The sequence below is a fragment of the Aulonocara stuartgranti genome, assembly GCF_965226115.1.
Source record: "Aulonocara stuartgranti genome assembly, chromosome: 23".
In the NCBI taxonomy this organism is placed as follows: domain Eukaryota; kingdom Metazoa; phylum Chordata; class Actinopteri; order Cichliformes; family Cichlidae; genus Aulonocara; species Aulonocara stuartgranti.
In genome coordinates this window covers 36,424,339-36,568,517 of record NC_138958.1, presented here as the reverse complement: position 1 = coordinate 36,568,517, position 144,179 = coordinate 36,424,339, and the positions used below count along the sequence as shown (strand labels likewise).

Genomic DNA, 144,179 nt, shown 5'->3' with positions numbered 1-144,179 from the left:
TAGGCAGTCATGGGTTTAAATTATGTTAGCCTGTTCAAATACTTTTAAACTGCAGTTAACTGTAATATGTAACACATGGTGTATTCCCATATTTGGTGTAATAACAATCCTTTATCATCCTATCCTCATGAAATAAACAAGGCCTGTTGTGATGGTAGTTTAACACTTCAACACTTTTCTACATAGCTGGTCTTAATAAGGCCAGGCGAGGATGAAAAATAAACCTCAAGGCAAAGGAAAATAGTTGATTTTTCAATTTTTCTTATTTTTTTGCACATAGAGCTGTGGGGTATGTGAGACCTTAGACAAGTGCAATAACTATCAACAAAACAAAAGGGTTAACCTTTAATAATGCCATGTAATACCACAGATTGTTTGAAATGAAAATAAGTAGCCGTGGGGTTAACTGGGATAATAATTGGAGGTTAATCACAGGCTTTGCAGCTGACCCCATAGCAAGCAGAGCTTTTTTTCTTGTCCAAACATCAGTAAGCTCTTTAAAAGTCTCCAGCTGAAAGGACATGGATTCATGGATTTATTGGCGCTAACAAGAAGTGTCAACCTGAAATATTGCATGTTCTGCTCCCTGTGTCGTAATCTGAATAAATGCCTGCACAGAGGCCATTTACAGCTATGCTAATTTAAAATCAATGCAGCAGTCAATGAGGATATAGTCCTCTGACTGCAGTTTCCCATGGTGCCGTTACACTGTTGTGTAGATAAGTGGTGAGAGCACGATTCATATAGAGAGGGGTAAACTTCCTGATGCAGCATTTAGCCCCCGCTGCGAGACAGAACATGCTTATCGCTACGGCTGAGGTGGGAAGCAGCTGCTGGAAGAAGAAAAAAAAGACAAAGGAGAGCTGCCACTCAAGGAATAAAAGACATTACACAAGCCGGTGAGATTTAAATGAGAGGAGATGTACTGCTGCTGCCCCAGCTTCCAGATTATGCATGGAAAGCATTAACCTGGCTTTTAGTGTGCCACAATGGGCCCCTTAGCCTCTGTCAACCCACACACAGCTGAGTCCCAGTGACATCGACTGCTCTGCAAAAAACATTCATCCACTACATGCACACAGACATACATTCATGCATACACATGTGCACTCTCAGCCAGAAAAGACAATGAATCTGAAACGAGTTAAAGCCTCTCTGAAAGCACTTTATTAGCTTTTATGACATGCATTTGCAATTTTGCTTCAATGGTACTACATGATGTCATGATGTAAAAAAGAATGCTATTAATATTTATATATAAATTCATTTCCGTAGTGCTAGAATTACTGTCTTCTTCTAAATCCTGATTTAAAGTATGTTAACCCTTGAAGACATACTTTTATTGTCACGGAAGAAAAAAATCTCCCCCATTAATTTATTCCAGTATAAAGAAACACTGAGGTTGCCCTCGGGGACTTAATTTGTTCTTACATCAAGCTTGGATGGACACAATCAGTGACAAGACAGCGGCACAGCTGAACTTCTGGAACAGCAATGACTGCACGACCTATGAAAAGAGACGACTAAAAAAGGCATATGTCGCAGATCAAACTCGGGGACAGCGTCTTTGCACTTTTCTTTCTAAGAGATTCAGGCGGTACAATGGACGTTTTTTTATGCAAATGCACCCTTTTAATCAACCAACACTTCAGAGAGTCCTGTTTAAAACAAAGAAAAGAAAAAAGAAAAAGGCTAAATTAAACTATTTAGAGAACCTTTCCATACAGTTTTGAAAAGATAGGACAGAATATGCTGCAACACTAATGAATAAACCGTTCTGTTCCCAAAACTTAGTGTAGCTGTGATCCATTTGTTCAAAACTTTGGGCCAAACTAATGTATCCTAACTACTGTTGGATCAATTTTCAGATTTTGTAAATGAAATTGGGATCCCCACAGTGAACATCTTTGCAACTATTTTTGATGAATGAAATTTGGACCCCAGACGCTTACATACACTCATCATGGATATGAATGTCATGGTAATTTGGGGCTTTTCATGATTTCTCTGGGCTGTGCTTGCAATGATTCTACAGTCGTACCTCAACCAAATAGTTTTGGTAGCCATCAAGCTGCTGGCATAATCCTGACTGGATATTAGATCACTATTCTTGGAGGAAATGGTACATTTAAATTGTTTGGTTTCCTGGCACCGACCTGGCTTTTAGGTGTAGTAGATGGATTTTCAGTAGGGTTGAGGTTGGGGCTAAATGCTAGGCTTCTTTAACCATTCCAAAACTAGTTTTGATGTGGGTTTGGGATTAATATCCTGTTGGAATACCCAACTGTGTCAAAGGTTTAACTGTCTAGCTGGTGATCTGAGGTGAAATTCAAGAATCTGGATGTAATCTGGAAGTAATGTAGTCTTTAGAAGACTCACCTTTACTCCTTCAAACATACCTCTTGTCATTGAGAACAAATAGCTATCCATCCAATATAAACTCACTTTACTGTAGACAGTGTTGCTGGTGTTCTAGGAGTTTCCAGTTCATGGCATGTTGGTAATTTCTGGGTTGTTTCTGAACATCCTAACCAATTTCTTTTAATGTGTGCCAGTTGTGTCTTTTTCTAGGCCTTGGCAAATGGGTGACAGATCTAAATAACTTGTATTTATGGACAACTGTTTGAACTGATCTTGGAATCAGCAGTTATTTAGAAAAGATGTTCCCAACATCTATGCTTCCCCCTTGCAGATTTTCACTGAGTTCCTTGGACTTTCCCATTGTTCTGAGTATTGAGTGATCTTTCTTTTTATGTTGGCAAATGAGAAACTAGCAGGTTTAGTCACTCATGATCACTAATGAGAAGTTAATTGAACTTGTTTTAGAGTCATTGTGATCATAATCATTCCAGCTAACATGACTTGTATACCTATAATGAGTATATATGAACCTTTGACCACAAATCAACATTCCCAGTAAACAGAGTATAAACTGTCATGGTAAACTAGGAGTAGGCCAGAGTGTTTACATATTATGTCACTTCCTGCTAATGTTTTTTGTGCTTCTACTGGCAGCTATCTAACTTACACCAACTCTAACTTGCAGTACATAAATAGCATGCTGGATAGCTAAACCGAAATTGTTTGCATGGGAAAAGTAGCATTTTAGCATTACGCTTGTCAACTCTGTATCAAAGTACAGCTTCTCATCTTTTCATATATATTAAAATACTCAATTTTGAGGCTCATACTTGTGAAAAAAATATAAAATAGTATAATGCTATACTTGGCACTCTAATCATAGACTTTATAACAGATATTCTAAGTAGATTAGGTTGAGCTTGGTAGATTTTTATACGTTTACTGACACCTGCCCAGTATTTTTGCCTTGGTTTACCACAAAACCATGAGCAATTCATCAGTTTCCATTGCACTGAAAAAAAACTAGTCTTGGCATACAAGACTTTTCCGATCTTAGAGTTAGAAATATTGGATGACTTGTTTTATTGTAACTGGGACCCACAGAATAATATATGCCAATATACCTAGCAATGTCTAAGTAAATATATATAAATACCATGGCCCCATCCCAGAACATATCCTTGTCCCTCTTTCAGAACACAGGTTGGATCGTTGAGCTGTAACAAGCTATATTTCTCAGCACCATTTGTGGTATAAGTAGGGATTACATTGCTTACCCTAACAATGGAAAAAAATGATATTCATGTCAGTGTCAAATATATATTTATATGTATATATAATTTTTGCCCTTGATCAAGAGACCCGTCTTTGCTTTTCCATTTCAGATTATTTTATCTTTCATTAAGTGGTATAAAAGCATTTTCCTGAACAGTCACCTGGCAACAAATAATACCCATTCATTTTCCATGACACTGACATGCAATACCTTTTTGAAAAGCTCTCACTTCGTGTTGAGTGGCATAAGCACACAGTACTCCAATTACAGTTCTGTGCACAGCAATTATGCTGTAAAGCCAAACAGAAAGAGACGCTGTTAATAGCTAATTTACTTTCCATTTAAAAATATCTTTTGATAAATGTATTTATAGCACCCTTCCACCTAACACCAATGACTGGTTACCTGCGTCATACATGAGATTAACCAAGCAGTTTAGCCTAAAGTGACTTTGGAACTACGATTACCTCCCTTATTAAAGGCCCCCTCAAGTGACTTCATTACAATATTCAAATGTATGTACCGCTGCTGAAAATTGCCCATCTAAGGAGTAATTATGTCTCACAGTAACACTCCCAATCAAAATGGGATTTGCTTGTGCATCAGGGGATTAGGCACACCAATGTGCAGCTGTGCCAGTTTCAATTAGAAAGAACATGTTGTTACTCCACCCTGCAAACAATTGATTTCCTAACAGGGGATTTATATGAAACTGAGAATCACTGGTGACATTGCTTGGTTTAAATGGTTTAAATGCTGACATGTTCATCTACAGCCTTTTAGTCATTTAGCTAAGACAGCTTGATTCATCCCAATAGTTATTCCTCATGTTTTCATTTTGAAGTGATGCTACAAGTGCTACAACTAAAAGAAAACTGCAAGACAAAGAAGTCAAACTTTACATTTCTAATGAACATTTACAACCTGGTGTGAAAAACAGGGTCATTGGGGGCAAGGGGAGGGACTGGGTGTAATTTACCTGTTTAACCCCTTATTGACCAAGCTAATCTTGGCTATAAAGGGTCAGAAATCATACTACAAGTGAATGATTTTGCCCCTTTTTTCAGAACAACCTCAGCTTTCAAAATCTGGCAGTGATTTTACATCATTGTATTGTTATGACAATGGAACAACAGTTTAAAATGGACTGTTTTTTTTTTTTTTCAAATTTATAGTTAAGTGGAAACTGATTTTCAACATGAACAAAATGTAACACAACATCAACTTAAAATATGAACTATACTAAACATAAACAAAAAGTTGAGCCTAGGCCACTCAGTTTTTTTTTTTTTAATTTTCAGCCCTTTTTGGGGGGGCTTTGCTACTTCTACACACCCACCTCTCTGCTCCATGCGTCATCAGTTCTTACTTGTGATTGGACTGTAGTTGCTTGCATTTTCTAATGATAAAGTTTCGCAAGGCTTGTCTTCTCGTCTTTCAGTAACCTTTTGAAATGTCCCTGTAGCCCAAATGGTCGAGGAGTTACGTTAGGGCGAAGCGCACATGGTAAAAGTTAAGCGGAGTTGACTTTTCTTTATTCAGACAGAAGTAGCTTGTGGACGTTTTGTGCTACCATAATATCCCCATAAAGCTCAGCCTCTCTTCTTTCAGTAACCGTGTGAATTTTTCTCTCTACCTCAAATGGTCGATGAGTTACAGTACTGCGAAGCGCACATGTTAACATCTAGGCAGAGTTGAGTTTTCCTTTGTGTCAAGACAGCAGTAGCTTGTGAATGCTTTGGGCTACCATAATACACCAACACAATACACAGCTTCTCTTCTTTTTGAAGTTGTTAACAATTTCTCTCTAGTGTAAACAATGAGGGAGTTAGTCATATAAAGAGTGCTTGTAAAATTAAAAAAGGTTAAATTCTTAAATTTTGGATTAATGGGTCATGTGCTCTGTCCAAACAGGGAGCCATGCGCTCATTGTGATTTACTTAATTTGTCACAAGCACTATCATTGGTAGTTGATGTCATTACTTTGTCTGAAAGTTGAAAACATTTTACCTCTGTACACACTCTGCTCGGCCAGTGTTCAATAACTCTTGTCACTAGATAAAAGGCCTTCCATTAGAGCAAGCATAGCAAGTGGTGCTTGTCCAGTAAAATCTGAAAATGAAATGAAATTAAAATGAAGCAATTTTTTTAAACATTGATTAAAATATACCAAAGTGAAAGTGAATTATCCCCTTTCATCTCAAATGGAATCCTGGCATAAATCTCCTTAGCTTGTATTCATCCTTTAGATTACTCTAAACGTGTGGCCACAGTTGGCTATTGTGTCTGGAAGCAGACTTGACTCTGCTTCCATTGTAATCTGTATGGAGCCAGAGTGTTTGTGTCCTATTAACAATGACTTGAGCTTATCAAACTGAGAGGCCAGTAGCTTTTTCTGTTTATCTGTGTACGTGTTTGTGGATAAACCTGAAATTGATGAGAGACCACAATGCGCTTTCAGATTAGCAACTCTAAGAAATCACTTTGCTGAACGAACTGCTAATACACCACCTTAAATTTTCATGAAAAGTTTTGAATATTAGATATTGAGACTTAAGTATGGCACACAATGCTCAATACATTGGATTCAGTGTTCACTTTCTTCACATATATTTTTAGTGTGCCTACATACACAATCATGATGTAGGCCTGTGTTTCTGGGCTCATTAAAAGCCTCCCCCCCCCTCTCCAATACGTGAGTCTCATAGACAGCAACAACAGAAATATACATTTAGACAATAAGAAGAGATTAAACAGAATATAAAGCATTCACCATAACTTCCTTCATTTTCTGCTGATAATTTATGTACAATTTTCCAGTATGGTAGGTTTATGTACAGTCAAGCCCATAATTATTCATACCCCTGGCAAATTTTGACTTAAAATTTACTTTTATTCAACCAGCAAGTTTTTTTTTTTTGACCAGACGTAACACAGGTGTCTACAAAAAGATAATAATACAATGTACAAGAGGCATCACTGTGGAAAAAAATAATAATGTGTGTCAACAATCAAGAGAAAAGCCTTTATTGGCTGTTACAGCAATCAAATGCTTCCTATAATTGCAGACCAGCTTTTTGCATGTCTCCACAGATATTTTTGCCCATTCATCTTTTGTAGTGAGCTCCAACTCTTTCTCTTTGGAGCGTCTCCTTGCTATCACCCTGATCTTTAGCTCTCTCCACAGATTCTCAATTGGATTCAAGTCAGGACTCTGGCTGGACCACTTTAAAATGTTAATGTTTTTGTCTGTTAACCATTTCTTCACCACTTTTGCTGTGCGGTTTGGCTCATTGTTGTGCTGAAAAGTCCACTGTGCCAAAGGCCAAGTTTCCCTGCAGACTGCTCGATTTTGTTGTTGAGAATCTTCAAGTATTGGTCTTGTTTCCTTGGTGCTGTTTACTGTGATTAGGTTCCCTGGTGCACTGGCTGAAAAACACCCTCAAAGCATTAGGTTCCCATCACCATGTTTGACAGTGAGGATGGTGTTCTTAGGGTTGAAGGCTTCTCCTTTTTTATGCCAGATGAAGGAAACACCATTGTGGCCAAACAACTCAATTTTTGTTTCATCTGACCATAACACAGAAGACCAGAAGTCTTCTTCTTTGTCCAGATAAGCATTTGCAAAGGCCAAGCGAGCTTTTGTGGACCTTACCTGGAGAATTGGCATCCTCCTTGGTCTGCATCTGTGGAACCCAGCAGTGTCCGTTGGACTGTCTGCCACCAGCAGAGCACAGATTCAAGGACATGGCCTTGGTGGTGATCCTTGGATTCTTTTTTGACTTCTCTCACTCTCCTCCTGGCCAGCACAGGTGTCACTTTTGGCTTTCATACAGTGCAGAACACTTTTTCTCACATTCTTTCCACTGTAGCCACTGGAACTTGAAAACATTTAGATATGTCCTTGTAGCCCTTTCCTGACTTGTAAGCAGCCACAATGCACAGCTTCAGTCTTAGCCATGACTGTCCACAAGACGACTGCACATAGCTGCTGTTTTTCACTTGTTGAGTTGATTAAAACAGCTGTTCCCAATTAATCAGGGTAATCAGGATGCTTTAGAACAGCCTGGATTATTTGGAATGGTATAGAACTTTGGATTTTCAAAGAGATTGGCTGTATCCCAATTCAGGGTCGGCAGGCTTAAAGTATGCAGCCTCAACGATCCTCAAGGGCCGCATACTTAAAGACCGCTAAGGCCGGAAGTGCGAGGCTTGTGAAATGGGACGGTCTAGCCTCCGTTGTGCTGCCCAGGTTGCCTAGCAATCATGATACTAACAGCTGGAAACGTGTCATACGTTTGACAGAAATGAAGGAGAAAATCTTTTGTTCATTTGTTTGTTTGTTTCTACATGAGCTTTGATCATTCTCTGTAAGATTAAGGTCAGCTATTGAACGGCGTATAGTTTAAAGTAAAGGCTTTAAAACCAAGTTAGTACAAACATCACTAATGTCACATAACTTTGCCGACATGTGGCCAACAGTAATGTTTTAATGTTCTTTGTTATTAAACATTTACACATAAATAAGTGACATGATATTCAGTACTTCCTTAAAGTTTACTCTTCGGCTGCCCCTCATCCGCCATTTTTTTGGCAAAATTATCCACACCCACTGCCGCGCTATGCATTCTGGGATATATTGGGCCACGAAGTCAACACCGCCACGTCCTTAAAATTCAGGGAAATTAAGGACGGATTTGAGGGCCGCATTTCAAGCAGCCTTCGAATTGGGACAGCCTTCGTCACGTCGCGGTGACGTAATCAGCCTTAAAATGTGGCCTTTAAGGCTGCAGACCCTGAATTGCGATACAGCCATTGTGACAAGGGTATGAATCATTTTGGACATGACACTTTTTGCTCAAATGTAAATAAAAGCTGTTTTTTTTCCACAGTGATGCCTCTAGTACATCATCTTATTATCATTTGGGAGACACTTGTGTCATTTCTGGTAAAAAAAAAGAAAAAAAAACTTGCTGGTTTAATAAAAGTAACTTTAAGGCTAAATTTGCCATGGGTATGAATAATTATGGGCTTGATGGTACAGTGAGGTTTTCAGTGTTTTATTGCTACATTTGTTAAAAAAAATGATTCTAAGAAATATATAAATAAAAAAATCGACCCATTATTGTCAGATAATAGTAACTATTTACATAATTATAGAAATAATAATAATATTTTACAATTCTTCAGCCAGGGAGGAGTGCAGAAAGAACAAAATACGCAAGCAAGCAGCGGGCTGTCAGCATGTATTAATGAATAAAAGATAGGCAGCAGAAAACAGTATGTTTTTAATCTGGTCTATTTTTTAGTGTCTTCTTAAACAAGGAGGAGGGTCATCATCTGTCTGCATGCCTTTCTGTAAAAGTTACTGTTGGTGCCATCTTCATGCATTTTCACTGTCATGTTTTACTACTTTTGAACAACAATCTATTATTTATCTTGTCCTGTAACCATTACAGAAAGTGGTTAGTACTGTCCAACAGACTTAGAAGGGCTTTCTGGATAATTAAAGTTGCTTAACATTAATTTTTTTAAAACGTTTTTAGCTACTATTTCCCAACTACTGAAGATCGATAGTTATCAGCCTTGATCTTGAGTACTTCGTGGTATTTTTTCAAGGTACTGGAGAGACTTAAGCAAATCTCAACCTTCAAAAGTACAGTAGGAACACTCCAAGTTCAGGGAGTCAGATAATCAATTTTCCTAATCAAAAAGTAACGTTTCAAAGTTTTGGCCTCTCAAGATAGTGTTTCATACTGATCAAAGATTTACAAACCTAATGCCTCAAAAAAACTCAACACCCAGTTAACTTTGGCCAATGTGTGGAGCTGTCAGCATTCATATGAAATGCTGCTGTTTCGCTCCCAATTCTTGCTGAACACGGCATTGCCACCAGACACAGAGAGCTCATTTAGAGTTGTGGTTTAATGCCTGTCCCTTGATGTGGGGAGCTGTCAGCCAGCTGTCTTGCCTTTGGTCTTTTATATAGAACATTCTTCAGCTCAGTGCTGGGCTTATAAACATATAGTGTACAGAACATAAGCTCTGATGTTCTTAAAGGCTACAATAGGCATAATACAGCTGATCAAAGGTGGCAAGAAAGGCAGATGATGAAATATGGTTGAAGAAAACTGCTTACACGGCAGGTATGACTTGTCTGAATGCCAGTTTATTTTTGAAGTAAAACATGGCAACCTGAAATTAAATCTCATTTAAATGATAATTCAGTGGTTGCAGGTGTTTTTGTCCCCAGGCATGTGAAGTCACACCTGAGTCCTTGCCACGGTATCTCTAGCAAATCAAAGAGCTAAGACACTTTCACAAAACGGGCACAAACTCCAGTGTAAAAAAAGGTTCTTCGCATATGTACTCAAAAGAAAAGAATTTGAATTGGGCACACCATCACAACATGAGGTTAGCTAAAGGGCAGCTTTAGCTTAAGAAGAACAACCTTGGTTTAAATTGGGGTCAGACTTTGGTAGCTCTAGATGCCTTCTCAAATGTGATGATACCAGTGGTTTTTCCTCATTGTTAATACAACACATGAAAATCTAAACTGGACATTGTAGTGCATTAACTACAAGGTTCACTGAGCCTTCTGAAGGTCATGAGCTTCTATTGTTTTCCACGATCCATTAAAAGCAACCTCCAGCAGTGTACTTCTGCCCTGACAAACATAATCCATCATTTTATGTACAGCATGTTTCTTTTATTAATGCCTCAAACATATAGATAATTAAAGTCATCTTTATACCTGGAAGAGTGAAAAACAAAGAGATTCAGTGTTTTCTTTTTTTTCCTGTTTCTATTACATCCATGTAAACCTAGCTTTACTGATTACACTAGAATAGAATAGGATTTTATAAGAAGTATTTTTGAAAGTATTTCCCAAGTGCTGTTAAACAGAGTAAAAAATTAATAACACATCTTTTTCAAACATGTTAGTTTTATTTTGGATGCTTTAAATTATTTAACTTTGCACACAGAAACAAAATGATTTCAGAAATTCAAAAAACTACCACTGTCAAAACGATTAGCATCCCGCAGTCCTGTGTTGTAGTCTCATACACGTCTCCTGAGCAATCCCAGCCCATTCTTCTTTGGCAAATCTCACAAGCGCCTCCAGATTTGACAATCTTCTGGAGTGGACCAGTGAGATTCAAGTCACGTATATATACAGTTCTTAAAATTTAGATTTTAAATATATCTATTTTTTAATTAGATAGATAGAGAAATAGATGATTTCTTTTTTACTTATATTTCATTATTTAATATATTTATATTACTTGGGGGTTTTCTTATGTAAAATGTGAGGGAATATTTCGTTAGACTTGCAGAATGACAAAGATTCTTGAATCTTAACTTTGGTTTTCTTTGGTGACGTACAGTGGGGCAAAAAAGTATTTAGTCAGCCACCGATTGTGCAAGTTCCCCCACTTAAAATGATGACAGAGGTCAGTAATTTGCACCAGAGGTACACTTCAACTGTGAGAGACAGAATGTGAAAAAAAAATTCATGAATTCACATGGTAGGATTTGTAAGGAATTTATTCGTAAATTAGGGCGGAAAATAAGTATTTGGTCACCTCAAACAAGGAAAATCTCTGGCTCTCACAGACCTGCAACGTCTTCTGTAAGAAGCTTTTCTGTCCCCCACTCGTTACCTGTATGAATGGCACCTGTTTGAACTCACCATCTGTATAAAAGACACCTGTCCACAGCCTCAAACAGTCAGACTCCAAACTCCGCCATGGCCAAGACCAAAGAGCTTTCGAAGGACACCAGGAAAAGTATTGTAGAGCTGCACCACACTGGGAAGAGTGAATCTACAATAGGCAAGCAGCTTGGTGTGAAAAAATCAACTGTGGGAGCAATCATCAGAAAATGGAAGACATACAAGACCACTGATAATCTCCCTCGATCTGGGGCTCCACGCAAGATCTCATCCCGTGGGGTCAAAATGATCATGAGAACGGTGAGCAAAGATCCCAGAACCACACGGGGGGACCTGGTGAATGACCTGCAGAGAGCTGGGACCAAAGTAACAAAGGTCACCATCAGTAACACACTACAACGGCAGGGAATCAAATCCCACAGTGCCAGACGTGTTCTGCTGCTGAAGCCAGTGCATGTCCAGGCCCGTCTGAAGTTTGCCACAGAGCACATGGATGATACAGCAGAGGATTGGGAGAATGTCATGTGGTCAGATGAAACCAAAGTAGAACTTTTTGGTATAAACTCAACTCGTCATGTTTGGAGGAAGAAGAATACTGAGTTGCATCCCAAGAACACCATACCTACTGTGAAGCATGGGGGTGGAAACATCATACTATGGGGCTGTTTTTCTGCCAAGGGGACAGGACGACTGATCCGTCTTAAGGACAGAATGAATGGGGCCCTGTATCGTGAGATTTTGAGCCAAAACCTCCTTCCATCAGTGAGAACTTTGAAGATGAAACGAGGCTGGGTCTTCCAACATGACAATGATCCAAAACACACCGCCCGGGCAACAAAGGAGTGGCTCTGTAAGAAGCATTTGAAAGTCCTGGAGTGGCCTGGCCAGTCTCCAGACCTCAACCCCATAGAAAATCTGTGGCGGCAGTTGAAAGTCCGTGTTGCTCGGCGACAGCCCCAAAACATCACTGCTCTCGAGAAGATCTGCATGGAGGAATGGGCCAAAATACCAGCTACTGTGTGTGCAAACCTGTAAAGACCTATAGTAAACGTTTGACCTCTGTTATTGCCAACAAAGGTTATGATACAAAGTATCTAGTTGTATTTTTGTTATTGACCAAATACTTATTTTCCACCCTAATTTACGAATAAATTCTTTACAAATCCTACCATGTGGATTCATGGATTTTTTTTTTTCACATTCTGTCTCTCACAGTTGAAGTGTACCTCTGGTGCAAATTACTGACCTCTGTCATCATTTTAGGTGGGGGAACTTGCACAATCGGTGGCTGACTAAATACTTTTTTGCCCCACTGTATGTTTTTGGTCGTTGTCTAGAAAGAGAAGCGATGATCCAGAACCAGTTTTGCTGCTGACGGTTTGAGGTTTTCTTCTATTCTTCACATATCATTTCTTCATCTTTTCATTCTCCTTGTTGAGAGTCACAGTTCCAGATGCACTGAAGCATCCCCACAACATCACCACCACCGTGTTTTACTGTGGAGACTGTGTTCTTTGGGTTCTACACCTCTCCCTTCTTTCGTCCAACATAAGCAGCATCTCTGTGGCCAAATAGCTCTAGTGTTGTCTTATGTGACCAAAGAAAATGCTTCCAGTATGCAGAATGTTTCTCCAGGTTATCCTAAGCTTACTACAGTATGGCTTGAAGTGGAGTATTTCTTGGTCTTCAACCTCAGAGTCCATTTCTGTGCAGAGTTCCAGTGATTGTCTTGTTTAAGATAACAATTCCCAACTTGGCTAAGTCATTCATCAGAGTCTTGGCAGTTGTTCTCACAGTAGTTCTGATGCATCTCTCGCTAGTTTTTTTTCCAGTCTCTGAAATCTTTTGGTTCTCTGCCAGGCTTGTTCTGTACTGTGTGTCTATATGGGACTGCCTGTATAAATAAAGTTTAAATAAAAATAAATAAAAATAAAAAATAAAAAAATAAAATAAATGTGTGTGAGGAACCAGGGCACCCTGACGAAAAGTGGGCTACTGGAACAAGAAGGCATCGGTGGGCAAGGGACGAAAACAGGGCGTTGTTGGAATGCTACTACGCAAGTAACCCCGGCGGAAGGGGCTACATGAATAGGATGAGGGACCTATAGATTCTTCGATACCCAACATCCACAATGACGGCGAAACAACTAGTAGCTCAGTGTTCCAACATTCGAAAGAAGGGACTGCTCTCACAGCTAGAGATTGACGAGGTACAACACAAATGCTACGGCAAGGAGGAGTCAGGACACCAGGTCAGGGGGGAGATATCACCAGCTACTGGTAGACAGAACAATCAGCCGAGACTGCAAGACCAGACTGACCAACCTGTGCACTGCCTGGATTGATTACAAGAAGGCCTATGACTCAATGCCCCACAGCTGGATACTGGAATGCCTAGAATTGTACAAGATCAATGGGACCCTAAGAGCCTTCATCAGGAACTCAATGGGGATGTGGCGTACAACACTAGAGGCCAACTCCAAGCCCATAGCACAAGTCACCATCAAGTGCGGGATCTACCAAGGAGATGCTCTGTCCCCACTGCTGTTCTGCATAGGCCTGAACCCCCTCAGTGAGATCATTAACAAGACTGGCTACGGATACCGACTACGGAACGGAGCAGTTGTCAGCCACATGGATGACATCAAGCTGTATGCCAAGAGTGAACGAGACATCGATTCACTGATCCACACTACCAGGCTATACAGCAATGACATTGGAATGTCGTTCGGACTGGAGAAGTGTAGTCGGATGGTAACAAAGAGAGGGAAGGTAGTCAGAACTGAGGGGATTGAACTACCAGAAGGCAACATTGCAGACATAGAGGACAGTTACAAGTACTTGGGGATCCCACAGGCGAATGGGAACCATGAAGAGGCCGCTAGAAAAGCTGCAACCACCAAGTACCTGCAGAGGGTCAGGCAAGTCCTGAGGAGTCAGCTGAATGGTAAGAACAAGATCCGGGCCATCAACACGTACGCCCTGCCCGTGATCAGGTACCCTGCTGGGGTAATAGGCTGGCCAAAGGAGGAGATAGAAGCCACTGACATAAAGACAAGAAAGCTCCTTACCATGCATGGAGGGTTTCACCCCAAGTCCAGCACCCTGAGGCTGTACGCTAAGCGGCGGAAGGAAGGGGGCCGGGGACTGGTGAGTGTCAGCACCACAGTCCAGGATGAGACAACGAACATCCAAGAATACATTGGGAAGATGGCCCCAACTGACCGAGTGCTCAGTGAATACCTCAGGCAGCAGAAACCCAAGAAAGAGGAGGGAGACGAGGAACCATCATGGAAGGACAGGGCCCTGCACGGTATGTACCACTGGCAGATAGAGGAGGTGGCTGATATCCAGAAATCCTACCAGTGGCTGGACAAAGCTGGACTGAAAGACAACACAGAGGCACTAATCATGGCAGCACAAGAACAAGCTCTGAGCACAAGATCCATAGAGGCTGCGGTCTATCACACCAGGCAAGACCCCAGGTGCAGGCTGTGTAAAGATGCCCCAGAGACAATCCAGCACATAACAGCAGGGTGCAAGATGCTAGCAGGCAAGGCATACATGGAACGCCATAACCAAGTGGCCGGCATAGTGTACAGGAACATCTGTGCCGAGTATAACCTGGAAGTCCCGAGGTCAAAATGGGAGATGCCCCCAAGGGTGGTGGAGAATGACCGAGCTAAGATCCTGTGGGACTTCCAGATACAGACGGACAAAATGGTGGTGGCTAACCAACCGGACATAGTGGTGGTAGACAAACAGAAGAAGACGGCCGTAGTGATCGATGTAGCGGTTCCGAATGACAGCAATATCAGGAAGAAGGAACACGAGAAGCTGGAGAAATACCAAGGGCTCAGAGAAGAGCTCGAGAGGATGTGGAGGGTGAAGGTAACGGTGGTCCCCGTGGTAATCGGAGCACTAGGTGCGGTGACTCCCAAGCTAGGCGAGTGGCTCCAGCAGATCCCGGGAACAACATCGGAGATCTCTGTCCAGAAGAGCGCAGTCCTGGGAACAGCTAAGATACTGCGCAGGACCCTCAAGCTCCCAGGCCTCTGGTAGAGGACCCGAGCTTGAAGGATAAACCGCCCGCAGGGGCGTGCTGGGTGTTTTTATATATATAAACACCCAGCATATATATATATATATATATATATATATATATTTATATATCATATGGGGTCTAATAAATTGGTCATTATCTGTACAAATTATCCATTGTTTTTTGGACCTCAATCTTACAATTTTGGTAAGTACCACTTTTTTTCCACAAGTTACAACATTTAGACCAGAGAGTGGATTGCTATGTTTTTATCTAAACCTAAGGCAAGGTTGGTTAGCAAGAAACACACAGACACGCTTATCTTCTAATTAGTGCTAAATAACAGAGTAAAGTGGATAACCTGAACCACACAGCAAGCCATATTTTTGTCAAGTGATTCCATTTAAGACGCTCCAAAAGACGCCAACAACGCAAACAAGCAAGATATAAAGATGCTTTTTTTCTTTTCATTCTTTGTGCTCTGGAGCACACAAAACATCCATTCACACAGGTAATATGTTTTATGTTACAGCCAAACACTATCATGAAGCCAAACATGGATTTCTTTGCATTTAATCTCTTGAGCGATCGTGGCTCAAGAGTTGGGAGTTCGCCTTATAATCGGAAGGTTGCCGGTTCGAGCCCCGGCTTGGATAGTCTCGGTCGTTGTGTCCTTGGGCAAGACACTTCACCTGTTGCCTACTGGTGGTGGTCAGAGGGCCCGGTGGCGCCAGTGACCGGCAGCCTCGCCTCTGTCAGTGCGCCCCAGGGTGGCTGTGGCTACAATGTAGCTTGTGTGTGAATGGGTGGATGACTGGATATGTAAAGCGCTTTGGGGTCCTTAGGGACTAGTAAAGCGCTATATAAAATGCAGGCCATTTACCATTTAACTGCATTTGAACGTCTACATTTTTGGGCCAGAGGTGGCAAAGGTCATGTGTGATGTAATAGCTCTCAATACTCGAGAAAATACACATGCTTAAAATGCTTCCATTCACATAAAATACAGAAACACAAAATGTTGTCCTGAAGTTTTGTGTGAATTATACACAAAACTTTGTATGGCACTGCTGATGAATATACTAGGAAAATTCTGAGACTGAACTACGTCACAATTTGTCAATGATATTTAAATGAAGTTCGTAATCATGATTAGGACCATGTGTGTTTGCCGCTAACAGGTGTTGGAATATTAATACCCCTTGTTCAGTGATGTGGTACTTTTGATGCCTGTGAAACATTCTGTCCTGCATTTATGTTTTTAACATAATGGAATGTGTTTCATCAATGATGTATGTAGCCGTGCATAGAAGACAGCAACATGTAAGCCAATTTAGAAACTGATGTAAAATGTATGTCTTTTCAATGTAACTTCTAAGTACAGCAGACAAAAAGAACCCTGGCTTATTGTGAAGCAATCACACCTGCCAATTTCATGCACTTTCAACGTAATTCAACATAGGGTTGCCACAGCAACAGTGAACCAACAATAATTGTGAGATTTAAAAATTTAATATCTAAAATCATCTCAACAATGCACATAAGATCATGTTGTAAATAACTAGTTAGCTGTTTTTTTAATGCTTTTTTTTACTTACTGAACTTCTCACCACCTCCATTTACTTGTGTTTTTGGAAAAAAAAATTAAGACATGAGGTTCAGTTAATACAAATTTTCCAGGCACCATCACAGATGTTTTTTGCAGGGCAGGATGAGCATGTCTCATTCGTTGCACATTTCTGCATCTTCCAGGCAGTTTAGGGATTCATGCAGCAGCTTATGAACCATGATTCTGCTTCCTCAGCAACACCACTCCAGCTACTGCCAGGTGGGGTGTCTTTGAAACATTTATACAAAATGTACATCAAATCCGCTGCCTGCCATAGCTGTAATGTAAGGCTTCTTTGCAGTTTTCTATAATTTACACTTTCAAGGTGGTCTTCGTGTATTGCGTTTTAGGATAAATTGAGTCACCTTGAAGCGTTGCCAGAGGCTCGAAGCCTGCAGGGGCCCTCGTTAGGAGCTACTCTGAGGGATCTGCATCAACTGTCTTCTCTGACAAACCAGCCTCGCCTGCTGACTCCCGTCTTCTTTCCCCCTCACTCTGCACTGAGATATCCCTGCATGCAAGCAGTATGACAAAGGTAAAGTTGCACAGCGAAAAAACCCCAACAACCCTTCACTGACAGCGGCTAGTTTTGAAACAATACGGACAAGTTAGTTTTTTCTGGCTTTCAGACTGCCAGCAGAAGAAAGTCAGAGCTATATTTTGTAATTTTCCAAGTTTTCTTTCTCTTACAGCTAAAAGGCAGACCTTAATGACATTACTGCTTTTATAATAATCCAACCCATAGCCTGAGACGTAATATATTATCAAGAAATTTATGTGGAGGAGTCAAGCTGTTTCTGGCACTATCTGTCATTTTTCCTTCTAATGGATGGGAGTGATATTTTTTCACTTAAAAAGTCACTTAACACCAGGGTAGCAAGAAATGTTTCACTTTCCTGCCGCACTGGAAGTTTGAACTGTGTGAGAGGTAAAACGGCCATAAACTGTTAATCTACAGTTGGGTGAGAAATCAAAGAGAAACCCTGCAACTTTCATCCATACACCAAGGCGGTTCTGTTATGCTCTAGAGGATATTTTTCTGACATGTTTTGGGTCAACTTGGAGGAAAGTGTTACTTGAAATCAATAAAAAGTTGTTTCTCTACCCTGATGAAACATTTCTGTCCTGAGTAGTCTCTGATCTCATATGCTTTGCTCCTCAAAGTTGGTGTGTTTGTTGGTTGTCTGGACATAAAGTGTTGATAGGTGATATTGGTCCATACTACGATTTTATGCTGAATGAATGGAAGTAGATTTGAATATTTTGCTTTAATGCCAGCACAACCAGTGTTTTACACTACTACCCAGTTTACCCAGGTCCTATTCTGAAATACAACCCAAGAAGTCTACTTGGACCCACCTATGTAGTTATGTCAGCTCTGTCAAAGGCCTCGTAACTCTTGGGGCCTGAATGTGGAGCTTCTCCTGTTTACTTTTTTGAGAGAAATTCATCATTGATTCACACATGCTGATTAAAGGCTTCACATTATGTCCCGCAGGATTTTCTTCCAATGTAAATTACTCCACCTTTCATATGTTTTGGTTCTCTAACATGTTTGCAGTGGTAGGGAGTCAGTTCTACTGTTTTGCCACATTCAAATTCACCAGTGTTTTTCACTGCCCAGCCCACAGTCTGCCATTAGTATCTTCTCAAAGGAACCCTAATTCATTCAATTTATTCTTGACATTTAATTTTCAAACTTGTCAAAACATGAGCTGATTTTTAAAAAGTACCAAAACTGGACCAGTAACAGCATTAGAATCCATCCATCCATCAATTTCGACTCATATGAATTCAGGGTTGCAGGGGCTTTAGCCTATACTAGCTGCCAGAGGGTGAGATTAGGGTTTCTTCATAGTACCAGACTTCAAACCGCTGCACAATGTTGACCTGACATTTTACTCATTAAAAGTCGTTTACCAAAGTAGTGTGCTTCTATTTAATTGATTGGCCAACAGTGTACCCTACAAGATAACTTGCATGAAGGCAAGGTAACCTTTTCACTAGATGACCCAGCACTGTGTTGGTGTCACTGCTCTGTTAATAAATACTGGCTTATCAAAACTGTATGAAAAATGTTAATTTAAGAAGGGTGTTTGGTAATTTTCGCTCACAATGCCAGAAACTTTGATAACCATTTCACCTGCCTATGTCACTTAGGCATGGTTGTTAAAACCTGCTGGTGTTTGCTACCCTTTAGTTTCAACCTTAACTATAGCTTGGTGAGAACTAATTGCTGTATAATGTCATGCTGTGCATTGTAATGTAAGGCAAGAGCAGAGACTGTTTTCAAGAAAATAACTGTACACTGTAGTAAGACAGTATAGGGCTGCACCACTAAATATTACAGTAAATATATAAATATTACTACATCAGAAATTTTCACATTTCTTGGGAGTTATTGCTGTGTGTTAGGCCCTGTAGCAGTCTGTCAGCAGCAAAGCTCAGGGGCTTTCTCAAAAACAAATGAGAGCAACTTCTCAATGCTGTTCAGGCCTTGGCAAATTCTTTTACTTGTCTTCTGCATTTAGTGGCAGAGTCTTGTTTTCGTCAGTATACATTATTGATATTTGAAAGTAAAGTTGCCTTTAAACTGTGGTGCAGTGTGGAAAAACTGCATTCTGCTAGTGCAGCATTAATCTACACTTGTCAGAAGTCCACAAGTATCATATGCAATTCAAAGCTCCACAGGCCATAGGCCTGAATAAAAAGCCCACTGAAGAACAACTATAAGATACAACAGCCCACAGATGTGGTTCTCTGTAATGCTGGGATTGGGTTCAATTTGAATGTGTAAACTGATTCTTGGTACTGAAGATGAACGTGATACTGGAGAACTGTATTGTTTTCTTCTTTTTTTTAACTTTTGCATGATGATTTTAAGAAGCAAAGGATTTTAAGGTTAACTAAGCTATAGCTGAGCTATAAATAAAACACGATAGAGCATAAAATTTGATACATCATATGTCCTTTGTAACAAAGTGCAATAACTATAAAGAGTTTTTTTTTTTTTACAGTACTTTACAATTGTAACTAAACACACAGTGGTGCATTATTATTAGACTGATCACCACTAAGGAATTGTACTTTATTGAACTATCTTCAAATGGAAGCATGAACCACTTCCTCAACACTACCTGTCATTTTCAAGTTTGTTCATTTAAAATAGATCTTGATTACTTTCATCTTTTCATCATTTATTAGTTATGTTTAGCTAACTGACTTATCCTATGACTTTCTAAGATTTATGCTCTTCTTGTAGCTACTGTTTCATTTCAGATATTCATTATGTTCAGTGTCCAATTTCAGGTGTCTATCCATCATGTTTAGCTAGCTAGCTAACACTTTCAACTGTCAGACATACTTTTAACTTATAACTACCACAAACTCAGCTAGCTATTTCAACTGTTTACCAAGCAATTGTTTATCCAAACTGGTAGCTAACCTTTGTCTATAATTTTCCAATAGTTTAAACAGTTAGTTTTACTTTTAGCTCACCATTTCAACCCATTATTTTCTTGTCATACTTTGACATCCATTTTTGCTCCACACTGTCTATTGCTTTGTGTTCACTGTTTTAACTTTTTAAATTAATTTAGTTCACATTTGCTTAGTTCACCATCTTAATTTCAGTTAATTATTATATTATTGTTATTACTATGTGTTAGTACTCGATATGCATAAACTTATATGTCTTTTGGGAATAACTGCTTTATAAGGGCCCAAGTTGTAGTTGTTTGTCAGTGGTCTCTGTTCAGCAAAGGTACCCTAAGCATAAATAAATCTATCAGCTCTTGGATGTTACAATTTGTGTTTCTTTAAGATTTTCTTTAAGATTTTTTCACATCGCAGTTATGTAAGGAATACTACAATGTTGTCTTTCCTGACCTGACTTTGACCTTGAAATAGATGCAAACTGATTTTGGCAGCTAAAGAGATCTGCAAGGTATTCTTTGTTTCACTGAGGAAATCATATCATCAGACAATTTTTTAAAAGACTCTTTGCTGTGTTTCAACGCTGCTACATTCATTTTACCCAACATTCCCAAACTGTGGCAACTATTTTAGACTCATGTTAATCTTCTCACTAAGAAAACCAGAAACCATAAAAACTGGAACCTAAGGTTTTAAATAATGAATTATAACGTTTTACCAGAATGAGTTTATCTTAAAACCACTTAATAGTGATGGGACTTCCGGCTCTTTTTAGAGAACCGGCTCTTTCGGCTCGGCTCACTAAAAAGAGCCGACTCTTTTGGCTCCCAACCGGCTCTGCAGGGTGTTTGTTGTTTTAATTAATTTATTATTAACAACAATATATAATTATGCACAAAAGGAATTACTAATGTAAAAAAAAACCCTGTGGTTTTATTTATATATGTTTATATATAAATATATACAGTGGCCCCTAGAGACAAAGCATGTACAAACTCCAAAACACAAGTCCAGACGTGTGGTATCCACAGAAACCTATGAATCTCAGCTAAAATGTCATATAAATCATTTCTACAACCACCAAACACATCGAAAACAAGCCATGATTAAACGAGCAGTTACGTAAATGCGCAAAAGACCGCTAAACAAACAAAACCGAACTAGAAATTCTCCAGACTTCATATAACCGGCTGGTTAGCTTCCAGAGCAATCACTGACTCCACACACCAAGTTTCACCACGATCAGACCAAAATTCACTGAATGAGCCGCAAAAGAAGACCACAAAACACACAGTGGCGCAAATGCGCTAAGACAGAAATTGGGTTACCGTCCAGAGTTCCTCCGTTATTTTTGCCGGTAAAATGGTAAATGGACTAGTTCTTATATAGCGCTTTTCCACTCTTCTGAGCACTCAAAGCGCTTTACACAACTTGTGCATTCACCCATTCACACAAGCACAACTGACATTCACACACATTCATACTCCGATGAATGCATCGGAGAGCAATTTCGGGTTAGTATCTTGCCCAAGGATATTTGGCATGCAGACTAGGGGAAGCCGGGAATCGAACCACCAACCTTCCGATCAGTAGATGACCTGCTCTACCACCTGAGCTACAGCCACCCTGTAGCCATGGTAGCCGGTAGCCACGTAATTATCAGTAGTTACCATGCCTACCTAGCTGCATCAGAGCCGTTTTCCGTCAACAACCTCCATTTTAGACGCACCTACAGACACGTGACTGGACAGACGCCACATGCAGTAAATTTGGGCCCACGTGGGTTTTGGCATTGCAACGTCTGATTGCTTGAAGTGACGTGAACGTGGCATCGTTACTGTGATTCTATTGGCTAAAACAATTAAAACGAGGTGTTAATCACGCATATTGACCAAAAGAAACCAAAGTTACAGCCCCTCAGAGTTTAAAGGGCAAGACCAATTAAACGCTCCATGCGCACTGCAGAAAAGGGCCATTATCATGTAAATGTGCGGTTAATTTTTCAAAAGTATATTTTAAAAAAAGCATTTTTAGGCCTGTTAATAAAATTTATTAATTTCTGCTCTTTAATACCTGAAAAATTCAACTGGCACGGTGTCCAATTGTGTGCCAAAATTGGACATTTTTGTACAACTTCTGGATATTCATGTATTGACAGGGCTGTAATTTTTCACTGTTTCACTTTAGAAACATAAATCTTTGCACAGATGATGTTTATATGTTGGTTACTGAATTTCTGGAATCAAATGTGAACTGAGGAATATTTTTTAAAGGGTTATTAGTTAAAAATTAAAAACAAAAATTAGGCGAGGATAAAATCTACTTACTTTTTCTGTGTTCCAGTCTCAGTAACTTTGACACAGTAATATCTGCTTCAACATTTACACCTCTGATGAAATCTCACAAGTGTTAGCTTTATTTTGATACCAAGATTGTAAGCACAGAGTTTGTAATTGCAGAGAAATAATCAATTAGATTTGGGCATTACATTTTCGAGCAGGAAGCTCAGAAACCCCCTTGGGGCTTAAGAGGTTAAATCTTTGTTATTTTATATCAGTCCCTGTCTGTTTTTTCATAGCTGATAGAAGAAGAATGCTTTGCAATGAAAGTAGGGGAAAAATGCGTGAAAGACATGAAAAATAAAGCAAGTTCTTGTCTTTGTGGTTATGAAAAACCTTTGTGTGTTTAATCCATATAACATAAGATTTATCTAATGACATGAAAGCCTTCTGTGTGATCTTTTTTTAGCAGTCCGACATAGGCCTTTGCTCCTGTTCATTCTAGTGGATCTAATAAGAACCAATGAGAACTCGCTCTACTTCGCAATGGTCTGTGCACCTACTCAAAAGAATCACGACACTGGTTTTTGTTTGGCTTTTTTTTTTTAAACTGAATTACTATTAGGACGGGACATTTTGGGGATCCTCTGATCATTTTGATATTAGAGTTCAAGTTCAGCTTTCGTGATAATCCATAATGTTCCATGTGTTCTTTCCTAACCGTTAGTTAAATGCATTTGATGTTATTCACCTCATCCCATATGTGGTTCATTAAAAGCATAGAATGAAAACAATTTAGATCCCTAGGCATTAGTAACCACTGTTGCAGACGGTGAAGTGATATAATGAAGCCTCTGGCCATATTGAGGAAGGCCTTTGGGCGGTAACAGCTGTGAATGACAAATTATTGTGATTTAGAGTGGATTTGGGCCAAACAGACTGCAGACACATCAGCATTTCTTTGACAGCAATCAATCAACATGATCAGACTGCAGTTTTCTGCTCAAATTCACCAGCATCAACAGAAAAGAAGGCTGTTTTTCTGCCCTTGTTGTCTATAATCAGACTCTATTTGCACACAATCCACTGCTACACCTCCATACTGGCACCAGATGTGTTTTCCAGCAGAGTTCTGACACAACTGCAAGGCTTCAGTTCTGCTCTGCTCCCTGTTTAGCCCTCGCTGTTTTCTTCTGATCTGTGATGTTTTCCATTACGTTCTTCTCTGGCTCGCTCTAATCTCGGTTCCTCTCTGATACTGCGTTCTCTCATGTCTTTCGGTTTGTTCTCTAATCTTCGCACCATTGATGTTCTGTACATTGCTGCACTTTAGAGAACGTTTCATCTGAGCAATAACATAAGCATTGCGGGGGAGGGTCCTCCCCCACAAAATTTGGAGAGTCAAACAGCAAATTTCAGGCATTATTGTAAATTTTTATGCACTGATTTCTGCTTTTAATGCAGGAATTGATGGTAGAAATGCCTTAATTTTTGTAAAGTTAAACTCAATTCCGGGAGCATGGCATGGTTAAACAATTATAGGAATATAATGCAGCGAGGCTGCCAGGTACACTGTAACTTTAAAATGATTACTTGAAAATTAGTCGCAACTTTTTTCTTTTCTGTCAAAAACTTGTAGGCCTACAGATGGAAGAAATGCACTCTTGTTTTGGGTTTGCCTGATTTTAGATATTAAAGTTGATGACCGTCTGGTATTGGGCCACTTTTGTGTGATTTTGCTTTTGCTATGATTTTTGTGTTTCATATCCTCTTTTAATGTACATAAGTAATAATTCCGTTCTTAAATAGCTTGATTTGTTTTCAAAAACATAGACCCAGGCACTCATTATAAAAGAAGGTATGTCTAACTCTCGAGAGTCGATGGAGGCGCATCCAAGAAACATGACATTTTTAAGATGATGTAAGACACATCCTCACCAAGTGTCTGTTTTTAGATGTTTAGAACGTGCAGACTTCAAACTATGTACCAGTTTTTAAATTGTGTGGACAGGCCAAGTAATACCAGAGATGCGTCGCATTTGATGATTTATGGCTTTGATGCAGCTACTCATCCATGGAAATTGACTGTGGAATAATTAGTAACGAGGAAATTTCACAACTGGATTTGTTGGACAGGTGCTCAAGTCGATTGGAATGATTGGAACATCTGAGTTCATTGAATTGGATAGATAAGTGAATGCTTCTGCCAATATAGTGTACATATATAAATTTATATTTCAGCATGAAGGCACATCTGGTCTTGTAGTGAACTGAAAACAAAAAGGTTATATATTTATATATTTTCTTTCTTCTTTTTCCTCCTTAATTATCAGCCTGCCTCGGAGTTAACAGCATCAGAGGAGATGCTCTGCATCCATGTGTTTCTAAGAGAATTACGTTTACTACAAATTATTAATCAAACTAAAATTTATATTTTGAGTTGAGATGAAGTTGAAGTACATCGACCTGCCCCATTCGTCTGAGCAATGTCACGGTGTTTAAAAAGGGTCTGCTTTAAAAAAGTCTCCCCCCCAAAACCCCATACCGTCTCTTTTCTTTTGGGTTGTACTTGAATTCATGCTCCAAGAGGAGGAAAATAAACCTCAACAAGCCTCGGCCGATACATTTTTATTTTCTGTCCAGAATTTGTCGGCTCATTTCTTCGAGTCCTATCTCTTCAGTGTGTGTGTGACGCAATAAACAAAAGCGGTGGAGACCAAATCCATTAGTGTGAGGGACGTTATAACATAATCTGAAACAGAGAATTTTTTTTTCTCTTTGCTCCCGCAACGACCCCATTTAGGGAACGACTCAAAGCCGTATTTTACTTCGGTGAAAGCATTTGTAGTTTGTCGGGGACCAGATTTAAGAGGCTTCTTAATCACAGTGTGCTAAGCCTTGGGGACTCAAAGTAGATAACAGCACCACACTGGGAGATTTTTTTCAGTTAAATGTTACAATATGAATCATCCATTTAACAGTCCTTTATTTCCTTTTTTGTCCATTACCAGCATATGGAGGGCCTTTCTATCAGCATTCGTTCCTACGTCTGACTTTAAAGATGTCTCGCTACCTCGGTGGCTTATCTCATATGGTGCTGAGTCACACATACAGTATACTGCTACAGCACAAAACAAAGAGGACACACCTCACTAACTTACAGATATGATTCATGAAAGCAGGTGAAGTGCATTTTTCCGGCTCTCTCTCAGTCCACTCAACCCCTCAGAGGGCAGCCGCTGAATAATGATCGGCTTCTATCTATAATATGTTCTTCTACAGCCCTCCCAGTTTCAAGTGCTTTCTGGCAAGATGACAGTGCTGTCATCCACAGGGCGTGCATGGTCACTATCTAGCTTGATGAACATGAAAACCATATCAAACAAATGCCACAGCTGTCTAAACTGCCAGATCTGCACCCAATTGATCACTCCAGGGAAAGGGATTTGCCTGTTTTTGTCAGTAGCATCCCGCCTCTTGTGTATAAAATTGCTTAGCATCACATGGAGCTGCTCATTATAGCCAGAGTCTTGTTTAATCGCAGCAGCTGGTGGACTGAATGCCTTGCTTTTTGGCTCTTGGAGAAAGACGCACATTAGCTTTAAAAACAGAAGGATTTCTATTTTCTCCGAGTGCCCAAACCAGCTCTGTGTGTAACAACTACAGCACAACACAGAGACAGTACAAGGAAGAGGCATGAATCCTAAATAGAAATCTTTGGGATTTTTCCAGTTGCTGCAGTGACGCGAGTGCTCAGTTGAGGTTCGCGATAGATTTAACTGCGTTGCTGGCATATCATATTAGGCCATTGGTGGCCTACGTCTGCAGTTTTCTGTGAGGCCTGTTGTAAGCTCCAGAAGGTCATCTCTGTAGACAGGCTGTGATCAGCATACCTCTACCTGTGCTGTGGTTGGTTTCCTATTCTTTATGGATTTAGCCAACTAGATCCTACAATTCATAGGCCTGTTATGGCTGCTTTCCAAACCCTTAGCTAGGATAAAGATGGAATTCGGCAAAGGATTACTAAAGAACATTATCAGTTTAAATTCAAATTGATTATTTCTTCAAAAAGCAAGTCCTGATACTCAGCAGCCATTCTGAAACATACCTATTCACTTATATTTCCAATTATTTTGGCGACATCATTGAAACTAACTTCCATTTCAAAAGTCAGTAGGATAGAAAGTCATCCAAAGCCTTTTCTCCTGGTAGTTATACTTGTTCTACTACTTTTGCTGCTGCAATTTCTTCGATCCATCCATTTCTCTCTCTCTTATATCATCTCTGCTGCTATCCAGGACCTAACCTAGCACACACCAAGCACATCATAATCATCAGTCACCACTGCCACAGTGTTCATCATTGTGAACAGTTGCGCAACAAAACTAACTACCAGTGTAAACTTTGAATAACATGGATTTATTTCAGAAATGTTTGCAGAAATATTTCAGAATATGCAATGTATGATTGGTTGGTATTATTTACTATGTATTGTTTTTCTATGCTTTTTTGGGGGGTCTTTTTAAGCATACTTTAGGTTTGTAGTGCAGTAAAAAACAAATGCAGTGTGCACGCTTTTGTTATTTGCTCTGTTGCAACCCAATTTAATAAACCTGAAATAATTTTGCATATAATAATATTAACATGTACCCCCATATGTCACTCCATATATGCCTATATGTTTTCAATAAGTATGAGACATAGTTTGAAATAGATCTATATAGCATTATTATCACTTTGACCACTCCTTCAAGGTTGATACATTGATCTGAAAGTCAGAGGTCAAATCTGACATAATATTTGAAATCTTAATCCAGTACTTTACTTGCCTTGAAGAACTTGGTTGATGTAAGGTACTTTTTAATGGATTGTTTTATCAGAATTCATTCAAAACGTTTTGAGCTACCATGTCTACAGACAATTCACTACAAAAAACATAACCTCTTTGGTTGAGGTTATGAATTAGGACATTACATGTGAGCTTTAAATTTCTGATTTATAACATATTTTCTGAGGAGTCCTTACCTTTGAAAAGAATGTCTCATCTTCCTCTCCTGGCCTCTCTTTTCTACATTCTCCATCTCTGAGAATACAATTATAACATATTAGCACTGCCTTCCTTCCCTGGAAAATAAACTCACTGGACTTGAGCTAGCAGACAGACTGGTTTGCACAATACACAGAAACAGTTTGTGTCACATTGGTTGAGCTCTTTGAAATCTTGAAATTGAAATGACCTGCTATTTCAAAAAAGTTACTCCATTGATGCTCAATCCTTTTCTGTAGCACTAGATAGATGCTGAAGTACTGTGAATGCAACTATATTGAGATCTGAACAACAAAGATATGATAGCCATGAGTTAGTCAAGTCACCATATGGCTCTATCTGCACCCATGTTTTTTCTGTCTCTGTGGCAAAAAAGGACGACCAGACAGCAACACATGAAAACTGAACTGAACTCTGTATTAATATCCTGGCATATCTGCAGTTATACCCACCTCATGATTTTTGTCAGGCGTCTAGCCCACACAGCATCTATCAGTGCCATGAATAAAGTGTAAGGAGCCCAGATTAGGCCCAGATGTGTCTGCTGGGCCATTTATACACTGGTCCTGCAAAAGCAGCACATTCTCACTCCCAGCTCATCACAATACTGATGCTTGGTCAGCAACCTCAGGCATCATATTTTACACACTGGAGGATGTTTTTTTCAGATTTGATAATTGTACCTTAGACATCAATAGACATTCTTCAGTGTCTGAAAAAAAAATAAGAAAGCACTGTGAAGGGGAATATTGTAACCAACACCATGGTATTTTCCTAATCCTAAAAAAGAAGTTATGAATTGACAAATTGTATTTGTACAGCACGGTGCACGTCTAAAAGTGTCACTAAAGTGTTGTTTTTAGCACAAAATTTGGGATCAAATGGAAGAAATTTGTTTAACATTTAAACCTATTTTCTGCACATTCCAGCACATAAAATAAAATATTTTTTTGTGTTTAAACTCACTCTTTCAAATAGATGCAAGTAAAACACAGCAGAAAATAAATAAAATCAAAGACTCAGTGGTCCTGTTGCTCTATTTTCACCTGTAAAGCAGGAGTGGGGCAGGCGGAGGTTTGCCCTGGTGCAGGTGTGCCGCAGCGGTCATTTGAAGAATCCGCGAGTTTCTCTGTGAATTTCCCATTATGTGGTAGCACACTCGGTGCTTGCTTGGAAGTTTAGGGGGGGTTTTGCTGTAAAAAGAAGTTTTCTGCCCACACACAACGGACGCTAATGTTTTTGTCACTTTTTATGGAATCAAACTCAAAATAAGGTCAGTACTTCCACGCTTTAAACACTGCACGCTCACACTCTCTCCCACACTCGATATATGATCCATTGTTGATCTGTTGTCACGAACGTCGCACTCGCTTACGTCACTGTCATGAGACATTCTCGCAAAAAAAAATCACAGTTTTAGTACCGCAGTAACGCAGCGTTCCTATGGGAAAGTAATGGTAATCTAATTACCGTTTTTGCAATAGTAATCCCTTACTTTACTCGCTAAATGAAAAAAAGTAATCGGATTACAAGTAATGCATTACTGCCCATCTCTGCTCCTAACAATAGTGCTATTAACAAGTAGCACATGCTCATCAATCTGCTGGTCCACATGAGGCTATAACGTGAACACATGTTTCAGATTCCCTTTTGAAATAACTGGGCAGAATTTAGCTCATTTGCCAGAATCAGTTTAGTTGTATGTATTTCATCTGAAGATGAAATTCTGTCTCAAACCATGTGTTTCCATATGAATTTAAGTTCTTGGATTTTGTACTCATAATGGTCAAGAGGTTTTCTGTGCATGAAGGAGATTCAAGGAGAAAGGCAGTTACTCTAGGAGAGCTGGAGAGGGCTGTTACAGGTCCTAAACCCATAAGCAGGAACTGTATCTGTTTCTTTGTGCGAGGAGGTGCAGGATGCACACTGCCAGAACTAAATGACTTCCAGCAGGTCACTGGTATGAATTTATTTGACCCAATAATCAGAAACAGACTTTATCAGGGTGGTCTGAGGACCCGACATCCTCTTGTGGGCCCTGTGCTCATGCCCATCGCCGTGCAGCAGGGGCAATTGTAGCCCATTTTTGGAAAAGCACCCCCAAAGATTTTTTACTTTGAAATATTTACTGTTTGTGTGACACACTACTAAAAATATAAAAATCATACAGTACTTGGTTGAGATGTAACATTTTAACAACAAAAGTATAGATAACCCTCTCCCCCCCTCCCCCCTCCCATAATGGTTTGTTCCAGCTCGCCTCTCCCCTACTCTGGCTCTAGCGCCGTTGCTGCTAGAGCGATGGTGGCTCAGCGGAGCGGAGGTGTGAGTGCCTGGCTTAAAACAGGACATATTAGCTACACTTAACCTTCAGTTACTCTTTATATAGTTAGGTAGGATTCAGACCATGAAAGCATTACACCCAGGTAACCTGCAGTGTTGAAAACATGTTTTCCGCTGATGTTTGCTACTCTACAATCCATCCTGTTCTGTAGTAAAATCAGCGACATTTGACCGTCCTGTTGCTCGCATTGAAATGTATACAGCCTATTTAAAATCTAAAACTTAAAATTGTCCCTAGCCTACTGTTGTTACCACTGTCCTGTTTGAAATGGATACTAACTAGCTAACTGACTGGATGCCCATTAACCTTATAACTCCTGTTGTGTGTGTGTGTGTGCGTGTGTGTGTGTGTGTGTGTTTGTGTACAGAGAGACAGCCAGGTTCATAATGGATATAAGGAAGTTTTTTCAAAAAAAGGAGCCACATTCAGGTAAAAGTGTAAAATCAAATGATCCGTGAATCAAGAATAATGTTGGATCAGTGTTTCAATATTTATATCTTTTATTAGATGTTCATGTAGTTTGGTTATTTGCCTTTTGGTTGAAAGTACACTGAGAGAGGACTTTTTGTTGGTGATCTTAATAGTATTTTTTTTCATATTAATGTAATTTTTTTTCTAACTGAATACAATCTAATTGTGTATGATTGTCAGTCCAAAGAGGGAGAGAGGAAAGATGGGAACGTGAGGAGAAAGTACAAGGTCAGGAAGGACCAGGCAAGAAAACAGACAGGGAATAGTGACAGGAAATACAGAAACTGTTAAACTGACAAAGAGAAAAAAAACTGATTTTACAAGTAAATTTCGATTTGCTGCAATGAAATTCTGGCAAACTGGACTAGCCTGCCACATGTTTTTTTTTTTTTTTCACTTTTATTTCCATGTGTCTTTGAATTCAGTCTGTAGGCTGATGATTTTCATTTCTTTCAAACGATGTGTGATGTCCTTTCTTTCTGAACACATTACCCAATCCATATCAGTATAGATATCCAGCATGATTCCCCCCCCCCCCCATAAGCTCGTCTCAGTGGGGGAGTATTAAAGGAACTCTTTCAAAGAGTACCTTTAATATTTTGAGCAGCGCAGTCAACATGAACAACGACCATGGTAGTGCACTTGATGAGGAAAACTGCAGAACTTTCAAAACTTTAGGAAATATGTAGATTATAACATTTCAAACTACATGGCTTATTGTGTTCAATTTGAAGTAACACTACCCTGTTAAAATTCAAGCGCTACACAGTAGTGTTACATAGCATACCACATGAAAGTGAACAAAAGTAATTGAGACACAGTCAAAGTGTGCTTTCTAGGCTCAGGCTACATTTAATGTGTTGGAAACCACAGTACCACCTGTGCTACTAAGGGAAACGCAAGTTTTGAACCATGTGTGAAATCATGATCAATTACCAAAAAGAAGGAAAAAAGAAAAGGTTTTGATAAGTGAGAAGAGTGGTTTTGCCCTTTTCTGGGACAGATAATGCAGATTAAAGGTTGGGCAAGATGGGCAGGAGATTCGTTACCGCACATGGGGGCGCTTAATCATAACGTTCATAATAGGAACCTCATTTAGTCGCTTCAGGCAGTTTCTGGGCTCTGTTGCCTTAGAACAATACTGCGTGAACAAGGAGCTCCCTGTGAAGGTGATATTTGGAGAAAAAAAGGTTGCCGCAATGGCACCGCAGACTTTGATAAATTATTTTTCATCAGCAAGAAGCATGCTCTGCACCTGTGCACGAGTCTAATGAAAGAAGAGGGGGCATTGTTGTTAGCCAAAACTCAGTGTGTGTACTTTGCTCCATGCACGTGTGTTCAAGCATTCAAGTAAGCCGGTGTGTGTTCCGGGATTGTGTAACCCAAGGGATTCTGTGTTTGTCCTTTCAGTTTCCTACAAATGAGGGGAAGTTATTGACTCAGCATGGGCAACACAAAACCTGAAATATGAGAGGAGGGCAAAAAAACAACAAAGAAGATGGTCTTTTAATAATTCCTTTATTTTTAACAAATCCAATTATCCACACATCTGGGATAAAAGTGGTAGGGAGAATCTTCCAAAAAGCTTTACTGCAGTACATCACAGAAGCACAGAGTGTGTCAGAGTATGTATTATACATTGTAATGTTGCAGTGACTACAAAAGCAGCTACTTTGGTCCTGGAATGTAAAAGAAAGCCAACAAGGCAATCATTGTCTCTTGAAAGCTGTCAGCGCTTAAGGCATCTACCCATCAACTGAACTCCTGCTGTGTTTTTTGCTGCAGGCGCTTATTTTCTCACAGCAATTCTTTTTTTTACCCGCAGTCCCTCTCCAAAATGATGTCTGTGTGTCGCCGTGCGCACCTCATTGAGGCATTAAATGACAAGCTGGCAGCATCAAAACAGATTTGATCGTGCGCTGGAGGGACAGCGCTGAGTGCTTCAGAATGTGCTGATGCTGCGCTCACACCATAAAGCCCCTGCAAAACAAAAGTCAAGAAGATGAAGGGGGCTGGTGGCGCCTCAGGGTAGGAACTTCCCGGTGAGGATCACATGCAAAGTTCCACCATTGAAGTGCACTACGCTTACCAGCTGCTGTTTAAATGCTGAATGTGGATGAATTTTGTATCGTCATTTCACAATGAGATTGTAGTCTATGTCAGTGGTCCCCAGCCTTTTTTGCGCCACGGACCGGTTTGTGCCCGACAATATTTTCACGGACCAGCTTTTAAGGTGTCACGGATAAATACAGCAAAATAAAACTAGTACCGGTACTGAAAAAAAGAAGATTTATTCATAACACACGTGAAAAGACCCAGGAAAACCGAGTTAACGTAAAAAAACGATAACAAAATAACGCTAAAAACCAATAAAAACCCTGAAAACCATACATTTCACACCCGAGTCTCACTCTCGCGGCCCGGTACCTAATGACTCAAATGACCCCCCGTGGCCTGGGGGTTGGGGACCGCTGGTCTATGTAATATTTGTGCCACAGTTTTCGGGGGGGGGGGTCTTTATCCCAAACAAGAGATCTGCTCTTTCAGTTTGCATGAAAGAGCAGTCTTGATCTACTAGCAACAAAAGCAATCAGAAGTTTTTCAGTCCAACACTCTCTTTGTAACTTATTTGATACAACAACTGCCAGGAACCTATTTTATTTAATTCAACTTTATTTGTATTGCACCAAATCACAACAACACTGCCTCAAATATAAGGTAAAGGCTCTACCATAATACAAAGAAAGCAGAGACATGCCCAAAAATCACATGACCCCTATGAGCAAGCACTTTGACAACAGTGAGGAGGAAAAACTCCCTTTTAACATGAAGAAACCTCCAGCAGAACCAGGCTTAGGGAGGGGCGGCCATCTGTCATGACAGTTTGGACCAGCTGTGGAATATATGACTGAGGTCTTAGCTATTGATAGTAAGGTTAACTAGTCTCTTGCTTTGCCTTCCTTTTTTTGATCCCATAGATATTATGTTTTTTTGTTTTAACCGTGCTGCTAGGATAGCTGAAAATGCTCCGAACAGTGACACTCCTCAAAATAGTAAAGTTGTGGGCTGTATCACCAAAGCTATAAATAAACATACTAAAGCACTAAAGCAAAAGGGTAAAAGCAGAGTTCCTTGACTTGTCACCAACAACCTTTTTATGTGGGTTACATTAATTTCACCCATTGCTGATATAAAAAGCCTTAATTAAATTTTAATCACTTTCTCCCTTCTTGTTTCACAGCTTAGTAATGCCAGCCTGATGCAAGCAGTTACAGCGTCTTTCCACATTTATCATCATATATTATCGTTATCATAAAAGAGATTTGCAAGAGCAAATTGTATGTCCTGTGTATGAGACATCCCTGACAAGCTACTTCCTATCAGAAAAGGCAGCAAGATAGCACAGCTGAATAAATCCCCCTGTAAAAAAATTGCTTATGTTTCCCTGCTAAATGTCTCTGGCATGTAATGATGTCAAAAAACGTCTCTTGAAAGCCTTTGAACTGCATATTCAAGTGCGGTGGCCAAGTTAGTCCCCCAGCAACTGAGCACTCTGGGAGGCAGTTGTGTGCTGACGCTGGCAAGCAAAGTTCACATCAGTTTCTGGGATGTTGATTCCTTTTGTCCAATCTTTTTACAAGTCCTATACATAACATATTCACTGGATATTTCTTTAAAAAATGCATAGGCCGGGTGCTTAAAACAACCAGGGGGCTATTAATTATGGATAATGCGCCCCGTTGTTCCATCCGGTGTCTCCCGAACAGTTGGCAGCAGTGTCTTAGTATAATAGGGCTGTCATTTTTTCCCTTTTTTTTTCCCTCAACACAGAGAAAGAGATAATGTTAAGAGTAAAAGTAGAAGGAAGACTGGACGGCAGTTTAGAAGTCACAGATGTGCAATTGCATCCCTCCCAATTTGTTTTAGGAATATTGAACAAGCAGGTGAAAAATGGCATTTTGAGTTTGGGAGAGAAAAATTAATCTCCATATTTGTACAGCTGTAAAATATGCAGCTATACTGTATATTTTTACAAGAGAGAAGCTTTATATTTATTCTCTCCACCTATTTTTTTACACTATTTTGTTTTCTGTCTATTTCAGATTAACCTTTTTTCTCAGTTAACCTGTTTTACAAAGCAGGTAAACTGAGAACGGCTGTGAATGGACTTCATTTTAAGCAGTTACCAATATACAAAGTCAATTTTTTTAGTCATGATTAAAAACAGTTTCATTACAATCACTGAAAAATCACTATTGTAGGATCTTTACGTTACAATATATTATGCCTCGAGACATATTGTTGTGGTTTGGAGCTCTATAAATGAAACTTATTGAAATATTGAAAAGTTTTATATTATTTATAAATACATATTTATTATTTCAATATATTTCAATATATTTATATTATATATTGAAAAGTTGGGTAGTCTTTACCCTAAATGACAGTGTCTTATATAATTGTCATAAAGAAAGTTAATTGAGCCCCGCAAAAAACCTTGACTGAAGTATAGAGTAACAGGTTAATCAATAATGGCTACACCTTAAGTTGACATTTTGAGGTCAAAAGACTTTTGGCATACAATGTGTAAGCTATATCATGAATTTCAGGGTTTGGTTTAAGTTTTGTTTAAAATTCCTATTAACATAAATATGAATAACAGGAAAATAGATTCAAAGGAACCACTGCTGCCTGCTGTGCATCTTTTGGTACAATGAAAACATTGGAGGGCAGCAGGGAGAGGCTCTGTTTCAGTGATGGTAGTTTGCTGCTGGAAGAAAAGCTGTTCAAAAATATTTTTGTTTATGAAAGTCAAGAAGGAAAACCAAGTTGCTTGGTAAAACTATCACGCGTCCTCGCATCTTTATTAAAGTGAATTAATGATGAACCGTCCTCATCCTCATGCATGAGTCATAATCTATCACAGCCTTATTTCTGCATGATCCATGATCAGGAAGAAACACTGGAGAAGAACAGAAATGTGCAGCATGAATGGGATAGTGACAGCTCTTCTGTACACTTCCCAGAAATATAACAAAACATGTTTTCGTGAGAACTTGTCTCTTATTGAGAGGAGAAGGCTGGTTGGCCTGTGCTTCCCAACCTACTAGCATGGCACTCCAATCTTTGATAAACAGCAGAGAATTGTTGTTTTGTTTCTTTATTGTTTGTTTGGTGATAAAATAACTGACTTGTCAGAAGAACATGAGCTCTGCTATCACAAGATAACAGGTTAGACTTACTCATGATCACAGGCAAACAAGCTTTGTTATTAGAAAATAACAGAATAACTGTCCTGTTATCTTGATAATGGCATTAAAAAGGCCACTTTCTTTATCTGTAACCAAGTCCATCTCTTTGATTAAGTACTCTTATACTCTGTTCTTATGACTTTTATGTGAGACTTCGATCTGATGAGCAGGTTATGGATATTTACTAACAATATCATATGTGTGACTGGAATTATCTGGTCATTTTGTTGTTGTTGTTTTTTTTGTAGTACATATCTTTACTAATTATGTTGGTTTGCATTTTTAACAAGTGAAAGGTCAAATCCACCTTTTGTCACTTTGATTGACTGCTTCAATATTTGTGTTAACAAACAGTTGAACAGTATCTAACAAATGGCAGCAACTCATTGGGTTTATACATCATTAAGACAACCTGCTGAAGTTAACACCAAGCATCATAAATGAGGACCATTTGTTGGTGCTAAATGGGAACATTTGGCTGTTGATGTCAAATGTGCTGGTCTGAATACTTCAGAATGTCAAGGTTAAGCTGTGTGGCAGGCAGGATGTAGGACCCAAACGCAGGACTCATAAACAAAAGGGCGAGCTAAAAGAGGAAGCTTTACTTTGGCTGTAACTAACTCACTTCAAATACAAAACTAAACTAGAACCTGGAAAACGCCAACCAGAAAAAAAACCAGGAACAGTAACTAGGAAATGGCTGGAAACATGGGGGGGGCACACACAGAATTGCGAGGGTCGACACGACAACAGACAGAGGAAAACACAGGGCTTAAATACACCAGGGAGTAAGGAGGGACTGGAAAACAGGAAGGAAGCACATCTGGGGCTAATCTCACATAATGAGACAAAGGAAATAAAGCAGAATACACTGACATATAACACAGACTGTCAAAGTAAAACAGGAAGCAAAAGACAGATGCGGATTTGACAAGGGGATACAGCTGACAGGGAAAACAGAGCACACATGGAGCACAGAGACAGTGGCAAACTGTGACATGGAGACACGACTGACTGGGGAGACACACGAATGTAGACAAGGAAGCATTACTGACTTGACATGACACATGGGACTCGCAGGAGGCACAGTGCAAAACCGAAGATCTTGAAATCAATAAAGTATAACCAGAAATAAACAGAAACAAAGAATATAAATACTCAAAAACCATAAACACTGAGTCAGAAGACTCAGGACCATGACACAGAAATTGTTGATCTACTTTGAACCCTGAGATGTTTATACAGGAAATTCAAAGAGAATCGTCCTAAAAAGAGAAAACATCCAGCAGTTCTCTGGGCAAAAATGCTTTGTTGAGGAGGCCAGAGGAGAATGGCCAGACTCTTTTAAGCTGATAAGAAAGCGACTGTGACTCAAATAATCACTTAGTACAACCTAGATATGCAGAAGAGCCTCTGTCCTCAGGAAATTTTATAATGTCATGACTGATCCCCAGGACCATTTCTAGTGGTCCTCTGTCCGCACAACATGTCAAACCTTGAAGCAGACGGGCAGCAGAAGACCACACCAGGCAGCTAAGAACAGTAAACTGAGGTTACAATTCTGTGAAAACGTTGCCTCGTCTGGTGAGTCTCAGTTTCTGCTGTGACATAGAATTTAGAATTGGGTGTAAAAAGCATGAAAGAATGGCTCCATTCTGCCTTATATCAATGGTTCAGGCTGCAGGTTGTGGTGATGTAATAATGTGGCACACGTTGGGCCCTTTAGTACCAATTACACACAATTTGTGTGACTATATCCATCTCATATGACCACTTTGTCATTTTTTTGGAATGGGGAGTTGGATGTGAAGCATACAAATGTGTAGCTTCTCTGTGATACTACCCTGTGAACATGGGCAAAAATCTCTGAGGAATGTTTTTAACACCTTGTTGAATCTGTGCCATGGAAAATTAAGTCAGTACTTTGCAAGGGGTTGCAATAAAGTTGCGTTGCTGGCAAGTGCATGTAAATGAGGAAGTGAACACATTTTACCGCTACAAAAGAAATGTTTATTAATCTTTTATTTGTGGTCCCACTGCCCACACGACAGCTAGGTTAATCATCTCATTACAGCTACTGACTGAAGGAAATATTCATCAGTCATTATATAATCATGTTTTTTATTCTGCTACTGTACAGGAAATGTTAAAGATTAAGTTTAATTCGCTGGATCTTGGCCAAATGAAACACCAGAGTAACTTGTATTTCCCCTTATTATTCAAAACTAACTAACACAGAGTTATTCTGAAACTTTCCACAGCCTGTGACCGCAATGAGAATTTAATTTCTCATTCTGGCCCATATGCTCATTAAAATATATTACCACTATGAACTATTTAGGGAACCATATCTATAAGTCTGAGATGCACTGCCACAGAGGAAATCCTCTTTTTGAAACTGGTGAACTAGGTTCGTTCTTCACTGTCAACCTGCTCCGTGCTGACTCTGATAAAACCCTTCCTGAGACTACTGGTTTGTGTTTTTGAGAGCGATAGATGGGGAGTTGGGAGGGTGTTGCACCCATACAGTTTCTTATCTGTGCTTCACTCAGCACGACTATAGCCAAAAAGATGACTTCCCACTGCAGTAATTTATATTTGGAGTACACCATACATGGGTACTTACAATTTCCTACATAAACTTTCTGTGCTGCACATTTAAACCTGGAAAGACAGGGACCATAACAAGACTCTCACACCAAACAGGCACCAATGACAGATATGACAGTGATTTCAGAGGCACAGTAATTGAATGAAGCAGCTTAAAATAGTAGGTTCTTTATTTCCCTGTCATCTGTGTAGAGCAGTATCTGAGCAACCAACTGATTTAGGCTGCATCTCTAATTTGGTGTAGGTGGGCTGCAAAGTGGCTTGTAGGTCTGCAGCAAATGCATGCAGATCAAAGCAACATAAAAATCCCAAGGTAGCAAGGGAGGAGGAGCTAAAAGTCATATGAAGAACAGAGTAGACAATAACAACAACAGATATGAAATTGAAGCCGAGACAGAAAGAGCATAAAAATGAGGAGTTGGGGTTGACATGGGTTGCCAAGTGGCTTGCATGTGTGCAACAGCTTAAATGGTACACCTTCAATGAGACTTACCACTTGGATGTATTAAAGAGGGCTGGAACTGTGAACAGCTGATTTGCCAGGATTGTGGGTAATTCATTAAAATGTGAACCGCTGTGATGGAAGGAAATAACATAAAATAATAAAAGAATGTGGCACAATATAGCAAGGGTGTCAAACTCACATTGATTAATAATCCAATTTGACTTCGAGCCAGAGCTGTAAAACCACCACATCATATTACTATAAAAAATAATATCTTAATATTTCTGAATTTAAAAAACGTATTCATTTTTAATAAAAAGGTTCAAGCACATTCTGAAAACGTTAAATTTCGCTGCCCATTTACAATTTACATCTTACAGTAGGTCTAATAAGGGCCAAAATTGCTTATTATTTGAAGGACCTATCCAATGATCCATCCAACCTATCAAGATTCTGAAATATCTTTAACTCATTGGTCATTTTCACTCCTCTGTAATACTAAGAAATGTTAATGATCACTTTTCAGCAATGTTCATACTTTGCAAAGCCATCCATTGAGCTGAATTGGACCCTGTGGTTGGCCACTTCTGGCCTGCAGGCCATATGGTTGACACTCCTTAAATGGGAAGGGATAATATCATAGAAGAAAAAGAGGGGAAAAGAAGAGAGGCAGGTGTATGAGGAAGAAATGAAAGAAAGACAGGCAAAGACTCCTGGAAAGTCCTGCATTTATACACATACACATCCTCCTTGTCACTAAAGGACACACAAGCTATGACTTGACCCCAGAGTCATGTTTACATAGAAGCCAGTAAAGCGGTGCCAGAGAAGGTCTGTACTTGGGCATGTTCACATTCCCCTCCCCATTAAACGATTAGTGAGGCCTTAATCGGCCGAATGCTTAATTTAGCTAAGGAAAGCAGAACTAATGTGTTATAAGAGGCTCAAAAGGACTGAAGCAAGGAAGAACACAAAAAAAGAAAAGTCTGCCAACTTCCTGCATTGTGGCTTTCTGATGATTGTCACTAAACAGTAGCTTCAAACATGATTTTCCCTTAAAAATAAATACAGACAAGAAACAGGATCACCAAATTGTCAAGCCGCTTAGAACGAGTGATCAAATAAGCTATTATTCAACACTCCTTGCACTATAAATAGTCACCACTTGTCATGTCCAGGATTTGATACCAAAACCCTTGAGATCAGACTGTGAAGGCTGACAAAGAGTCGGAATAAAGCCCAGAGAGGCATTTTCAATAATACCCCTTCAAAGAGCAGTTCCTATGTGAGGATTTTCTTTTTATTTGTTTGTCTTTTTATCCCCCCCAAAACGACCGTTACAGTTGACGAGCTGCTGTATTCATCATTTCTCATATTGCGTTGTGTCACTCGGAGGTGAGCGGCGTGGATAATCAAGCAAATCATGAGGCTGGAAGAGAGCAATTTTTGTGCATTTGGGACCAGTGCTTCACTGTGTGTTTCAGTGTTGTCCTCTTTATTTATTTTTTGGTTTTGCTTTTTTTGTGTGTTTGTCTTCCTGCGGGTCATTTCTGGACTGCACGTACACTGCAGGGGAATAAAATTACACACGCTGATGCCAAACATAAAGGCTGAAATGTGAAGGTAAAAAAAAAAAACCTAACATTTTTTATTTGTCATTTCCTCTTGTCAGTTTTATGTTGTTATCATTCGGCAGTCCCTAAGGCGAGTGATGAATAGGTAACATGCTAGAGTGCGCATTTTCACCATGTTTATCTTTAGCGTTGGGGAATATGAGCGAGGGCCCGTTGTTGTACAAGTGGCCCCACTCTCATCATCCATAAATATAATTGGAAATGGTCCTGAGGATCAGTCATGACATTACAAAATTTTCCGAGCAAACACGAGTAATGATCTACCTAGAAGGGGCCTCTTGGGCTTCACTATATTTAACAAACTCAAGTGATTTGACAATCTCTTGCTGTCTGCTAAAGCCTTTCCCTGAACAGTGATTAAAACAGGACATGACAGGGCTGTCACACTTTGGATTTCAACATGTGCCTCAGTGGTGGGCATGAGGCTGAGGGTGGTGTGTTAAAACCCAAAAAGCAAGTATTAAACGTATAGAAAGAATCTGACAACCTTACTGCAAGTGAAAAACGGTATGTGCATTTGTATGACACTCTAAGCTTAGGACATGAGCTTCACAGAAATTCTACTGTACTGTCCCAGAATAGACAACTGTTGTCTCACGGCTTCCAGAGCCATTCATATACTAACACAATGCAAGCTAATCCAGTGTATTTTTGTCAGATCCCTGCTGGGTCTCTCTATTGTGCGTGCTATAGTAATATCGCCCAGTCCAAGGCAACAGTCCTTGCAAAGACACCTAAAAAGTCCATATTAGGTAGTTGGATGGGTAGCAGTGGCATGAGTCACTAATTAGTCCACCAGGGGACCCAGGTTCCTTTCTTACTGGGACCTTTGCCCAGTTTTTACTGCTTAACCCTAAGAAGGGAAATCAACAAACATCAAAAGCAGAGGGCCATACTAACTTAGATAAAGTAAACTAAACACCACTGATTGAACAACTGCATTAAAACATTCAATACATAGTGCTGAATTTGGTCAGTCTTTCTGGATGTACTTGGTAGACATAACATTTCTCTAAAAGAAAGGTGGAACCTGTTCCATTGTAATCTGTTGAGTTTTAGTTTGATGTATAGTCTGACAATTACATGGAAAAATATAAGATGAAGAACCTTATTAAATTTTCTAAATGGTTACAATCACTGCAGTACAGACATGCAACTCAAACTGAGATGATCACCCTACTGTTCAACAATGAAATCCTAATTTCCAAGGTTAAATTACTGAACAAAAAAGACAGATGTTTAGCCATCACCAGGGCTGTAAAATGATGTTGTTTATCACAGCTAAAAAAAAATTTTGCACATAGGCTAAGTGACCTTACCTGGAATTAGATTAAATGGCAGTACAGTATTATTACAATCTTTTACTAAGGGCTCCTTATGATGTCTTTTTATTACTGTTGAGGGGTTATGTAGTTTTCCTTTTAGGATGTCTAGAACCTGGACTGCATTATGTGGTCAGAGAAGGTTTAAATACTAACAACTGAATTTAATTAAGGTTTAAAAAGTGTCATTATTTCAGTTAAAATTGTTGGAAGCTGTTTAGCTTCACTGCTAAACTGTCAAATAAAGGCAAAAAAGCACAAAAATACATCATAACCCCCCCCCCCAACCTGACCAGACCCTTGACCGATCTCACCTGGAAAGTTGTCCCAGATCTGACAGAGCAGTGCCAGGCACCTAAATTTTCCCTCTATTTCATCATGTATATGGACACCTCGAGTTAAGCCTTGAGTTTACACCACTAATCTGAGAAGGACAACCACATGTAAGAGAAGGTGAAAGATAACAAGAAGAACAATTGTTGTCTACGATATAAAAATATATATGTATATTTTTTAAATGCAATAATATAAAACACAAAGTTTAAGTATATTTTTTTTCTTCTTCCTATGTGGAAATCAGATGTAGAGAAACAAGATGTACAACAGTTTTTGTGGTTTTTAGTAATTCTTTTGCTGTCTGTGTTTATGGTCTGAGAACACTGTTTTGCTTGGAGCGGAGATAAAAATGTTTTGATGAGATAGTTTGGTTTTGCCAAAAGAGTCGGTTGTTTTGTGACTATAGTTTGTGTAAAACTGTTTTGTTGTGTTTAAAGTTTTTGAGAAAAGGCCAGAAGGTTTGAAGAAATGTGTCCTAACAGATGCGAAAAGCTGCAATACACCGACTTTGAATAGACATTTCAGTTTGTATTCAATATGAAAGTGCAGAGCAAAGGGAAAGAGGCAAAACTCAATGTACTGTGCATGCAATGTGTCTTGTAATTTTAGAAGATTGAAGGTGTGTGCACCTCCAGTAAGCAAAGCCACTTTTATTGTATTTTTGTTGTGTTTATGGACCAGTACAAATGTGGTACAAAACTTAATGTTTGCATCTTGTCATGTATTCTCAGAGGCTTTTCTTTATCAAAAAAGTTATCTACAAGGGCTTGAGGCTTTTTGCTGTTTGATGTGAGTAGATTCACAAAACCAGTGATCCCTTCTTTAAAAAGAAACCATGGTAAATCTGTTTCCATGCATTAGTGTAATGAGAGAAGAAATGTGCCAACCTTTCCACAGTTAATAAGGAAATCAGGACTAATTGGTGTATGGTCAGTTCTTCAGCACTTTGTACACATCTGTTTGATCTTCTATAAGCAGGTATTATCACACATGCACCCAGCATTACCTTGGTACTCAAACACATGAGTTCAGTACACCTCTAGCATTAAGGTTGTAAGATCAACATGCCTCACAATATACCAGAGCAAGATTCTAATCAATTTACAAAGAGCTGAGGCGAAGCAATTCATCCAGCAGCTGTCTTCTACACAAAGCTCTCACTGCCACCTTTTCAATAGTACTTCTGGCAACCACATGAATGCTTAATGAAAACACTTTGGTTAATGGCAAATATAAAACTTCTTTGTTACTGGATATTTTCTAAGCTGTGTGCTTTTGCTGCTAAGCAAATGATAGAGTCTAGACCGACCACTTTTATCTATGGACCTGACATGCTTTCTGAAACATGAACTCGCTGAGTAGATGCTACTTTAGAGAATTCCACATTCAAACAAAATAAGCTAAATAAACTTTTACCATACATGCAGACTATCAACTTTATTAAGTGCATGCAAACGCTAAGAGCCATAATGACCAAACCCAGGTGATGGCACTTCCTCAAAGCCTGACTTGCACTGAAAGTAATCATAGCCAGGCTGGGGCTTGCAGTGACTGTGCAGGCTAAAAATAACAAGTGTGAATCAACGCTTCGGGTTCACAAGGTTAATTTTGCCTGATTAACACTTGCCCATAAAATAATCTGTTTATTCATTCTCATTATGTAACGTAATGTACCCTAACAAAGTCTACAGAGATCTCTACCTGCCCTGCAAGTTTTTGCTCCCTTGCTGCTTCTCTATCCATGATCCAAGTATGTGTCATGAAAGTAAATGGCCCTTAATTGGCTCTAGAGTCAAAGAGCGGTGTTTGAGCACAGTCTTGCAAGACTAGCGGAACTTGAAGAGTTTGTTAAGTGGTTTCATCGGGCCAAGAAGAGAACAAAAAAAATCCAGTTTCTGTGGGTTTAATAAAAGTCCAGCTGTGACAAGCTGCAGCCCAGTGTGTCGAATGTGTCTCCTCACCATCTCTAAAACGTAATCATGTCAGAAAGTAAGGATTCTTGTTTTTAGCTTGACCTGATATGTCCTGTTCTTTGGAAAATGTGTCATATGAGCAAAAGTTTTAAACCCAGAGACTTTTACAAAACAGACTGTTCATTTGCATTCTTTTACAGTAACCAAGGAAATTCCCATAAGATAATAATTGCCATAAGAAATTGTCTAATAAAGCTCATGCAAGCTAACAGGCCTGTAGTTTCAGTGCAAAACAACAGTCAGTATCAACAGGCAATTTAATTTGTGGAAGGATTTTCTGATTTTCACTGTTGGACTCTATCGGTCTGCTAAAAGTGATGAACGACAAGGTAGCTAGCATGCAGCGTTATGCTATCTAGAGTGAATGTCTAATTTCTACAAGTTGATCCATTAACTCAGCAAGCCATTTTCAAATTACTTAATACATTTATTAACCACATCCACATCTCTGTAGCATAGCAAGTTACAGATATTCTAGCCAGCAAAAACTGTGTCTTGCTTCCTGTTATAAAAAGCAGAAGTCACATTAGATGTGCAGCACTTCATAGTAAAATGCGTTGTAATCATTGTGATACTCAGGTTTACAGAACATACCCAGACCTCCCAGTTGTTGACAGAACTTGTATGCCTTTGCCTGCTGCTAGCTTGCACAAGGTCTCTGCAAACACTGCCTTCCCTTCACTTACTGTCTGCAGGTGTCAATAATAGTAATTCTTTTTGTTGAGGAATTACAAATATGGTAAATTTCCAATGTAAAAATGGCAGCTACATAGAACATATTTCATTATCTTTAATTCTTATGCAATGCTTCAATAATGCACTTCATAACTAATAGTCTGCTATGAGAAAGCAATTAAAGTTGCAGCTCAGTGTTGAAGCTTTGAAGAGTCTGAGCTACAAGAGCTAATAGTGCTTGTAGGCTCAAATACAGTGCAGCAGAGCAGAACGGCACTCGCTGTCAAAAAGAAATTGGGCAGATAAGTTGCAAGTATTTGAAAACAAACACACCCCTTTTATACCCCCACAAATACCCTGGCTGTGCCGTTGTACATCCCTCCCCTATTTTTCATTTCACGCTACACTTTCCAAGGTGTTGGTGGAGAGCAGCACCACGGTCCAATTTTACACACTCTCTGTCCTGACTTTGGTTCTGTGATAATAAGTTCACTTCTTCCAGGGAATGACAGGGAAAAAAGGAGGTCTCAAAAATCTGAAACAGAGGTGTGCAAATACCCTTACGAGCACATACAAGAGGGTATTAACAGACACACAGGTGGCTAATGCTTTGGGGCTCCTTCAGTCATCCTTTATTCTTAAATGTCAGACATCACACAGTTTGTGAATGCTTTCTCCCTTAGGGCTGAATGAGCTGTACTGGAGTGAAAAGTGTTTTCTCTCACCTTCTTTTCAGCCTCAACAAGACCTAAAATGTTTAAGTGCTTAATCCCAATTAATCTGGAGTTTACAGAAAGCCTTTATTACTCTACTGAATTAGTTTAGTGGTCTTAATCCCTTGACAATGAGTGGAGGCGTTAGTGTGCAACCACATGCACATTCACAGATTTGTAAGTGCACACATCTTGCTTTGGAGAGCAGGGACCAGTCTTTTTGCACTCAAAGTGTGGGGAATTACCAGAATTTGGTCAAGAAGAGTTTACTGTAGCTAAATCTAGATCCAAACATCCATAATAAGAGGTTGACAATGGTCGGAGATGAGCCCATGTGCTATTTTTCCACGTATGAAATGACCCTTAAACGACTTGCCACTAACTACAATTTTTTTCGTGGTTCAACAAATGAAGAAACAAAATCAGCCGGATGATTGAGCAAACATTGGATTCACCTCTGACACCACAGACTGTTGGATTCAGTGTCAGCTCCTCAGCCTAAAGTAGAAAGTACACTTTATTTTCTCAAGTACAGTCTGTTTATTGATGTATATTACATGGACATCGCCACTAGATATTAAAAAAATCCTATTTTGTTGTATTTCAATACAAAAATGTTGCACTTAAAACTTTAGCCTTTAAAAAAGTGCTTTGAGCTATAACTTTGAATAAAAATACACATAAACAAGTTTATTTAATGGGTTTAATTTGAAAAATGATGCATTGTTGTAGATCTATAGGAGTAATCTACAGAAGACAAAACAATTTTAGGATAATAAAAGGTCGGTGTTTCTGCCTTGTTGGTCTACACTCTAAAGGAAATAGCATTACAGGTGTTTTCAGTCCCGTTGCCACAGGTGTATAAATCATGAACCTAGACATATAAACTGGCTTTAAGAAAGCATGGGATATTCTAAAGATCTAGCTGAATGTGTTATAAAGGTTGCACCAAGTCAGTTCATGACATTTCTTCTCTCCTAGATATCCTAACTGTAAGTGGCTTTATTGCAAAGGGGTCATGTTTAGGAACCACAACATTCAGACCCGTAGAGTGCAGAGTGGGGTCAAGGAGTGCCGAAGTGCAGTGCACAAGTAACTGCAACCTCCTCTGGCATTAACAACAGCACAAAAACCAAATACTTGGAACTTTATAGCATAGGTATTCATGGTAGAAGAGCATTTGTACATGTAGCCCAGTATTCCTTGTCCATATAGGAAATGTATTTATTTAGTTGTTTATTTGTAAGGGACAAGAATATGCTGTTTATTTGCATATAGCCAAGGCTAACGATGTCTTGACAACCTGTGGCTTTGCAGGAAATTAAAAATTTTTTAAAAGTGTTTAAACAAACAATGTTTCTTGTTTGTTTGTTTGTTTTTTTTCCATTGAAGGCTTCCGTAAACAGTTTGATGTGTGCTTACAAAATATGAGGGAAAAATCCTTAAAAAATGGAAAATGGAAATCATCTTAAATTGGTACACTGTACTGTATTTTACTAATGTTTTTTTTTTTTTTTTACAGATCGCTGGTGGGCAGAAGTGTTGCTTAAATGCGTGATGGGTGGTGCTCCCGATGTGTGGATGGTATTTTTGATGATGCAATTGTCATAACTTAAGTCATCAAAAGGAAGGTTTGCCAAGCTTCAATTAGCAGTTAAAATTAACTACGATGTCCTCCAGACTCTTGAACAGTATACTATTATGTTATAAATGAACTCAATCAACTTATTGTAAAACATAACTCTGGTTCCTCTAAATGTGGTGCCCTAATGGCCTCAAAGTTCGTATGACAATAGAACCTACAATAAGATGGACCTAACCTCCATATGGGGTCATGTTAATTGCCCATGCTGCTGCCACTGTCAGCAGGCAGCAAAAGAATACTGTCGCCACGAATGGTGGCACAGCTAGATGAGGAAACACACAAATTGGCTGTCATCTCCATTAGAGGAACGCGCTGCCCTGCCATGATTCCTTGTGATTCCTTGTGAATCAGCTTTAAGTTTCAGTTTTGACTTGGCTGCTTGTTTAATGTTACTTTTTAACCGCTTTGCTCCTGATGGGCGGTTTAAATATAACTTTTAAAAACTTCGGAATTATCATATTTCAGCTTTGATTGAAAGTCAGTAATTTCTGCAGGTCTGTATCCAGTGTATGAAAATGGCTCGTTTGTAAAAATTCAGAAGAGAGAGTTACAGCTCAAAGTGACACCCATCATAATGCTTGCAAATTCTGTAGAGGAACAAAATTACAGAGCGAAATCACAGCAAATTTACACATTAAAAAAAAAAACTATACAAAAGAAAGATAACAAAAAAAAACCTTTTATATCATTTAATTCAATCTGTTCAGTCCATTGGTTTTATATCTTCTCAGCTCATCATACGTTTTGCATACCAAAACTGTAAATTTAAAAAATAACTTACTAACGTTGACATGAAAATGTAGTGAACTAATCGCTGAGTCTCACAAACTGGAAATATTCAAGTAAATTAAAAAAGGAGTGATTTTGAGTTGTTTTCTGAGTCAGTAACTGTGATTTGAATTGTCCTATTTAAGGGAGGCACAGAGTAAAATAGTATCCAATTATGATATGTAAATTGCGCGTGCGAAAAGGTTTGATTATACATTGCTAACAACACAATAACGAATATCAGCAAAGCTTTCATCCGGAAGGTCTCCCCATGATAATCCTTGAACAAAAACATTGTATGCCAAAGCTGCAAAGCACATTGTATATATACATACACACACACACACACACACACACACACACACACACACACACACATATATATATATATATATATATATATATATATATATATATATATATATATACACACACATATACATATATACACACACACATATACATATATATATATATATATATATATATATATATATATATATATATATATATATACATATATACATATATATATATACATATATACACATATACATATATACATATATATATATACATATATACACATATACATATATATATATATATATATATATACACTCAACAAAAATATAAACGCAACACTTTTGTTTTTGCTCCCATTCCCCATGGGATGGACGTAGAGACCTAAAATTCATTCCAGATACACAATATAACCATCCCTCCCAAACAGTGGTCACAAATCAGTCAAAATGTGTGGTAGTGGGCACATCTGCTATATTGAGATAATCCATCCCACCTCACAGGTGTGCCACATCAGGATGCTGATCTGACATCATGAGTAGTGCACAGGTGTACCTCAGACTGCCCACAACAAAAGTCCACCCTGGGATGTGCAGTTTTTTGCGCTATTGGGGGTCTGGGGACCCAGAACCGGTCAGTATCTGGTGTGACCACCATTTGCCTCATGCAGTGCAACACATCGTCGCATGGAGTCTATCAGATTGTCAATTGTGGCCTGTGGAATGTTGGTCCACTCCACTTCAATGGCTGTGCGAGGTTGTTGGATATTCATGGGAACTGGTAGACGCTGTCGTATACGCCGGTCAAGCACATCCCGAACATGCTCAATGGGTGACATGTTCGGTGAGTATGCTGGCCATGCAAGAACTGGGACATTCTCAGCTGCCATCTGCCCTGAACAATGTGAACCATGATTCATCCGTGAAGCGCACACCTCTCCAATGTGCCAGACGCCATCGAATGTGAGCATTTGCCCACACAAGTCTGTTACGGCGACGAGCTGGAGTCAGGTCAAGACCCCAATGAGGACGACGGGCATGCAGTTGAGCGTCCCTGAGACGGTTTCTGACAGTTTGTGCAGAAATTGTTTGGTTGTGCAAACCAGTTGTTCCAGCAGCTGTCTGGGTGGCTGGTCTCAGATGATCTTGGAGGTGAACCTGCTGGATGTGGAGGTCCTGGGCTGGTGTGGTTACACGAGGTCTGCGGTTGTGAGGCCGTTTGGATGTGCTGCCATATTCTCTGAAACGCCTGTGGAGACGGCTTATGGTTGAGAAATGAACATTCAATGCACGGGCGACAGATCTGGTTGACATTCCTGCTGTCAGCATGCCAATTGCACGCTCCCTCATTGCTTGTGGCATCTGTGGCATTTTGCTGTGAGACAAAACTGCACATTCCAGGGTGGCCTTTTGTTGTGGGCAGTCTGAGGTACACCTGTGCACTACTCATGATGTCAGATCAGCATCCTGATGTGGCACACCTGTGAGGTGGGATGGATTATCTCAATATAGCAGATGTGCCCACTACCACACATTTGGACTGATTTGTGACCACTGTTTGGGAGGGATGGTTATATTGTGTATCTGGAATGAATTTTAGGTCTCTACGTCCATCCCATGGGGAATGGGAGCAGTAACAAAGGTGTTGCGTTTATATTATATATATATATACATACATATATATATATACATATATACAGTGTTGGGAAGGTTACTTTTAAAATGTATTCCATTACAGAATACAGAATACATGCCCCAAAATGTATTCTGTAACGTATTCCGTTACGTTACTCAATGACAGTAACGTATTCTGAATACTTTGGATTACTTAATATATTATCATGCTTTTTACAACAACGTGAATGTACTATTGCTGTGTGATTTATTACTATTACTGAAAGTTCGCGACTCCGAACTGTAGTAAAGGGACCTCTGACTAATACGGCGGGGTCCCTGTCAGCTCGTAGCCGAAAAATAGCTTTACTTTGTTTTGTGGGTCAACTTTCTTGCGAGAGATAGAGAGAGGCGTTGAAAGGCTGCTCCAACGGAACTTATTGTTTTCGGAGGAAAACACGAACACGGTGTACAGTCGAGTCTTAATAGCTTACTTACAACTGGGCTCGTCAGGCTCTCTTCTTGGCTGAAGTGGTTATTATTATATTTACATGCTTCCAGCTCCCGTTTTTCCTCGATGACAACTCGTACCTTTCCACTCCCCTTTTTCTCCCTCCTCGCGCTCACAGACCCATAACGTGTATGGCAGTCCATTCTCCCTGCAACACGGACTACACTGCCCATGATGCTACATTCTTGTAGCATTCTGCCTGTTAGCTTAGCACAACAACAACGAAAAGGCGCTCTCTCACCCAAGAAACACACAGTCGCAGAGAGAGAGAGCGTCGCCCTGTAACCATGGCAACCGTAACGCTGCCGCCTGGAACAAAAGAACGTAGCTGTCAAACAAAACCGAAACAGTCCTGACCCGCGACAATATGAAACAGGAAAGTACCGCAGTGTAATCCATTTATTTCAAGAAAGTAACTGTATTCTGAATACCACCTTTTTAAACGGTAACTGTAACGGAATACAGTTACTCATATTTTGTATTTTAAATACGTAACGGCGGTACATGTATTCCATTACTCCCCAACACTGCATATAAATATATATATATATGATTAGTGCCTCTGTGCTGTCTTTCAGTCCAGCTTTGTCCAGCCACTGGTAGGATAGGCTGGGGTCTATCACACCAGGCAAGACCCCAGGTGCAGGCTGTGTAAAGATGCCCCAGAGACAATCCAGCACATAACAGCAGGGTGCAAGATGCTAGCAGGCAAGGCATACATGGAACGCCATAACCAAGTGGCCGGCATAGTGTACAGGAACATCTGTGCCAAGTATAACCTGGAAGTCCCGAGGTCAAAATGGGAGATGCCCCCAAGGGTGGTGGAGAATGACCGAGCTAAGATCCTGTGGAACTTCCAGATACAGACAGACAAAATGGTGGTGGCTAACCAATCGGAGATAGTGGTGGTAGACAAACAGAAGAAGACGGCCATATTGATCGATGTAGCGGTTCCAAATGACCGCAATATCAGGAAGAAGGAACACGAGAAGCTGGAAAAATACCAAGGGCTCAGAGAAGAGCGAGTGGCTCCAGCAGATACCGGGAATAACATCGGAGATCTCTGTCCAGAAGAGCGCAGTCCTGGGAACAGCTAAGATACTGCGCAGGACCCTCAAGCTCCCAGGCTTCTGGTAGAGGACCCGAGCTTGAAGGATAAACCGCCCGCAGGGGGGGGGTGTTTGTTTTTTTTTGTTTTTTGTTTTATATAAATATATACACATTTTCCATCTACTTGTATCTTGAGTTTATTTACTACACTAGGCAATAGGTCATAGTGGAATTTTGAGTATAACAACTTCTTATAAATTGGTGCCATTTAACTTAATCTACTGATAGCATCAAAGTAGGATATATACTAAATTGATATTACTAAAATAATCTCGGAAGATAATATACTTATTATGTAGAGCAGCCAGTTCGCAACTGGATAATTATTTTTCTTTTAACTCTCTGGGGTGTTTTTGTTACTCAGCCCATGTTTGCAGGTCTGGTGAACCCTTTTTTAAAATTAATACATAAAAACTTGTGTAATGATGCTTAACAAATGTTTATTTTATCCATATTCCAAGCCACGCAGACCACATTTCTGAGTAATATTTTGTGTTTCCGTCTGTTAGAACCCATTTAGAATAAAAGAACAGTTTGTTTTTTGTCACATGGTACTTTCAAAGTGCATTTTAATAAGGAAAATCCATCATAACCAAGATACGAACGAAAAATCATGTTTAACTTGGACAATTATTTCTGATCACCGTTGTCTTTCTTTGAACTTAATTAAAAGTTGAAGAGATTTATTTTATTGAACGTTATCCATGATTACTGTGTCTGCAAAATAATTTAGATCAGGGAACACTTCCTGAAAAACAAACTCCCTAGATGGCATCCAGGATGAAAAGTGAAAAATCTGATTCCAGCAGTGACTGCCGTTTGTTTTGGCCTTGGTTGCACCATGTTGACAGCTATGTAACGTGGCTCATTTCTTGGACAAAAAGACCATTCAGCTTCACAATTTCTTGACATCCATATTTAATGCTCAATTTCATCATTTTCAAACTTACTGTCAGACTGAATTGATGGCACTGCTATAGCTCGCCTGGTTAAGCAGGTGGCCCGAGCACATGAAGGCTCGAGTCGCCATTGTGGGGCCTGGGTTTTGAGTCTGCATACTAACATTTCCTGCATTCCCCCCTCACGCTTTCCCCACCGGTCTGTCTACTCTCTGCACTGTCTTATCCAAGAGAGACTAAATGACTCATGTTCTGAAAACCATTCCTCTTCATCATCTTTGAAATCTTCTCTCGCTCCTAAAAATCACTGAGGTCCTCTGAGCGGGGATTCTCTATGCCACCTTGATCGATAAGCAGCCACACGGGTGAAGCTATTTGTTGTGTCCCACCCTCAATTTGCAGCTGAGATAGAGTGTGAGAAAATAGAGTAATTCCAGCAACACACACACATACACACTAAAAAGGAGACCATGTAGGAGGAGGACACAGTGAAAGGACACAACACCTCCACACTCTTACATTACACATGTGGTGTTCTGGTGGTGGAGAGAAGCCCGAGGTTGAAGTCTTATTAAAGTGAACACCTCACAAGGGTGAAGTCCTCATCAGTGACAAAACTAAAATCAAAACTAGCCAATTTAAAAATATATTATTTCTGTTTTTCGTTCATTGTTCTCAAGAGTTTTGACTATGACTATGACTAAATATGACACATAAAAAAATATTTTTCAAAAAACTGAGGTTTTGTTTTTCACCCTTAACATTTACTTTTTACGGAGCCCCTCTGATGACATGGTACAAAAAATAAATAAATTGTGGCCACGAAATAGGTATAACGTGCCCATGAAATACTTATTTGTGGCCACGAAATACTTATTTGTGGCCACGAAATAGGTATAACGTGCCCACGAAATACTTATTTGTGGCCACGAAACACTTGATGATATATATATATATATATATATATATATATATATATATATATATATATATATATATACAGTGGGGCAAAAAAGTATTTAGTCAGCCACCGATTGTGCAAGTTCCCCCACCTAAAATGATGACAGAGGTCAGTAATTTGCACCAGAGGTACACTTCAACTGTGAGAGACGGAATGTGAAAAAAAAATCCATGAATCCACATGGTAGGATTTGTAAAGAATTTATTCGTAAATCAGGGTGGAAAATAAGTATTTGGTCAATAACAAAAATACAACTCAATACTTTGTAACATAACCTTTGTTGGCAATAACAGAGGTCAAACGTTTACTATAGGTCTTTACCAGGTTTGCACACACAGTAGCTGGTATTTTGGCCCATTCCTCCATGCAGATCTTCTCGAGAGCAGTGATGTTTTGGGGCTGTCGCCGAGCAACACGGACTTTCAACTCCCGCCACAGATTTTCTATGGGGTTGAGGTCTGGAGACTGGCTAGGCCACTCCAGGACTTTCAAATGCTTCTTACGGAGCCACTCCTTTGTTGCCCGGGCGGTGTGATTTGGATCATTGTCATGTTGGAAGACCCAGCCTCGTTTCATCTTCAAAGTTCTCACTGATGGAAGGAGGTTTTGGCTCAAAATCTCACGATACATGGCCCCATTCATTCTGTCCTTAACATGGATCAGTCGTCCTGTCCCCTTGGCAGAAAAACAGCCCCATAGCATGATGTTTCCACCCCCATGCTTCACAGTAGGTATGGTGTTCTTGGGATGCAACTCAGTATTCTTCTTCCTCCAAACACGACGAGTTCAGTTTATACCAAAAAGTTCTACTTTGGTTTCATCTGACCACATGACATTCTCCCAATCCTCTGCTGTATCATCCATGTGCTCTCTGGCAAACTTCAGACGGGCCTGGACATGCACTGGCTTCAGCAGCGGAACACGTCTGGCACTGCGGGATTTGATTCCCTGCCGTTGTAGTGTGTTACTGATGGTGACCTTTGTTACTTTGGTCCCAGCTCTCTGCAGGTCATTCACCAGGTCCCCCCGTGTGGTTCTGGGATCTTTGCTCACCGTTCTCATGATCATTTTGACCCCATGGGATGAGATCTTGCGTGGAGCCCCAGATCGAGGGAGATTATCAGTGGTCTTGTATGTCTTCCATTTTCTGATGATTGCTCCCACAGTTGATTTTTTCACACCAAGCTGCTTGCCTATTGTAGATTCACTCTTCCCAGTCTGGTGCAGATCTACAATACTTTTCCTGGTGTCCTTCGAAAGCTCTTTGGTCTTGGCCATGGCGGAGTTTGGAGTCTGACTGTTTGAGGCTGTGGACAGGTGTCTTTTATACAGATGATGGGTTCAAACAGGTACCATTCATACAGGTAACGAGTGGGGGACAGAAAAGCTTCTTACAGAAGACGTTACAGGTCTGTGAGAGCCAGAGATTTTCCTTGTTTGAGGTGACCAAATACTTATTTTCCACCCTAATTTACGTATAAATTCTTTACAAATCCTACCATGTGGATTCATGGATTTTTTTTTCACATTCCGTCTCTCACAGTTGAAGTGTACCTCTGGTGCAAATTACTGACCTCTGTCATCATTTTAGGTGGGGGAACTTGCACAATCGGTGGCTGACTAAATACTTTTTTGCCCCACTGTATATATATATATATATATATATATATATATATATATATATATATATATATATATATCTCCTGACCATGCATGGAGGGTTTCACCCCAAGTCCAGCACCCTGAGGCTGTACGCTAAGCGGAAGGAAGGGGGCCGGGGACTGGTGAGTGTCAGCACCACAGTCCAGGATGAGACAAGGAACATCCAAGAATACATTGGGAAGATGGCCCCAACTGACCGAGTGCTCAGTGAATACCTCAGGCAGCAGAAACCCAAGAAAGAGGAGGGAGACGAGGAACCATCATGGAAGGACAGGCCCCTGCACGGTATGTACCACCGGCAGATAGAGGAGGTGGCTGATATCCAGAAATCCTACCAGTGGCTGGACAAAGCTGGACTGAAAGACAGCACAGAGGCACTAATCATGGCAGCACAAGAACAAGCTCTGAGTACAAGATCCATAGAGGCTGGGGTCTATCACACCAGGCAAGACCCCAGGTGCAGGCTGTGTAAAGATGCCCCAGAGACAATCCAGCACATAACAGCAGGGTGCAAGATGCTAGCAGGCAAGGCATACATGGAACGCCATAACCAAGTGGCCGGCATAGTGTACAGGAACATCTGTGCCGAGTATAACCTAGAAGTCCCGAGGTCAAAATGGGAGATGCCCCCAAGGGTGGTGGAGAATGACCGAGCTAAGATCCTGTGGGACTTCCAGATACAGACGGACAAAATGGTGGTGGCTAACCAACCGGACATAGTGGTGGTAGACAAACAGAAGAAGACGGCCGTAGTGATCGATGTAGCGGTTCCGAATGACAGCAATATCAGGAAGAAGGAACACGAGAAGCTGGAGAAATACCAAGGGCTCAGAGAAGAGCTCGAGAGGATGTGGAGGGTGAAGGTAACGGTGGTCCCCGTGGTAATCGGAGCACTAGGTGCGGTGACTCCCAAGCTAGGCGAGTGGCTCCAGCAGATCCCGGGAATAACATCGGAGATCTCTGTCCAGAAGAGCGCAGTCCTGGGAACAGCTAAGATACTGCGCAGGACCCTCAAGCTCCCAGGCCTCTGGTAGAGGACCCGAGCTTGAAGGATAAACCGCCCGCAGGGGCGTGCTGGGTGTTTATATATCATCCCAGGGCACATACACTAGAACCTGCGTCAGCCATAGTACGGAGTCCTTGCTGTTGGTGATGTCCTTAAGGTGAGTGTATGATATTTTATATTTATTTCATATTGTTATCCCGCAATTCGGCAGTTATTTATTCAGACCTATATTGTTACTATGTTCTAAATGGTATCTGCTGACGTTTCAAATGTTGTACCCTCATGTTGTTACTACACGTTGTTTTGTTGTGCTTATAGCCATAAACTCATTTTTAAATGTAGGACGTGCGGCGGCCCCGCAGCACACTTTCAAAGTAGAGCAAGGCTGAAGGCTACTAATAAACGAGGTATGTTCAACATAAAACCTTAGTTCTCTGTGTCACGAAGGTGTCTCTCTTTTACCCTGGCCATATCACCATACTAGCTGGTGCAACTCTTCTGGTCTGGACAAAAGTAACAGTTTTAGATGGAAAGCATCTTAAAATTGCCTCTTTTTTGCTGAACATCTCCTTTGAAAGTAGCATCATGTGAGTCACACTTGTTAAGGTAATACATGCTAAATGAGCCGTAGCTTTCAATGCATCACCGGATGAAGCCTTGCAGTTACAGTAGCTCACTGCGGGTATCACGTTGCCAAGGGAACTAATAAAGCATACAGTGATCGGAATGATTTTGTATTGATGCAGGTTGTCATTAATCATGCTGAACTACTTAAACTCCAAGTAGACAATCGCTCCATTCCTCATTACCATAGATAATATCTAAGTAATAAAACAATCATTATCAAATTCTGATTTGCCATACACAGCAAATTCAAAAGTGTTAAATTTTTTGGTGTTAATAGTCTCCTTGCAAAAGTAGAGTTAATTTTACTCTAAGTAGAGTCACATTCTTTTAATGTAACCCTGAGGTGTAAAATGATAGTAGTTAAAATCGAGTGTTAAAAATGAGTGTTTCTCTGTCAAATCTGGAGGTGTTACAATGGAAACATTAACTCTTGACCTCTTAACTCTGAACTCCTACAGGGGCTATGACACCAATAGAGTAAATTCACAGACTCCGCCCCCAGCACGGCTCCAATCGAAGCTGAAGTGAAGCCGTTTCAGAACATTTTGCTCTACATATTTGAGTTGTTTGCCATGCTTGGTAAGTCATTTTTTCAAAGATTGTTTCAATTATTATTATGAGCTTTTACTTCTGTGGCTCTTTGGAGTTGAGACAAAGCTGTGTGGAAGGCATTAGCCATGTTGCTCGGTGATAGCATAATATTCTGTTTTAGCTAGCTGAAAGGTATTGTTTGCAGGCAAATACCACAGCCTTGGAAAAAAAGCTTGCATGTGAATTTTCAGTCAAACCTTTGGTCAAATACACCTAAAACAATGTCTAGAATGTGAAATGTTGGTATAATGGTGCTACTTGAAGCCTGAAAACGATCGCCCATAAAAAAAACGAGCAAACAGCAGTAGCAGACGTCCTGACTGGGTTCGACGTTAGCATAGATCCCTCCAGAGTTTTGTGCACACGGTTTAGGTAAAAATGAAAAAGGTTGAGGTTTTACATTTAGTTCAGTATTACCTGTTGCCTGTGTCTTTGTCTTTTGAGAAAATACTTAACACAAGTAATGGCTCAAAGAGGATTTCCTTCTTTTTTTTTTTACTGTGCTGCAATTGTTTACTGGATTATTTGTGCCATTAATTAGTGTCAACTAATTTTTATTCAATCTCCGCACAGGATATGCTTGTGAAGATGGAATATGGGGGAGAGCAGAAGTGCGTTGAAGTTCCACAAAGGGATGAATGAAGGACATGCATATTGTATTGAAGAAATAAGTGATGAGAATGCTGTTATTTGCATTTACCATGTCAGACCTTTTGATAAATAAAATTCTAATGAAAGTGAGAACATGTATACTGTTACATCTTTCAGAAAATGTTTTGAAATTGTGGTGCACAGTTCAGAATAAATGTTTTTCAAAAACCATTGCATCTTTTTAGTAAATGTTTATTTCCAAAAGAAATTTCTAGAAGTTCAGAACAGTAAAATTCCTGCTTTTTAGAATGAATTAGAAGATAACTCTTACGTAGTTAAATTAAAATACTCTTTGAGAGTTAATATATAAACTCTTAACACCAAGTGTTAAATTATCAACTCCAGACAGATTTGGTGTTTAACACTAAATCAGAGTTAACGTACCAACTCTCCAAAAAGAGTTAAATTAACATGGGGAAGGAAGTGGTGTTTTGCGGGACTGCCTGACAGAATTTTGGATGGATTTCTATGACAGCTGCACATTGGGAGTTGAGGTGAAAGTCCCATTCATCCGGCATGACTTTCAGTGTGAAGAATGGCAGGCTATAGCTAGAGTGTTTGTTGTAGGGTGGAAACAAGCTGGTTACTTCCCAGTGAAGCTTGCAATACCCTTTCTGGAGGAGATATACCAAGGACACACTGCTCCCTGTTTTGGCACAGATAGGACACAAAGTACTTATTCAGGCCCCAATGTTTGTAATCAAGTGCTGGCGTCCCGTTGTGGGTTCTGTAGCTGGTTTACTCCCACCAGAAGGACTGCATCATTTCATAGCAGAAAAAAAAAAACGACTGTAAAAACAGTGAAGGAGCTTCTAATCTTTCCAGAGGAGATGACAGCTGCCCAGTCAACAGTTTCTCGTTACCTGAAAAGGTACATTGGAGAAATTGATTTCAATTATCTTCAGCTTTTCCTGCGGTTCTGTACAGGATCCAATCTGTTGGATAAAGCCATACTAATTGAGTTCATAGAAACTACAGATTTCCTCCGCAGACCACAATCCCACACATGTGGATGTGTACTAAAGCTGCCCCTTGGTTATCACAGCTATCCAGACTTTCGCAGTGAATTTAACAGCATTCTCGCAAGCTCTATGTGGGTGATGGATGTGGTGTAGGTCAGTGTTACCCAACCTTGGTCCTCAAGGCACTCTGCCCTACAGTTCATAGAAACACGGGTGTAGTTAACAGTAACATGAAGGAATGAATGTGAATATTCATAAGACTGGGTGGTTAAGTTCTCAAAACAGTGTAGCCCGTTGTGCCTTTTTCATGTGCAGCCTTTTTTTTTCATCTGGTCAGTAATTGCTTTCTTAGTTTCTCCCCCCAATTAAAATAGTAAGCTAAAGGGAATGTTCAGGTTTTTTGAAGTGGAGTTACCTGTAGTAGACAGCACTTAGCACTCTGATTTTGCAGAAGCAGCAGTGAGTGTTGGGGACAAAATAAGGCAACAAATTGCTTGGGGAATGAGACCACAAAACAACACCAGTTGAAAATACATATACATATTTAAATAACATTTTCAGTGCTTCACCTGGTAGGAATCCGTACACTAAACATAGAAGTGCATCTGTTCCTGCTGCACACATTGTTACTGTGTTTCTGGTTAGTGCAAAAATGAATTACTAATTTTAACATTCTAATACTTTTTTACTACAGGAAGAGTAACAAATATTTCCAATATAGCATACAGTAACAGTTCTACAAACTGGAAGATTGCTGAGTGCTGTCTACTGTATATACATACATAAGTACAACACCATTACAAATACCATATTCCAACTGATTAAGCATGTTCTGTATTAAAGTATTTCAGATGTTTGCAGAAATCTTAATAGAAACAAGAATGTGAACCTTTATGTTCCTAATGGGTTTAGAAGAAAAGTTGTCAATTACAGAGATTGGTTACATTGTAAAGAGGTTTGTATAACATTTTAGAAATAACTGTTATTTTATCCTGTTATTATATGCAAAATACAACCTGTTTTTGAGTATGGTGTATTTTGAAAGACACCAGTAAACCATTCTCATTTGTACAAAACTTTGTCCTCTCTGTTACATTCTATACATCTTTAAACATGAACATGTCTAATGACACCGCTGAAAGTTATTTAACTACTCATTCTATAATGTCATACACGTGCTATGATTTTTAAGAAAAGAAGCCGTTCTTTATCAAACATGGGATTGCTTTAATCTATTCCACAATAACAAAATTATAGGCTCAAGAAACATTTAGAGCATTGGTGACACAACTATGATTCTACACTTTAGCCTACTTGGTCTTCTTGTCTAATTGATCACAACATTAGATATATTGCCAGTCTATGTGGTTGTTATCCAAAGTGCTCTTGTTTTTGTTAGAAATGAACACATTTTTGGTACCAAAAACTATTATGAACAACTTTTGATGCTTTAACAGTGTGATAAGTTTAACTAAATCCCAAAAGGATTTATTTTTTTCTAACCTGTATGATATTTTAGTTTAATACTCCACGCTTTGTAGCTACCAAGAGCAAGCAACACTTCATGATGAGTTAATTTACTGACATGGATAAAATGAAAATTATGTTATACAGTCTTTTCTGATAATTTTGATACAAAGACAAGATAACTACACACTGGAGAAAAACAATTACTTAATAATAAGTACATTAAGCTGTAGGAATACGTACTGAAGTACAAAATGTACTACATTTGTCAGGGTCCTGGGACTGGGCGACCCAGGATCCCTGAGCAGTCATGTATTATATTATTATTATTATTATTGTTGTGTATTTTGGTGTTGCTCCCCCTTCCCTGTGCTTGTGTATATGTGTGTGTGGGTGGCTGAGCACTTGTTTATAGGCGGCGTCAGGCCTGGAGGGTGTGGCCCTGCAAGGGGACTGGCCACACCCGAAGCCACACACCTGCTGCTGATCAGGCCTCGTCGGGGGAGCTACTTAAGAGAGTCTTGGAGCTCCCACCGACGCGGGATCATTGCTTGGGACTCCACGTTAGTTACCCAGTTTAGGTTTTGGTCGTGTAGTGTATGCCTGCCATTGTTCAGTGTCCTGACTGCTGCCGCTATTGTTTCCCGCAGGAGGAGCGTGGAAGGCTTAAGGAGCAGCGAGCACCGGGAGTGCAGACACGGGAGCAGAGAGCACTTGGAGGACACGACACGGGAGTCTGGGGAGAAACACGGGGATTTATTGTTGTTTGATATCACCCTCTGTAAATAAACACTGTCTATACGTAGAGCACCGCGCCTGGGTCCTCCTTCCCCACTCCTTCCACGGTGTGCCATGCCGCACCGTGACAACATTTGTATGTTTGTGTCCATTTAAGTAGCCTCGCATCTGTAATCGGAAGGTCGCCGGTTCGATCCCTGGGCTCTCTGTCCTGGTCGTTGTGTCCCTGGGCAAGACACTTTACCCTACTTGTCTACTGGTGTTGGCCAGAGGGGCCGATGGCGCGATATGGCAGCCTCGCTTCTGTCAGTCTGCCCCAGGGCAGCTGTGGCTACAACCGTAGCTTGCCTCCAACAGTGTATGAATGTGAGAGTGAATGAATAGTGGCATTGTAAAGCGCTTTGGGTGCCTTGAAAAGCGCTATATAAATCCAATCCATTATTAGGGCCCGAGCACCGAGAGTGCGAAGGCCCTATTGTATCTGCTCCGTTTCTTATTATTATTATTATTATTATTATTATTATTATTATTATTATTATTCAGGCGAAACAAGGGCCTTTTTGAGGGCCTAAACATGCTCAAAAACTCATGAAATTTTGCACACATGCCAGGTCTGGTGAAAAATTTTGTATTTTAATGGTTTTACATATGAGCACTGGGAAATGGCTCTAGAGCGCCACCTATGCCTTGTTATTATTATTATTATTAAACACTTGCACATCACATGGGACTGAACTAACAAAAGTGCAGCTATTTTTACACAAGGCCAAATCTTCTGTCAGTGGAACGAGACAGTCTTCTGCACCCCAAAGGTGAGGGGCCATGTACATGACATCAGGTATCCCACAGGGCACGTTGTTATTCTTTGAGGGCCTTATACGGTGAGCATTCCAAACACTCCGGATGTCATTCAATACCTCCTGATGAAGAAACAAGAATTAGGTCAGAGCTGTAATACAGGGCATTTTTTAAATGGTCGAAAATAAGTGTGGTGCATCCTTAAGTGAATTGAAAAGCAGCAATGTTTGGATGCAGTTTAATGAAAACCAAAGGAAGAGGGAGTGATGCCAAAAAAAAGAAAAGAAAGAACCACACCAGGCAAACCACTGAGTTGTGGGATCTGGGCTTTATACTAATACTAATACTAATCTCGGTCCGGATGCGCAAAGCTTTTCAACTTTATGCGCATAATACAGGTGACAAAATCAATATTTTTCAATCCCATGAGGGGATCCAATATCATCTCAGACCTGAATGCACCAATGATAGAGCGCTGAAGAGTTACTGATGCGTGAAGCCTGACTGCTTTTGACAGACTGGCAGTGACAGATCGGTAGCTGCAGCATAACTGATGCAGAATGAGCGCAGACAAGGATAATGTCCTCCGATCAGAAAAAAACATTTAATTCATGCTGACTTCTGATCAGTTCAATTGGCAAAGTGTTCCCTGATTTAAAAACTTTGGCTGGGTTGATGCTTCAGCCTCCATTACGCACATACAGAGCGCAGTTGACCTACTTCAACAACGTTAGGAATACATTGCATTTACCGTTCCGTAAAGGTAATGTCGTTTTAACTATGTAAACGATTATTTTGTTACCCTTACTGCTAAAACAGCGTAATTTAATGTAAATAATTACCACCACTAGTTATCATAATATGGGCCATTTACCTGAATGATTGGCATGAAGCAGAACTGTGACAGAGCTTTGTCAATGAAATCCCCAAAGAAAAATCCTTCGTCCTTCAGTTCTCCTAGAAGCTTGATCCATGACTCGACTCCTTCTTTTCTCATCACTCCCCACCAGCTCTCAATTCTCTGGTTTGCGGTACTTGCTCCTGTGACGTAGCTTCTGTCTCCTGCTCTATCATCCCCGTCATTTCTCCGTAAATAACGCTGGAGGTCTCTGACCAACACATTCTCAGTGCCCATGTCAGTTTGTACGAGCCTGGGGAAACCCCCACGACTCTCCACTGCTTCCACAAAGTAACCTCCGATAACCTTTGGGTCACTGTTAGTGTGTGCGGCCAAATGATGTTGCGTGAGAAACCGTCGATGCATCCATTAATACATATCCCATATGGCTTTAGTTTGTCATAAGAGTCTATGTGCCACACAAAGTTAGGCCCCTGAGCAAAATATTGCCTCCTTCTGAGACGTCTGGTCTGGCGAACCTGGGAACCTACTGGGTCCAGTAAAGAGATGAGGATCCTGACGTCTTCTTTCCTGATCACAATGCCGTGTTGTTTGCACTTTGTAAACATCCACCGATAACCGTGATCCTTCCCAGGCCCTTGCAGCTGGTTCACAATAAAATCTATCCCGGCGTCCAGGTCGTACTTACGTCTGTAAAGCGACTTGGCTCTCAATATCCGGTTTAAATGTCTCTCCGTAATGATGGTTCCTTGCATTGCCAGGCTTTTCAAAATGCATTTGTAGCTCATTCCCAGCCTGAAATAAAACTCAATCAGACTGTCTCTGTCCATGGTGTATTTAGCCTACTTTTATGCTTGTGTCTCTACGCAGCTGTCCAGGAATTCTATCAATAAGATGTGCGCACGTTATCTATTTCGTGGCCACAAATGCGTAATTCATTGCCACGTTATACCCAATTCGTGCCCACAAATTAGCATTTCGTGCGCACGTTATACCTATTCCGTGCCCTCGAAATAGTATTTCGTGGCCACAAATAAGTATTTCGTGGCCACAAATAAGTATTTCGTGGCCACAAATTAGCATTTCGTGGGCACGTTATACCTATTTCGTGCCCTCGAAGTAGTATTTTGTGGCCACAATTTATTTATTTTTTGTACCATGTCATCAGAGGGGCTCCGTAACTTTTTACATCTTTCTTCAAATTTTGACCTAGAAGTAAAATAAGGTCACCAAACATAACAAAAGCAAAACCAAAATTGCACTTATTAATTCAAATTCTCAATCTGGGAGTCTTTGTGTGACATTTTGTTTATTCCTTCAAAAAAGACCAAACATACTTATGGTTGTGCAATATGGCAAAAATATCAGATGATGACATTAAAATTTTTTGTGCATTGGTAAAAACGCTCGACTGCAGGTAGAAACTGCTCAGCTGAAAACACTTCACACAAGACAAGCTGTCTCATTTATATAATGAGGAAATTGGCAATGCAGCACACTATGCTGCACCAACGGCATGTCTCTGTATTAGGTTAACGGTGGACACTCTGCAGTCCATGTTTGCAGACAAGGCTAGTTTTCTGATGACCATACAGGAGCAGCTTTTGTGTGATTGCATGGGGGTCATTTAGCATGTGTCGCTATGGCATAATGCTACTTAAGGCCTATATTTATTTCATTTTTGATGATTTAATCCACCCATTCTCTTCTGCTTATCTTTATCAGCAAACTCCATACAGAAAAGCCGAGGCAAGATGGCATAGTTGAACTCAGGACCTTAACACTGGTCAAGACGGTAAAAGTTGCAGATCAGAAAATGACAATGATGTGTTGTTTTATTCCATTTTGCCATTGGTTCCCACTTTTGTTCTTGTTTACATTTGGAGTTTATAATGTAGCGTGACTCAAACTGCTGAAGAACACCCCCCTCATAAATGCAGCAGACCGAGCTCTTAATATCCTGGATTGCTTTAAAAATATTACAATACATAGAATGCTTCTCCAGGTAATCAGCAGTGTGTCACAGATTAGTTACAAAATAACCTCAGCAGCCCTGGAAGACCCATGCGCATACACAAAAGCACACCCCTCCTGTATAATTTTCTGCTCTCAAATGATAATTAACAATTTAGTGTCACAGCACATATTTGCAGATGAGGGGAATTAATCACATTATCTCAATTTCATAGCGGCTGAGAAGTGTCCAAACAAAGCCGAGCTTACTTGCGCGGCGTGTCTGTTTAAGTTCCCTTGTGGGGTTTTTGTAAGACCTGGGAACTAACTTGTTCTTAATCCCCCATCAATAACAAGAGCACTCCTTCATCCTACCTCATTCATTTAGCCTTGTTTACTGTAGAGCGCCACTTGAATAATCGGGACTTTGCATTTCTTGTGGCGGACAGTTTGACATTAGCTGAGACATTAAGAAAGGATTGATGCTTGTATGATAACATTAATTTCTACCCATCCGCCTCCTCCACCCACCCAACCTGTCTGGATATTGAAACCTGTGATCAATTCTTGATTTGATTAAAAGTATTAAAAGACAGGAAGAAAAACACTTCCTTAAAAATCGATTTTTAAAACTAGAATCACTGTTTTATAGCAATTTGAAAAAAAAAGAAAGTAAAAATTAAAGTAAAGTAAGTATCTTAACCAAACTTTCTACTCCTGGGCACTTGACTTGTCAGTGACATTTAGGAGAAGCAAGCAGCCCTCCTCAGATAATGAAAAAGTCAAACCGTGTCTACATCAAAGGAAACACACATGTAGTCTGCGCATCCACACGCACTCACAGGAGTAGCCGTACCACATTAACATTTCATTTTGTGTGATAAACAGGATTTGGTGTCGCATTTTAAAGTAAATCTCCGCTGGTAGTACATTGTAAAGATAAGGTCATATGGAGAGTAAGTTCAGCACCTATCAGCTGGAGCAATTGTGCATGTGTGTGTGTGTTGTCCACACTGCAAACAAATTTTTCCCCAGCAACGTTATATTATTAAAACTCCAAAGTTGTAGTGCTAATCTAGAGTGTCCAGATGCCTTGGACTGTGTAATCATATGATTGCAAGGATGGGAATGCACTTTGAACAAAATGCATCATGGAAAATGGTATAAGCTCATTTAAAAAAAAAACAAAAAAAAAACCTGTGGCTTCTGTGCTTGCATACAGAGAAATATGACCGAGATGCTGTGATTGACATGTTACTGCTGATGCTAAAACACCCTGTCCATTTTCAGCACACCGAGTGAGTCTGTCTAATAATGTGACATCCTGAGATGTTTTATATGCGCTTTCCCAAATAAATCAAACGGTCCAAATCACATCTGAGTCATAAAACAAAGGCCTGTAGGGTTCCTGGTGGCTCAGCTGGCATCTGCACGTGACATTCAAAGCTTTAAATGTGGCCAACAACTGGGAGCCCGTGGTCAGTGAGAGCAGGAAAGTAGGACAAAATACCCCAGAAATACAAGCAAACATTAAACGAGCTTGGATAGCTTGTTTTCTCCAACATTTTATTAAAACTTTGCATCTTTTTTCCATACCTTCTTAAGTCCAGCATATAATCAAAAGATAATCAAGATTTTGTAAGCACCAAAAAAAAAAAAAAAAAACAGCAAAAGAAAACTTTAATCTTTCATCTTTGTAACATTCCACTTCTTACTCGAGTACTCTGAAAAATTGCTCAACATAATTTACGGCGGGAAGTACGCAAATCATCCCGTTCTGAACTATTTTCTTAATCAGGGCACATGTTCTTTCAAGGTCAGCCTTCATTCACTTTTTTATCCCTCATTAATTTAGCACAGCCACTTTTTTCATCAAGAGAAAAAAAGCATGCTCATACACATGGCTTTCTTCTCAGTTCATGTATTTCTTCCTACACTTTGCAGATCACATATTTAGATGGGTAGATTCTGACTCTAAAGTTATGGATAAAATCATTGATCAGCTCCCCTTCCCGTCACATTTTAGTAAATCAAGTACCCTCTTTAAAAGTAGTGTTTAGATGGTGATGATGAAGGGAAATTTCCAGAATATGTTTTTGCAGAATGAAGGTCAGGAAGAAATTGTGGAAAACAACAACAAAAAAGCCAAATGATAGGAATCTGCGTCTAGGGCATAATCATATGACTGCCAAGTGAGACGTTTTTCATGTCTCCAAGTGATATTTTTACACTTTAATTTAATGTTTTATCTCAAATGATCCTTATTCTGCCATAGTTAGGATTTTAGGTGCCAGTTCTATTTCGTTTAGGTGTTAAAGCTTCAGTGCAGCTTGGTAGGCACCAGTCTTACTTGGTGGAGGTTTTGGGAACCAGCACTTCTTAGAAGGTACCAGGATTACCTTAAAGAAACCAATGCCACTTGGTGGCCAGCTATGCTACCTCACTGGGGATTTAGACTCCAGTGTTGGTTACCTGTCTTCAATAGTACTTTATTGGGATTTTCAAAACCAACACTAGGTAATAATAATAACAGATACTTTATTGATCCCCATGGGGAAATTACTTGTTTTTCCTCTGCATTTGACCCATTCACTCAGTGAAGCAGCCCACTAAGCAGGCACCCGGGGAGCAGTGTGTAGGGACGGTACCTTGCTCAGGGGTACCTCAGGGTAGCCGTTAAGTGGATTCGAACCACCGACCTTCCGATCATGGGGCGACCACTTTACCTACTGAGCTATCCCTGCCCCAGGTAGATACCCAGATTAGTGTGTTGGGGTTTAAGGTGTTTGGTTTATCTTAGGAAAACACTATGATTTGAGACTAAATTCACTCTTCAGTTTGGCTTCAGTTCACAAGGCAAAACTTTCTCATCTGCAAAAAATTACCAAACCACTTCCTTGTTTACCAGAGTTGTATATCCCACAACAATGACAGCTCCATAAGAGCATTTTCCTTCGGCCACATGGCGTCTGTTTCAAAGAGAGGCAGTTCTATTGAAGACTGTTGGACCATGCATTTTGAAAACGGAAAGATGTGAAGCCTGACCAAGCGTCACTATGCAAAGACTTTGCAGTAAGAACTGATTGTGGAAAACAACAATACTAAGAATGTATTTCTAAATCAAAACCACATGTAAAACATTCTTTACGCGGAAATGCACCAATGACAATAAACAGTAGTCATAGCCCAATATAACATAACAGAGCGTTTGCAGGGTAGGAGAGCTGTTTTTACATAAAGGGGTACTCAAGCAGTCAAGAGTTGTTATAAAAAGCTGAGTGACACTAAAATGGTCAAAGTCATTGAAGCAAATATAATAACTTTAGCCTCTTTTAAATAGCCTCTTTTATGGGAAAGTTTTCCACACTCTAGCTTGCTCTCAGGGTCACAAAAGACATTATACAATTGTGGAGTGAGTGTTGAGTAAACTTCATATGTAAAATTAGTGGCATGCCCCATAACGTAATACGCTAATGGCAGTAGGTTTTCCAGTGGCGCAAGTTAGTATTCAAGGGAAAGTTCTGTACTGATAGTGGTTACAGATACACATCATATTCATTAAAGCCATTTCTTTATTTGCTGTACCTTTACATGTATGGCTTGACTTCCTGTATATATAGCTATAAAGATTTAACATTACCAAAAACATTTGGGATAATCACAATTTATACACAAATAGCTCTTTTGCTAGGCAGAGAAACATGCGTTAGTAGTAGCAGCAATTACAATACTATTCAAAGCAATTATAACAAGATTATTTATAGCTCCCTTTACAGCCATTGGGATTTCTCAATAAAGACAGGTCAGCAGTTGCTGCCAGCTATGGCTCAGGTCCTCAGATATACTGCAGTGTACTAAATGAAGCTTCCCAAAACATGCCAGTCTGCACAATGCAGGTGAGGAGGCAGTGGTTTAGCATTGGGAGCAGCTTATTGAGCTTCCCCCAGGTGCCATCCCCCTAATTCAGTGTGATGTGTGTTCAGTGCGGCCATCTGTCAGAAGAGGTGCACACTTCCCTGCTTCTGTGAAATTCAAAGTCACTGGAAAGAGCATAACTACTGTGCACAACACTCACAGAAGACGGTTTCTGGTTTGTCGTTTTTATTCAGTTCATCAACATTCAAAGATGGTGCGTGAGGCTCAGATTGCAGTATGATGTAAACTGAGATCCGGTGAGATTTACTGGAATTAAATGATTAACTGGTGTCTGACCCGATGTTCCCCTTTGTGTTTGGCTAAACTCATCACAGAACACGGATTTAACTCGGTTTACAACTTCTAGAACTGTCATGTTGTTTACAGCTGAAACTTTCACAGCACTCTTCACTTAATCCTTTCTCCTAACCTCCTTTCTTGAAAGCGCATACACAGCATTGTCAGTCTCTCACAGTAAAAAAGTGGCTCCGTTTGTACTTTGATGTTAAAAAGGCAGGATCCCCTCTTCCTCTTCCGTAACCCAAGAGATTGGAAGACGGGTGCAGTTTAGGCGCGCATCTGGGATATAATAAGTCATCAGTGATGTTTATGACTTGTAAAAGCTCTCTCTGGACTGCTCTTTAAAACAACCCCAGCCTGTGTATAATGCTTATCATGGAGCTATTTGAAGGCAATATAAAAGGCGACTTTTGGCAAGAGTTCATTTGCAGGTTGGCAAATAATGAGTTACTTGTTAATGTGGGAATATCTTCTGCTGAAAGCATTGTGTAACATTAGCACAAGAAGCAAGAATAATAAAGTCAGTGCACGCACACAGAAATGTCAATTTCACAGCAATATCGAATTGTAAATTAACTACGTTCATAAACGTCTTTTTCATAAAATAATGTTCTTATTTCCCATCATTTCTACTTATTATTAGTGGCAGTAAGTTTCATCATCTTGCTTTAATAAAAATGTAGAGACTTTTGAAATGTTTCACCTGGACTTAATGAGCTCTAATCTATATAAGCCAGAGGGATTGTTGTAGGGAACATTGAGGATGGCAGTGTGGTCTTCTTTTACCTTGCCTACCTTCTATATCGGGGTGGAAAACTTTTATTACCTGAGGGCCACACTGACTTAGATAAAGTAAGGGAAGGACCACATATTGGACAGTTTAAAGAATGTACTTTTAGAAAATGTTGCTAGTTTGACACATAAGGGGCTTTTTTACAGCCTCATTAATAGCATTGCATTAAATGGACACTGCGGCTCCAAACCTTAGGCTACAGCCTACACCATAACCTGATGTGCACCCACTGAGGAATCAACTACCGATGGCGACAGACCTCAGCAGCTGTGATAAGCCTTTTTGGTAGTGTTAATTACCACAAGGATAATTTTAAGAAAAGAAATGTAAGGCTGTAATGGGCTGCAACTGTATCTAACATACTCGTTATTCTAATGCAACAGCAACGGTCCAGCTAATGGACCATTTTCTCTTTTCGAAAGCTTTTACAATCTGTTAATAAACTCTGTTGTCTCTGAGGTCATCCCTGCTTTATTTCTTTTTTACTTTCAGTAAAGCCTGATTCATTATTTTGAAGTCCAACATGAAAAGCTAAGTTTTACTCTTGAGAGCGAGCAATGTAGACACATCGGTGCACCAGCATAAAAGAAACTGGGTTCTATATCAAATCAGAGGCACATGATTGCTGTCAGTTTGTATTGCCATTTTAGCAAGTAAGTAATTTTTTGATTTCAGCTTATGTGTCTGAAAAAAAGACACTTTTTTTTTGCTAAAAGCTGCTTCTTCCTTCTTCAACTGCTCCCTTTTGGGATCGCCACAGCGGATCATCTGCCACCATTTCACCCAACATTGTCCCTTCTGCATATTTTGCATGTAAATAATGGATAAGTATTGGTCCTTAGTCATTGGGCGAGAAAACAGCCTGTTTATAATAATTTCATTATGAATTCAGTTCAGTTTAGTTTTGTTTATATAGTGCCAAATCACAACAACACTTTCCTTAAGACGCTTTATACTGTGAGGTAAGGACCCTGCAATAACACAAAGAAAACAGAGAAAATCCCAGTCATATGATACTCTACTCTTTGAGCAAGTATTTTGGTGACAATGGGAAGGAAAAACTCCCTTTTAGCAGGAAGAAACCTGCGGGAGGATCAGTGAGGGGGCGACCATCTGCTGCACCTGGTTGGTGGTGCAGGGAGGAACACAGGACGAAGACAGACTGTGTGAGTCAGAGATTAATAATAACTAAACGCATAGTGAGTGGAAAAAGAAACACGGAAAAAGAAACACTCTGTGCATCATGGGAGGCACCAACCACCTTGGACATCGTATTAACACCCCCCCCCCTTTTTTTTTTTACAATGATGTTTCTTTGTACAGTAGCACAACAATTAAATAGTAAGTGTATAGTAATGTCTATACCAATAAAAACTACCTTGCATCTTCTTGTGTAGAAGACGCAATCATATATGTCTATCAAATACATGGAACCTGACATTCAACAGTGTGCATGGTCCTCTGGGACAGAAAATGAAGAGCTCTGTTCTACATAATACCAAGTTTATGGGAACTCAAAGACATGCACACAGGACACAAGCATGCGCGTATTCAGACTCAGTTTAATTGCCTCTGAATGTCTTCCTCAAAATCAGAATTCACAGCAATCCCCTCCTCAAGTAATTATTTGAATTTCTAAAATATAGTTCAGAGAAAGCTGAGATCATGAATGACACTTTTCTTCTTTTTCATTTATTTTTTATCAAACCAGTAATCCCTGCCTTAATTGAGCAACCTCTGACTTTGCTGCTCACTCAAGACACAAAACACTGTGGCACTCTTTCTCCATCTTGTGGGGCCTTACAATCATCACACCCCTGGCTTCCTGTAATAATGCTGACCTAAAAAAAATGCTAGTCTATTTCATGCATCATTAACATGCATCAACTACTGACAATAATGAGGATAATTGGATTTTAAATGAACACAGTTCATAATTTGCTCCAGAAATTGATGGGGATTATTGATGTGTGCAGCCTCCCACCAGCCCAGTGTTCATTGACACTCATGTGTCATCACTGTCTCCTAGTGGCTGTCTTAAAATCAACCTGCCTGTGTATTTAACAATGAGGCAAACATGGGTCTTAGACTTGGCAAACTAAAATGTCCAAATCAGTGTCAACACAGGCGATTTTCTCTGTGACAGGGCCTAACAAGTTGTGGCAGCAAGAGTAAAATCTTCAGCAAACTGCATTATAAAGCCAGAGGTTGAGTGGGTTGTGAGGTTAACTTATCTGTAGTTAGAGCAAATTGACCACAATTACCTTTAGTTAATAGACAGATAGGAATACCCACATAAAAGCTAAGTTACATAACAGCCAGACAGTAAAAACCTGCCAAATCCCACTACCAACAACAACAAAAACGACCAATAACCACCAACACCCCTAACAACAATCAGCCAATAACCAATAACAGAAAATTAGCCACTCAAGGCTTGATCTCTTGCTGTGTTATTTTAATCATGACACATCATGAAAAATGACTATTTGAAATTCTAATGATGAAGGCAGATTCAGAGCATTCAGAGTCCATTTTTGGTACATTTGAAGGACGGGAGAGCAGAGGAAGTATTGTTGGATGCTTTTACATTGCCTGCTGTGAGCTTCTCTGGAGTCTTACAGACGACACCTTGAGCCATTATTGGATTCTTGCGCGAATTAGTCTCACTGTTTGCTCCAAAACACACTGATTGTCTTTAACAAGGACTCTCCGTTTTGTTGTTTCTCCAGTGAGTGATTCAAACCGCACTGTAAAAAAGCAGCAGTGGTTTGTTATCTGCTCGTTGAAACTCAAAATGTTCCTCAGCTAATTTACAACTGGAGGCAAGAAAAACATGGAAATATCAGTCCATCTGTTGCATATCACCACTGATTAATTCAAATATAGACAATAACACAAATATGTCATTTTGAGTAGCTCAACTCCTTAAGATAACTTGAATGCAGATTATATAGTTTAGTTGGATGAGGCTGATGTACAAAAGACCAACCCTTCATGCTTATGCTGATTTGTTGAGGTAACAGGTTCATTTTCCCCATTCTTTCTTTGTTTTCTTTAACATCTTGAATACAAATTCTACAGCAAAGATTATTTTATTGTGAAAAATGCATTTTACAGTGAACAGTTTAGAAAAAACAGAACTAAATAAACACCAAACTATTTTTATATTTCTGCAAAAAACAATTGATTTTGAAATATGATAGCTATAAACAAACCTTAATGTTTTCATTAAACTCATTCATATAGTAATACATGTAATAATATAAATATTTGAATTAGGGCTGGGCCATATTATACCGTTCACGGTTTGCCGGTACAATGTTAGGCAACAATAAGAAAAGGAAATATCACGATAGAATATGGGTAAAACGCGCATGCGATAAAAGTTAACGTGAAGGTTCCTGAGGGTTAGAGGCAAATGCAATCGCATGGCAGGATGCTGTAAACGGACCAAACTTCAGTCAGGAGAACAACTGAGATAATCCATCCACAATATGAGGTTAGTCATTAATATACTGCAACAACATTGGAATAGAGCAGCTGTGATAGAATACAGCTGCAATGAATCAATGGTACAGAAGTGGAGGAAGCAAGAAGAATGGGTTGAATAAAGTTTGATTTATCTGACTGCTTTGTTTCGCTTAATGTGCCTTATAATCCCGTGCACCTTATGGTCCGAAAAATACGTATTTGACTTTTTTATTTGGCACACTGCAGTTTAATGTTGCAAAGCACCTCTTTTTAACTTCAGTGGATATTATACATGGTTATGCTGAGGATATGTCAGCCCATTTCTACTGGAAATGCCTTTTGGTTAAACTTTCAGCAAGGAATTTGCATTTGCACTGTTAAATTTTTATATAGCTTTAATGCACATAAAAAAACAGCTTCTTGTTTAAGTGAAAATAAATGGATGGTGTTTTTTTGCGCGTAAAGTTGTGGAGTTGTATTTTGTCTCTCATCAATTATATCGTCAGTTATATCGTTATCGCAAATTTTAAAATATATATCGTGATAAATATTTTTGGCCATATCGCCCTGCTCTAATTTGAATATATATACAATATTATATGTATATGTATATTATATGCATATTATATGCAGATATATAATTTGAATATTGCATGCATGGTTTTGTACTTTATGTATTATATACAGTATTTAATACATAAAGTACAAAACCATGCATTTCCATAGAAGTGAAATTCTTATGGAACCAAACAGGAAACAGTTTACACATTCAACAAATAAGAAAAAGAGTGCTGGTTAGATCCCTTGGGGATTGCATAAGGAAGAAGGATGTAAAATTCTGACAGATCAATCAAATGCCGGCCTCCCCGCTGTGGTCACCCCCTTTAAAGGATTCGATCAAAAAAGACGATAGGACCTCCTGAGAAGGGAACTTCCCAATCTACAGACATTACAATCAATCTGTAAATAGGTCAAGTCAGATAAGATGACTGCACAAGTAAACTGATTTTCAAATATTAGCATGCAGCTTCACTAGAGAATTCTAAAAATATATCAGATGTTCTGTCTTAAATATTATATATGGAAGTGCTAAAAATCAGACAGCCTTTGAAGTATTTAAAGTAGCCTGCAAGTATTTTAAAGCTAAGTTTTTCTTTCAGCTGTGCACAGATGTTATTTTGACAGCGGTACCCATTGTGCTGTGTTCGAGAATAGAAATGGAGTGACAAAAGCTCAGCTTTGATATAAAGTGATATGTTTTTCATTGGATCGCTGCTGTAATTAGCATGTGTATTGTGAAAAGTCTTCTGTATGAATAATTTAAAAAGAACATTAGAAGTTCCTATTAATGTTAGTTATATAAAGAGTAGTGCCAGTATGACTGACTTGAAACTCATTTAGCAAAGAACATGTTGTGAAAGGCCAGCCCTGGTATTTCTTTGTAGGATTCTACTAATTAAACAGGTATACTGTGTCTTTTACCCCATGTTATTGTTGCAGCACTAAGGTGCAACAATCTGTTTCTGCTCTCTTTTTTCTTCTGCTAGCTCAACATTATGGAGAAAAATGTCTGTCTGCATTGTTAAGCGTCGCTAAATCTATCTATTAGGTGTCCTTCCTGTGGCTTTTCCTAATGATTTTTCCTGATCTCAGTGGAAAACAGCATGTGCTCAAGCAACGATGTGAAGGAGAATTGATTAGGACTATCTAATCTAATCTAATTCGTCATCTTGTGTTTTTGCCATGCTGTATAAATATGGCCGTCTTTAAGCTAAATTAACTATTCAGCCACTACCTTATTCTTTAACATTTAGCAAATGTAAAAAAATCCTGCTCATCTCAAGTGGCAGATTCAAGGTAAAACAGTTAACACTATAATTTCTTTTTCTAAAGGACAAAAATCTGTTTTACTCAGTGTTTTAATGGCCTAAGCATCTATGTGTGTCCCTACAAGGCCCCCATCCTTTCCACATAAACCAATCCAGCTGAATAATTACTGGAATTAGTTCCACTGCATCTCATAGCTCCACTCCTGATGTCGCTCTGCTATGACTGCTGTGACTGACCATAATTACAGTAAAGAATAATTACACAGCACAAGGCCTTTTTTAGCAAATTTTAACTGAGGCAGGCTATTAGCAATGCAGGCAGTCACATCTGACATCAGCGGGCACCCTACAGTGCAAGCATTTTATGTTGTGAAAATTACTGACCAGAAAAGTGAAAGAGCTTTTACCACCACTGGAAAGAGCATTTGATTCTTTCCTTTTCATGGTTTCTGCGAATTCATCTGAGCCTGTTGATTCATTTCCAGGACAAATATCTCCATGATCTGCTATTGCAGATGGATTTTATCGAGCAGCCTCCTGCATCTCTTTGCTTGGCGGCTCTAACAGACTGCTGTTTCCAAGTTGACTCGTAAGCTCTTGGTTTTGACCTTGCTCCCATAATGACAGCAAATATTGACAAAGGCCTCCTCAGTAAATACTATTCAAATGCAATGCGTGGTATGGTCAATGCAAGCCCACGCACATCCTTGAGAAGATGATAAATTACAACTTGTTTTATTTTTTTCTGCATGTCTCCCACTTATACATCTCTCTCCAAAGCAATTCCAAGTTGATTTCGCCTTCAGGTCATTTTAACACTCGAGTACTGATCGAGAAACGTTCCCTTTTTTTTCCAGTGCCCAAACCTCTCCTCCACATTCAACTTTGAGCCTCTGCTTAAATATTTTTCTTGTAGAAACAGAAAGAAGAGATGTGGGTTTGGCTTGGTAATTTTTGGTACTGTGGCTTCACAGCCTACATACATGAGTTGTTTGAACTGAGAGGGCCAGAGGTAAGAACAGCAGAGAAAATGAGAGCAAAGTCGAGGAGGCAAGTGTGCAGATAAACTCTTTTAGTTTGCTAAAAACTGACCTCTTGTGGTCACAAGTGATAAGATGACAGAATACATCTTTTGGCTGCTTTTGGAAATAAATACAGTTCTTCACAGTTATACATAGTTAATCAGAGAGGCCCAATGCAATGGAAATAAAAGAAATTAAATAAAACCAAAATGGAATTTGAATAAAACAATGGCAATAAAAAGTCACAGCAGATTTGGAACAAAACACAACAGAAATAATAACAGGAAAAAAGCTCATTCAAAACCCTCACAAAACACAATGACAGTGGTTTTTGGCAACGCAGAACAGCTGCAGTGACAAGCTAACACTAAACGGCTAATATCAAACGTGTATCTACAGCATTATACGAATATTGTTTGATATTATATGAATGGTGCGTTTTAAACAAACATTACCCTTGCATCTTTTTTCTCCCTAACAACACCGAAGAATCCTCCACTGCTTTTATGTGTGTCTCAGTGCAATCCGTCGCACGTGTTCCATCACGTTATTGTCTCCCCAAAAACACTTCCAGTGTATTTTGTGAGATTTTGTGTTATTCAACTTCTGTTATGTTTTTTTTTCTATTTCAATTACTTTTTACTTTTAACTGGCACAAACAAGACAGCACACATTACTCCAGTTCTGGCTTCTCTTCATTGGTTGCCAGTAAACTTTAGGGTTCATTTGAAAATTTTAGTTGTAACTCTTAGAGCTCTGCACAGTGAAGCTCCCCATGATATCTCTGACCTGTTGAAACCTCATGCTTCATCCCAAGCACTTAGGTCGTCAGGTTAGAGGTTACTGGTGGTCATTCAGTCACGTACTAGGTTTCAAACACGTGGGTCATCGGGCTTTTCAGGCACTGGCACTCCCTGCCATTGTCTTTATGCTGTCTAGACTCCATTGACTCCTTTAAAAAGCAGCTGAAGACATTTTTAAACAAACAAGCTTTTAATTAATTTTTTCACTGTTTTATATTATTTTATTTGTATCTCTGATTTTATTGTGAAGCACCTTGTGATTTATATCTGTGAAATGTGCTATAAAAATAAATTTTACTCACTTACTTACTTTTTATTTAATATGTTCTGTGTTGTTGTTGTTACCTGGAGTGTGCTTTTTTTGAAAGATGATTAGTTGCATTTGATAATTATTTGAATATTTAATACTTATAATTATTCCAATATGATACAGTTTATAATATTTTCTAATTATAAATTTAGCTCATGACATCAAATCCCATTTAAGAGGATGTAATAGCCAACAGTTTTTTCTTCTGTAATCCTGCTAAACTGCACTTTTCGCAGCCCCTTCTTTGACTTTCCTTGTCATCACCTACAGCTACAAATGCCAGCCGAGCGCCCTGAGGAACAGCGTTACATCTCTGACCTGTTATTATTAGTGACACAAAGACAACGGTAGAGTTTGCCTTTTATAAGTTAATGATAGGCTATTCATACCAGTGAGAGACATGGATGAAATGGGCAAACTAGTGGGACCTAAAATGTACAAGTGAGACTGATTTACCCTTTCTTCTGACGACAGAAAGAATTACAAGATCATTATGCAAATATTTTGTTGCAAGAAATCTTTGCCCTCAACCTCGACTCATATATCTCAGCTAGTATGGAATTTCTACAATCTTCATTGCTCAGAGGCTTAGTCAAAAATCTTTTGGCTTGCTATGAAATCACAAGCATGCACTGTTGGATGAAACAAAGTGCAGACATGAGGAAGAGATTTCTCTGTGAGTGGACTGTTCAGCGTTACAAGTCAAATAAAAGAAAATGTCAAAGGTTATGCATGAGTCTGTGAGACATTAAGGAGCACTGAAAAAAACCAGGAGATACAACCAGAGTCGGTTTGTGTGTGATATTCTTGTTAGTGTGGTTAATTTATTGACCAAAAGATAGAGCTGTGTGAAATCGCAAATTTTGGTGGTGATCTGATACCAAGTAAATACAGGGCCACTATGGCCGCTACCAATACCGATACCAATACTTTTAACCAGGGGCGATTCTAGGATCAGAGCTTTGGGGGTGCTGAGCACCCAAAGAGATGCCCAGCCAGGCAAGATAAACTTTACACGTCATGATGAGACTTCTTCCCTGTCTCTTTCAGTCCCTGCATCCTTAAATGTCTCCAGTTGTCCCAAGTTCTCTATGACTGTCTCCTTGGTCCTCCCACCAAAAGAAATTCAAATATAATACATTTTTAAAAATTATACATTTTAACCGCTAACTAACATACATTTATCATTAATAATTTATCATATACTTATCAGGGAACCATATTTAAGCAGCTTGGTTCTGCTGGCGGTTTCTTCCTGTTAAAAGGTGTTACCTACTTTCCCCAAGCGCACCCTTTTAGAGGGTCTTCTGATTCTCATAATTTTCTCTGTATTATTGTAGGGTATTAACTTTACCATATAAAAGCCTCTTAGGCAGCTGTTGTTTTTAGGCGCTATATAAATAAATTGAAATGAATATTGATTTTGACACAGCTGTGTTCAAAATGCTCTTGCATCACAGAATGAGTCACTGCCACCAAAGAGACACATTCCTTTGATTTTGTTTAAACCAGAGTGCAGCCATCATTAGGACCAAATAAGCATCCTCAATGCTTATTTGGTCCTAATGATGGCTGCATTCCTCATTTGCTAATTTCCAAACATTCCTCTCTGACATGTTTCTCCAACATTGAATGCCTGCTGCCCCAGGCTGTTATTTGTCTGCTAAAATGTATAAAAGTGAATATTATGTATTCACATAATCCGGGACCCGATTCTCCATGTCTTCAAGGCCCGTACCCCCAGCTTTGTGGAGTCTTTCATAAATTTTTCATGTTGAGTCCACAGAGGGCCCCAGTGCTGGGGAGGACATCAGGCCTAGTTCCTGTGCCAAAGACGCCACGTTCCAGTGGTCCCCCAGGATTACAGACTTGTGGCACTGACTTCCCATGTCATGAAGATCCTGTAAAGACTCATCCTTGAGCAGCTCCAACTTAATGTCAGGCCACATCAGGATGCCCTTCAGTTGACTTACCAGCGCAACCTCAGAGCTGAGGACGCCATCATCTACCAGCCCAATTGTGTCTACGCCCAACTAAACTAGCCGGCGAGCATCGTGAGGGTCATGTTTTTTTTTCTTTTCCAGTTCATTCAATACCATTAGGCCGATAATAACCTGACAGTGATGCAGGTGGATGCCTCTCTTGTGATCTAGATTGTGATTACCTACAGGAAGACCACAATATGTGCGTCTTCAACACAGTGGCACAACAAGGGATCGTACTCTCCCCTTTCATCTTTGCCCACTACTCCACAGACGTCAGCCACTGCAGAGAGACCTGCCATCTTCATAGGTTTTCTGATGACTCAGACATCAGCCAAGGGTCTGATGACCCTTGGCTACATCAGCAAGGGTGATAAGACAGAGTACCCACCTGTGGCTGACTCCTGTGTCACATGGTGCGAGCTAATCATTTAGAGCTCAGTGTGACAAAGACCTAAGAACTGATTGATTGTGGACTTTAGGAGGACCAGGAAACCCGTGACCCCTACTTCAATCCAGGGGTCGATATGGACATTGCGGAGGACTAGAAATACCTCAGAGTACACATAGATAATAAACTGGACTGGGTTAAAGCACCACTGCACTCTACAGGAAGGGCCAGAGTCTATGCTGTTGCATGCTGGGACAGCAGGTTGAGGGTCACAGATACCAACAGACTCAATAAACTGATCCACAAGGCCAGTAATGTTATGGGGATAGAGCTGGATTCCCTTAAGGTAGTGTTGGAGAGGTGGATGTTGTCTAAGATAAAGACAGTGCCTCCCACTCACTCCTTGACGTGCTGGCTGGTTCCAGGACCACGTTCAGTGAGACTGGGATTACCCACATGCACCGCTGAATGACAGAAAATCATTCCTGCCTGTGGCTATCTAGCTGTACAACTTCTCCATCTAATGCACAGTGCAATAGTTACACCCTTTTGCACACCCTCTACAGTGAAAATAAAAATTTTACAGTTTTGAGTAAAATGTCAATCATATATATTTAGTCACTGTAATATTCTAGATATTTATAACTGTAACCACATAATTTCCTCGGGATTAATAAAGTATTCTGATTCTCACGATGGTTTCAGGAGCACATGGTTTTATATTGTTCTTCATGAAGGCAAAAATGACATTTTCATGAGTATGTATTGTAGAGAAGAAATATTTTCCTGTAAAATGCAATGACAGTAACAAAGAACCCCAGATTCTCAATGACCTCATGCTTAACATTGTGCTTAGCAAGATAATGCAGGGAGAACCGCCATGTATGCTGCATCCACCCTCCACTCTTCTGCATCTTCAACATATTCCCATTCCTCTTCCTTTCCCGTTGGCAGACTGCCACCCCCTGCAAACTGTGTGCAAGCCTCTTCATACTGTAACTCTGCTGCACCAAAGCTCTTTAAACATTTTCCTCATGACTTGTGTTTGCGGGCTTGGATCTGGGCAATTAGATTAACTATTTTGCGCATCTTGAATACCACGCATATTTTGGAGAGTAGAACTATCCAGTGGGTAGAATCTCCAAATTATTTACAAAAGCCAAAAAAGAAACGAGAAAGTCTCTTGCTGGCGTGCACAAGTAACAAACTCATTTGAAGGATTCACAGATTGTTTTGCAAGCTTCTACAGTTGTTTGAGGATTAAAATAAAACAGAACAAAAATGGAATATATACATGGAATTTGCAGATAAAGAATGATTTCCGTTTGCTTTAAAACAAATGCATTTCAGTTTGCAGATCTATTCCAAAAATATAGAACCATAAAAAAACACAAGCTAAAATGGTTCAGACAGATATTGTGGGGCATAGACATAAAGGCTTTTAGACAAGTAGTATAATTTGTAATCAGTTCTGCAATTAACTAGAAGTCACTGCTGGTATCCAAGAGGTGTCTTTATATGTGATTAAAATTAGTTTTCTCTTGTTAGGGCAAATGGCTCATCATATGATTAAATAAAGTTTTTTTGTCAGCTTTTTTGAACGAAAAGTTCACCAAAAACTGAGAAAAACATCTGTTTTAGGTGAAATGCACACCAGCCGAGTGCTTCTTTTGATTAGGATCAATTCTGTTAAATCCCACAATCAAAGCAAATACTACAAAAACAATGCCTCTGGAAGATTAGACATTAGAAATCAGATGATGATGTTAATTAGAGACAGAAGTTAGGGCTTTTTGCCTGCATTAAAAAAAAGTCATTACTTTTTTATCCTGTATGGGAAGGATTCGGGGCTAGAAATATTAAGCGGGTCTATGTCCATTCTCTAACGAAATCTGTGACCAATTGGGGAGATTCTCTGGAGGTAGAGCCACTTTCACCCTGTTGTCATCATCCCCTGCACATTTATAGCAAACTTTTATTCACATTTAGTGTGCAAAAGGTCAAGTGTGTTCAAGGTCAGTAGAGTGAAGATTGCAGTCAAAAGAGTTCTGTTTACTTACTCCTTCCAATTCCAAGTGGATAATCATATTTACCGTGGCAAATTAACATATTTGAATAGTTATAAGAGCTTTAAGTGTTATTTTAGGGTCTTTACAGTATAAAACACCTTGATGCAGCTGTTATTGTGATTTGATACTATATAAATTGAACTGATTTAAATTAATCTCAACACAACATGCGAAAAAATCATGAAATAAAATATATATGGACAGTTTAAGGCCAGTTAAATATCTTGCTGTATTTTATGTTCTTATCTATGAGTCACATTGAAACCTCTGGTCAGAACACTGTTTACCTCAGCTCTCAGTCCTGGGTGAGAATTGTTCTCATCTATTTGCTCTGGAGAAAACTGGTAAATCTTTACAAAAGGAATCCAATACAAGTCGATGAGTCATTGAAGCTCACTTTGGACTGATGACGGCAATACTGAGATGATACTGTTGTTGAGGATATGCTGAACTTTTCTGCTGGTTAGCACTGGTGTTTGTGCTGCTGTAGGCTGTTATAAGCTACTGTTAGTTGGCCTAAGTAAAATTTAAGTGCTACAATATTGAGAATAGATAAGAAGGTTTATGCAAATTTTTGTTAGAGCCCTGATGAGGTGAGGAGGAAGACGATGCCATTTTATTCCGACGTTGTTAGGCAAGGCAAGGCAAGGCAAGTTTATTTGTATAGCACAATTCAACAACAAGGTGATTCAAAGTGCTTTACAGAGACATTAGAAACAAGAACAAATAAAAAGCATGATTTAAAATTGATTAAAACAAGCAAATAAACTAACTAACTAATTAACAAACAAACAAACAAACAAACAACAGTATATAAAATCAAAACAGATAAAATCAGAACAGTAGATAAAATCAGTAGTTTTGAAATTTAAGCTTAAAGAGTGGATTTGGTGCTTTATTCAAATGCAGCTGAGAACAGGTGAGTCTTCAACCTGGATTTAAATAAACTGAGTGTTTCAGCTGATCTGAGGCTTTCTGGGAGTTTGTTCCAGATATGTGGAGCATAAAAGCTGAATGCAGCTTCTCCGTGTCTGGTTCTGACTCTGGGAACTGATAAAAGACCGGATCCAGATGACCTGAGGGATCTGGATGGTTCATACTGGGTCAGGAGGTCATTGATGTATTTTGGTCCTAAACCATTCAGAGCTTTATAGGCCAGCATCAGAACTTGAAAGTCTATCCTCTGACGGACAGGCAGCCAGTGTTAGTGTTGTTGTCTCTTTCCTTGGTGTTTTTGCTTTCTTGGTGACTATAAAAACATGAGAAGGAAGCTTCTTATCTTGAGTCTGAAATCAGACTCATTCATGTGCCTGTACCTTTGATGTAATACGTATGAGGACACGGCAGCTTCCACAAACCGGCGCCTACTCCTATGTATTTTTAATGGATTCATTTTAAATTCATGATAATGTATGAGTTTATTGGAATATGTAATTACATGCTAATCTATGCATATGTATCATTACTATCTCCCTTTTTTCTATTAAATAACCTAAAAGAAATTACTGACTACAACTTTAACAAAGATTTTAAATAAGTTTAAGGGAACTTGAAAGTTGGAAGATACCAGATTGTAATATAAAGCATTCATTTAGAGTATTTTTTTTTCTTTTGTCATCGTGACATTCTGATGAATTCAACATGTTTAATATTCTATTTTGTCAATCAGGTGTCAACTTCCAACTCATCTTCCCTCAGCCACTGTTGTGTTTATGTTGAGTCGTGTCTTCTCTTTTTTCTTTTTAACAAACCATTGAAAAGTGAAAGCATCTACTCTTCTTGTTCAAGAGTTTTTCTTCTTGGTCATTTCCACCGGGAGCATTGTAAAGCAAGTGAATCTACCTTTAGTCTTGCAAATTGTGACCCTGCTAGGTCCCCAGACACTGACAGATATAGTCTATGATTAAAAACCGGACTTGTGATACATTGTCATGTCACACTGAGAGAGTTCCAGACTTTTGTCTTAAATAAGGGTTTTCAAAGTTTTCTAGTATATGGTAGGCAGAGTATAGTGTGTTGAAGTCTACCAAAACCAGCATTTTTAAATTTAGATTTAAAAAAAATGCAATTTATGTGCTTTGACAGTTTAACCTAGCTTTATTTGTTGTCATAATATTTTTTTCTTTGTTTTAATGAGGGCTTCTCAAGCAAGAGAAAAAGCCCCTATATCTTGGAATGGTAGGCACTCAAAAATCAAAGGCAAAGTTATACCTTTTCTAAAGGTTGTCAAGTGAAAGCACTTTTAAGGGGTGTACAGAGAGGAAGGTGGCAGGCTATTGCTTACCACTATATTCTGTTCATTGTTAAAATAGCCATAGAGGACAGAATATTGCTGTGTGATGTCAATATAGCAAATCTAAGCAGCGTTTATAAAGACTGAGTACATTCAAGAAGCTAGCTGAGATGCCATCCAGACTGGAAACCCGCTTTCTGAGACCTCTTTCCTCTCGTGGTCTCAAACTCAAACATGATACCATTGCTAATGATATCAGCTAACCCGTCCTTTGCAGTAGTACATCTGGTATGCGTCACAACACTGTTCAGAGGAAAGAAAAGAAAATGAACTTTAAAAACGTGAGTCAGATCCACCCTCAGTCTGTCTCTGTCTCCGTCTGGTTTGTTAGCAGTGACTAAATGTCTCTCTGTGGTTGGCTGTCTGTGTGCTTCACTCCCTGCTGTGTTCCTAAGTCTTACTAAGGACTGGATCTTCTTGCAGTTACACTGATATTGTGGTGTTGCTGTTGCTGCTTTCTATCTAGACACTTCTTCATTTTAATTTTCAGTATACACACAGCTACATCCATATACTGTACCATTATGCATGTTAGCTTCAATGGGTAAGACCCCAGTCATGCAGTGTGAGAGACCAGTTGGCGACAACCAGTTTAGAAGGAAACACGCATATTGCCCTACTGATTGCAAGTAGTGGCTGGCAGTTGCATTGAACTGAACTACTAAAGCCTCATTTATGCAATGACACCGGTCAGTGAGAGGCTGGTAACCACCATTCGGTACCTCCAGCAACCTCCAGCAAGCACTCACCATCACTACCGTGAAATTGGTTTCAAATAGAGGTTTCAAATAAGGTGCTACACTGAATATCTCATTGTGATTGCTTTGGTTGCTAGCAGGTTGCCAGGGTTACCAACAGTTTGCATGGAACATGCTAACTTGCCTACAAACACTCACAAACCACTCACCAGGGGTATTTTCTTTAAACAAGCTGGTTGTGGTGTTCTTTTACTTTATAGAAATTGATGAGGGTATCCCCTTTGCATTTTTATTAACATATATTTGTCATGTTTTCCACATGGGAGATTTGACCTATAAGTCACGGCTGTTCTAAAATGAGCAAATCCAAATGAAATAAAGCAAATTAAAAGAACAGCTGTACCCAGTTTGGGACAGCTGGTCCCAAAGTAGTTTAAAGAGACTGGATCCACATCTGTATTTTTGTTCTGTGAACCACAACCACTACATTGGCATCAACTTTCCTCTAAGTCGGCATATCATGCTGATATAATATGTGTTTCTTGGCCACTCTATTGGCTGACAATGAAATGTAGATTTGTCCAGCATTCCATTTGTTAGCTATTTGGTATGAAATACGACAGAACCTGCTTGATTATTTTGGGGTATTGTCTAGAGGTTGACGTATCAATCTAAATATCAGCAGTATCGATAGAAATGCTAGTGCGATATAATCAATACTTTATTTCTATCGTCTAAGTTCAGTATGTAGCTCACTGAATTGTGTAAAATTATTTGGAAATGAAAAAATATACCTCATAGATGCCCTGTGAACAAAGTCTGAAACTTTTTGTGTTGACTTTCAAGACTATTTTTTTAGCATTGATTTTTTTAAAGTGTTTAAATACACGAAAAGTTGAAAGGTGTGTTTTACTATGTAAACTAGTTATTGTGACTGTCTTTATATGTTAAAAATATCAGTATCAGTATTGGTAAAATATTGGTATCAGTATCAGCATTACTGCCCATTTATTTACTTGGTATCGAATCAATACAAAATCTACTGTATCACACATCACTACTACTGCTAGAAACGGTGGAGAAACTTGTTTCAGGGTTTTTATTCATTTCCATAACAAGCTAAGGTGTTTCTTCTAATCTGAGTTTGAGACGAGCAAGAAAGTTAGTGGGTGAGCTGGGCCTTATATAGTGCAGATGATTAAGGTATGTCCACCGGAGATCCAACAGGATCCAGCAGTAGGAACGCCCATCAGAGGACCACCAGAGTCCCTGTTAAAGAAACATACACACACTAAACAGCAAGACAGAGGCAGAGAGAAATCGTCAGCTGGCACTGAGGGCAAGCAGGGTCCACGACAGGAACTCTATAAACTCTCAAAGCTTTGTGTAATGTTAATGTATCCCTGGTTTGTTGCTCCAGCCCTGATCAATTTCCTCTCTGTGATAAATAAATATAAACTTTGCTCCAAGCTACTCTAAAGTCGCAGCACTCTACAAAGAGAAATATGTCCTGACCCAGTATACAAAATCCCCTCCCATTATGTCACGTCTCTTTTTGCCCAAGCATATTGCAAATATCTAACTCCTGATCCATTAATTATCACTGTGGAACAAGACTATAAATTGTGCTTGTAGATGTCACTGTGCGCGTTGTAAAAGAGATGGAGACAGATGGGGACTAAAATCCTTTTAGATCTGAGCTTTCCTGCCCACTCCGACATGTGGGAGGAATGGGAGGAAGGGAACAGATTGATAATGACTTGTAAGGGAATCACAAGTGTTACTGCAGACCATGTGAGCAGATTCTTCCCAGCTTGAAATGGTCAGTTGCAGTCAGGGAGAAATTTAAAAGGTTATGGGCATTAGGTGAGAAAATGTGCTCATAATGAGAGCCGGTCGTAAATAAATTGGAAATGGCTTTAGCTGTCAAAACAGCTCATGATTCACTTGGCTTAAGAAGCCTCCTAAATCTAATTTTCACAGCACCTCTTGTACGTTTTCATTTATCCTTTCCACAGTGTAAACAAACATAATTTCCTGAATCATCTGGCTGACCCACACAGTTTCATAACATAAATAATCTAGGAATTAGTTATGGTTGCAGATCGATAAATGCTGGCTTTACCCTTTAAATTTTTTACTGAAAGAAGACAAATACGTGCGATGAAATTACATCATGGCTTTTCCTGATGCAACTAACGCTAACACAACTGTTGTTGTCAGATAACATCAGATTTCACATAACAGGGGCCCGTTCTTCGTACCTCGCTAAGTAAGTTAGCTGGATTAGATTGTTGACGATTTCGCGTGATCCTGGATCGTTCGGTTCCCCGAAGCTCATCCGGGACTTGCTGTCATAGCAACAGAGCCGTAAGCGTAAACCTGCTCGGGAGCAGGTTTACTTTATGTAAACAGGATTAGATTGCGGGCACGCAGGTATGTCCGCTTCATTTATACGAAAGCAACAGCGATATTCCACCACTGTTTCACCATAAATAAATAATATCAATGTAACTGAAGATAATGCAGCACTTGATCCTTTTATTGATTTCACACAGATACATACAGGTCATTTCCTAAAAAAGGGAAATGTACTATTAACATTCTATTACATGTATGTGATTATTACAGATGTAAGTCATATTTCAGAGTAGTAATTGTAAATTACTTCGTGTAATCAAGATGAGAGACCACGGCTATAAAAGCGAAGGTGGATTTGGGAAGTCTGTCGCAGCCATGTCCTGTCCGTATACGCGAGCAGCCCATTGCGGAAGGTGCAAGATTGATAAGGAGAGTTTTCAGAATTCAGCATATATTGCGGGGCAGACAGGATCCTTTAGCTCAGCGCGACAGTGTGCTCATAGAGAGATATCGATTTTCCCGTGAGGGTATTATTTAGGCCTACTTAACCAACTTGTTGACGAGGGGGTGCAGGACCACCACCTGTCTTTGTTTGCTCTGCCCTTTTCTTGGTTGCTGTTATAAACAAACAAACAGATTATTCCAGGGTCTCTTTCCAAGAGACGAAAAGCAATATAAGTGATAAATATTACCATTCTGTAGAATATTCTTATATTGCACTTTTACTTGTTCCCATGTTCTAGTGGGTCCTGTTGTGGCTCTAATGTTAAAGGGGATGTAATATAACATATTATAATATAATATAATGTAATATAATATTGGATAATATAGTGTGATATGATAAATCTACCCTACCGCCTACTGGTGTTGGCCAGAGGGGCCGATGGCGCAATATGGCAGCCTGGCTTCTGTCAGTCTGCCCCAGGGCAGCTGTGGCTACAACCGTAGCTGCCTCCACCAGTGTGTGAATGTGAGAGTGACTGAATAGTGGCATTGTAAAGCGCTTTTGGTGCCTTGAAAAGCGCTATATCAATCCACTCCATTATTATTGTTATTATTAAATTACTTACGAGTTTGATTTGTCAGCAACTTTCTGCCAGCCCTCTCTCCTTGCTTTTGCAGCCTTTGCAGTGTTCCCTTGCGTTCTGATTAAACTCTGAAACTCCTGAAATCCCTCACTCAGGAGTTCTTGCTCTGCTGCCGAAAAATACCGAGCGCGCTCCTTCGACATTTTCGCCGACCAATCAGAGGGTTGCCGATCAATGTTTCTACTATCGATGCGTAGCCCCTTTTACGACACCCAGTGATCTCACATTACTTCATCCAGCTGTACTAATCGTCAACAGCAGGTGTGTTCGGAGAACCGGATTAGCGAGCTCACGGTTAGCGCGATGATTTGGTCTTGGATGTGTCATTTGATGTTGGATGTAGTAAGCCACGTACGAAGAACGGGCCCCAGGTGTGCAAATCAAAAGGGCAAGGCCCCCTCAAAGGTAATCACATCACCTGCCCAATAGGTAGTGCCCTTAGCTGTCAGCTGCTATTTATTGTGTTTTTAAAAATTTAAAACATTTTTTCGCTGCTCTGTATATCTACTTGAGAAATGTATGTTTGCCAGGAAATCTACATTATAGTTGTATCTTTGTTGTTAGTTGTACTCAGTCCGTCGTGTAAGATTTCCATCTCAGTTTTGGCTCTGTTTCAAATTGAGAGCTGGGTGCTTGCTCACTGAAAGCTGCATTAGAGGCTACATTTGGGAGGATGGACTTTAATGCTGTATAGTACACATATAAAGAGTGCAGAGTTTAATACAAAATCTGCACTTTTCAACTAGGCTGCATGAGAACTACTGTAATATTGTAGTATGAGGAGGTCGAGGTTCACTCGGTGTGCCAGAGGGAGAAAACCAAGGGAGCCTGGAGTGACATGACCTCTTGGGTCAGTGTGGATTGATTATAATTCATATAACACAAGTATTTCTGTTCTATTATGCAGGTGGCGCCAACATGCACTTAATATTTAATTACAAGGAAGCAGTTATGCTAATTTCCAGTGTGATGCTGCTAGCTTAGATTTAGAGTTAGAAACCTCTGCCTGAAACACGTCATTTTAGCTACTAATGAAAAATTGTTCAAAGGTTTGTGAGAAACCTATGATTACAGCTTATGTTGGTAGAGTTTGAAGAACTGTGCAGTGGTAACTCAAGGGTCACAACAGCTTCTACAGTTGTGTGAGATTTTAGTTTAAAACATTTTTACAAATTATAAAAATGTAAAATGTTTTACATTTCGTAAGAAAACATGGCTGAAAGAGCTTCCATTCTGCAGTCAGTAAGCTGTGTGAAAATTAAATAGCAGTCAGGGAGTCATTTATTGAAATAGATTAGATAGAAAAAGCTTGTTTCTCAAGTTTAGTGCTTTGGGGATTAGCCTTCAGTTGTAAATCGCAATCATCATTATTATTATTTTTAATTATCATTTCAAGTGTGTTTTCTCTATAAATACATTTATTCATACTAGTGTTATAGTCCTGTAAATTGAAATGAGCATGTAGCTGTATGGTGGGCAAACTGCCAAAGTGTTATGTCTGAGACGACTATATGTGGCATATCTGCTTGAAGTAGCAGACAGAGGAAAGAGCAGGAAAAAATATCTAAAATGGAGCATGGAGCACTGAAGTCTGAGGTTTTGGCTCACAGGGACAATGTGTACTTGTATGATTGCCAGTTAATAAATCGGAAGAAACATGTGTCAGTCTGCATATACTTCTGCCACTTTATTATACAGGATATACCTTTTCAGCTGCGTGTTAACTAAAGACCTGCTGAAGTTTAAACCAAGCATCAAAACGGGGAAGAAAGGTGATTTACAAACTGAGGTTAAAACTTGCATGAGCTCAACAAAATTGGGCAATAAAAGATTGGAAAAATGTAGTCTGGTCTACTGAGTCTTGATTTCTGCTACGACATTCGGATGGCTTGGTTGGAACTTGACGTAGACAACACATCTTTCCTTGTTCAAGTGGTTCAGGCTACTTGTGGTGTATTGGTGTGATATGTTGTGGCACGTTACCAACAGAGGAAATATCACAGCCAACCTGAGCATTGTTGCTGACCATGTCCATCCCTTTATAAGAAACTATACTTAATTGACCTGAAATTGCAGTTTAGAGACAGTTTAATGAGAGGGGAAAAACCCATGTTACGTTCCCCTAAAAGGGTCCAGGCGATAAGGGGAAGTAACAAACAGTGCGCAGGTCAGAACAAGGAGACAGAGGCAAAATGCTTAAATAAAAGAGTTTTATTACGGTTTCCATTAATAACTCAACTAAAATCTGGTGGTTGTAGCTAGGGAGCCATGTTTTGTGATTGCTTGCTCCTGCTCGGTAGAGAGGAGTGTGTTTGGTCACTAAACTGTTCTTTACTTTTCAGTTAACTTACCCATGCCTGGGCTTTTGTTTATTCCCTTAAATGGTGATAGCGGCTTGCTTGTCTCTTTTAGTTGAGCTATTAATAGAAACTTTAATAAAACTCTTTAATTTAACCCTTTTGCCTCCTTGTCTCCTTTTTCCCACCTGGACACTTTTTGTTACTTTCCCTCATCGCCTGGACCCTTTTAGGGGAACATAACAAGTGGGCAGCTTTTTCTCTTTTATAGACTGCATCTATAAAAGAGAAAAAAACAGTTACATTAATAGCAACAGTCATTTTTTATTTTTTATTTTTTGTGAGATACAACTTTAAAAAACGTCTTCATAGAGTGATGGAGTGGTGTCCTTTGGGGAAAGAAGCAAGGGAACAACAGATTTGAAAATATCTTGAAGAGATGGTGAAAAGACCAAGGGGGAAAGAGGCCAAGGCTGACATGGAGAGGACACAAAGTAAGTTGTAACGCTGGAGAATGTGTGTGGCCGTTTTACGGACAGTTAGCAGGAGGACTCCTCCTGACCAACTCTGTCAGGATTGACATCAGCTTTGTTTGGCAGTGAAGCATCGTGGGAGTGGGGACCACTTGAGACTCCAGTCACATTCTTAGGGACACTACAGAGGTATCTGACTGAGTGCCAGATGCACACACACATGCACACACACACACACAGTGATAGCTTAGTCCTGACTTGTGTTGGATTGGCACTAGCTTTGTGGAGCAGTGAAACGATGCGGTACTGCAAAGAAGCTGAAAAGCAGCTCACAAATGCAACCAACACAGTAGTCCAGAAGAGTGAAGACGATGCTGTGTCTGCATATGCAGCTGCCAGACGGCAGATGAACATTAGCATTAGTTTAAAGAAATAAAAAAAAAAAACAGCTGACACCAAAAACCTTCCAGAATATAACAGCAAGTGTCTTTTATCTCTCATCAATCTAAAGCTTCCTTCTGCAACACACTCAGGCTGTTTATGCTTTTAGTCACAGTTCTTTAGCCTGACGCAGTGTTTTACGGTTTATTAAAATTAGATTCAAATCTTCTTCAATTAGATCTTTTTTGTGTGTTCTTTCTTTCATAATTTCTGCTATCTAGGTACACTTTGTGGGAAAGCACAAAACACCGGATAAAAAGGATCAAATGGGGAAAAAGCTTGACAAGAAAAACTGCCTAAAACAAAACATTTCAAGCAGTTTGAAGCATGAGCTTTTAGATCTTGGTATTACTTGCACAGATGTACATTATTGGAAACTTTAACCAAAGTTAAATATAATATAACACTTTGGGCAGTGTAAATCTGACTGAGAATAAGGAAGAGCACATTGAGTTCCCTTTTATCTTTCAGTCATGTAGATGCAGCAGAGTCATAAGATATTACAGAGGGGAATATTTACAGAGGAGATGTAAGTGCCAGAACTAAAAATTGCATGTAGTATTGCACTTTATGACTTTATGAAGAAAGAAAATGGAAAATTCTGTATTTAGTGTTGTTTAGTCTTTATGTGAAAGTCTAGCGGGAGGTTATGTGTACATTTATGTGGCACATTATCTGCTTCCTCATTCCTGAGTGACCGCTGTGGCAGAAACATAGCAACTTACAAAAAGGACTGCTTTTATATCCACCAATCAGTGTGGTTTACAGTAAATGCTACATTTACCATCTATGCAGCTGTTTATCATCTCCATTCAGTGCTTTTAATGACTCTCTGAAACACACACACAAAAGCTGATTGTAATTTTGGAGGTTCTGCATCTTTCCCAAGGATTTGGAATTACCAGAACTGAGGATCCAGGGATCAGGATCCAGGAACCATTTGATTTCACTTGAGCAATTGAACAAGACATCCAAAGACATCCCTAATTTTGAGAAGCTACCCATTAAATAAGATTATTTAGATTTATCTAGATCTGCATATTTAACATACATTATGTGATAGGGTCAACTGTGTGTCTGCATCGTGATTCAGGATGTGTTGACAGTCACCTTAGTCAATTGAAGCAACTGAAGAGTTCAGGCCCCTGTCCTGTCAGTGTCCCATCAATATGGATACATAATCCAACATATCATAGTGCAGATTAAAACAAAGCATCATTATTATTAATTATTTTATTGTAGCTTGGCCTGCTTTCCTCCTACTCTGGTACTTTTTGATGGAATATGTTGTCTCTAATAAACTGAATTTCACTTTCAATCTGTTGAGGGGATTTCAGGAACACGCCCTTATGGGAAACATATGAAACCACACACTGCAATTACAAATGGATGATGCAGTTTGAGGGAAAACGGCCACAGCACAAGCTGTATTTACAACACCTCATCATGAAACGCCTCCAGGGGCCCAGTGATGGATACTGTGTTTTACACTGTGAGATGGCAAACTTTTTCTTTAAGGGTCAGCGTGTTGGAATGTTTTCTAGCACAAGGGATTACAGAAAGCAAAAGAGAAATGGCATTTTTCCATCAGCTTATTCAGTTACACTTAGCTGCGCAGTAAAAATAGGAACCTTTGATTTAGCTACTTCATACGCCAAATGCCAAAGAAGCTGTCAGCCATGTTGATTTGACATTTGGCATAAGGAATCATGTCTTTTTAGATCAGAATTCACAAATTTCCAACTTCCAAGTTAAATAAATGTAACATCAGACCTGGTCTCTCCACACAGATAATGCAATGTAATTACTAGGGGTGCAACGATACTCGTATTGATATTGAACCGTTCGATACAGTGCTTTCGGTTCGGTACGCATATGTATCGAACAATACAAAAGTTTTAATTTATTTTATCAACTTTCCTTCTGATGATGCTGTCTGTGTTGAGCGCTCAGTGGATCTGCGCTCGACAGTGCAGCCTAGACGGAGTAGTCGAACGCAGATTCACTGAGTGCAGCGCAAGCTAGCGAGACAGAAGTTAAGCTCTCCTTGCAACATGGCAAATTGAACCTCCCCCACCCTCATTCAGATCTGGCGTTTGGAGCTATTTTGGTTTTCATGTGACGTGTGACCCTGAAGGTAAGCGCGTCATGGACAAAAGTAAAACAGTATGTTGGATGTGCCACGCAATGCTCAATTACATTGGTGGGAACTAGTGCGTTAGCGCAGTTTGCTCGTTAATGTGTTGGCCGTCCAGCCCCATGTACGGGGCGATCCGCGGTAGCTCGTTAACGGAGATTTGCCGTGTTGTGGCGTTAACGTCATTTCAACGAGATTAACGCTGACAGCACTAGTGGGAACACAATGAATATGACTGCACATTTACGCTGACATCATCCTAGTGCAAAGACAAGTGGAAGCAGACAAAAACAACAAGCACGCATGCTACAAACTTTACCCGAGTCATTTAGACAGCCGTTAGCACATGATTCTCCTTATGGGGACCTGATATGTTTAATATGCTGCTCAGAATATAGCCCAGAAGAAGCTATAGTATAGCTTTTATTTTGGAAAGAGAAATTTCTCTGTAATAAACTCTCTTTTCCAAAGATGAGTGATTTCTCGATCGATTCTTTTTTGTATTACTTTGTTGTTTCAGCAACATTAAATTTAAAAATTGTTCTTTTGAGTTAAAATATATATTTATAATTTTAATAAATGACAAATTAAAAAGGCATGAACATTTTTTGTATTGAAAAAATATCGAACCGTGACTCCAAAGTATCGAACCGAACTGAACCGTGAATTTTGTGTATCGTTGCACCCCTAGTAATTACAGTAAATACAGCTATTATAGTTTCAAAGTCACTCCTTAAAATCTTATTGACAATGAATATCATTTGTTTTCCATGTTGAACATATGCCACTTCAGGAATTCAGTCATTTCATAAAGTAGATTCTCTAAAGAATGAACAAAATAAAAATCTCAGGCCATAAATGATTCATATTAGCAGTATCTAAATAAATGACTCAGGCCGAGGGCTGAATATTTAGTATGAGAGGAACGGTTTCAATTTGCTCAGTAAATTAAACGGATTAAGAATGCATTGACCCTCAACCCAGCCACACATACACACCCAGACACACAGAAAGCCTTTGCTGCACTGAAGGGAAGTCTGGTATAAAAAGGAATAAGAAAAAATTATATTCAGCATATTGCAACATGTTTTTGAAATACAGTGCCATTTTAATTATATTTTTTTTACCGCTACTATAATTCTGTGTTTGCATTTGAAACTATTTTAAGCTGTACAGTAAAGAAGCTGTAGCTACATATAAAAATCAAAATCGTCTAACATCGTATGATGTATTCTTACAGATGAAGCTGCTCAGCTGTATGTAAGACACATTAATAAATCAGCAGGCTAATTAACATCCAATAATATATTACATGTTATTCTACTTAATCAGTACTTTTGTTTTAATAATTTTAAAGGTGCATTATTTATGATTCTTTTGGAAAAATGAAACAAAACTGTGACCACAAGGGGGCAGCATTTTACAAGTATTGACATAGTGTCTAAAAAACAAGAATAAGCTTAAAGCTTATATATAGGTTTATAGTTATATCTCTCATATGTAGATTCTGTTGAAAATGATTGTTCACAAATACCTGAAAATCAACAAGCACATGTAATATTGTAGGATGTACATAAAAGCTGCTAGGACCCACGTCCCACCAGGAAGTCCACTATTTTGATTTTGGCGCCTTTTTCACATTTCCAGTTGCTTTACTTTAAAAAAATCGAAGAAATGTAATAAGACCATCTTGATCTAAAGACCTTTACTTTGGCCAATTTAATGAAGTACGTGTTACTGGCAGGTTTTCATGTTTTCCCATGAACCCTTTCATAAGATTTACATATATCTTCATTTCTATTCTAATATCTCTCAGCACTTTTATATAAATATTCACTTTCTGTATCAGTGTTGCTCGCCAAGCCACCAAGACAAATTTGTTGTTTGTGTATAACCTGATAGATGTTTACACCCACTGGTGTTTGTTGGCATTTCCTGTTGGCACCCCAAGTGTTGTGTTATATAGTTATATATAGTATATAGTGTTATATAGTACTCTTGGTTGTATGTCTCGAGGTTTTACAGATTCATGTCACATACATTTAGCCTCACATATCCAACACAAGTTGCTATACCAACAACTTGCGTTTTAGTTAATATTGGATGGCAGGGTGAGAGAAAAGGTGTCATGGTAGATGCTACCTCAAAAAAGAAAAAGTCTTGTTCAATTAATCAAACCTGTTGTGGTGGGCACACAAATAAATCATTAATATGCAGGCAAAGCTGACATCAATAAAATCTAACAGCCTTAATGAGGGAAGGGAAGGAAAAAAAATGAGATATGAGCAGATGTTCAAAATGAAAACCTCATCAACAATGGTTATGTAAAAAATACTGTTCAGGGGCTGAGACACTGGGTGGCGCTGTTGAACTGGAGAAAGATGCGGAAAGTTGTGGGGAGCATGTGAGATGTATCAAGTGCCTGTGTGAAATGCAGAAAGGGGAACAGAGGAGAGATACAGCAAGAGCGTGAAGGCCGAAAGATATACAAGAGAGAAGCAACCCGGAGAAGTAAAGAAAGAAGGAGCTGGATGGGCGGAGAAGGGTGGGGAATGGTGGAGGGGTAAGTGTTCATTTTCTCAGGTTTTGAGAAACTGCCACGGAGAGAAGGGTTAAAGACAGAAATGGGTGGAGGGTATATGCGGCACAAACATCATATCAGTTTTCCCGCTGTGTTAATTACACCCATTATTGGCCGCTAGTTCTGGGTCAGATGAGCTTTCTCTCTCGACAACAACCTTGGAGGAAAGATTAGTGAAAATTACACAAGAATACCTAAGACCTCGCTGTGGAAGGCCTGGTCTTGTTTACCGGTAATTGTGAAAAAGCAATACAGCGCCCTGCAAAAATGTGTTTACCTCTCAACCTCTCCCCGAGGGCCGCGTGGCGAGCGTTGCATTTGTTTAGGTTCCCTGGTGCTCTGTCCTATTTGCCCCCCCACCATCTTTTCTTCCCTCTTGTACTTCATGCGTTCACCCTGAGAGCCTAATGAAAATGCACTGTGTGCATTACAGTGGCACTGTGAAACCATTTAATCACCAGAGGAGGGAGGTGTCGTGGCTTTCAAGTGAGTGTGTGAGTGTGAAAAGTCTTACCTGCTTCTGTGAACGCCCCCCCAACCAAAAAAAAAAGTGCAGCAGAGTCAGCCTGCGTGCTCTGGCTTTTGATGAGAGGATATCTGAAGACTAACAGCTTGTCAGCTGCATGTACCAGTTTGCTCGGTGGTCTGTTCAGCCTGCAATGTTCTGCTAGGTGACAACAACTTCTGAGAGAGTGATGTAACTCCGAGAGGAGGAGGGAGGGGGGGGCGTGTGTGAGGGGGGGAGGGATCCGCAGACAGATCAGCACAGTGGGGGTAGATCTTGTGACAGATCAGCTTGTCGTCAAATTGGTGAGACTCGCTCCCAGGGCGGGGTGGGAGTTGCTTCTTAAAGCCAGACGTGGAATGATGCAGCAAATCTGTAATGACTGCAACACACACTCGCGAGCATGAATCATTTATTTATGGCCGCATAAATCAGGCAGCGCGGCGAGATAAACAGTAAAGACGAGTCTGCGAGATCTGTCAGTTACATGACGCGGCGGATAAAAACACACACACACTCAAACAAAAAAATCAAGGGTAACACAGACGAATCAGCCAGCGACAGCTGACACACACCAGCCTGTTGTGTGTCAGTGTCTGTTTTTTATTCTTTAACTGAGAGCTTCTCTTTTGTGATGGATTAATCATCTGGAAGCTCCTCACCTGGCCTCCAGTGAAGAATTTTAAAATCTCCTGTAAAATGTTGTGCGTGGGAAGGAAGTGGCAATTACCTGAAACTGCAGGTTTCCAGGTCCTTTTTAACTGGAGGAAGGCGTTCCTGGGTTTCACTTAGAGCGTTTCCAACAAATGTGTCGCTTTGAAACGGATCTAAACGTAAACACTGGAGCTGTTTAGTGGCTATCGCTGAACGCTGACAGAGAGACGTGCCTATAAAGGAACACAGGAGCCTATAGGGAGCTAAAGCCTCACGCTTTCTTGTTGTGTATGCCTGCACTCTTTTGTCCATTATACAGTATTTTGCTGAATAGTTGTGCTTTCACTTAAAGTTGACCTTCAGCTCATTCAAGCTGATAGAGCGGGTGCATGCAGAATATTTCTTCAACTGCACTGCAGTGAGATCAAACAAAACACTTATGATGGTGGAAAATCAAAAGATTTCAAAAGAACTGTAACTGTGCAGGAGATACACATAAGACTTTTTCTTATTAAAGCTGGTGAAAGCCTCCATAAATCTATGCAATATATCAATGTAAAACAATATGTAGCGTAGTCTTTATAAACAGCATCCGATCTTTTCTATGTAGAAGAGTTAAATTTTGTAATTCATTGAAAGCAGCAAGCAGGAGCAAGAGAAGTAAGAGATAAGATAAGATAAGATAGAACTTTATTAATCCCTCGGGTGGGTTCCTCTGGGAAATTCGACTTCCAAAAAAAGCACAGCAACGACCGAAGTTACAGTTACAGAATTGTTATATATATATATATATACACACACACACACACACACACACACACACACACACACACACACACACACACATATATAAATACAGAGACAAATATAAATAAAGTATACAAAGGGGATAAGTAGAATAAATAGGAATAAAAAATAAAATTTCAAGTGAATTGCACATTTCAAGTATTGAGTCTATTGCACTGTTGACTATTTACAAAAAGTATTGCACAAGGTTTTGTACAGTGAGGTGCAGAGGCACTACAGCTTAGTTGTTCCCCCCTCCTTTGTCCTCCTGTTTCCCCTCCCTCTCCCCTCCAGAGAGGAGTTAAACAGTCTGATGGCGTGTGGGACAAAGGAGTTTTTAAGTCTGTTAGTTCTTGTCTTGGGGAGAAGCAACCTGTCACTGAACAGACTCTTCTGATTGTTTATGGCCGTGTGCAGAGGATGCCCAGCATTGTCCATAATGTCCATCAGTTTCTTTAATGTCCTTTTCTCTGCCACTGTCACCAGAGTGTCCAGCTTCATGCCGACCACAGAGCTAGCCTTCCTGATCAGTTTCTCCAGCCTGTAAACCATGAATGCTTTGAATGGTGGTAGAAGATTCTAGAGTATCATCATCATCATCATCAACTTTATTTATAAAGCACTTTAAAACAACCACAGCTGACACAAAGTGCTGTACACTGGAACTGTAAAATAAGATTACATGAGATATAAATAAAAAAAACAAATACAAGAAGAGTGAAATCATTAATTAAATAACTACTTCAATTAAAAGAGAAAACTAAGTCTCACTGAGGTTAAAAGCCAAGGAATAAAAGTGGATTTTAAGACGTGATTTAAAAGTGGACAGTGAAGGGGCCTCTCTAACATGCATGGGCAAATGATTCCATAACTTTGGAGCCACAATAGATAAGGCCCTGTCCCCTCTGAGCTTCCTCCTGGATCTCGGTACCTCCAGGAGCAGCTGGTCAGCTGACCTGAGAGACCGACAGGGTATGTGGGGATGAAGAAGCTCAGAGAGGTAAGGCGGGGCAAGACTGTGAAGGCATTTAAAAACAAACATAAGAATTTTAAAATTAACTCTAAAAGACACAGGCAGCCAGTGCGGAGAGGCTAGCACGGGGGTTATATGCTCTCTTTTTCAAGTTCCTGTTAGGAGTCGTGCAGCCGCATTTTGAACCAGCTGCAGACGTGAGAGCAATGACTGACTGAGCCCCACGTAAAGTGAGTTACAGTAGTCCAGGCGGGAAGAAATTAAAGCACGCATCACTGTTTCAAGGTGCTGCCTCGAAAGAAAAGATTTTACTCTTGCCAGTCGCCTTAACCTTCCTGCCATCCTTTAAAAAACTCACACCCATCACCCTAGGGACCATTCTCAGCCACGCCATAAAAAGACCATATATCCATATTTTATTCCACTTTAAATTAGCCAACCTTGTAAAACTACTTCTCCCTGAAATATTCATGTAAAGTTTTAATTATATTTTCGTTGTTTTAACCCTTCAAATCCCAGTGTTATTACATGAGCGCCCTGTGTTATAAGCCCCAAAAACCAAAAAACGAAACTAAATATTTCCACAAAAAACCAGTTGAAGTAATATGTGATTGTCATTATAAGTAGGCCTTTAGATGGACCAAAGATTGGCACCAACATACATTTTGACCTGCCATTATTTTTTTTGCATTTTTTTTGCAATTTAAAAATTAAAACTTCAAGGCCCTGAGTCTTCATTGACATCCAAGAAAAGAAGAAAGTCTTTGAGAATTTGAAATGATACATGCAGTAAAAGTACTAAATTGGCCTCTTGGAGAACAGTCTGACATTTCGCAGGTGTGGATGACAGAAACAAGAAAGCATGTGGAGGGGACTGGCGAGTATGGTTCAAAATAATGATTACTTTGATTTGTGACTCATGTAAAGTAATTCTAGCCCAAGTATGAAACAATGGAGCTGAAGATTAACATAACAGGTTCACTTCAAGCCGAGTGGTTTGGAAAATAGCAATTTATTCAACATTTTACAACAATTCCAAATCTGAAAACTGCCTTGAAGTCTTGAATTTAAACATAAACCGTCCAATGAGTCTACTGCAACGAGACTCTCTTCCCTAAAAAAACAGTAAAATACTAAAAGAAATCAATTCCACATTTTGAGATTTTAAAAGTGCTGAAAACTCAATGCAACTAATTAAAAAATAATAAAAAATGTAGTATACCTCCACTACTTAAAAGTTTATAGGGGACATTGTTTGAATACTATATAGAGGTACTTAAACCGTCTGTATAAGGCTGATTGTCCACTGAAAGAGAAACTATTAAAGTTTGGCTATCCTCTTCAATCAGTGTGTGAAGGTAAAGCAGTGAGAGCTGGTTCAGTGTGCTCTAATGATGATTTTAACCATGAAAAAAAAGATCAAACATGGGAGCAAAATGTTGTCAGTGTCACACTGAAAACAAAGAAATCCAATTTAATGGTAATGTACAAAACAGGAACATGTAGTAGCTTCATTACCATTCGTGTCTGTGCGTCTAGAATCACTTCAAATGAAGTGGATTGATTGGTTAAAAAAATTAAATATCCTTATGTCACATGTAGTAGCGACCCCACAGCCTTGCTAATTGTTTTTAAATGAAATGTATTAATTACAGTAAAACCACTGAGCCAAAACCATTAATCAATTAATCAATTGAATTTGCCTTAGTTTCCCTAAGTTGTGTGTAAAGATCTTAAAAAGGAAAAAGAAAAAGGGATCCCAGCATTAATTTCTGTGCTTGCTCCCGCATTGAACAGCTTCGCTTATATTTGCCTCTCATTTAACACTGACATTCACGTAGACTAGAGGGGTCAGATTGAGACCAAGCACTTTTTCTGTTTCTCTCTCTCTCCCTTTTTGCTCCACGCCATGCTACACAGCAGTAGCCTGGTGGGTGTAAGAATGCCCTGTCTAGTCATATGCGCTGATGCATCACTGCTGTTCGTCTGGGCCAGACGGCAGGGCAGGGACTGACCGAGGTTTAGCTGGCTGCACACTGACTGTACACGATGAGGAGCACATTTGACCATTTTGCCTGCTATAATTTACAAATCCTCAATATTGCCTAGCACATAGAAATGTGAGCAATGAAGCAAATGGAGGAAAAGCATCACCATTGTTGGATTTACTACTCTTTTAAATGGCTTTTGTATAATAATATATTTATCTCCATATAGTCCCTGTCATCATGTGAGTGTATTTAAGGAGCATAATTCAATTATATATATATAGTATTTTTTATCAGATGACAGAAAACGTGCAACAAACAAAGATCATTCTTGTCAAACTAATTTAACCTAAAATTGTACAGCTGGTTTAAAATGCCAAAATAATTTGTGAGAAAGTTGTCAGCCCGCCTACCTAATACGAGCTTGCTGATTAGAAATGAAATACACACAAATCTCTGAAAAATTAATCATGTAATATTTCTGGAAATATTTTATTCCAGGCCCTATATTCAAATTGGTCTACACTGGTGTTTTTTAATTAGTGTTTGTATCTTAAATAAGATATTTTTGAGTATTAATGAAAGAATTCTAATAACTAAAAGAAACCTACTCAATTATTGGTTTGTTTTTTTACAAGCTCTGTTTTAATGTAATTTTTTAAATAGATTTAAGGGTTGTTTTTCTTTACCATTCTGTACAATGGTAAAATAGCATAAACTAATGACCGTGCAGCAGCATCTAACACCATTACTTACATCCCTATAAATTTGTGTAAAGGAGCCATCACAATATCAGATTTTACCTGGTTTTTTTTTTTTTATGTTCTAGCACGTCTGATCCATTAGAAGGTAGTGAGAATTGGTACTCATGTCTTTACGAAAGCATATAGAAAGAACAATAACACAATTACAATATTATCATATGTACATTGTTGGCATAACATCTTTATTTTTGTATTTTATTTTTGTCTTTCTTAAGTATGTCAGAGTAACATTAACACAAGGTTATCATGAAACCACCCTCTGTATACCCGACTTATTTTATAAGCGACAGATAGAACCAAAGGGCAACTGTGAGGAGTTGACTGAGTGGCCTATATCCAATATTGAAGAAAGAGTTGCAATACACATTTGAAATTTAGGTTACAGTAGACAAACACACACAAACCACAAAGCGCCAGAAACTCTGCACTAGTTAGATTTTTCCATTGACTTGACAATCACAAGCTTGGCCATAGCTGGAGGCATATTCAATTAAGATGTGTGGACTTGCACAGCTAATTGCCACTGGTTCTGTTTTGAGACACATTTCACTGAGCTTTGGCACCGCAGTACAAATACTACGATGGGGACAGCTGTAGGATAAGTGGGCAAGAAAAAGGAATGAATGGTTATTATTATTATTATTATTATTAGTAGTAGTAGTAGTAGTAGTATTAGCATTATTAGCATTATTAGCTATCTTTTATGGCGTGGTCTGCTGGGGCGGCAGCATCTCTGCTGGGGACAGGAAGAGACTGAACAGGGTGATCCGAAGGGCCAGCTCTGTTCTAGGATGCCCTCTGGACCCAGTGGAGGTGGTGAGTGACAGGAGAACGGCGGCTAAGCTGTCATCCCTGATGGACAACAACTCCCACCCCATGCAGCAGACTGTGACAGCACTGAGCAGCTCCTTCAGTGGGAGACTGCGGCACCCACGGTGTGGGACGGAGAGATTTCGCAGGTCTTTCCTCCCCACTGCTGTCAGACTCCATAATAAAGACTTTAACTGATCAAGCACACACATCCATACATATGCAATAATACTAAGTGCAATAATCCTTTCTGTCATTGTTGTATTTTTACTCAGTTGTATATAGTATTTGTATTCTATTTTTATCTTATTGTATATTTATTTTATTTTATTCTACTGTATATAGTATTTTATTTTATTCTATTCTGTACAGTTGTGTACTGTATTTATTCTTATTGTATTCTAATTTTTGCCTCATAACTTTTGCACTGTCCACTTCCTGCTGTGACAAAACAAATTTCCCACGTGTGGGACTAATAAAGGTTATCTTATCTTATCTTATCTTATTATTATTAGCATTATTATTAGCATTAGCATTTTTAATAGTGAGCACATCCCAATAAAAAAAGCTACCAAGCGAGTAAGTCTAATGGGTGAACACTAGCATATGAACGGCTTCATAAGCGATTTACTGCTCCCAGAGTCATGTAAGCTATTATGAAAAATCCCCAGCATGAGACAGATTTGTGTGAAACAGCAGAGCCATTTACTTCATAAAAGAAGTAGTCACATAATGCACTGCAGTACTTTATTGGTGTGGTTCAAAGACATAATGATGGAAAAATCCCCTTTTAAGTCAAGCACCATGATATGTAATGATTCAAATGACTCCCTCTTAAGCAACAGAAAACTGAAATGATCCTAATGAGTCCTCCTCTTCATGTAGCATGGCATAATTGGAGCTCGTCCATTTCCCTTCATTGTTAAGAGTCTAGATGGCTCCATCTTCATTCACATTAAGAGCATCACTAAAACTCTATATGTCATACATTCAAACATATGCTTGCTTCTTTTTTATGATTGCAGCAATAGATGGCTGGAGATGAAAAGGTGGATGGATAATTTAGATCAAGGGGAGTACTAACAACAGCCATTACAAGGGCCATGCAAGTTAAAAGGTGCATCTCCATCCGCTGATAGCTGTAGGAGTGATGGTTGTGTTTAGATTTGAGCTGATTTTATTAGAACGTCCCAAAGGTGCCAAAGGAAGGATTTTACAACCGCAATATTCTGACATATATACATTTGTTGTCAGCTCCAAATGTATATATTCTGTAAGTTTGCTGTTTTGGCTGAAGAAACAAGTTTTTAATCCAAGATTTTATTGTACGTGACCCCATCCACTGGAAGCTTGATGTGGTGAAGTTATCATGACCTTAGCAGAAAAGCAGCAGTGGAGCATAATTTTTACACTTTTATGCTTGACTGTTGGGATGATGCTCTTTGGATCATATTTTTTTTCCTCCATATTTTATATTTCTGAATAATTGTACTAACAGTTGTCAGCTTCTCACCAAGCTTGTTGCTGATGGTCTTGTGGTCCTGTGTTGCATTTCAGCCGTGTCAAGGTCTACAGTCTTGTTCCTGATGTCTTTTGACAGCTGTTTGGTCCTGCCCATGGTGGTGGAGAGTTTGGAATCAAAGACATTGATTCTGTAGGTAGGTGTGATCAGGATTATCTGTAACTGACTGATTCTAATCTGTCTTACATAGACTGACTTTAAGGTAATTAGTTTTTTCTTGATTTTTAGTTGATATTGTGTCACCCTCCATTAAAATGAAGTAACCATAACAATTTGAGCTGGTACATTTCTTTTAAATAAACAAACTTACAAATTCAGATGAGGCTCAAATAGTATCTACAGTACGGGAAATAATTAACAGATATCATCTTATTGTCTTAGGAGGACTTCACATAAGCTGCTGTTAAAATATACTTTCTACATTTGATATTCTTTATTATTAATAATAAAGTGAGTTAAATAGTAAAATATCAAGGTTAAAATATGGAACTGTACATGAAGTTTACCTAGGCAATTAAAGCCTGGGATGTACATCATAGTCATTAATGGTCATCTATGCAATTGAGCGTCAAGCAAGTTGCTTTATATTTATACTAGACTTTAAAAGTTGATGTCCAAAAATTTACTATAACATAAGGTACAGTGACCATTACAAATCTCTCTAGTATACTAGCTTTCTTTGAAATTAACACACAGTATTCACAGCAGTAGTGGGTTACTGTGTAAGAACAGCGTTGCCAGTTTTTATGCCTCAACATAAAATGACCTCTTTTGCCCACAGTTTATGTCGGAATAGATGCTGAAAGGAGCCGAAGAAGGGTCATGAACAGAAAAACACTGGTAGTTTCAGAGACTGGGTCCCCATGTTCTGTACGTGTGTATTTAGCCCAAGTTATTTTCCAAAGCCAGTCCCTTGAGTGACATTGAAATATATAATAATGTAACCAAGTACTAAATGTGGTAAATGAGCACTTAAGGCAAACACATACCTGAACCAACTAGTAAAAACACAACATTTTTTATAATATGAGTTCATGCACTATATACACAATTAATACATAGTCAATGTGTTATGTAGTGCTGTAGTTCTGGCCAAATGTTTACCAGGACTAGTTGTACAGAAAACTTTAAATGTGCTTCAGACTAGCAGGTAAGCAGTTCCAGAAATAAGTGGCTGTATTAAAGTGTCGAACTATACAATATCTTTCTAATATGTTACAAGTGTTAGTTACACTATATCTAGTGAAATCTAGTTAGAAAAGCCTTAGATCTTAGATGCCCTTGCTCTAAAATGTCAACAAAATACAGGTAAGAAATACACGTTTAGAAAAGTAAATTATATAAATTAAAATGTAATTTAATGCAGAAAGTCCTCTTTTGAATTCAGTAATTATATAACAAATTTTCATGATTACAACAAATATGGGAAAAAGTACTTGTGCTGTTAATGGCTGCCAGGCTAAACAAATACAATATTTATTTATGTGTATATGTTTCTCTGTTTCTTGGTATACTTGTTTGTTTGACTGAATGATTAATTACCCCAGTGAGTTTCATGCACTTCAGGACTATCAGTAGAAAACAGCAAACAGTCAATGCCAGAGAGCATTAGCTTATTACTTTGGCAGGATGAAGTAGCAGCTTCATGTCAATTAGAAAGGAATAAATGAGTTGGTGAAAAACTGCTGTTTGATGCTTCATCGTTGTGGAACACTTACATTTGGCATTCAAAACGACAGAAGGCTGTTTGAAGGCAAACTTCAGATTGTGGGCATTTTGGTGAACTGGGCTCACACAGAAGAAAACAAAACAAAATGGAAAAGTACAATAATAAGAGCGTGTCAAATATATTTTTAAACCAAATATTTTGAGCTACAAAAGAGTATTGTTGCCGGGTGGGTGTAGGTCAAGGACTTTGCCTTTAGTGCCAAGCTGTTGAGTGGCAGGGAAGAAAATATCAAGGGTGGGCTGAGGTACAGACGCACACATGCTCTACAGAATGTTCTGTTGCTACAGCGCTCTGTTGAGTAACTAGACAAATGACATTCTTTGAATCGAGCATACAGAGGTCTCAAACATTGGCCCCAAGCAAAATATTCTCTGCTGAATGCCATCTGTGAGTCGCTTTATCTCTTTCTTGTCTCCTCTTTGTATTGCTAACAATCTGTGTGTTTAGCAGAACGGTTCTAAACACGACAGACTTGCTCTTTTCTAGCATTTCTGCATGTATTTGATAGAGATGGCACGATACCACTTTTTTATGTCCGATACCGATATCATAAATTTGGATATCTGCCGATAACGATATGAATCCGATATAGTGTTTTTTAATCAACAAAACTGTTTTTTTAAATATCTTGCTGCATTTTGTATAAGTTCATACTCAAGTTTAAAACAACAACTACACTAAAGCTATTCTCTTATACCTGTATGCAAAAAAAAAAAAATTCATAATTCAGCAATACTGATCAATCTAATAAACTTAAACCTACACCATCCTCCCTATTCTGGTATTTTAAAGAGTACTTAGCGTAAATATTAAGCAACCTAACTAATAGGGTTCCAACTCCCAGAAACAACAAAAATAAATAAATAAAAAATGGGGAACCACCCCTCACGCTCCACCTCATGATGCTTAATCGACGTAATCAACCTTAATTTGATGCAGTGTGAAAAAAAATGCACAGAAATCAATTATTTTTCAAGAAATATTAAATAGATTCAACATCTTTCTTCAACAAAATTGCAGACTGCACAGATGGTACCTTCCCAAAGGAAAAAGTACTATTGCTTACTAGGGTATATATATTAGACTTAATAGTTACTATATACAGTAATTGACTTCTATTCATTTTACATCAAATTAAAACTTTGGGTGTCAGATAATTATTTATTAAAAGCTAGACATTTTAAATGAGAATAAGAAAGAAAAGTATTTCTTTGTGCCCTATCGGCCCCCCTGGCTAAACTTTGCTAGATCTGCCCCTGCACAGTTACAGCCATCAGCTGCGTAGAAAAAGATCCTGGAGTAGAAAGTAATATTAAATAAATTCTAACAACAGCTTATCAAGCTTAAACGTGCTGCTGTTGTTCAGCCGCTGGTTTCCTCTTTCTGGTGCAAAGTGGGCCAAAAAACAAACAAGAGAGACGGACTTGCGACAGAGAAGCCGATCAGCTGATCATTAAGCAGTTTCATGATTGAAGTAGCAGCAAGAAGAGGCAGTCGCTTGTTAAGCTTAACGCAGGAATGCTTTACAAACATTCAGAGATGGACTTACACACTTGCTTTACTTCTCTCGGGGATAACTTTGTCGGAGATGAAATGCCGGGTTGCTAGCGAAGCTCCACATGCTATTCAGACCACCAACAGGTCCTGCATGCCACTGCCGCTCTATCACATGATGCATACTGCTCCGACGTGCTAACGCTCTGAGGCGAGTTACGGCGTGTTGCAAGTTTTGTGAGGTGCTTTCGTGATATTTAATGGATTGGATTACATTTTTTATTTTTCTCCGATATCCGATCCAGTAATTTAGGTCAGTATCATATTATAAACGTAATATCGGATCGGTCCATCTCTAGTATTTGATATAGAAACTAACACGGTAAAGGCATTTAAAAAGTCAGGCATTTATGAACCAGCATTACTGATCCTAATGTTAACAGATTTATTACATGGCTTTGCAAGAGGACTGAATATTTACACTCGTCTGATTAGCTGCACAGTTGAGTATGTTTTGGGTGCAGTGTGTGTGTGTTCTGAACCATGCCGGTCGGGGCCGTTTGCTTCTTTTAGTCTTTTGTTTGTTTGTTTGTTAAAATGTTACTGTGAGCAGGTTGCTTCATCACCCCAGGGTCAGCCATTGCAGTCACTTACTGTTCATATTTTTTGTTGTAGTAGAGGCAAATTTACATGTAGCTTACATTAGTGTGGCATTGTCTATCCGACTAGTGGATGTGCAGTTGTTTTACAGAAACATTACTATGTTTAGTGTAGATTATTGTGGTGGTGTGGTGTGATGTTGAATTTTTCACTTCACCTCACTGGTATGAGAAAAAATACAGAACAAAATATCCATCCATCGATCCATTCTCTTCCGCTTATCCATTTCAGGGTCGCGGGGTGCTGGAGCCTATCCCAGCTGTCTTAGGGTGAGAGGCAGGGTACACCCTGGACAGGTCACCAGTCTGTCACAGGGCCAATTAACCTGTCCCCACTAGCTGCATGTCTTTGGACTGTGGGAGGAATCCGGAGTACCTGGGGAGAAATCGGGGAGAACATGCAAACTCCACATAGAAAGACCCTGGCCTGATGGTGGAATTGAACTCAGGACCTTGCTGTAAGGCAACAGTAGTAACCTCCATGTCTTTATGAATCTGTCACATTGTTGTGAAGGAATCTTTTGCCTTTTTTGCTTCACTTCTGTTTTCCTGTGCATGTCTTGAGATATTTTCATGTCATTCTTTTGACTTTTAATACACATTTACAGCACGGTAGCTGTTGACTTTTTTTTTCTTTCTAGCCCTTTTCTTGTTAGCCTAGCATTGTAAAGAGGACTTTATTGCTGCACCGTCTTATGGCATAAGATGGTATTACAGTACTGCACAGTCCAGTCCTGGCTTTTATTGATAGCTCTTTAACATAATATGTAGATATTTTAGACATGAATTCACAATAGTTGTTTTATAATATGTTGTAGATGGCTTTGGTTAATTTTGGAAAATTTAAACTATTCTTAAAACACAGAAATGTATAAAACATACCTTTAACAAATAACATCTGTGTTATAATTGTATTTAATTACTGTTAATTAAGTAAATCACTGTGCATAATGTGCTGTAGTGAGTGCAAATTTGTTTAGAAATCTACAAATATTGTCTAATTTAGTGAAAACTGATTAAAATTTTGCTAAAAAAGTGATTTATTTAAATAAATTAGCTGAGAATATTGTTATTTTTGTATTTTGAGAGAATAACCCTATTGAAAATAGTTCTACCTTCTAACAACAGATGTGTATGGCAGCAGTAGGAAGAAGAAATCAAAATTGTTTTCTGAGTGTATTTTATAGTATTGTAAATTATGGTTGAATGTTTTATGATTTTCAGCATAGTGGAGTTACTGTGGTTACAGCCTATAAAAAAGAGTAAAATTGGAAATCATTGCAATAACTGGGGTTTAGTTTCATGAATAAAAATAAACTTTATGGTCATTATAGGAAAGAAAAAGTCAGCTGATGCAATAAAGCAGAGCAGTGGTCATCATCTTGCCTTGCATGAATGGGTGGCTTACTGTAGAACAAAGCCAGCTGGTGGGCTTCAGGGTCTGTATGACAATGATATTGACAGCACATTCACTCCCACGTTTATTTTTACTTCCATAGTTTTTATCCTCCATACATGAGTCTGTGCACTTCAGCAACACGCATCTCTTACCCAGCTAAGCCTCAGCTGTCACCTTGCTGTCTTGTTTGCTCACTCATCTGCCACTACTGTCTCCCCGATTAGAGAAAAGCAAAGTTGTTCAGGATAACACACACTGAAAGCCTTTTTGGCTTCTATTGAGCATGCCGGTTTGTTTGTTTGAGGCTGGTGTCAGTACCCCAGGAAAACAGCAGTCAATAAAACAAACAACCTGGTAGAGATGCACTTTTATTCTACAAAAGAGACTGATACTAACTCTCTGATAAATGAAGGTGTGTGTTGATTGGGTTTCTCAACATCTGTCCATCTGATCCACTTCAAATATGCCTCTTGTACCGTGGCGGCAAGCACAGCATAACAGTCTCACACATTTTGCAGTATATTATTATATGATACTGTGCAAAAGTCTCAAGCCATTTTTTAGAAGTAATTTTTAGAAGTTGTCTTGAGCAGTATGTCTGTGAAGCTTCTCGTCATCTAGGTCATCATACTCGTCTGGACTTCTTGAAGTTTCTTGAAGACATTTCACTTCTCATCTGAGGAGCTTCTTCAGTTCTAAGAGCAAATGGTGGAGAGTCCCAGATTTTTAAGCCCTATTGGGAGTGTCCCTAAGAGGGTGATGGACCTCCTATTGATCCTCTGCCTAATCACACAACCCAAGGTGTGAAAATGGGTGGGGGTCACAACAAGCCAAGACCGTGTCCACACGAATACGTTTTTGTTTGAAAACGCATCTTTTTCTCTCCATTTTGGCCTTCCGTCCACACTGAGACGGTGTTTCCGGTCAAGGAAAACACAGCGTTTTGAAAACACTCTCCAAAGCGGATACATTTCGTGTCGCAGTGTGGACAGTGAACCCAGAGCCTTTTCGAAAATGACGACACATTCATATGATGCAGTCATGTGACCAATTAAACTAAGATAGCGGAGGGCATTATACAGCAGTTGTTTTGTTTGCTCTCAATTTTGACAGCTCTATTAAATCTTAATATCAGTTTGTACATGCTACAGTACCAATAATAACCAAGGTAATGAGTAATTTGGGCTAGTATCAGAAGATTAAGAACGACTCTTAGAGCTCTGGTACATGAACGACAGAGAAACCAGACGAAACACCGTTGTGTGGCTTAAAAGTACTTTAGTGATGTTAAGCCTTTTAAAAGAATTTTGTAAACAATACAGGATTACAACAGGTTTTAACAGAACTTCAAGTATAAAAATTTCCCCCCAAAGTAGCAAAACACAAGGATTCAGTCTACAAATAGGAGTATTAAAATAGATGTGCTTAATCCCGCTTGTACCATAGGCCTACTAGTACAAGTGGAAATACACTAAAAATTACCTCCAAGTATTCAATACTGAGCATTGTAAAATAACTGATTGACATCAAAACAGTATCAGGAAGCAACATAAAGTCTAATTACAATTACCATAAAACTTATTTTCAGCTGCTTTAACCATTTACAGCTTTTCACATGTTAATGACTTGGTTAACAATCTAACTAGCTTAACAACCGTATGTTTCAGAGACACCAAACAATTGTAACCGCACTCTGTACATCATGTGTCTAATTAGCCACATTTAGCTTACCACTGCGAAGTGGGATGCTCAGTGTTTACGTGACGCCACAGCTTGGTAAAATCTCCGTTTTCACTCTGTCCTCTACGACAACAAGTGCAAAACCATACTTTGTGAACAATATCAATTTAAATGGTATTTTAAGTTGTTAGAGATTAATTTCTCCAGCTAACCGATAACAAAGTTTTAGCCTGCCTGCTCTGTTTGGCTGTAGAAGCAAGAGACTGAAGACTTGGGAGCTCGTACTAAGGAGGGGAAAGAGCTGCCTACAGCTTCAACGATTGGCTGACACGCCAGGAGTGCAGTAAAACAATGCCACTAGCTCAGTCTCCTAAACCTCCAGTTCAGTCTTCAGTTCAGTCCCTTAGTCTGCTGCACACTCACCCACCTGGTCAGCTACACATTCAGCCAGGGGTCCCAATACCCTCTGCAGGGTCCGAGGAGCCCGTCCAGCCTCATGCCTCATCAGAAAAAGTCCCGGATGTGTTCTTGCTACGCCTGTTTTATCGAGCATGCATTGGTGGTGACTTGTGTGGACTTGATACAGCTAAATATCCCAGAATGCATTTCGTCCAAAACTCTAACGCAGCAATGGCGGACGAGCGGGGCTAAAAACTTTGAAATATTACTCTTTCTGCGTCACAAAATAAACTTTTGTTATTTTCAAGTGAGAATGTAGCTGTGTAAGCTTCAAATATCTGCTAGATTTATCAAGATATCATATATTTCCAAACGTGCTCCGACGTTTTCGGAGACGTCTGTGACCCGCCAGCTCCATAGCAGACAGCGAGGTCGAGGATCACTAGAGCCGGCGAGAACAGCGGACTCCCGGCACATCATTTTCAACCCCCCCGTGGTTTTTTCACTACTCAGGTTAAACAAACCCCAGCAGCTGTCTATTGTACTAAAATAAAAATAAAGGCGTTCTAACATCTCACGTGCTTGTTTTTATTAAGACATACATGTACACTATTTTTATTAATAGAGATTTCGCTACTGAGGTTAAACATGATATATAAGTAACTTAGATCACTTCTAAATATTAATGGACTGATTCTTATATAGCGCTTTTCTACTCTCACGTACTCAAAGCGCTCTATACAACACGCCTCATTCACCCAATCACTTTATCTATATTTAGTGCTTTCTAACGACATTCATGCACATTCATACTCCGATGGATGCAGCGGAGAGCCAGTTGGGGTTAGTATCTTGCCCAAGGATACTTGACATAGAGACTGGAGGAGCCAGGGATAGAACCACCGACCTTCCGATCAGTAGGTGACCTGCTCTACCTCCTGAGCTACAGCCACCCTGTTTGGTTCATTTCAGTGTTTTATTTGTTCCTGAGTAAATCGGTTTGGCTGTGATTAAAGTTAAGCTTCATAACATATCACTCAAAGTTAAATTAAGAGGGGACGGTAGTAAAAACTCCGGACCTGTGACATCATCAAGTACGCTGGTGTTCCAATTGTACAAATCGCGAGTCCGTGCTTGCGTTCTCGGCAAGTCCAGTCTCGCCGAGAATGCGAGTACGTACTTGCGTACTTAGAATTGAGAAAGGGCCTCTGTGTTTTTCCTCAACATTTTGCCGCGACGTTTCAAGTAAATAAACGGCAGACAGAAATGAGGTAGGTCGAATCGTCTTGCATTTCACGCATGCGCAGTACTGGAACGCAAGTGTTTTTGGCCATTTCAACGTGGACGCACAACTCTGTGAAAACGACTAAAAAAGATAGTGTGGATGCAGAGCGTTTTCAGACGAAAATTCCGTTTTCAGATTTATCCTGGCTAGTGTAGACGTAACCAGAGGTTTCGGGTGAACCCAGGGTTGGAGGAGATGAAAGTCACCTGAAGCTCATGCATAAAATAGGAAAAAAAATCCAGTAAAGACCTGATGCAGGACTTAAGCGATACAAGATTTGACCATCTTCTGTTCACTGAAATCTCATCAGAAATGGTTCTAACGGAAAGGTGGCTGTCAATAAACCATTGACAAGGAAAAGGGAGAAAAGGCTGAGGTATGTAAAATTACAAAAGTACTGGCATGCAAATCGGTAACAACAGGTCTTATTGAGGAATTAATCCAAATTTTTAATACTCACATCTCTAAAAGATTTTAGAGGTTCTGTGTGGATTGTTGAATTATGATCACAGAAAAGGACAATCAGATTTTGATCTGCCATCATCAGCATGACAGTGATCCCAAATACACTGCCAATACGGTAAAAGTATATCTGAATAGAAAAGCTCACAGTGGGAAAGTATTAGTCATGGATTGGCCTCCAAAGAGCCTGGACCTCAACATTATTGAAGCAGTGTGGGATCGTCTTGACAGAGAACGAAACTAAAGGCAGTCAACATCCAAAAGAAGAGCTTTGAATGTCTATCAAGATAAACTTGGAGAACTATTGCTGAAGACTACTTAAAGAAATAATATAAAACTTTGCCTAAGAGAATTACTAATTGAAGAATCAAGGTGGTCATACTAAATAATGACTTTGAAGCTTCATAGAATTGTACAAACTGTATTTTTGCTTAATACAGATATATTAATCACTCAAAATTAATCAAAATATAAAGAAATGTGTTATTGCTCAAGACTTTTGCACATTTACTGAAGCAAAGACAAACCTTAAAAATTTCCAAATTTCAGGTTTTTACTCATTATGTGGACTGATGGAAGATATCAGCATGATGATTCTAAGGTGATTGCTTCTGTACATGATCTAATAAGCATAATAAAGAAAAACAGATCAGACTATGGTGCATTCACGTTTGTTCCACTCCATATGAAGCTGCTATAGGATCATTTTTGCTGCTGAAGACCAGCGGTAACCAAACCAATCACCATCTGCACATTTATTCTCTGGAACAGGAACACTGTTCATACACACACAGGGACAGACTTACAAGCACCGCTATAATTAACACCTTTGCAGCAGCTGTAGCGAAAACAAAAGCAAATGATGTGTAAAGTTAATATTCAATGAAAAAAGTAATGTCTTTACATTACATTAAATGCAAATATAAACATATCTTCAGCTAAAAAAAAAATCTAAGTGCTCGTGTTTACAAGGAGCACATTTATATTCTGCTGGGCTGCCCTTTCAAAGCATCGCTACCATAAATCATAAAAATAAAAATTCAACACAAAATGCAAATATAAGTAAAAAGTTAAAATACACACACACACACACACAGGTGTCCTATAGACCGTCAGACAAGAGCTCTGGGAGACACAATGCTCTGTTGATTACACTGCTGGGGTGAGCAGTGTGGGAAACCTATAGCCAGCCTGTAATATTTTTTTCCCCCACTGGCTGAAACAAGCTATGCTTCTTTTTTCACCAACACTTGTATAGCAGCTGCGTAAAATTTAAATAAATGATCCTGAAACCTTCAAATCTGTGTAACTCCAGGGCTTCTCTTTCTATTCCGACTCACACCCGCAAGTCACAGCACTGCAAGCACAGAATTGACGTATTTACAGGGAGTGCATAATTATTAGGCAAATGAGTATTTTGTCCACATCATCCTCTTCATGCATGTTGTGTTACTCCAAGCTGTATAGGCTCGAAAGCCTACTACCAATTAAGCATATTAGGTGATGTGCATCTCTGTAATGAGAAGGGGTGTAGTCTAATGACATCAACACCCTATATCAGGTCTGCATAATTATTAGGCAACGTCCTTTCCTTTGGCAAAATGGGTCAAAAGAAGGACTTGACAGGCTCAGAAAAGTCAAAAATAGTGAGATATCTTGCAGAGGGATGCAGCAGTCTCAAAATTGCAAAGCTTCTGAAGCGTGATCATCGAACAATCAAGCGTTTCATTCAAAATAGTCAACAGGGTCGCAAGAAGCGTGTGGAAAAACCAAGGCGCAAAATAACTGCCCATGAACTGAGAAAAGTCAAGCGTGCAGCTGCCAAGATGCCACTTGCCACCAGTTTGGCCATATTTCAGAGCTGCAACATCACTGGAGTGCCCAAAAGCACAAGGTGTGCAATACTCAGAGACATGGCCAAGGTAAGAAAGGCTGAAAGACGACCACCACTGAACAAGACACACAAGCTGAAACGTCAAGACTGGGCCAAGAAATATCTCAAGACTGATTTTTCTAAGGTTTTATGGACTGATGAAATGAGAGTGAGTCTTGATGGGCCAGATGGATGGGCCCGTGGCTGGATTGGTAAAGGGCAGAGAGCTCCAGTCCGACTCAGACGCCAGCAAGGTGGAGGTGGAGTACTGGTTTGGGCTGGTATCATCAAAGATGAGCTTGTGGGGCCTTTTCGGGTTGAGGATGGAGTCAAGCTCAACTCCCAGTCCTACTGCCAGTTTCTGGAAGACACCTTCTTCAAGCAGTGGTACAGGAAGAAGTCTGCATCCTTCAAGAAAAACATGATTTCCATGCAGGACAATGCTCCATCACACGCGTCCAAGTACTCCACAGCGTGGCTGGCAAGAAAGGGTATAAAAGAAGAAAAACTAATGACATGGCCTCCTTGTTCACCTGATCTGAACCCCATTGAGAACCTGTGGTCCATCATCAAATGTGAGATTTACAAGGAGGGAAAACAGTACACCTCTCTGAACAGTGTCTGGGAGGCTGTGGTTGCTGCTGCACGCAATGTTGATGGTGAACAGATCAAAACACTGACAGAATCCATGGATGGCAGGCTTTTGAGTGTCCTTGCAAAGAAAGGTGGCTATATTGGTCGCTGATTTGTTTTTGTTTTGTTTTTGAATGTTAGAAATGTATATTTGTGAATGTGGAGATGTCATATTGGTTTCACTGGTAAAAATACATAATTGAAATGGATATATATTTGTTTTTTGTTAAGTTGCCTAATAATTATGCACAGTAATAGTCACCTGTACACACAGATCTTCTTCCTCCTAGCGTTTTTCCCGCTCGGTTGCAGGGTCCGCTTTTCTGCAAAGTCGTCTCCACTTGGGTCGGTCAAGGGCGTCGGTCAGATCGGCTTCGATCTTCTTCACGTCGTCCTTGATTCGGTCCATCCATCTCCGCTTTGGTCTGCCTCTAGGTCGACGTCCTTGGGGGCTGAGCCGCAGTGCTGTTCTCACCACTGAGTTCTCATCGCTCCGTACCACATGTCCGTACCACCGCAGCCTCGCTTCTTGCATCTTATCTGTGATTGGCGCGATTCCCATCCTCTTTCTAACGTCGGTGTTCATGACGTGGTCCCATCGTGTCAGGCCTAGGCACCATCGCAGCATCTGCATTTCCATCGTGTGAAGGGCTTGTTCGTGCTTTGCGGTGGCTGGCCAGCACTCGGATCCATAGAGGGCGACGGGGCGCACTACACTCTTGTAGATCTTTGACTTGAGGCGATTGGGCATTCTTCGGTCACACAGGACGCCGGTGACTTGGCGCCATTTCATCCACGCTGCGTTGATCCTGGCTCGTACATCTAGTAGGATATCGCCGTCATTGCTGATCATCGATCCGAGGTATTTGAAATGAGGTACTTTCGCCAGATCTTCTCCATCGACGCTGATCGTGCCGTCGGTCTGGGGGCCAGCCTCTAAGTATTCGGTCTTGTTGGTGTTGAGCCTCAGGCCGAAGTCAGCTAGGCGAGTCTTCCACTGCTGCGTTTGGTATTGCAGTTCTATTCGCGATTCATCGGCCAGGAAGACATCGTCGGCGTAGAGAAGTGTCCAGGGATGGGGTGACTGGAGATCCGCCGTCGCAGTGTCCATGCAAAGGATGAAGAGCAGCGGGGAGAGTGCCGAGCCTTGGTGGACGCCCACATTGATGTTAAAGGGCGGCGATGTTCCCACTGGGCTTCTGACCACGCTGGTGACTTGTCGGTAGAGGAGCTTTGTCCAGTTGACGTAGGCTTCAGGAACTCCATGTGATCGCAGGGAGTGCCAGATGAGATCGTGTGGGACACGGTCAAACGCCTTTTCCAAGTCGAGGAAGGCCATGTGGATGGTCTTGGACTTCTCTCGGTGCTTCTCCAAAAGCAGGCGGGCAGCATGGATGGCGTCCGTCGTGCCACGCCCCCTGATGAAGCCACATTGGTTGGGCGTTAAGTTGATGATTTCTCGCGTTAAGTTGACGATTTCTCGCATCCTGCACACACAGATATCCCCCTAAAATAGCTAAAACTAAAAACAAACTAAGAACTACTTCCAAAAACATTCAGCTTTGATATTAATGAGTTTTTTGGGTTCATTGAGAACATGGTTGTTGTTCAATAATAAAATTATTCCTCAAAAATACAACTTGCTTAATAATTCTGCACTCCCTGTATATGCTGAAATTAGACTGAAGAGATTTGTGTGGAACACAATCCCAACTATTTTTTAAGACAAAGTGACGTCACTGTAAGAAAATTCAGTCACATCTCAAGATTCGTATTTGATTGACGCTTGTAAATATCTTCTCCAACATTTTTCATACTGGCGATATATTATATTTTGTCACCACATCCCTAAACCCCAAAACAGACAGTTGACTGCATCTCTGAGTATCCTGGCTGCGGCAGCCTTTGTCTCTGTCCTTATGATGACAGATAAAGCACTCTGATGCTCCCTGAGAGAAACACATGGGCAGACACACACACACACAAACACACTTATAGATTCATCTGTTAACTCTCACTTCCTTGTTCAGCATCCCCAGATGTGTGATCAGTCAGACATCTGTCGTTTTCTGTGCAAATTGTACTGTGCAGGAACAGTTGTCCAAATATTCCATAAATTCAACATTTAATAATTGTAAAAAAAAGTACTTTAGCTCTAGCTGTAAGGAAGAATTGGTTACATATACTAGTGGACTGATAAAAGCATCTGTCAAACTGTTGAAGCTCCAGAGGCTTTCTGTTGTTTGTTCTGAAGACAGACATGCCATGCACAACCCTGCCATTTTACATAAAAGCAGCTGTAAGTATCAAATACCTTCCATCACAATAGTCATCGGACAACGCCAAGAAACAAAGCAGCGGATGTGCTGTACAATAAAAGGCTTCCGCAGGCTCGGGCAGGGTGTTTGAGAAGAGACCAGTTGGAATTAATGAATTCAGGAACGCCGCAGCAATGTGGTGAGTCAGCCGGGGCAGTTCTGGTGGGAGAGATCTTCAAGGGGATTTCAAAACAGAGGAAAGAAAAAAAATCAGGTTTGTTTGTGAAGGACTTTTCATAAGAAAACAGAACAGAAAAGAAAAATATGGGGGGCATACAGCAGAGTATGTAAAACAACTGAGTAGAATAATTTGTTTACAGCAACTTCATCCTCTTCGTTCCATTTTTAGAATCTGTTGTCCCTTTTCATCCCTTTCTACTGCTCCTACTAAGTTTCTGACTACATCCATCTTATATAAAAGATGGATGTAGCCAACGAGACATTATTAGTTTTTTTGTGATTTACCATTTTGAAGCGTTGAGTTTAGCATTTCAGTCATTTTTCAAAACCAGACTTCATAGCTATATTTAGATGACAGGGTAGCACTGAGTTTTTTCTGGCTAATGCACTGTTGGCAAAGTCCAGTGGCAATTTAAATAGAATGCTGATATCATCTGTTGGGGAAAAAAAGAAAGAACAATAACAAAAAAGAAGTTTGCAGCAAAAGAAACTCAGCCAGCTAACTAGTTCAATTGTCTTTAATACAGATGAATGCTAACAAGACAAAATAACACTTGTAAACATTATATTGATGAAAATCATTTTTTAAAACTTTTTTGTTTTGATATAATAATGACACCTGACTAAGAAAAACAACAAAAGAAAAAAACTTACATTGACTTTATGCTAGCATTAGCTAAAATTCCCTCTTGTATCTAATTTGATACCCAAATATTAAATTTCACTGCACTGTAAATGTGTTTATTTCTGTTGGGCATTTTATCTTGGAAGTCTATTCAAATTTAACTACTTTTTGTGTCAGTCTCAAGTGGTCATTGCTCAACTGCAATTTCATTTTTGTCGAGGTTTCTACTCAGATGCCAGGCAGAGTAAAATCTGATTGGCTTATTCAGTAGTTCAGCTATTATCCTGCAGTTCTTTCTCTATCAGCTCACTGTGACTGTCCAAGTAAGTTCCCCTACTGAACTTAGCACGCAGTAAGTTCCCTTACTTGATGTGCTTTCTTTAAAAACTGCACTTTCTCTTCTCTACAACCTAAAAAATAAATAAATAACTAAAGCAAACATGCGTTATGTGTTATCAGTTAAACACCTTAAGTGTGAAGCAGCAGCAGTAGGGTGTAACTCAACACGACTGTACCACAGTGTAAAGAGAGTCGACAAAGAACAGAGACAAAGATATAATCAGGCACACTTGTATTGTTTCCTGTGAAGATAATTTGAATCCACTGAGGGAAAGGCAGATCCAGATGCTAACAATATACAGGAATGAAAGCAAGTACAGTTAACAGTTTTTCCATGGCTCTGTGGTGTAGTGGTTAACGCATTCACCTTACAACCTGATGATCTCCAATTCAATTCCAGGAAGAGGCACAAACCAGCCTCAGGAGTCACAAGCTACTGCACTCCCACTAGCAGTTGATAAAGCCTGCATCAGGAACGGTATCTGGTGTAAAATATCTGTAAAATCAAATATGTGGATCCATCCACTGTGGTGACCCCTTGGGAAATAAAGGAGCAGCCAAAGATGCCTTTTGGTTTTTCCATCTTCTCAAAGGCAAGGCAACAATTTTAACTAATTACTCTTAATTTAGAGGATAGAGAGAGCAGTGATTTGCTTTGATTAGTGTGCTCAGTGATTTTACTATATATGCATGAGTGTCTCCAGGCTAGTTTTCTATTTTTGTTTTTCATGTTTTATCCATTGTAAATTAATGCATGCAAGCGAATAACTTTGTCAGAAAACAGGAAAACAAAAACTTACCTTGATTATGAGAAAACTTGATAATTTAGAAAACACTAGAAATATAAGCTTAGAACACTTGTAAAGCTTCAAATGTTTTCTTTGTACTTGACAGTAAAGCTCAGGAATCTCTAAAGAGGGCTGATGTTAAAAGCTACCTTTGAGCTAGTTATTTTTCTTTTTTGAAATACCTGAGCCCCACAATTTGAAGATTAAAAACTTGATGTTTGGAATTTTAATATGATTCTGATTAGTAATGCTCTGTGATTTTTGTTTCTTTTTACATAAAATTAGTCCAAAAATCTCAGGAACAAAATCAGGCATTTAAATAAACTCAGCTTCCCCACTTGGCATGGGTGACATTATTTTTTCAGCATTGCATCCAGAATTGATTGGATCAAGTGAGGGTGGATTTTACAAAGGCAGGCCTTCAGCAGAGCAGCGGTCTCCCTCGCACTGAGAGCTTTTCTAACACTGTGCCATAACTCCATTAACAAATGCAATCTCAAAGATCATAACTAATCTTCTGAATTAATTAAAAATCTTTTTTTATATACATTTTTTTTTTATGTCGTACATTGGCGTAATTGAGCTAGTGTAGGCTTCGGTTGCGACTGACAAAGCTAATCCCCTTTTTCAAATGAGATTGAAAATTCTGCAAATCAACAAGATACTCTCCCCGTCTAGTTATAATTATTTCATTATGTGCCGCTGTGGGTGTTAACTAGGAAGAATTGATTGGAGCAGCTGGCGATACGGTCGACCTGATGAGGCTACTGTTGACTTCACTCTGGTGGGAAATTGTCGGGCTCCTGCTACCGACTGTTTTCCAGCAACTCCAAACTACTCAGCCTAATTAGCTTTACTACTGCATCTTCAGGCAAATATCCACATCTAGCCTGTCTTTAAAATAAGCGTCACCATTAGGACCACCATCACACTGCTGCTGAACTCACTCTCCTCTTTAAGCGCCACACTGTTGCTGTTAACCTTAAGACTGAGATAATGGCAGCTCTTTTCCAAAACATGACATTTACCTTGCTATCAGTAACAGCGACAATAAAAATTACCTCAGTGTTGAAACCTTAAGGTCGTGCCGGCGTCCCGCTCTTTCCTCTTGCACAAGCTGGGTTCCGGTTTGTTTTTATTACCCTGTGACAGGCGCTTGATCCTCTCACCTTGGTATTTCTTTCTTTTTTTTTTTCTACTTTTTTTCTAGGCTGACACTAACAAGCAGCATGCCTTCCTATCTCCTCAACCCCATCGTCTAGGCTGCCATGAATGTACCTGGCTTTGATGCACAGCGCAACAACAACAAGTCATTTAGTCGTTTTGGTTCATCGAACAGGCTGTTTGTTAGTTAGCCCCAGGGTAAAGCTGTCTGCGGGAGGCTGGGGAGCAGAGGAGTATGATCAGGAGGTTTGGGTGATTCTATATAGTGCTTACAGCAAAGTTTTAACCCTTATATAATACCTCTAGAGTCATATGAAGAGGAAACCTAATAGGGCTGCAAATGTCAGAGAAGTTAAGTACAGTAAAAAGCATTGAACTAATGAGAAAGATAGTGGATTAACTGCAATTCTCAAGTGTAAGCCTTAAATCGCAGCTTGCTAATTTTCTTCAAAAAATCGAGTGAATTCTTTCAACACTTTGTTGCACTCTAATTGCTGCTTTTTTAAAAGCTCACCTCAGAAGGTCTTGAAGGCTTAATGCACGGATGATCTCATTGTCAAAGCAACATAACAATCAACACTTAAGAAGGACACAAAAACATTGGCTAATATCACAAAGTATTAATAAGGTTATCTCGTTTCACGCTTGGTTTCTTTTGTCGTAAAGAAGCAAAACACCTCCCCGCCAATGAATTATTACACTTCCCAGTCTATTCGCAACACCAAACCCATTATAGTTGGATAGATATGTCGCTTCTGTTGATTGATGTTGCTTTTGCATAGCAGGGTGTTTAAAAGGCCATACAATGTATCAGGGATTTTAATTTATATAAATATTATTCAGGAAAGACCTCGCTCTTTCAGACAGATGAAACGGCTTAGGACTTTTGACATTAAATGCCTCTGTGACCTTTTGACTTTGGACCACAGATTTTATTTGCCTGTGCGTGTAGGAGTCAAGTGTGTGCAAGCATGCAGTAATATATATTTTGCTAATGCATGAATGCGCATTTAAGGGATGCTCTTAGCTTATTTGAAGCATAGTTGTATAGTTAGACACATAGTTGGTGAGCTATGCATCCTGTAGCTGTTTGCAAAAGCCTGTCCCAGCTCTTATAGAGCGAGAGGCAGGGTACACAGGTCATCAATCTGCCATGGCATTCCAATCTGTAAGATAAAAACAATATTGTTTAAATAAGTAAAGTCATTCTTCCTTTCAATCATTCATTTTCTTTCTTACTAAACACATATTTGGGGCAAGTGAAGCTGAGCCACAGTCCCAGTAGTGAAGCTGATCTCAGTGCTTTAGTCTGCTTGTATTTGCTACACATCTGCAAGCCACTTTGCAACCGATCTGTGTATGTATGAAAGTGTTGGTGCTAAATAAAAACTGTTATCTTCTGACATACAGTGAGCTTGACTGAAACCAAACAGAAGCAGCATTATCCAGATACAGTTTTAACATGCCAAGGGTCATAGTCACACAGATAAATACATTAAAAATATATAACAAAAGAAATGTCAAGTGTTCCATTTTTTCTAAAATGTACTCAAACAAACACATATCTACACTATATATGTATTTTTACATGATAATATTAAAATCTGGTAGTGCATCTGTTTTCGCAGATATGTGTTACATTACGTATTGTTAATGTTGTTATGTGTTGTAACCTAAAGCTGAATTATGTGTGAAGTAAAACAATGCCAAGCGATAACACATGTTTGTATTACCCTTCCAAGAGTGGTGTAAACACAATAATAATGGCACAGCACCACATCGCTATAAATGAGTGGGCTATTTCAAAAGTCCACAAACACTATTTTTACATCACTGAATTGTGACCCAACAGCTTGACCTCTACATGGAAGCAGCTCCATATGTTACAGAATTCAGTTCAAAAAACAGCTAGCATTTAAAATCAACTTTAAAAGGTGAGGGAAATATGAAATAAGGCCCTTTTTAAAAAAAGTCTCTGGCAATATAACTTGATTTAAAATCAGAATCAGAATATAAGCATACAGTATAAAAGACGAATGTAGCCTCTGTAATCATTTTCCTGCCAAGTTTATGAGCTCACTCATTTTCATTCATTGGCTTCTAACCAAGAATCTGCTCAGTACAATTTTCGAACCATTGATATTACCAAAAAACATTGCATGACAGATGCATTTAGCAAATGTTATGTCACCCAATGGTTTCTGGACTCTTCATTCAAAGGCTTCAACATTAGTATTTTAGTAATTTTTGGAGGCAGAAGGGTGAGGTGCTACCTTATCATCCAAGGCTACCAAGCTTGGCTAGCAAGCTGCATTAACAGATACAGGTGTAACACAAAAACTCACATACCTGCTAGTTAATGGAACTCAACTTCTTGGATGAAAGCAGCCACACAGCATGTTATGTTAGTTCCATCTAAAAGGCTTCAAAAGGCACCAGCAATGCAAACATGTTCAAGACATCCAGTTCAATAACATACACTGGGGCAAAAAAGTATTTAGTCAGCCACCAATTGTGCAAGTTCCCCCGCTTAAAATGATGACAGAGGTCAGTAATTTGCACCAGAGGTACACTTCAACTGTGAGAGACAGAATGTGAAAAAAAAATCCATGAATCCACATGGTAGGATTTGTAAAGAATTTATTCGTAAATTAGGGTGGAAAATAAGTATTTGGTCACCTCAAACAAGGAAAATCTCTGGCTCTCACAGACCTGTAACGTCTTCTGTAAGAAGCTTTTCTGTCCCCCACTCGTTACCTGTATGAATGGCACCTGTTTGAACTCATCATCTGTATAAAAGACACCTGTCCACAGCCTCAAACAGTCAGACTCCAAACTCCGCCATGGCCAAGACCAAAGAGCTTTCGAAGGACACCAGGAAAAGTATTGTAGATCTGCACCAGACTGGGAAGAGTGAATCTACAATAGGCAAGCAGCTTGGTGTGAAAAAATCAACTGTGGGAGCAATCATCAGAAAATGGAAGACATACAAGACCACTGATAATCTCCCTCGATCTGGGGCTCCACGCAAGATCTCATCCCGTGGGGTCAAAATGATCATGAGAACGGTGAGCAAAGATCCCAGAACCACACGGGGGGACCTGGTGAATGACCTGCAGAGAGCTGGGACCAAAGTAACAAAGGTCACCATCAGTAACACACTACAACGGCAGGGAATCAAATCCCGCAGTGCCAGACGTGTTCCGCTGCTGAAGCCAGTGCATGTCCAGGCCCGTCTGAAGTTTGCCACAGAGCACATGGATGATACAGCAGAGGATTGGGAGAATGTCATGTGGTCAGATGAAACCAAAGTAGAACTTTTTGGTATAAACTCAACTCGTCGTGTTTGGAGGAAGAAGAATACTGAGTTGCATCCCAAGAACACCATACCTACTGTGAAGCATGGGGGTGGAAACATCATGCTATGGGGCTGTTTTTCTGCCAAGGGGACAGGACGACTGATCCATGTTAAGGACAGAATGAATGGGACCATGTATCGTGAGATTTTGAGCCAAAACCTCCTTCCATCAGTGAGAACTTTGAAGATGAAACGAGGCTGGGTCTTCCAACATGACAATGATCCAAAACACACCGCCCGGCAACAAAGGAGTGGCTCCGTAAGAAGCATTTGAAAGTCCTGGAGTGGCCTAGCCAGTCTCCAGACCTCAACCCCATAGAAAATCTGTGGCGGGAGTTGAAAGTCCGTGTTGCTCGGCGACAGCCCCAAAACATCACTGCTCTCGAGAAGATCTGCATGGAGGAATGGGCCAAAATACCAGCTACTGTGTGTGCAAACCTGGTAAAGACCTATAGTAAACGTTTGACCTCTGTTATTGCCAACAAAGGTTATGTTACAAAGTATTGAGTTGTATTTTTGTTATTGACCAAATACTTATTTTCCACCCTGATTTACGAATAAATTCTTTACAAATCCTACCATGTGGATTCATGGATTTTTTTTTTCACATTCTGTCTCTCACAGTTGAAGTGTACCTCTGGTGCAAATTACTGACCTCTGTTATCATTTTAGGTGGGGGAACTTGCACAATCGGTGGCTTTTTTGCCCCACTGTAAGTTTTCAGGTGTCCTATCAGTGAGGCACTCAACACCTATTATGAAGGGGGAAAGCTGGAGTTAATGTTGCTAAGTCACAGCTAACTGAATAACCCATGTGTCTTGCTTGCTAATGTTATCGCTAGCAAAATCATATGAGTGGAAGTAGCTAACTTGCCAATTTTCTTTACCAGCTAATTTAGCAAACATGGACTCTCGGGGCGTGTGTATCAGTTTATGATCCATGATATTTACTTGTGTAAAATGGCCTACAGTATTATTTTAGCTAATAATAAGTCATATACTATACAAAGCAGAGATGTATAGTTTGTGCTTTCCACTGTGCAGGCATTTCTTCTTTTTTTTTTAAAGAAAATAAAAAATTCACATAAATTATAAACATAAATAAACTCTCCGCTTTTGGTCTCAGTTTCAGCGTGGCATAAATAAGGCCAAAGCGTGCATTAGATGTTGCTCGCTGCACCAAATAAACTGCTGTTTTTATTTTCTCATCACATTAACCCTTCCATTAATCACCCTGCATCATACCTATGCAAGCTAGTGTGTCTGTACAAGACTGTGTCATCCGTGAACACAGCAGCCCTCGAGATCATTAATCAACTAAAGTCAAGCCCGCCAAGGGTTTTCCAAAATGTCAGGGGGGGAGGCGAGAGTTTGCTGTGCTCTGTGCTCCTGTGTGCTCCTACACCAGGGAGCTGATCGCAGCACATCACTCCCATCGGCTCCAGATGGTGGGAACAAGCAGGAGGATAGCAGGAGAATAGAGAATCTCTACATGTGTGTATGTGCTGGAGAAAGCCCAGTGAATCTGCAGGACTTGGACAAGTTAATGGCAAAATTAAAAAAAACAATCTTACTCTCATAATATTTTGCCAGGCTAAAATTAAACTTTTAACAGCTTTGTAAACTACTTTGAACTGATATCAGAAAGATAATAAGCTCCATTTCACACTGAGGCAGACAGTGGCTCTCAGCTTTTATTTTGGTGCCATGCAGGTTCTAAGCGTCTGTTTAACATAACAATGCCTGCTGTGATAAGGTGACAGTAGGAATGGAGAGAGAGAGAGGAACATTAAAATGAAAACAGAAAATGAGAGAAGCGGTGGCGTGCTGAAAAAGAAAAAAAGCCAGCAGATTTTATATAAGGCCAAGAACCTGTCAGTTTAAAAGTGGTAAACACAATTTTGAAAAACTATTTATTCCTGAGCATGATATTGCAAATCAAACCGGGGGCGAGAAAAGTCACGGACGGCCATTTTAAGCGCTGAGTTTCAATTCTGAATTTCAGTGCAGTGGTGATCTGACAGTTGCTTGACTTATCTTCTTCTAAGAATGAGATGAGGAAGAGAAGCTGAAGGAATTAAAAAAAGAAGAAGAGGTGAGAAGGGAATAGAGTTTGAATCTGCAGCAAAGAGAAGAGATTAGGAAGTTTTCACTTGATGAGAAGATGCAGCAGACAATTAATATTTCACCAAGTTGTAATCTTGACACTTTTAAATGGATACAACTTCAAGCACAACTTTAGACAAGCAACTTTAGACTAGCTACGCTAACACATAGCTAGCCAAAAACCCAGAGTGGTGAAAAATCTGAGTGTATGTTTACCCCAGCCATGCATCCAGAACTTGAATTTAAACAGGTATTTAAGTAATGAGCAGTCATGCTTACAGCATTTTAGCCTCCATGTTTCTACAGTAGAACCACTGTGGCGACTTTGATGTCTCTTTGTACTTGTTGCAATTTTTCTTGCAGATTTTGATATGTAAACACTAAAACAACATGAAATTGACAATGTATTTCATTTGATTTTATGGACTAACATTAAAGTAATGTACAGTGTAACACACTACTTTCTTTCACATTATGGAATGGAATGGAATGGAACACATTCATTTTTTTCAAGTAACAGCTTCAACACTGGTTGGTAATGACCACCAACTGCCAATTCCTAGTGTTCAATTAGCATTTAGGGTTTGTGAAAACATGCATGCACATCAAGAAAGTTTGGTGCCACCCAATTAACTTAGCATATATAAGATATGTATGTATGGACCACATGGCTAGTGTTCCCACGTGGGCCTTAGAGCTGTCAAGTATCTAGCAGATGTATAATTATCTATATATATGCACATACATGTCAATCATCTGTGTTAGCACCTTTTTATTCATCGCTGCCAGTGACAGCTGTGACTGGAGGCATAATGTTTTTAGATATTCTGGTACATATACATGAATATATTCAGTATATCGGGGACACCTGGAGGGTCTTTCATTGCATTTGGCAAAGATATCCACTTGGATTAAATGATGAACTTATTAGAATTTGGTCATCAAAAATCACTGCAACCTTATATAACACTGGTTAATAACTTGAGTTAGGTGGCGTTTTTATGCTTGAAGGTTTCATAGATTGGTGTTAAACGACTTATTAAAGAAACAAACAAAAAATAACCTTCCTTTGAAAATGGTTAGGTACAAGGACTGGACTGAGTGAAAACGGAGCCAATGTAAAAAGAAAAACTTCAGAAAACCTGGGCAGCGTTTGCTCAAGGAATACTCCTTGGAAGCAAAATATAAAGAAATGAGGGCCACGAGACCTTTGCACAGTACTACACATATATCATCTGAAGGTTCTTAGACCCCTGTTTCAATCCAGGGTGTCAATGTGGACATTGTGGAGGACTATAAATACCTTGGAGTACACATAGACATTAAACTGGACTGGGTTAAAAACCCCACTGCGCTCTACGGGAAGGGCAGAAGGCTCTTGTTTTTTTAAGGTGGCAGAGGTCTTTCAACATCTGTCGGACAATGTTCAGGATTTTTTACGAGTCTGTTGTGGCCAGTGCCATCCTCTATGCTGTTGCATGCTGGGGCAGCAGGTTGAGGGTCACAGATGCCAACAGACTCAATAAACTGATCCGCAAGGCCAGTAATTTTGTGGGGACAGAGCTGGACTCCCTTAGGGTGGTGTCTCAGAGACTGTTACTGTGTTGGAGCAGCAGAAACCCATATAATTTAATTAGGGATTATTAGATTATTCTGAGTCTGATTCTTTCATTGTATTTGGGAAATACATCCGATTACATACAACACTGATTAGAATGCTGTCAAACACCACTGCAATTTCACGCAACATTTTAGTTTCTAATACTCAAGAATTCATTTTTAATTATGGCATTGTATAATGTTTGATTGGACACTGAACTGATAACACTAATATGGGCCTTCCAAGTCTTATGATTTCACAAACCTTCTTTGCCAAGTTGAAGAACTGTTTGAGACATATATATGAATCTGAAAAGACATGGAAGTAAAAAGCAACTCGAGTGATTGGCAGAGCCATGCGACTGCCAAGTAGTAATTCCATTTGTCGCATGCAGTGCAGTCAATATTAATAAAGTCAGGAGGATTTGGTGGCAAATGATTTGAAATGCCAAGACTTAGCCGTTAATTTTGAGTCTAATGAAGTGATATCCAGCAAGACAGAGAATGGGGGTTGAAGGGTTTTTTTTTTTTTGTTTTTTTTTTTGGGGGGGGGGGGGGGGGGGTGTTTTAGAAAGGATTTGGATGGAGCTGCTTTAGATACCGTGTGTCACTGTTAGGAGTACCAGAGTGGATACACAGGGGAAAGCTGTGCTGGCTGACAGCTAGCCTGAGGTGTAGCATAAATAAGGGATGGTTATGCCAAGCAATGCACAGCTCACCTCATGTGAAATAACCTAGAGGAGTTTAACAAGGCTATAAATGTAGCTTTCTGTATATCAGTGTGTTTGTATGTGTGTGTATGTTGGGTGGGGGCAAATCAGGTTTTGGAGACACATGGCATAAACAAATTAAGAAAGAGCACTAGCAATGACGGCTGAGTCCCTTCAGGATACTGTACACAACAACAGATACACATTAAACTTTACATGAGCACTCATACACACACACACACACACACACATATGCATAATGCCTTCCCATAAGAAAAGACTAGCAAACTCAGCTCTGTAATTTTCTTTTACCTCATTCATCACCCATGAACATCCGGGCGCCTGTACGCTCAGAAACACCCACTCTGCAGCTCATCTTTGTCCGTGTCCTCTGCACCAGAGTCGGCCATTATCTCGGCGTGCCCTTGTTTGAGTGTGAAACATTTTCATCTGCTATGAGTCATTGCTTTGAGAGTATACCAGCTGCCCAGTGCCCAAGTGTGTGATCATGGCATAAAGTGTACGGAGGCAAGCAGTGGCTGCCTGAAAAGCCTCAGCAAAGGACTAATTAAGCTGCTAACAGCAAAAAAAAGGCAACAGGCTTGACGAGCAGATGCCACGTGAGGGGAAACTGTAATGATATAAGCTTTTCTCTCAGTTAGTAGCAGAAACACCCCACAAGCTTTGCATGCTCGTTGTTTACAAAGTGATCCCTGGGCTGGAAAAAAGCATCAGTTTGAACACGTGAATGACACTTGAATGTCTGCAATTAACATGGAGCTGCCCTCAAGTCAGACTCCCCGCTGTTTCTGTACAGTTGCTCAGCCGGCCGACAGTTAGATTTTCTTCGGCTGCCGAGAGCAGCCTCCAGGTGTGAATGTGTGTATCTGGGTGAAACTGGAGCTTGACATTCCCCCAGAATAATGAAGCTCAGACTGATCTGTTTATGCTCGTCTGGGAAGCCATTATGTGATTAAGTTCAAATGTAAAGTCATGCTGCGCTGTATTGTCGTGTCATTTCCTGCTGGAAACACCAAACAACTGTCTGTTTGTTCCACTGGCTGATTAATTAATTTCACACTACTGTTATCTGAATTACATATTTGCAGACTCTTAGTGATTCCCAACTCAAGTCAGTTATAACTAATGAATCACCAAACTGCATTCTGCTTGTCAATATTAATTTGCTACTTTGCTTTGCTTTATGTTAATATACATGTTTTCTAGAGGTTTTTTGTGGCGTGATGAAACCATGGCACACCTCCATCCATTAATCCATCTGTTTTCTCTAGCTTACAGCCAGCATTGGATTTAAGGTGTTAGAAAGTAATACATCACATTTTTCAATAATGCAGTAAATGTAATGCGTTACTGTAAATTCAGTAATCACATTACAAGTAGAGATGGCACGATACCACTTTTTTATGTCCGATACCGATACCGATATCATAAATTTGGATATCTGCCGATACCGATATGAATCCGATATAGTGTTTTTTAAATTCAAATTCAAATTTTATTTGTCACGTACACAGTCATACACAGTACGATATGTAGTGAAATGCTTGGACAACTGCTCGTGACCTAAAGAGAACAAAAAAGGAAAAGGCTATGAATAAGATAGGAAATAAATATGAAAAATTAAAAAGGGTAAATTTAACTAGGAAGGAATAGAATATAAATTAAGGTTAAAAATGAAATAACTGTACAACACAAATTAGAATGAAGGGTAAATTTAACTGGGAAGAATAAGATAAAGATAAATATATAAATTAAAGTTGAAAATAAAATAACTGTACAACAAAATACACAATACACAATATAGAACTATATAAGAATGTATGAAGAAATCTAAATATAAATAAATATATACACAATAACAGCAGCTGTACAAGTATTAACCGGAAATGAAGAATATAGTGACCAGTGTTGTGCAAAGTCCAGAAAGTCCAGTGTGTGTGTAAGAACCATATGTGTGGGTCAGTACTGTGTGGTGGTGTGATTGAGAGACCGTATCGCCTGCGGGAAGAAGCTCCTCCTCAGTCTCTCTGTGTTGGTCTTCAGGGAGCGGAATCGCTTTCCTGACCTCAACAGAGAGAACAGTCTGTTGTTGGGATGGCTGAGGTCCTTCACGATCTTCCTGGCCTTGGTCCAGCACCGCCTGCTGTAGATTGAGTGCAGGTCAGGGAGCTCGGAGCGGATGGTGCGCTCAGCTGACCGCACAACCCTCTGTAGAGCTCGTCTGTCCTGCATGGTGCTGTTCCCGAACCAGGTTAAGATGTTTCCCGCCAGGATGCTCTCTATGGTGCACGAGTAAAAGTTCCTGAGCACCTTGGAGGGCAGTTGGAAGTCTCTCAAGCGTCTGAGGTGGTAGAGACGCTGTCGGGCCTTTTTCACCACGGTGTTGATGTGACAGGACCATGACAGGTCCTGCGTGATGTGAACTCTGAGGTATTTGAAGCTGTCCACTCTCTCCACTGGGCACTCGTTGATGACGGGGGTCTGGTAGTTCCTCTCCTGCTTAGTGCTGAAGTCCACTATCAGCTCCTTTGTCTTACTGACGTTTAGAAGGAGGTTGTTCCTCTGGCACCAGTTCTCCAGATTCCTAATCTCCTTCAGGTAGGCCGTCTCGTTGTTATCAGAGATCAGGCCCACCACGACGGTGTCGTCAGCAAACTTGATGATGGTGGTGGAGCTGGTAGTGGCCACACAGTCATATGTGTACAAAGAGTACAGCAGGGGGCTCAGAACACACCCCTGGGGGGCTCCAGTGCTGAGAGTGATGGAGGCTGAGACATGTCCGCCCATCCTTACTGCCTGTGGTCTGCCAGTTAGGAAGTTGGAGATCCACTGACACATAGATGAACAAAACTGTTTTTTTTTTAATATCTTGCTGCATTTTGTATAAGTTCATACTCAAGTTTAAAACAACAACTACACTAAAGCTATTCTGTTATACCTGTATGCAAAAAAAATATTTCATAGTTCAGCAATACTGATCAATCTAATAAACTTAAACTTACACCATCCTCCCTATTCTGGTATTTTAAAGAGTACTTAGCGTAAATATTAAGCAACCTAACTAATAGGGTTCCAAGTCCCAGCAACAACAAAAATAAATAAATAAAAAATAGGGAACCACCCCTCACGCTCCACCTCATGATGCTTAATCGACGTAATCAACCTTAATTTGATGCAGTGTGAAAAAAAATGCACAGAAATCAATTATTTTTCAAGGAATATTAAATAGATTCAACATCTTTCTTCAACAAAATTGCAGACTGCACAGATGGTACCTTCCCAAAGGAAAAAAATACTATAGCTTACTAGGGTATATATATTAGACTTAATAGTTACTATATACAGTAATTGACTTCTATTCCTTTTACATCAAATTAAAACTTTGGGTGTCAGATAATTATTTATTAAAAGCTAGAAATTTTAAATGAGAATAAGAAAGAAAAGTATTTCTTTGTGCCCCCTTTTCCCTGTTAATGCCCTATCGGCCCCCCCTGGCTAAACTTTGCTAGATCCGCAAAGTTTTGCTAGTTACCAGCGTCAGCTACGTAGAAAAAGATCCTGGTGTAGAAAGTAATATTAAATAAATTCTAACAACAGCTTATCAAGCTTAAACGTGTTGCTGTTGTTCAGCCACTGGTTTCCTCTTTCTGGTGCAAAGTGGGCCAAAAACAAACAAGAGAGACGGACTCGCGACAGAAAAGCTGATCAGTTGATCATTAAGCAGTTTCATGATTGAAGTAGCAGCAAGAAGAGGCAGTCGCTTGTTAAGCTTAACGCAGGAATGCTTTACAAACATTCAGAGATGGACTTACACACTTGCTTTACTTCTCTCGGGGATAACTTTGTCAGAGATGAAATGCCGGGTTGCTAGCGAAGCTCCAAATGCTATCCAGACCACCGACAGGTCCCGCATGCCACAGCCACTCTATCACGTGATGCATACTGCTCCGACGTGCTAACGTTCTGAGGTGAGTTACGGCGTGTTGCAAGTTTTGTGAGGTGCTTTCGTGATATTTAATGGATCGGATTACATTTTTATTTTTCTCCAATATCCGATCCAGTAATTTAGGTCAGTATCGGACCGATACCGATACGTGATATCGGATCGGTCCATCTCTAATTACAAGTACAATTGTCATTAGTTGTGTTACAAAGATTCTTCAGTTATCTGCACGCTGGGTGCATAGAAACTCAAATCTGCACTACAAAATGCAGATTTCACTTCGAGGAACATGATGGAGCACGCTACAGAGATACAGACGTTGCTTTTATTTTTATTGCATAAAAGGCAAACAGTGCAATGCTCAGCTGACAACTGTGTCCGGGAGAGAAACAACTGCAATATACTGCAAACAAAACGTCCGTCCTTAGCATGCTGTCTGTGCAGATGCTTGGAAACACCAGTCAGCCAAGAACCCAGAGTGATGATGAAGTTACGTGTACTGTATGCTGACCCCCAGTCCAGCAGCCAGAGCCTGAACTTCAACAGGTAACAAAGGTAGTGATGAGCAGTCAGGCTTGCAACCAGCATTTCTACCTGTTCGAATCGCTGTGGTAATCCTTATTAGCTTAGGGATTTGTTAATATGTGGGACTGTAGCTCAAGGTTTATACTGTTAACTGGATCTAATTATATTAGACTAAATCTATAACAAATTCAGTTGACCAAAATATAAAGTGTAAAAGTTTGTTGTGTTTTTACTGTGAGAAGGAAAAGCTCCCTTTTAACAGGAAGAAGCAGAACGAGGCTCAGGGAGGGTGGAGCCAATTGTCTTGACCTGTTGGGGGTGATTGGAGAGAGTACGCATCAAGCCGAGAACGCGAAAAAGTCCCGGATGTGTTCTCGCTACACCTGTTTTATCGAGCATGCATTGGTGGTGACTTGTGTGGACTTGGTACAGCTAAATATCCCAGAATGCATTTCGTCCAAAACTCAAACGCGGCAATGGCGGACGAGCGGGGCTGAAAACTTTTAAATATCACTCTTTCTGCATCACAAAATAAACTTTTGTTATTTTCAAGTGAGAATGTAGCTGTGTAAGCTTCAAATATCTGCTAGATTTATCAAGATATCATATATTTCCAAACGTGCTCCGACGTTTTCGGAGACGTCTGTGACCCGCCAGCTCCATAGCAGACAGTGAGGTGGAGGATCACTAGAGCCGGCGAGAACAGCGGACTCCCGGCACATCATTTTCAACCCCCCCGCGGTTTTTTCGCTACTCAGGTTAAACAAACCCCAGCAGCTGTCTATTGTACTAAAATAAAAATAAAGGCGTTCTAACATCTCACGTGCTTGTTTTTATTAAGACATACATGTACACTATTTTTATTAATAGAGCTTTCGCTACTGAGGTTAAACATGATATATAAGTCACTTTGATCACTTCTAAATGTTAATGTTTGGTTTATTTCAGTGTTTTATTTGTTCCTGAGTAAACCGGTTTGGCTGTGATTAAAGTTAAGCTTCATAACATATTACCCAAAGTTAAATTAAGAGGGGACGGCAGTAAAAACTCTGGACCTGTGACATCATCAAGTACGCTGGTGTTCCAATTGTACAAATTGCGAGTCCGTGCTCGCGCTCTCGGCAAGTTCGGACTTGCCGAGAACGCGAGTACGTACTTGCGTACTTAGAATTGAGAAAGGGCCCGCCTTTTTGTTGTTGTTGTGCTAAGCTAATAGGCAGAATGCTACAGGCATAGCCCTAAAGAATGTTGCCTCGTGGGCAGTGTAGTCCGTTCTGCAGGGAGAATGGACTGCCATACCTGTTATCTGTCTGTGAGCGCCAGGGAGGGAGAAAAAGGAGAATAGAAAAGTATGAGTTGTCACCGAGCAGAAACGGGAGCTGGAAGCATGTAAATATCATAATAACCACTGCAGACAAAAAGAGTGCCTGACGAGCCCAGTTGTAAGTAAGGTATTAAGACTCGACTGTACACTGTGTTCGTGTTTTCCTCCGAAACAATAAGTTCCGTTGGAGCAGCCTTTCAACGCCTCTCTCTGTCTCTGGCTAACAAACTTGACCCAGACAACAAAGTAAAGCTAGTTTTCGGCTACGAGCCCGACACAGAACCCGACGTATTAGCCAGAGGTCCCTTTACTATGGTTAGGAGCCGTAATAGTAATATATCACACAGCAATAGTACATTCATGTAGTTGTAAAAAAGCATGATAATATATTAACTAATCCAAAGTATTCAGAATACGTTACTCAATGAAAGTAACAAAATACATTTTGGGGCATGTATTCTGTAATCTGTAGTGGAATACACTTTAAAAGTAACCTTCCCAACACTGCATCCTAGACACCCCAACTCCTAAAAATTTGATCCATAAAAGCTGTGCACAGAATTCATGAGAAAAGGCTGATCATTCCTTTCCTGTAAACCATTATCACTAGACCCTTTAAGGGACAATATACCTAAATGAAAACAGACTGTTGTAGACCACTGCACCACAGTTCAGCAATTTATTAGATTGATTGCTTGATTGCTGCTTTTAAGACAGTAAAAAACAGTAGTACTTTAGTGTTTTTATGCTTTTACTCTGATGATTTGTATGCTGGGTTTATCACAGTCTGTTGCACTGTGTACATAAAAAATGATGGTCATAGACATGTTGCTCAATTTTACAAAGGGCTAAAGAAGTGGGAAAAGATTGTTGTAGTTCTGATTAGGATTTTTCATTTTTACCCACAAGTGCTGCATTGCAGATGTTTTCCAAGAAGAAATACTTTCTGGGAGGGTTCAGTATATATACCAGTGTCACTATGACAACTGAGTAAGAAATGGTTTTGCATGATGAGACATCTGTGGGTGAGGTGTAAATGGTTTTGTCAATTAGATACCTCTCTAGAAAACCATGTAAACAACAGGATTCTTATTAAATAAATAAATGTCAGTCTCAGCTTACATGAGGACTAAATAAATGAGGGGGAAAAAAATCAAATGGCCATTTTAACTTAATTTAATGAAGCAGAGCTTCAAAAGAGTTTTTGTTCACATTCCTTTACAGTGAATGTTTTTAAAATCTCAAATCAAACATGTTCCTCCCCCTCGACCTTTCTGTGCTGTGTGTGTACCTGTAGATAAGATTAACAAAATCCTTTTTTCCTATATACTTTGAGCTTTTTGCTCTGAGCGCCTGTCTTTGTTCTCTGTGGTCAGTCATAAATGCCAGTCATACTGCACAGTTGATGGCAGAAATTTCAAACACAAAGAACTTTATCTTGGCTGCTGTTGAAGTCCCTAATCAGCCCCCCTTTCACCTTGTTACTTTGAAGTTGAAAAGTATTCAGCTACGAGTGGTTTGCTGCTTTTTCTGTTTTCACAGTTGTAATTATTAAATGTGGCACAAAAATATTTCCAAGCAGCAGATTACCAGATATAAAGCTGTTTCCAATACCACAGTTCATCTTAGGGTGTGAAAGTTTTGAGTATTTGAGCTGATGCCCAGTGACACTCTGCAACCCCCCAGCATTTGTCACAAACCTGTTTGGACTTAACACATCTTAAATGCTCATCAGCTTTCCTGTGAACATGCAGCAGGTGTTCATAGACAATTCAGCCCAGAGCCAAAGGGCATCAAATCAGCTAATGTTTGCACAATACACTGTATACTGTACAAGGTCTGTCCAAGGAAGTATAAAGGGAGAGGGAATGTGTATGATTTGCAACTTTGTTATATACATAGATGCATTTCCTGTCTTCATATACAGTACAGTTCATGTACAGGAGGCAGACTTTCTTGTAATAGTTCTCTGGACATTGGCATTTTTCACTCACGCCCAGTCTGGTCCTTGTACCTGACTATTTTGATAGGTGTAACGTTGGACCCAAGAAACATATGCTGGAGCGAATATGATGACAGCAGAACTTTTATTTAATACTGTGGTTTTTACTGGGACACAGACACTCCCGCTCTCTCTCTGCTGTCACGTCCGCTTCCCTCCTCCGACTGTCACTGCCAACATATAAAGAGACACAATCACTGTCAGATCCCAGCACACCTGTTCACCCCGCCCCTGCGCCGCCCCGGGAGCTCACTGCGTCACCCCTCCTCTGCAGCTGGCCAGAGACCACACCCACGCCACAATAGGATTTGTTGTTGTTGTTGCTAATTTTAAATTGGTGTCTTTAGACTTTGAAATGTTTACATCAGGTAAACTATATCTGAAAGTCACCTCCAGAAGAAAAAAAAGTCCAGAAAAGACCTGACACAGAAGAAAGCTGCAACTTCAGTTGATCCATCTACTGTTTGCTGAAGCCTGATCAGAAAGGCACCCTTCAATTGGAGAAAAAAGGCTTAGGTATACTAAACTACACAAGAAGATGACTAAAAATCAATGGTAACAAATCTTACAGAATGATAAAGCCACAATTTGGGTTCAAGACATTGTCATTGTTGCATTATGCAAATACAAAGCATGGTGGAGGCGCTGTTATTATTTTTTGCACTTTTACATTATCTTAATATTTCAGCCCTAGAACTTGCTATGTTGTCTGATTTGTGCAACCAGAATTCTATAAGGTCGTAAAATCTAATTTAACCCTTTAAAGCCGATAGGAGCGGGCACGCTCTGTTTTGCGTAACTATTTTTAAATCCCGGTAGCTCTGCAACCACGTGAGCTAGCGCAATAATTTTTCTTGCTTATGAAACCGGAGGAGTTGTACTTACATCTTATGCCATCAGCTTGTCCTAGGTCACAGTTTCCTTCCACATATATCTTTGCAAAAACTGCATAAAAAGCACTTGCAGCAACAAAAACATAATATTCCAGAAACACGCTTTGCCGATCCGATCAGCTGTTCATAACACTTCTTACGTTGGAATAGACGTCAGCGCGAACTTTTGCATGTCCGCCATTACCTGCTCGAAACCGGAAGTGACGTCATTTTCGCGGAAATGTAGTTTTTTTTTACCATCAGGGCCTCAGGGCCTATACTGGTGTTTTTAAAAGTTATGTTTGACTTTATGACTTTCTGTGTCGTTTCTGGGATGCTTATAACTCATATTGCACTGCTGGAAATAGTTTATTTTGATGCATATGTTGCTTTTTTGCAAATTTGCAGTATAATATTTATTTTTCGTTTTTCCTGCAGTGTATAAAAATTGGTGTATTTCAAAAATAAAACTATGAAGACACTCAAAATAAATTTCCTGTGGTGGGAAACTATTTTGTGCAACTTTTTTGTATTTACAGTTTCTCTAACTAGAAATACATGTTAAAAAAACAAAAACGATTTTCAATTTTTTTGTAGTTTATTGCACTTTTTTGCAATTTATGTAATTACTATGCACTTAATGAATACATATTATCAAAATCTGGGCTATAATTGTTGTATTGATGTGTAGCAACTTGAAATGCTCCCAAAAATGGCTCCACAGCATGTAAAAATATAATATAAGCTCTGGCGGACTTGGTTCTGTGGTAGGTCTTAAAGGGTTAAAGTGTAATACAATACATATGGTGATCAAGTATACTGGCTATGAAACAAAACATACAAACTTTTTATTTAACAATGTGTCAGGCGCAAGGTATGATGTGCCTCTCACTCTATGACAGGTGGGTTAGGCTCTGAATTGGTTAAGTGGAAGTGGAAAATGTATAAAATGCATCAGGTTCTTGGCAAATATGAAAAATAACACGGACACTGACTGATAAGCACTCTTCTCATTTTATTGTTGGGTAAGATAAAATATTAGCTCAAAAGAAAAACAGGTTGGCAAGAATTTCCCAACATTAAATTTAAAATCCAGAGACGCACTCCTATGTTTTTCAGGATTGCTCTGTCCATTATGCTAAGATGAGCACCAAGTCATTTTGACTTTACCCTCATTTGTACTGCCGCGCTATAAATATGCCGTCCAGTCACTTTCAGAGCTGGATTCAAAGGACAGTAAATGAGTGTTCATCCACTGAAAGCTTTTCATTTCACCTGGTTTACCTAATTTTAATATTTGGATGAAAATTTGCCCAAGGGGCCCAATAGGAAAAAAAAGAAAAGAAAAAAAGACACTGATTCATAAGCTCAAGAGTGTCTTACCCCATTCACTGTTGGAGGCTCCTCAGTGCTAATGATTTATGGGTGACACATCCAGGTCTAATTGGATCTTTGAAATACCCATCCCCTTTGTCTGAAGGGCTTTAATGGCCAGGCACCGCTGCTCTGCCTTGATGCGGAGCCAAGCTTGTCCTGCATCTTTTCTCCGTAAACACTGGAAATCTGGCGCGCCATGTTACCAACTAAACAAAGAAATGCACCTCACTTGCTCTTACATTAGCCTGTGGGGATGCCCTCGCGCACATCACACGAACATTCGAATGCGCACACATATCTCTCGGGAGAGATGTTGCCAGGCAACAAGAAGCAGCCCCCCCCCCCCCCCCCCCGCCTTTTCTTTTCATTACATCTTTGTTTTCTGTGGCTGCTATCAAAGGTGAAAAGAAGGGAAAGGATCAAGCAAAAGCAGTACTTCCCTTTTCTGTTGTCCATGTGAAAGTATGTGTTGTCTTATAATGTTCTGATGCTTTTTATATTATATTGTCATTATACTTATTACTTGCTCCTTTTTTTTTTTTTTTAAACATGCCTATTTCAAAGCCTGCACAAATATGTTGTTAGTTGAGGCTTTTTCGAAAGTGGAAACAGACATTTTCTTTTTTTCTGCTTTCTGGTTCAACACCATCAGTGTGAAAATCACATAACTGAGGCTCACAACTTCAGCCCATAATTTCACATTTGTCATTGTGGTCTGGCACAGCTCAATGGGCTGTTCGCTCACAGACATCAACATAAAGCCTTCACATGAATGGATGAATGCACCGCTCACTGGGCTGTCAGAGGTCTCCAGATCTAATTTCCAATCTGGGGAAATATGGCAGCTGTTTGAGGGGGGGGGATCCAATAGACCGCTTTCCCCCCAAACTGTCCAGAGATATACAGGTGCTCAGTCCTACTTTGTTGTTTGACAGAGTTGGGAAGCCCAAAGATAGCCAAGCTATTCATAACAGTGATATCTGTGTGAAGTTGTAACTAAGCTAATTGTTCACTCAGTGGGTTTAATGGTTGTTTCAACAATTTAGTGTGTTTAGCTTACAGATTAATAGATCAAAGCCCTCAATGATCAAGATTCATCATATCTTAAAGACCTCATAGTACCGTTTTATCCCAGCAGAACACTTTTAGTGTCAAGGCTGACTTCTCTTATATCCCCTGTGGAGTAAGCTCTCAGTTTGGGTTTAGGAAGTAGAAACCCTTTTCTACTTTTAAGATAGGCTTACAACTTTCCTTTTTGTCATCAAGCCAGATCAGATGGCCCTGAACCTTTTCTTAGGTTTTCTGTTATTGGTGACCTTTTTGATGGCATGCTATACATAGAAAATAGCATTAAGGTAAGTCAAACATTTTTTTTAACATGAGATATGTGTCCTAAAGTAATGTACACAACCACACTTTCCCAAATTCCAAGTTATTTAAATTAAGTCATTATTTATTAGTAATTAGTGTTTATTTATATTTATTTTATTTTATTGCGTTAAAACTGGCATTATTACCCACACTTAATGATTGTGGGTAATAACATAAAAATAAAGCAGAAGGCTGAGATGTCACAAATTACAGTTCCGGTAATGGATACTTGAGGCTGACTCCTGAGACAATCTCCATTGATTGCTGTTGTAGAGAGTGTTAGTGTTAATGTGTGTTTTTGGGGGCGTTGCACCCCAGAACCTTCAGGGGATTTTCAGGGTTATCCCCGTCGGAATGTTATGTTGGGAACTTGTTCCTGTATATGATGTGGCTAACTGTGGATGTCTCAGAACCTGGTCATTAAACGTCCTGATAAAGGCTGAGGTTATAACAAGTGCCATGTCAAAATGATCAACTTTGCAGCATACAAAAGACTACAACGCCTCAATAGATAGTTTCTTCATTCACACCAACTCTCAAGGATTTGTTTTCCCTTGTATAACTTGTCATTATTTTCACTGGCGCTATCTCACAAATATTATATGGCCTTCTGTATGATATAGCCCATCCAAGAAGTTTCAGTTTTGGGGAGTTACTAGTAAAATACTAGGCTTAGTAACTCATCTAGTTAGAACATTGCGCCAGTCTGTAGTTTGTTAGTCAGCTAGCATTTGGTAGCAAGCCATAATCATCCACAGTTAACTGTTAGCAGAGCTGTAGTGAAACTTGAAAAATTTTGCCTTGAAAGTAAAAGTTACGGATTAGCACTGCAGCCGGCGTGTTTCAAAAGGCACAACTTTTACTTTGAAGACAGACTTTTTCAATTTCTGCTTCGAGTCACACTTTCCAAATTTTCACTACGTTTCAGAGGGCAGCTAGCGAGTGTTTGCAGATGAGGCGACATCCTCCAAGCAAACATACAACTAGGCAACTGGCTAACAACCAAAGCAATCACAAGAAGGTTTTCGGTGCCTCACTGTATATTGCCATATGACAGCTAGCAACCAACATCAACGATTCACCAACCAGTTGGGGAGTACATATTTTCAACTTTCCAGATGGCCTGTGTGACTGGGGCCCAAGTTGCCACAGCAAACCCAGAAAGTTCCCCCACACCAGACACTACAATTTTAGGCATTGCTTACTTCGTCTACTAAGCTAAACATAAATAATTTTATAAGCTCAAAAAATGTCGGTAAATATGATGTAAGAAATTAAGTTTACACTACTAAATTACTTTAAAACTCATGAAAAAAAGCAACATGGTGGTCTCACGTTTGCCAAATATAGATGCATGCCTTTTTCCATAAACTTCGACCTTGTGCAGCAACTGACCACAAAGCAGCGTCCTAACATAGCAAAAAGGTTTTCATCCCGTCTGCCATATTTGTCGAGTCATATTACATTCACTCTGCTTATGTTGTTGTGGTGAACTTAGTCACCTTCAAACCTCCATTTCTCAATGAATAGTATAATTAAAAAGTAAAAACATTCAGGAGATTGTCCTCTCATTTCCAGTTATAAGGCAACCAACCCTCCTGTGTCCTTGAGTCCTTGCCAAGACTAATGACAAGCTTTGTTGTCTCTCCATTTGTTTTCCTCATGTCCTCTGCTGTGTCGCTACACAGTTAGAGAGAGATTACAGTTGTATTGGGTGCCGTCTGTCACTGTACAAATGCCCGTCATTAATTTTACAGGCAGAAGGCAATTTCAGAGAAGTGGATAAGTTCTGATAATGGCGCGAGCTCTGTTGTGCTGTCATGCCAGAGAAAGAAACATCAGGTCAAAAGATGTTTCTTCTCTTCATTCTAACTTTTGTATCTGGTTTGTGTTTTTTTTTTTTTTACAACACTGTGACCCAGAAGTTTTAGGCCGTTATCTCTCTTAATTTGCCTGCTGACAGACCTGACATAGTGCATGTGTGTGTGTTTTTTCTTTTGTAGCAAAGACTATAAAAATGAAGTGACAGAGCTGAGGATGGGAGAGATTAATGATAAAGACAAAGTATAAGATATTATGAATTGCCAAAAGATCTTTTTAACATTGCCACTGTCCTCTTATGTTCTCATATAAATCACATCATAAGCCTGGTGCTCATAAGGAGCTGTCAGCTGAAATCAGAGGGCACTTGTAGATTTGTTTCTCTCATTCAGAGAGCGGCTCAGATTCATCCCCAGCTATATATTCATGTGATGGCCTGTCTCATCCTCATCCTCCGCTCTCTAATAACTCAGTGTGTGTGATTGCATTAGGAGCATGATAAATGTAAAATAGAAGCTCACCGCCGAGTGCATCATCACAAATTACTCTGCCGCCGATGCTAGTTACAGATGGGACCAGGAGGGATGTGTTGTTTTTGAGCTGTCTGCGTCACAGCACTGTTGTTTTCACACCAAAAGCGAGGATTTTTTTTTCTTTCTGAAAAAAGGCAAAAAAAAAAAGGGAAATGCTGCCTCTGAATCCACTGAGTCCTCTTCTGGCTGTCGCCGGCTGATGAGATTTGTGCCCACTCAGCCCTGCAGAAAATTTACTAAGGTTTTATACATGCTAATAGGAAACTTATATGAAATATTCAGGAATCTTTTCTCTGTTTTTACCCCTGAAACAATCCACTATGACATATTTGCAACTGACTGTACACACTGTACAGTAAATGGCACAGATAGCCCAACATGGATTACAGATTTATTCATGTCCATGTCATGCTTTTACTGAAGTTATGGTTCTGTTACTGTTTTATAATCTTTTTTTTATCCGACATAAATGTGCCTGTGTTAAAATGTGAAACATCTAGAATCCACAGTTGCTTTTAGGTACAAATATTTATAGTACACATTGAGAGAGAGTCCTCTTTCAGGGAGTGCTAACTAGATTTCTCTCAGTCTTGATTTCAGCACTTGCTGTTAAGGTGTTACTACTGCCTCAGGTTGACGAAGGGTGTCTTGTGCATTCAGCCTATCACAGCTGAAAGGTTTCTTGATATAGTGAAATCTACTTGAAATAACCCCCATCACAACAATTTTAAGTCTTATGTGTCTTTATTCATCCTGAAATGATCCTTCAATAGTACCAACGGCCAGGCTTCATTGTGCTGGAGTCAGCCAGTCCCTCAAGTGCCCAGTATAAGAGTAGTTTAACAGGAGAGAGGTTTGTTTGTGAGTCTCTTTTACTGCCATGTGTAAATAAATTGTCTTGACCAAAGCAGTGAACTGAACAGAGAAAACTACTGAATGCCCAGTAATTTGAGGTTTGCCCTCATTCAGGCAGGCCACAGAGCCTATTATTCAGTCCTGGCATATCAATGGAACTCAGTGGCAACTCACAGCTTAAATAAAATGATGGCCTTCAGTTCCTGCAACTGGCAAATTGCAAGAACTAAATATTGGGCTATTAAGCTTCTTTAACTTCCTACAACTGCAAGCTGCTTTGCAACCCACCTCCATCCTGCAGTTTCTTTCTTAATGTCATGCATGTAGCTGTGAATGTCAGCCCTACTATTTACAGGCGGTCTTGCACCTGCCTTCTGCTGTGTTGAACAGCGGGGAGGTCCCAGAACAGAGCCATACACCAAATATAAATGACTAGAGATGGAAGAAGAGCAGTTGCTATATTTGCACTGTTGCCATATAGCAAGAGGGTCCTGGGTTTAAATCCAAGTTTTGTCCTTCTGTGTGGAGTGTTCTTCCCATACTTATACAGGTTCTTACCTCTGGTGGCTCTTATGGGAAGTAATGATGATATAGATGTAGGTCATAGCACCAGTTGTTGTGGTTGAACTTATGATTTGTTTTTTGAAAAGCATTATGATAGAATAGAAATTTGATATTCAGGCAGTAGGACTACGGTGCATATTAATTTCACTTAATTAATTGTTTTCAGTTGTAACCCAAGTGATTTGCCAGCAGGCCTGTGTTACTGTTAACAGGAAAATATTATCTATTTTCCCGATCTGTTGGCACCAACATTACTGGTATAACTGCAGATAAAAGAACATTTTAAAAGT

General features: G+C 39.6%; 2 long non-coding RNA genes across 2 annotated transcripts; both read left to right on the top strand.

Moving 5' to 3' along the window:
• The first annotated feature begins 28,952 nt into the window (after positions 1 to 28,952).
• LOC309701121 lies at positions 28,953 to 108,570 on the top strand. Its single transcript, XR_014274882.1, has 3 exons — positions 28,953 to 28,997; positions 103,918 to 104,018; positions 107,997 to 108,570. It is a non-coding gene; the product is annotated as an uncharacterized lncRNA (long non-coding RNA).
• Positions 60,549 to 61,080, top strand: LOC309701238. Its single transcript, XR_014274926.1, has 2 exons — positions 60,549 to 60,838; positions 60,926 to 61,080. It is a non-coding gene; the product is annotated as an uncharacterized lncRNA (long non-coding RNA).
• Positions 108,571 to 144,179: the final 35,609 nt, after the last annotated feature.